General features: G+C 43.4%; 1 protein-coding gene across 1 annotated transcript; it reads left to right on the top strand.

Annotated features, from left to right (window-relative positions):
* The first annotated feature begins 60,606 nt into the window (after nt 1-60,606).
* TMC2 (transmembrane channel like 2) lies at nt 60,607-141,786 on the top strand. Its single transcript, XM_065398404.1, has 20 exons — nt 60,607-60,652; nt 60,965-61,012; nt 65,558-65,891; nt 67,954-68,109; nt 69,987-70,077; nt 71,087-71,168; nt 71,305-71,411; nt 81,127-81,225; nt 85,999-86,141; nt 87,597-87,744; nt 91,572-91,760; nt 93,730-93,909; nt 95,698-95,850; nt 98,434-98,562; nt 104,023-104,090; nt 105,098-105,337; nt 112,733-112,858; nt 117,611-117,689; nt 118,855-118,975; nt 141,590-141,786. Exons 1-20 carry the CDS (start codon nt 60,607-60,609, stop codon nt 141,784-141,786), a joined length of 2,736 nt encoding a protein of 911 aa, XP_065254476.1.
* The last annotated feature ends 2,393 nt before the right edge of the window (nt 141,787-144,179 follow it).

Below are 144,179 nucleotides of genomic sequence, written 5' to 3'. Positions count from 1 at the left end.
CACATCAGGGTCACAGCTGGGAGCTGTGCTGCCAGCCCTGTCTGAAGACCGCCTGGCCATACAGAGGTGGCCCAGCTCAGGAAGCAGAGTAGGGAGGGCTGTTCAGCAGCAAGCCAGCACCCCGGCTCCCATAGCACAGAGAGTCAAGTGACCTGGGCAGCTCCCACCAGCTTCCAATCCGCCGGCTCCTGGCAGGAGGTGATGGTTTTCAAACTCTAGGGCATGCCCTAAAACCTCTGTGCTAAATGGAGGCAGAAATCTGTTGATCATTACATTCAAGGGACCCTAGAGAATTACTTTTTCTGCTTTTATATAACAGTTTACATTTCACTTGGTAACTCTAGATGCTTTACAGTGTTAAATACAAGCCAGTAGATGAGAGACCTCAGAAATCACTGAAAATAGAGGTGTCATAATGACTAACACCCTAATGCAGAGGGCCTGTAGGGAAATTAAAAGGCACAACTGAAGTAGAAGAGGGCATGATTTCAAAGGGGGGTCTGGGCTCCTTTGCAATGGCCCAGATACTGTACTGCCTATATTACTCCTTTGTTAGAGGGGTAGGCCATCCATTCCTCTAACAAACAGACAGTGCCCCGGCTCCCACAGCACGGAGAGCCAGGGGCCCGAGTGGGCTGGGCAGCTCCCACCATCTTCAGATCCACCAGCTCCTGGCAGGAGGTTTTGGTTTTCAAACTCTGGGGCATGCCCTAAAACCTCTGTGCTTAATGGAAGGCAGAAATCATGGGGGGGGGGGGGGGGGAAGCATGTGACCCTGGGTGTTCCCCCACGAGCCACCCCTTTTTTCCCCACCCCCAGCAGATATGCCACTTGCCCTGTCTGTAAGGAGAGCAGCAGCCACGAAGCAGAAAGTTACATGCTCACATTCCATCTAAATTACATTAAAACAATGTAATATCGGTTGTTAAGAAGGCGATCCTGTTCTAATAGTACCCACTAGATAAAGAATGAGATCTTAAGATGTTTAAAGAAAATTTTGATAGCATTCTGTCTGCCAAGGACAACAGTTGTGGTTGTGAAATCTACTTCTTTATTGTTTTGTCTTTATGGTCCCCACTTCTCTATTGTTTATCTGTATGGTCTCTGTCTGGTTCTTTGGTTGTTTCTGTCTGTGACATAACTAATGTTGCAAGATTTAAATCAATTAAGGTGGTGGGGTCTGATTGGATAAAGAATTATTTCTCAATATGCTAAGATTGGTCAAAGAATTATATTGTAATATTTTAGTAAAATTATTGGTTAAGGGATAGCTAAGCAGGACTCAAGTTTCAGGATATAAACTGAGGTCCAAGAAAGAGACCAGCTGGGAAAGGAAGGAGAAGGAGAACTCGCCTCCAAGACACAGCCCAAGATCAGAGCTGCTAGAATCCTATGCATGACCATGACATGCAGCAACTAGAACCCAGATGAGACCAACCTTGCCTGGCCAACAGGGAAAGTCTGCCTGCGTGATGAGAATTGGTGAGCATAGGATTGTAAACTTAGTGTGTGTATTCTCCTTGGTGACTGTTAATGAATAGAAGTTAAGGATATTACTGTACAAGGCTCTTTCACTGGTAAAAGGTCCTGCAAATCCACAGAAGAGTACGCCCTGGGAACTGTGTGAGAGTGGGTGCCCTAGAGTGTGCGGGTAACACATTTGGTGGGGAATGCAGGCAACCTAGGGTCATTTAGACCAAATTGATCTAGCCTGACAAAATAATAGCAGCAGAATACTGGTGCCATTTTGTCAAAAAGGGTCACTGCCTGCTTGGCAAAATGTCCACCCTGAAACAACATGTGGAAAAGAAAACAAAAGGAAAGGGACCAGGATGAGTGGGGGTTAGCTGAAGAACTCACCGTCCTTGCTAAATGGATAGTAGGACAAGGTCCATGCCCACGAGGCAAGATTCTTTCCAGGGGAGGGATTCCCTTGAGTCTGCTTGTAAGAGACGTGAAGCATTCTGTAAGTACGTGAAGCCAAAACCAAAGAAAAAGGACTGTAAAAGCAGCAGCTGCATGGGCATTATGGAAAGCTGTCACTAATCTCTCCAGCCTAGTAGCACCCCAGGAGAGGCAATTTTAGGATTACAAATTGGAGTTGGAAATAGTTAAGGATAATTTGGCTCAGTATAAGGCATCTCAGTGTGCCAGTGGAGCTTCAGCATTACAGAATGCAACAGCTTTACAGGCGAAAAAAAGAGTGTGAGAACTGAACCTAGAAAACCTGATTGGGGGGAAGTAGCCACATTGCAAATGAAGCTGGGGCATGCTAAGGCAGCTGCCAGAATAGTTTTACACAAAAATAAGGATCCGGCCCAGACAAACAGCAACAATACAGTCTACAGAGAAACTAGAAAACATGTTGGGAATCCAGAGGGGCATAGTAGCAGGAGTAAGAGGAGAAGTAAATGTGGGCACCAGGGATACAGATACCTGGGACAATATTTGGAAGGGGGATAGTTGGATCGATCCCGAACAGAGAGCTCTTGGATGGTCATGCCCCACCAATGCTTTTCCTGAAGGGCCCTATGCCCCTGTAAAAAGGGAATTGCAGGATTTGAAATTAAAGGCGCAACAATTCCATCCTGTGGCTCCAGTTACCATTAGGGGGGTAACAAAAACGGAACCTGACCCAAATAATGCACAACAAGAAAGAGAAACAAGGCAAAGTATTACAGAGATTTCCAATTTTACCCAAGAGCAGGTATGAGCAACTGCTCAGTTATTGGGACCCCTAGATAGGGATGTGGGTCTGGACTGCATGGTGAAGTTGTTGGTGCAATCCGAGTGGAGGCTGGCAGACTGAGGTTTTAGCCCAAGCATGTATTAATGCTTCAGACTGGGCCCTGAAGAGCAGTTAGGTGCGAATGGTGTTCTTGCTAGAGGATGAGAAGTAATTAAGGCAGTGACGTCGGCCCAACAGTTGGGGAAGTTTTTTTATGTAGCAGAACAGGGCGGGCCCCTGTGAGCCCCTGGAATTTTATCTTATTAAAAAGGAGGTACTGACCATGGCTGCTGGGGTTCTGCCAACGGTATTTGGGAACCCCACCCTCCCCGATTTTAATACATTAGCTTCTAAGACTGCATTGTTAGACGGTTTGAATTCAAAAAGGAAGGTGATTTCAGGATCCATAGATCCAGCTAGGAGGGACCGCGAGTTAAAACAGGACATTTTTTGAGTGACTAGTTTTTTGAGACACGCAGGGATGAGCAGGGAAAGGAAATAAGGATAGAAGAATGGAACCTGTCCAGGGCCCCCGGCCGAAAAGGGCCCGATGCATTATGGCACGTTACAAGAAGAAGACGGGGAGGTGCAATGAGCAGCAGAGGAGCAAAAAGGAAGAAATGGATATGAGTATCAGATGCAGAAGAGAGGATATATGGCTGAAAATGGAAAAGGTACATTGAGAATGGAGGCATGGAGGAAACTCATGATGGGAGGAGAACTAAAAGAGAAATGGGATGGGAAGCCCACAGGTGAGTCACTGTAGAGGGTTGTCCAGTTAGAGAAGCAAGAGGAATTGACTGACGGGGCTCCTGTAACTCCTATAATGGGCCCCGAACCGTTGGCATCACCCTGATAGGGGTGCCCACCTCCCCAGACTCCCATTGAGGTAGTGGCCCAACTTCAGTATGACAAATAGGAGAGTCCCATTCTAGGGGCAATAATGGGGAGACTGAGAAAACAAACATGCCCCGCTATGTTAATTGACACCGGTGTATCAGTATGTGTGTTTGGAGAGGAGGAGGTTACTCACCCTGTGCAGTAACTGACATTCTTAGAGATGGGTGTCCCTGTGGGTGCTCCATTCCAGGTGTTGGTGCGTCCCTGCGCCTTTGCTCGGAGATTTTTGTAGCAGTACTCATACCGGCCACGCATGCGCAGAGGCTGCCCCCGCTGTGAGTCTAGCTTAATAGTACGCATGCGTGGCCGGTCTCCTCAGTTCCTTCTCTACAACGGAGGCTACCCCAACTCTGAAGTAGAGGGGAGGAGGGTGGGTAGTGGAGCACTCACAGGGACACCCATCTCGAAGAACGTCAGTTACTGCACAGGGTGAGTAACCTCCTCTTCTTCTTTGAGAGATGTTCCTGTGGGTGCTCCACTCCAGGTGACTTAAAAGCAGTGTGTCTCAAGGAGGTAGGGACTTCGGATCTGATAGGAATGCTGTAGATAGTACAGCCCTGCCCAAACGTATATCAGAGAGAGGGCCTTGAGTAAGGGCATAGTGTTTAACAAATGTGTGTTCAGAGGACCAAGTGGCTGCTTTACAGATATCTGCCAGGGGAACTTTGCGAAAGAATGCTACAGAGGCAGCCAGAGATCTAGCGGAGTGCGTTCTGATGCCATCTGGAGGTGTAACCTTCTTCATCTGATAGCACAACCGGATGCACTGAGAAATCCAGTTTGAAAGTCTCTGGGTAGAAATAGGAGTACCTTTGGAACGCTCCGCGATGGAGACAAAAAGTCTAGAAGAGTTTCTAAAAGGTTTGGTTCTATCCAAATAGAAGAACAAGGCCCTGCGTACATCTAATGTATGCATTGTGGCTTCGAACGAGTTCGCATGTGGTTTCGGAAAAAAGGTTGGTAGGTGTATCGGCTCATTAATGTGGAATGACGAATGCACCTTTGGAAGAAATTTGTGGTGTAATCTGAGGGTAACCTTGTCTTTGAAAAATAGCGTATATGGTGGGTCTGTCATAAGAGCTGCTATTTCTCCTGACCGTCTGGCGGAGGTAATTGCCACTAAAAATGCTGTTTTCATCGAAAGGTGTAAAAGGGAGCACGTGGCTAGGGGTTCAAATGGTTGTTGAGTTAGGCAAGATAGTACTAAATGAAGGTCCCACGGGGTGGTAGGTGGTTTAATGTCTGGGTATAGGGCTTGGAGTCCCTTGAGGAAACGCTTGGTGATTGGATGAGCAAAAACAGAAGCGTCATCAATTTTGTCATGAAAAGTTGTAATAGCAGCTAAATGGACTCTGATGGAGCTGAAAGAAAGGCCGGATCGCTTAAGGTCCAATAGATAGTCAAGTATGAGCGAGAGAGATACCGACGTGGGACAAAGTTGTTTAGCTGAACACCAATGTGTGAATTGTTTCCACTTTCGTAGATAGGTGGTGCGAGTAGATTGTGTTCTGCTATGTAGGAGCACTCTTTGAACTTGTTCAGAGCAATCTAGTTCACTTTGGGAGAACCATGTAGGAACCAGGCTTTGAGGTGAAGCATGGACAGGTTGGGGTGGAGAAATCGGCCGTGTTGTTGTGATAGGAGGTTCGGGATGAGAGGCAATGAGATTGGTGGTCGAATCGACATTCTGGTGAGGAACGGAAACCACGGCTGTCTGGGCCACGACGGGGCAATTAGGATCACCTTGGCACGGTCTATTCGTATTTTTATCAGGACCCTGTTGAGAACCGGTATTGGGGGAAACGCATAGAGTAAGTTTCGGTGCCATGGGATCATGAATGCGTCTCCCAGGGAATGTTTGCCCAGTCCCGCTCTGGAGCAAAAGTCGGAACATTTCTTGTTTTTTGCAGTTGCAAAAAAGGTCTATGGTTGGGTGACCCCAAATGCGGAATATGTTGTGAATGGTTTTCTCGTCTATCTCCCATTCGTGATCCCAGGGAAAGCGTCTGCTTAGTTCATCCGCTGTGGTGTTCATCACTCCGGGAAGATAGGCAGCTGATACCCGGATGTTGTTCGCAATGCACCAATTCCAGAGCTTCATAGCCTCTGTGCAAAGCGAGTGGGATTGAGCTCCTCCCTGCCTGTTTACATAGAACATGCATGCAATGTTGTCTGTCATTATGCTTACATGGTGACTCCTGATTAGTGGAAGAAAGTGACGGCACGCATTGTGAATGGCTCAAAGCTCTAGGACATTTATGTGCAGAGAGGTCTCAGTTGAAGACCATAGCCCCTGGACTGTGTGGTGAGACATGTGTGCACCCCAGCCTGTCAGAGATGCATCGGTAGTCAGTATGAGGGATGGAGCCTCCTGAAGAAAGGGGACTCCAGAGCAGAGGTTGGAGTGAACTGTCCACCACAGTAGAGAATCTTTGACTCGGAAAGGTATGGAGAGAGTCTTGTTTAGAAAGTGCACATTCGGTCTGTAAACCGTGGCCAACCACGCTTGGAAGCGCCTCATGTAGAGGCGTGCATTTTGGACGACGAAAGTGCACGAGGCCATGTGACCTAGTATTTGTAGACAGTCTCGGACAGTCACCTGGGGACTGTTGCGAATTTTTGTGGCCACTCGGCTTATGGAGTTGAAGCGGTCGGGTGGAAAAGATGCCAATCCCGTCCGGGAGTCGAGGTATGCCCCTATGAACTCCAGATGGGTGGGGCATAATGTGGATTTGTTTTTGTTTATTTGCAGGCCTAGAGATAGGAAACAATCGACAGTAAGCCGCATGGATCGGAGAGCTTCGTCGAACGTTGAGGCTTTGAGGAGGCAATCGTCGAGGTAAGGAAATATTACGACCCCTTGTTTTCTGAGGTAGGCAGTAACTACGGCTAGGATCTTGGAAAAAACAAGGGGGGCCATGGACAATCCGAAGGGGAGAACCCTGTATTGAAAATGTGTTGAGCCAAGAGTAAAACGTAGGAAGCGTCTGTGGGCCGGGTGTATAGTCACATGAAAATAGGCGTCCTGTAGGTAGAGGGCTGAAAACCAATCGCCCTGCTCCAGTGCTGGGATTATGGTGGTGAGAGTAACCATCTTGAACTTTTGCTTTTTGACAAATTTGTTGAGCCGCCTGAAGTCGAGAATTGGTCGCCATCCCCCAGTTTTCTTTTCTGTTAAGAAATAATGGGAGTAAAAACCCTTCACTTTGTGTCGTTCTGGCACAATTTCTATTGCTCCCAGTTGAAGGAGATGTTGCACTTCTTGGAGGAGTAGTCGCTCGTGAGAAGGGTCCCTGAAGAGGGACGGGGAGGGTGGGTGGGTGGGAGGCAAGGAGAGGAAGGGGATGGCGTATCCAATTGTAACCACCTCTATAACCCACTTGTCAGAGGTAATGTTCTGCCATTGGTGGGAGAATGGTCGTAGGCGGTGTCCAAAGATATATGTGCTGGCTGAAGTGGGAACGCTGTTTTCTAAACCCTCGACCAAGGCTTCAAATCTGCCTATTAGTTGGAGGGGGTTGAGGCGTCCCCGCAGAATTGGGACGACGACGCTGGAATCTTGGTCTCTGGCGTTGTTGTTGTTGCTCCTGTGATCTATGGGAGTGTTGTGTATATGCGGGGTAGCGTGGACGTTGGTAAGGTTGGTATCTATATTGCCGTCTTCTGGTCGTAGGTGTCTGGAGACCTAAGAACCGGAGGGTTGCCCTTGAGTCCTTCATTGAGTGAAGCAAGTCGTTCGTGGCGGAAGCAAAAAGTTTTTCACTGTCAAAGGGAAGATCTTCAATGGTGCTCTGGACCTCTCGAGGAAAGAAAGAGGAGGAGAGCCATGAACCTCGGTGCATGACCACTGCTGTGGCGGTCGATCTTGCTGCAGTGTTGGCTACATCGAGGGTCGCTTGAAGAGCGGTACGTGACATGATTTGTCCCTTGGAAACCAGAGCTGTGAATTGTTGTTTTTTCTGTTCTGGGATGTTGTCAATAAAGTCCATGAATTTATTATAGTTTCTGTGGTCATATTTTGCAAGAACTGCAGTATAATTAGCTATACAAAATTGTAACGTCGAGGATGCATATACTTTACGACCAAAGAGGTCCAAGCGTTTACTTTCCTTGTTGGCTGGGGTGGAGCGGGAATACTGTTTGGCCCTTTGATTCACTGCGTCTACTACTAACGAGTTTGGCGCCGGATGGGTAAAAAGGAATTCAGAGCCCTTAGAAGGGATGAAGTACTTCCGGTCCGCTTGTTTACAGGTAGGTAGGCTTGTAGCTGGAGTCTGCCAGATGGACTTAGCAGGTTCTAAAAGGGCTACGTTGATTGGTAATGCAACCCTAGAGGAAGAAGAGGGCTGTAGGATGTCCGTTAACTCATGCTGTTGTTCAGGGACTTCCTCCAAGTTAATTCTCAAGTCACTGGCAACTCTTTTAAAGAGGTCTTGGAATTTTGTGTAGTCATCCGACGGTGTTGGAGGAGGGGGAAGTAAGGCTTCTTCAGGCGTTACCTCCGGCTCTACTGGAATAGGAGCAGGACTTGGTTGATCCTGCAAGTGTGACGGTGCTGGCTGGTGTCTTGTGTCATTGGCAGGTTCATCAGGTGGTGGTGCTAGAACGGTGTTGCGCCTGGTTGAGGTGGCGTAGCGCGTGTGTTCTCGAGGGTACGATGCCCATGGTGCCCAATATTGCCATGGTGGTGGGTAGGGCATAGGTGGTGCCATCCAGGGATTGACCCAACAGGGGGCAGGATCCTGAGAATAGGATGAGGTAATTTTTCTAAAACCTCTGTTGACTGGGGTCTGGGGATGGGAGTGTTGATACGGAGAAAAACCATCCTGTGGTCCAGTTTCCTCCTCACTGGAGGAAGGCTGTTCAGACCCTGACTCTGCCATTGAAGAGAAACAGGCATTCAGCAGGGGAGACTGCAGGATAGGTGACACCAGCAGATCTCTTGCCTGAGTAAATTGAAGTGGTGAGGCTCCTGCGTGAGGTGAAGGCTGTGCAGGAGGGAGTTGCAATGAAGGAACATTCCTCTGAGCTGAGGTTTTGCTTCTTGGCTCCCTGCCAGGGCCGGCTCTGGCTTTTTTGCCGCCCCAGGCAAAAAAGCCTCCGGCCGCCCCCCCCCCCCGCGGGGGCAGGGCGCCGGGGGGGAGGGCGGCGAGCTCTCCCCCCGGCGGCCGGGGGCAGGGCGCCGGAGGGGAGGGCGGCCGGAGCCCTGGGAGGAGGGCGGCCGGAGCCCTGACGGGGGCTCGGCTCTTCCCCCCCCCCCGGCGGCCAGAGCGCCGGGGGCAGGGCGGCGAGCCCCGGCGGGGGCTCGGCTCTTCCCCCCCCCCCGGCGGCCAGAGCGCCGGGGGCAGGGCGGCGAGCCCCGGCGGGGGCAGGGCGGCGAGCCCCGGCGGGGGCTCGGCTCTCCCCCCGGCGGCCAGAGCGCAGGGCGGCGAGCCCCGGCAGGGGCTCGCCGCTCTCCCCCCGGCAGCCGGGGGGAGGGCACGGGGGAGAGGGCGGCCAGAGCGCCGGGGGGAGGGCGGCGAGCCCGGCTGTGGCCCCGCTCTCCACGGCGGCCCGAGCGCCGCGCCGCCCCCCTCCAGGTGCCGCCCCAAGCACCAGCTTGGTTGCCTGGTGCCTGGAGCCGGCCCTGCTCCCTGCCAATCAGTTCCACGGGTGCCGGTGCCGTGGCCGGTGCCGGGAGGGCAGCATCAGCCTGCAGGGGGTCAGGCAGGGTGTGGAATGTCGGCACTGTGTCCGTCGCGGTGCCGAACGGTGCCAGAAGAGAGGCAGGCAGCTGAAAGCCTGAAGCCTCGGCATCGGAGCTTCGCGCCACCGCCGCAGCCTCAGGTGGTTTTCGCGCGGTGCCGGAGGAGCCTTGGCTTGTCAAATGTGCTCAAGCGGGGGAGCACAGGCAGGGAAGCGGTAGATCTGCCCAGGGAGGGCGTGTGTCTCAGGGTTTCATTTGAAGATGACAAAAGGTGCCCTTTCTTTGCAGATTTCTTGTGTTTCTTTGAGGCGGGGGGGCTGTGGTGGGCAGCGGAGCTGGAATCAGCGCCTGGGTCTGAAGCCACACCTAGGGATTTCTGGAGGAGGAGCAGTTTCAGTCTAAGCTCCCTGTCCTTCCGTGCCCTGGAGCTAAGTTTGCTGCAGTGGGCACATTTTTGAGGAATGTGGGTCTCCCCCAAACATTTTATACAGTGTGAGTGGCCATCTGACAGCGGGATAGCCTCCTTGCAGTTAGAGCAGCGTTTAAAGCCTGTGGAGCCAGGCATGTCTGAAGCGGCTGCGGCTGACAGGATTTTTTTTTTTAAGATAAAAATGGTAACTAACAACAAACTAACAACAAACTAACTAACTAGAAGGGTAATTGTAACAAGAGAAAGGAATTTCCTAACCAGTCTGCTGAGCTCCGTCTCAGGCCGGGGACGGTAGAGAAGGAACTTAGGAGACCGGCCACGCATGCGTACTATTAAGCTAGACTCACAGCGGGGGGGCAGCCTCTGCGCATGCGTGGCCGGTACGAGTACTGCTACAAAAATCTGAGCAAAGGCGCAGGGACACACCAACACCTGGAGTGGAGCACCCACAGGGACAGCTCTCGAAGAAGAACAGTGGCTTCCTGGGACGCTGTGGAAACAGACAATTCAGCGTAACTAACATCACATATAGTGAAAGTACTAATCACAAGACTGATCCTGAACCATATAGAAAACTGGGATTCATGGGTAAAATATTGTGTTCAGAAGCAGGATCCAATTGGGAATGTGGGTAAGGAGGATGGAATATTGGGAATTCCTTACCTTCACAATGGGAGACTCATTGTGGATTTAGTCAGTGGGTTCCTATGGGCAAATAGCGAAGAGCCAGCAGAAACATCCACCCGCTTTATTAATGCTATACATAGGTGTGCAGCCATAAAGGCCCTGGAAGGAGGGCAAGCAAAAGAAGGGGACTCATAGGTGAAAAAGTTTCCTGGGGTATGGGGTGAAAATAAATTAGAACGTGGAAAGATTGATGCAGTTTTTAATTCGAGGACCTGACCCCCACCCCCCCCTCCACAGCATCAATACAAGTATTGTCAGGAGGGAGAGGAAGGAATAAAATCTACCACTGAAAGTTTCTTAGAACAGGGTGTTATAGCGCAAATGGCTAGTACTACTAATGCCCCAGTTTGGCCTGTACTGAAAGGGGATGGGAAGACTTGGAGAAGGACAGTGGATTTTAGAGCATTAAAACGTAGTAACCCCTCCCACTGCTCTGGTAGTGGCTAAGTACCAAGAAGTAGTTGCTGCAGTGGCAGCAGGAGCACAGTGGTTCTCAGTTATAGACTTCGCAGATGCTTTCTTTACCATTCCTTTAAACCCTGAGTGTTGGTACAAATTTGGGTTCACTTACAGGGGACAACAGTCCTATTTAACAACGGTTCCCCAGGGCTTTCATAATGCACCTGCAATTTGTCCCATGTGGTTAAGATGTGGGAAAAATTGACAGCTGAAGACCAAAAGAGTTATTTCCTATGTTGATGATATATTGGTGCATGGGGACAATAGGGAGGAGGTTGGTAGGATCACTGACCATGTGTAACAAATCATCCATAATACCGGATTCAAGGCTAGTAGAGCCAAGGCCCAATTGGTACAGCAAGAGGTAAAATATTTAGTGATCATACTGGGAAAGGAAGGACGAACTCCAGATGTACAATGGGTGGAACTGATTGGAAAACTTCCTGCCCCTGCTGATATGGCATCCTTAAGAGTCCCTTTGAGAACCCTAAACTCAGAGATTTTATTGAAATACATACTGACAAGAGTTGCCCACTATATTTTCTGCTAAAGAACGGGCGACAATGGGAGTGGGGGGCTGATCAAGGGCGTAGGTGTCCCTACCACTCTGCTGGACTCGATTAGAGAGCTTCATAACGGAACCACTGCCCGTGTTCTTCTGGGGAACCAGATGTCAGCGCCTTTTAAATCAGTATCTGGTGTTAGGCAGGGTTGTGTTCTGGCCCCTGCACTCGGGCAGTGAATTTCATAATGCAGCATTCCGTCAGGTCCATAGGCATTGAGATCGGTGATCTCTCGCTCACAGACCTTGTCTACGCTGATGACATTGTTCTTTTAGTACAGAGCCCCGACAGGTTTCATGAGGCACTTCAGCATATGGAGGAGGAGTCAGCTAAGATTGGTCTCAATGTTTCATGGTCAAAGACAAAGCTGCAAAATCCAGGACCAGGTCCACCTGCGACTCCAATCTCTTTGAACAACAAAAACCGTCAAATCAGTTTCCAGCTTTTGTTATCTGGGTTCTATACTTACCAGCTCCTCCAATTCTCACACGGAGGTTCTCCATCAGATTGGCATCGCAGCATCTGCCATGGGCCGTTTACAATGGATATGGAATCAACATCATCTTAGGATGACAACCAAGTTCCGGATTTATTTGAGCTGTATCTTTCCCATACTGTCGTACGGCTGCGAAACACGGACACTATGCCACTCAGACTGGACAAAGCTGGAGGCATTCTACACAAAATGTCAATGTCATATATTGGGCATAAAGTGGAATGACTTAATCTGTAATGCAGATGTTTATGGTCGTTTGGGTCTACAGACTATAGGGGCCGTTGTCCGCAGGCGGCGCCTTACGCTTTTCGGACATGTCGCAAGGAGGCCACAAGATGTTCCAGTGAACGCCGTTCTCCGGGTGGCTTGTAACATCCAGGATAAAATTCCACCAACTGAGGGGTGGAGGCGGCCCAGAGGCAGACCCCCTATTACATGGGTTCATCAAGTCTGTTCCGATGTTGGACTCTCAGGCCATCAAGCCTTCATGGTTGCACAGGAACGGACCAAATGGCAAACGATCACTATGGATGACTGTCTGGCTAAGCGTTGGGGAGAGAGAGAGAGAGAGAGAGAGAGAGAGAGAGAGAGAGAGCGCGCGTGAGTGCGCGCCTGATCAAGCGAAGACATTACTGACTCTGAAACAGGATTTGGCACAGGCCCCAGCCCTAGAATATCCAAAGGGGAGAGAACTATTTACCCTGGCTAGTGCTGATGTAGCGCTGTAATATTTTAGTAAAATGACTGGTTAAAGTAAAGCTAAGCAGGACTCAAGTTCCATTGTATAAACTGAGGTCCAAGAATGAGACCAGCAGAGAAAGAAAGGAAAAGGAAAAGAAGAAAAAGGACAAAAGAGCCAGAAGAAAAAAGGAGAACTCACCTCCAAGACAGCCCAAGAGCAGAGCTGCTAAAATCCTATGCACAAATGTGATTTGCAGCCACCATAGCCCAGATGATAGCGACCTTGCCTGGCCAACAGGGAAAGTCCACCTGTGTGATCAGGATTGGCGAGCAGAGGATTGTAAGCTTAGTGTGTGTATTCTGCTTGGTGATTGTTAATGAATAGAGGTTAAGGATATTACTCTGTAAGGCTCTTCCACTGGCAAAAGGTCCTGCAAACTTGCAGAAGAGTACCCCGTGAGTCCTGGGAACTGGGTAAGGGTAAGTACTTAAATGAACCAGATCACGCCTTGAGCCCTGGAAACTGGATAAAGGTGATGCCCTAGTGTGTGCAGGAAACATGCCCTGGGCACAGCCCTGAAAAGATGATTAAGGCCAATGTTTTTTAAAATGTCCACTAATTTTGTTTGTTTTTTAGCCCCTGGTGTACCTCCCAGAGGTACCCAGAGCTGTGAGGCACCTCGCTACCACCTGCCCTTAGCTTGCGATAGTTTTGTCTGTACCTGCCAGGGGTCAGTCCCTTGACTCTCCCAGCCACAGGCAACACATGCACTCCCCACTCAGCCCATGCAGGCTCTGCTGTCCCTCCTACAAGCTAGTGATAGACACTGGTGAGGCCTCTGCTGGACTATTCTGTGCCCAGTTCTAGATCCCACACTTCTAGAAAGTGGTAGACAAATTGCAGAGTCCACAGGAGAGCAACATAAATGATAACGTCTTTAGAAAACCTGACCTATGAGGAAAGGTTAAAAAACTGGGCATGTTTAGTCTTGAGAAAGGAAGACGGGGGGGGGGGGGGGGCTGAGAACAGTCTTCAAATACGTTAAGGATGTTATAAAGGACAGCGATCAGTCTCTCCATTTCCACTGAACGTAGAACAAAAAGTCATGGGCTTAATCTGCATCAGGGGAGATTCAGGTAAGATAGTAGGAAAATCTTTCCATCTATGAAGGTAATTACATCCTGGAATAGGCTTATATGGGAGACTGTGGAATCCCTGTCATTAGAGGTTTTTAAGAATAGGTTGTACAAGCAGCTGTCAGGGATGGTCTAGTTATACTTGTTCCTGCCTCTGCACAGGGAGCTGAGCTAGATGATCTCTCAAGGCCCCTTCAGTCCTATATTTCTAAGATTTACTAAGTTCTCAAGCAGCATTTTTCTTAATTTACCTATCCGTAAATTTCAATTTTTATTGATGGAAATATTTTTTCATCTGTTTCTGTGGGTATGATGAAATTGACACTTACCAATAAAAACTTAATCCTTCCAAACCGATTTATAGGATGGACAGTATCCTGGAATGCAGGAATTTTGGAAGGGATGTACAATGGATAACCAGCTGAATGTAAGCTCTCAATGTGTGTGTGGGGGGGTGGGATGGGGGTTAAGATAGACAACACAATTCCTAGCTGTATAAGCAGGAGTATATCAAATAGAAACATGGAAGTTGTATTACCTCTCTGTACAGTTTAGTGAGACCATTGCAGAAGTACTGTGCCCACACTTCAAAACAAATTTTGACAAATTGCTATATTACATATTTACACACACACACACACACACACACACACACACACACACACACACACACACACATATTGTCCACACATACATTTCAAAAAGATAAGTATCACCAGTGTGACAACAAGCTTTCAGTAATAACCTTAGATGAGGTTCTTTAGTAAACTAGAATATAAGAACCAGATCCAAGGGATCTCTGTAAACTATATGTACCCCTTTGCTCTCTGACAGTTGGCATTCAGAGGTTCTTGGGTCACCGTATCCAATTTGATACATCTATACCCTGATTTTCAGTCAGTGTAGGCTTGTGTGCTCATTAGTGGACCCTTTGAAAATTGGGCCTAGATGCACAGAAGAAAACACATGCAGTGTGTAGTAAGTCAAAGAGTTAGAAAGGAAGGGTGGTGCGGAAAGTTAAAATGCAAAACTCTAATCTCTTGTAGAGCTACTCTGGATTACTCCAGTGCAAAAGAGATTAGAATTTGGCCCAGACTATCTAGCATTGGGATGCTACATGGTAATAGGATACAGAGCCTTTCACCCCTTACTGGTACAAGTCAATCCCAGGTCCGTAACAGCAACACCATGGATGTTAACAGCATGTGTGTTAAAAAGACCACTACCAAGTAATTTAGGCCCCCAGATCTAGGCTTTGTTTGGGGAGGGGGGGGGGGGCGTGGAAGCTAAAAATCTTCATCTATAGTCGTTAAAAATCAATCAATCACATACATAGACAACGCAACCATGATTGTTTCACTTTTACCTCCTTTTTGCCCCACATTTCATACTAGTGGGCGGCTGTTTCCCACCCTCATTTTCAGGCCATAGGGGCACTACCTCTGATCTGGAGGACAGAAATACACTTTCACATAAAGCCATTAGCCATTTTTTTCCATAATCAGGGAGAAAATATAAAAATCATTCCTGATAAAGTTGGCAGACAAGACAAAATGTGGTAAGTAATGAGGAACGGTCAGTTCTACAGAATGATCAATGGTACAGTGGGGTCATTTGAACACTGGGTTTTTAATGTCAATGGATAATATCAATGTTTACTTATAAGCATATTTAATTATTTAAATGTTCAGAGTTATACAAAATTATGGTGCTTAGGCTATTTATATATATATATATATATATATATATATATATATATATATATATATATACATACACACATACATATACATACACTTAAATTTCGCAGTTGGAGAAATTATGGAGGCACAGGGGGGTCTGATAAGAGGAGACATCAGATAATTATTAAATAACAGACATTGAGATCCAAAAAGTTAGAGCTTCAGACCATTAAAAACACAAATTGTCAACATCACACTCAAAATATACAAAATAAATATCCTTAAGTCAAACTAGTGAAGAGGGCTTTAAACTATGGTCAAAGAGGGCAGGTGACAAAAGCCTACAACAAGCAGGTATTTTTAAAAGGCAACCTTAACAGAAAGCTTCAAATTATGTGTGTGTGTGTGGGGGGGGAATTGGAAAATTGCAATAGGGTCGTAAGAGCCACGAGATGCATATCAGTGGAGGAATCTGCCCAACATCTCAGATGACTACACACAAATTCCAGGAGTATGGGGAATAAACAGGAAGAACTGAAATTATTACTACATAAGCTAAATTATTACTTAATTTGGCATCACAGAGACTTGGTGGGGTAATTCTTATGAAGGCAATGTTGGTATAGAAGCCCAGGGGTATAGCTTGTTCAGAAAGGACAGGCAGAGAAAAAGGAGGTCTTCCATTATACATCAAAGTATATATGCTCTTGATCTGGGGTCCAGGGGGAGGTGAGATGAAGACCAGTTGAAAGTCTGTGGGTGAAGAAAAAAGGGGAAAAAACACCTGGGGAGATGTCATGATAGGGATCTAATATAGACCACTAAATCAGAAGGGGGAGGCGAACGAGGCATTTTTAGAACCAACATAAATATCCAAAAAAATACAAGACCTGATAGTAACTGGGGACTTTAACTACCCATATCTCTATTTGAAAAATAGCATTGCTAAACACATTGTCCAGTAAGTTCTAGAAATGTATTGGGGACAATTTTTTTGTTTTGGGAAGTGGAGGAAGTAACCAAGGGGGTCAGCCAGGCATATAGTGACAAAATCAGAATGGCTAAAGCACAGACACAAGTTATGCCTAGCAAGATGCATGAAAGGCAATAAGAGGAGGTTCTTTAAATGCTTTAAGATCAAGAGAAAGACAAAGGAAAGTGTAGATCCTCTAAACAGCCAGAAAGGAGACCTAATAACTGATGACATTGATAAGGCTGAGGTTTGCAATGCCTATTTTGCTTCAGTCTTCACTAAAAAGGTAAATAGCTTCCAGATAGTTAATTAATATGAACAACAAAGAGGAAGGGATGCAGGCCAAAATAGATGAAAAAAATAGGTGAAAGAGTAGTTAGATAAGTTAGATGTATTCAAATTGACAGGGCCTGATGAAAGGCACCCTAGGGTAGTTAAGGAACTTGCTGAAACAATTTTGGAACCATTAGCAATTATCTTTGAGAACTCATGGAGACCGGGTGAGGTCTCAGAGGACTGGAGAAGAGCAAACATAGTGCCTATCTTTAGAAAGCGGAACAAAGATGACCCAGGGAATTATACACCTGTCAGCCTAAGTTCGATACCAGGAAAGATATTGGAACACGTTATTAAACAATCAATTTGTAAGCACCTAGAGGATAATGGGATTATAAGTAATAGCCAAAATAGATTAGTCAAGAACAAGTCATGCCAAACCAACCTAATTTCTTTTCTTTGCTTAGTCAATGGGTGCAGAAGAAGCACACAATATAGCTTGAATTTAGTAAGGCTTTTGATATAGTCCCACAGCATTCTCATAAGCACACTAGGGAAATGTGGTCTAGACGAAATTACTATAATGTTAGTGCACAACAGCTTGAAAGACCATATTCAAAGAGTAGTTATCAATGGTTCACTGTCAAACTAAAAGGACATATCTAGTGTGGTCCCACAGGGGTCAGTCCTGGGTCTGGTACCATTCAATACCTGGGTCTGGCACCATTTTCATTAATGGACTTGTATGCTGGAGTGGAGCGTATGCTTATAAAATTTGTGGATGACACGAACCTTGGAGGCATTGTTATCCTTTGGATGCCAGGACACCTTGACAAATTGGTGTCTCCTTACCTAGGGAGGGAGGCTAACGGACTTGTGAAGTGCTGGCCCAAAACTATTGTCTAAAAGTACCGTGCAACTGTTGTATGACAGAGGATGAACTGTTTGAACTGGCCTGATGAGTAAAGATAGAGGCACCTAATTTTACCCCTCAAGGAAATGAAGAGGCTGATTCTCTGATAGTGCTACATTATAATTATACAGGAAAATGTATTCTAAGAGAAAAGCCAACTGGGCACATAGACTTAACAAATATTGCATTTCTGTTCATATGTAGTGGTACAGCCCAGGAGAACTTTATGGTTTTGAGAGCCCAATGGAAAAATAAATCTCAACCATATGTACTGGTTTTTGTTTGTTTGTTTTAAAGCACCAGTCTAATTCCTTGTCATCTGTAAACTGGAATAGTTTACAAAGTAAACATTTTTATGTCTGCAAAGAGAATTTTGAGCCTGTCCTACACAATTTGGTTTCCTAGGGAAGATGATATGTTCGTTGCCCTAGGAGCTTCTACTTTTAGTTTGTTAGCCGTAGCCATTCAGAGGTATTTCACTATGATTAAAAAGAGGCCTTATAATGCAAATAAAAATACAGGTTCTTCCTTCTTATTGGTACATTTTGGCTTATTTCATTTCCTTGAGTACCTTACCAGTCCTGTATTGTGCTGAGTTTATGCAATGCTAACAGAGCCAACCAGTTTCTGTTTGGAGGAAAGCATAAGATGAGATGCCCATTTAGTCTTTTAGCCATCTGATGACAGCTCATGTCTATCTGCTTCTCAAGCAGTATACCCCAAAGCAGTCTATCTTTGGAGGACAGCAAAGAGGCAGAAGACCATCAGGTAATTCTTTGTGCCTTGTGCACAGTACAGTTGCACACTGCTGAAACAAGATCATTTATCCATAAGTTCAAACCACCACTCCCTGAACCACAGGAACTGAATATGAAGTCCAAGAAGAACCTGCTGTTGCTCACATGCTCCTCTTTTTGTTGTCAAATTCAGTGAAACTTAGTATTCAACTCATTGGCTGGGGTTGACTGAGAGTTAAGCATCCTAGCCCAACCTGTATTACCAAATGAAAAGCTGGAAAATGTATCATTCTTCAGAAGATCAGAGCTGTAACTAGATATTTTAGCACCCAGGGCTAGCAATCATATTTGCACCCTCTAGAGGCAATGTTTGGGGGGAGCACATGTCGTGCCCCCCCCAAGATTTCTGCCTTCCATTAAGCACTGAGGTTTTAGGGTTCATCCCACATTTGAAAACTGTCGCCTCCTACTAGGAGCCAGCGATAAAAGCTGGTGGGAGCTGCCCAGGCGCCTGGCTCTCCGTGTTGTCGGAGCCAGGGTGCTGGCTGGCTGGCTGCCTGTCAGCTCTCCCTGTCCTGCTCCCCGAGCCTTGCCCCCTTGCATGGCCAGACATGCCCCAGGCAGGGCTGGCTGCATAGTTCCCAGCTGCGACCCGGATGTGCTCTTGCCTCTCCCCCGAAGGATCCCGGATCCCACTGGCAATGCCCACCGCAAGCCAGCCCCTGGCCACAGAGCCCAACTGCCATGAGATGCTCCCTGAGGAATTTGTTGCCACTACAGAGTAGCAGCAGAGCCAGGAGCACCAGGGGAGCAGCAAGTGAGTGCCTCAGGGAGCATCTTCTGACAGTCAGGTTCCAGAGGCAGGGGCCAGCTCCAGGGAGCATCACCAGCTGGTGCCAGGTTCCTGCAGGGAAGAGGCAAGAGTGTGCCAGGGGCACATCTCAGAGCTATGCCTGCCACCCGCCCAGCCCGGGAAGCACCTGGCCTTGCTGAAGTGACCTGGTTCAAGGAGCAGGACATGGAGGGCTGCCAGACAGATAGCTCCCCTGCTCCCACAGCATGGAGAGACAGGGGACTGAGTGGGCCGGGTTGCTCCCATCAGCTTCAGATTCACCAGCTCCTGGCAGGAGGCGATGGTTTCAAACTGTGGGGCATGCCCTAAGCCTCTGTGCTGAATGGAAGGCAGAAATCGGGGTAGGGGCATGTGACCCCATGTGTCCCCCCCAACACTCCTTTTCTCTTCCCCCAGCAGCTGTCCCTCTCGCCCTGCCCTGGTTACAGCCCAGAAAAAGAGAATTAAGGCCAAATTTTTTAGAAATGTCCACTAATTTTGTTTGGTTTTGGCCTCTGTGACACCTCCCAGAGGTACCCACGGTTGTGAAGTACCTTGCTACCACTACACGCAGTGTGCGATGATCTTATCTGTACCTACCACAGGTCAGTCCCCTGACACTCCCAGCCACAGGCACCGCGACCGTTCCCCCTACCAGCCCAGTTGAGCTCCACTCTCGCTCCTGCAAGCTAGCGATAGGCACACTCCAACCCCCAAGGCCTCCGAGCATCCCCTGCGGTGTCCAGTCCCCTAACCACTGGACACTCACGGAATTACCAGACCCGCTGTTCCCAAAGGAACAGTATACCACAGCTTACTAATTACACCTTAGAACACAGCACGGCTGAACACACAGCCCTTCCATTGCTTTACAGAGAAGGCAAATATAAGTTCATTTAAGAAAGAACATAGAGATGATAGCAAACAGAAATATTGGTAATAAGGAGTTACATGTAAAATACAATCGTAACACACATCCTAGAGACTAAACTTCATGTACAAGATGCCCTCTTGTGTAATAACATCCTGCATACCCAAAAGTCCTTCTCACAGTGTTCTTCAACCATGATAGCTGTCAATCTCCTTTCCTGAGACCAAGCCCACTGGCAGGCTGTCTCCTTAGATAAAGGAGGCCAGTGCCTCTGTCTATACCCCTAGATACATTAGGCCAACCCTTTGTTCTTTACTTGTCAGCAGGGTACCCTCCTCTGCTATTTACCTCTCCCTGTTAATTTCTTCTCTTGAAGTCCCTGCAATCTCTTCATTAGCATTTGACTCAGTGTGAAAATAGACTCCCATTGGGGAACACAAAGGTCACCTAGGGCAGGGGTTCTCAAACTGAGGGTCATGATACCTCAGGGGGTCACGAGGTTCTTATGTGGGGGTCGCAAGCTGTCAGCCTCCACCCCCAAACCCCACTTCACCTCCAGCATTTAAAAAATATTTAACACTGTTATAAAAGTGTTTTTAATTTATAAGTGGGATTGAACTCAGAGGCTTGCTGTGTGAAAGGGATCATCAATACAAAAGTCTGAGAACCACTCACCTAGGGAGATAAGTGTCTTCAACCTCCTGTGTGTTGGAACCTGCCTTAAGGCATGCTACCTTGGGTGACGACCTGCCTTTAATTACAAGGCCCTGAGAACATAATTTCATATATATTAGGGCTGTCGATTAATTGCAGTTAACTCATGTGATTAACTCAAAAAAATTAATGATTTAAAAAATTAATCGCGATTAATCACAGTTTTAATTGCACTGTTAAACAATAGAATACCAAATGAAATTTATTAAATATTTTGGATATTTTTCTACATTTTCATATATATTGTATTCTGTGTTGTAATTGAAATCAAAGTGTATTTTTATTACAAATATTTGCACTGTAAAAATGATAAACTAAAGATAGTATTTTTCAGCTCACCTCATACAAGTACTGTAGTGCAATTTCTTTATCGAGAAAGCGCAACTTACGAATGTAGATTTTTTTTTGTTACATAACTGCACTTACAAACAAAACAATGAAAAATTTCAGAGTGTATACGTCAGCTCAGTCCTACTTCTTGTTCAGCCAATCGCTAAGACAAACAAGTTTGTTTACATTTACAGGAGATAATGCTGCCCTCTTCTTATTTACAATGTCACCAGAAAGTGAGAACAGGCATTTGCATGGCACTTTTGTAACCAGCATTGGAAGGAATTTACATGCCAGATATGCTAAACATTCGTACGCCCCTTCATGCTTCAGCCACCATTCCAGAAGACATGCTTCCATGCTGATGACGCTTGTTAAAAAAATAATGCGTTAATTAATTTGTGATTGAACTCCTTGAGGGAGAATTGTATGTCCCCTGCTCTGTTTTACCCACATTCTGCCATATATTCCATGTTATAGCAGTCTCGGATGATGACCCAGCACGTTGTTCATTTTAAGAACACTTTCACTGCAGATTTGACAAAACGCAAAGAAAGTACCAATGGGAGATTTCTAAAGGTAGCTACAGCACTAGACCCAAGGTTTAAGAATCTGAAGTGCCTTCCAAAATCTGAGAGGGATGAGGTGTGGCGCATGCTTTCAGAAGTCTTCAAAAGAGCAACACTCTGATGCGGAAACTACAGAACCCGAACCACCAAAAAACCTTCTGCTGGTGGCATCTGACTCAGATAATGAAAATGAACATACATCGGTCCGCACGCCTTTGGATTGTTATCGAGCAGAACCAGTCATCTGCATGGACGCCTGTCTCCTGGAATGGTGGTTGAAGCATGAAGGGACATATCAATCTTTAGTGCATCTGACACAAATCTTGCGATGCTGGCTACAACTGTGCCATGAGAACGCCAGTTCTCACTTTCAGGTAACATTATTAACAAGAAGAGGGCAGCATTATCGCCTGCAAATGAAAACAAACTTGTTTGTCTGAGCGATTGGGTGAACAAGAAGTAGGACTGAGTGCACTTGCAGCCTCTAAAATTTTACATTGTTTTATTTTTGAATGCAAGATTGTTGTTTTTTACATAATTCTACATTTAAGTTCAACTTTCATGATAAAGAGATTGCACCACAGTACTTGTATTAGGTAAATTGAAAAATACTATTTTTTTTTACAGTGCAAATATTTGTAATCAAAAATAAATATAAAGTGAGCACTGTACACTTTGAATTCTGTGTTGTAATTGAAATCAATATATTTGAAAATGTAGAAAACATCCAAAAATATTTAAATAAATGGTATTATTAACAGTGCGATTACTCACAATTAGGTTGTGTTTTTTTAAATCGCTTGACAGGCTATATATATTACACACACATACACACACCTCCATACATATTGTTCACACAGACATTTCAAAAAGATAACTATCACTAGTGCAGTTCTTTGGTGAACTACAATATAAATACCAGAGCCAGGGAATCCTCGTACATTTTATGGACCCCTTTGCTCTCTGTCAGTTGGCATTAAGGGAAGACCCCAAGAACGGGTCACAAGGTCTAATCTGATACAAATAAACCCTGATTTTCAGTCAGTGGAAGTGTGTGCGCTCATTCATGTACTCTATGAAAGGTTCAGCCAAGGTCAGTGGAAAAACACACATGCACAACTATTCATTTTAAAAACGTTGGTTGCTCGGGGATGGTATGAAGGTCTGACCACCAGCAACTCTTAGATCTTTTGAGATCTGTGGCCATCCACAAATGTATTGCTTTAAGTGATCTGTGCAAACAGGCAACTGTTTAGCAAGCAAGATAGTGCAGCAGTAGAATACCAAGCTGTCTTCTAGGAGACTTCCCCTTTGAAAGTGGAGACTGAAATCATCACAGATTGGTCCTGCTTCTGGGGATTGGTCCTGCTTTGAGCAGGGGTTAGACTAGATGACCTCCTGAGGTCCCTTCCAACCCTGTGATTCTATGATTTTATGTTTCAAGATTTACCTGGGTTATCTGCTAGTATGGATCCCCAAAGAGGAATTGATTTGTAGATTTAAAGGCCAGAAGGGACCATTCAGTCTGATTTCTTGTGTAACACAGACCATAGAATTTCATTTCACCAAGCAATTCCTGCATAAGCCCAAAACCTCTGGTTGAGCTAGCGCATAGCTTTGAGAAAAATATCCAATCTTGATTTAAAGACTTCAAGTGATGGAGAATCCACCACACCCCAAAGTCATTGTTCCAGTGATCAGTTCCTCTCATGATTACAAGCTTTGCAACTTATTTCTAGTTTGAATTTATCTAGATTCATCCTTTAGCCATTGAATATTGTTATCCCTTTGTCTGCTAGACTGAAGAGCCCTCTGCTATCAGAAATCTTCTCCCTTTGTAGGTACTTACAGACCATGATCTAGTCATCTCCTAACCTTCTCTTGGATAAATTAAATGAATTGAGCTGCTTTAGTGCCTTCAATAAATGGTTATGAAGCCTACGCTAAAGCAGACATGCAGATGAGATAGAAAAAAAAATACAGGAAGAGAGATGGGCAGAGATACAAATTAAAAAGTTTACCATATTTAATAGACACACACTGATCTGCCAAGCTGCAGTTGAAAGATATAGGTCTCTCTCTTTAATAGCTGTTACTATTTTCTAATCAAGTTCATGACTGACCTCTATATGCTCTAAAGGATTTTTTCCCCCCAAGATATACTTTCTCCAATAATTTTATGCTCATTTTCAGCCCTCAGGCTGTTGAACAAATATACAGGTGCCTCTTCATAATTCACTTCGCTGGCAAAGCTGGAAATTTCTGGCAGCCAATAAATATTTTCTGTAGAATAGTTTCCGTCTTTCTGGGTTTTTTCAACCAGGTTTTGTTTAGCTGGTTGGTTTTCGGGGATGGAGGGGGGTGTTGTTTCCAGGGATGTGTGTGGTTGTTTTGTTTTATTTTATGTTGTTACTAAAAGTAGGAAAGGAACAAAAGTTTGGTTTTTAGGACAGTGGGGAAACTTCTTAGCTGCCTAATATATGCTGACACCATTTGTGTGTTTTAAACTATTCTCTGACACTGTTTTGGATCTGCAGTATTGTTGGGGCCCAATTCTACAAATCCTTATTTATGCAAACAGTGCTTGTTCACACAATTAGTCTAATCAACTTAATTGGGACTAGTAATGTGAGGAAGGGTTTTTGGAATTGTGCCCCATATATAGGAAACCAGTGGCTTCTATAAGACTCTACTTGTGCCTCAGATTGTGTAAGCTCTGACCACAATTTAAGCAGAGGTGGAGAAAATTGGTTTGAAATCCATACTTTATATTTCTGTTCATGAACATATGCTCCTCCTAAGCTGTACTAGCCTGATTCAAAATAAAACAAATGATAATATTTTTAATAGCACACTGTACTTAATTGATATCAATTGCCCACAGCAATGAAATTTTCAGGTTCTTACTACTTTCCGCTTCCCCTCCTGCAAATGACCTCTCAAATTTCCATCTATTTCAAAGGGAGCTGAAGGTTGCACAGAACTCACAGGATCAGGCCCCAGAATTGTATCAAGAGAGAAATAATTTTCTATCTCCTCCTCAAATAGAGATGTTTTGATGTGAATAATCAAACTTTTGGCATCAGCTTCTGGATCTACACAGAGCAACAACCAGCAGCTAAAAGAAATTCTTTAGGAATAAATGTGAGCAGCAAGGTGGTCAGTGCAAAAAGGTTACTTCAAACAGAACCCAGCCTTCTGTTGGCTAGTATCATGGAAACAGAGCTGTGTCAGATAGATATCTATTTACTAGACTGCTGTCATAAAATTGATGCAGGTGACTGTGTAGGGAGAATATAAACCTTCTCTCTGGGAATCTGATCACTGTATTGTTTATGGCAGGAAAGCTGTAGCAAAGAATTTTTATTTTTGACTTCACTGATCAATAAAGACCAGGTGCAATAAACATGGTACCCTGGGCATACCAAAGAAGGCCATATCAGTTATGGAAAATCTTTTTGTTCAGAGTTCCCAAAGCCTCAGTTAGGCTTCCATAGTGCAGAATCCAGACAGATATTATTCATTTATCTATTCACACTCCAGAGGAACCTCACCCTGGATGGGAAGGGAGGGGGAGAATAACTCGAGTCGGCTGGTGCTTGTAAAACTGGAAGAAGATGAAGGAGGAATCATCTGCTGTCTATATGTACCAACCTATAAATTAGTCACTACAGGCCAAGGCTCTTTAAGATATTTGTACTACAACCTTTTAAGTGGACTAATTTATGAGTTTATTGCATGGCCTAATGTGTCAGTTAATCTTAACTTAAAGGTCCCTCACCAAAGGCTCTTAAGCAAAGTAAGCTTTCATGGGATAAGAAGGAAGGGTCCTATCATGGATCAATAACTGGTTATAAGATAGGAAACAATGAGTAGGAATAAATGGTCAGTTTTCAGAATAGAGGCACGTAAATAGTAGTGTCCCACAGAGGTCTGTACTGGGACCACTACTGTTCAACATATTCATAAATGATCTGTAAAAAGGGGTAGACAGTGAGATGGCAAAATTTGAAGAGGATACAAAAACTACTTAAGACAGTTAAGTCAAAAGCAGACTGCAAAGATTACAAAGGGACCTCACAAAACTGGGTTACTAAGCAACAAAATGGCAGATGAAATTCAATGCTGACAAGGGCCGGCCTCAGGGAAAATGGTACCCTGGGTGAACTTGTATTTTGGTGCCCCACCATCACCCCTAACCCCCCCACCAGCTCCCAGGGCTCCCCACCCTCCCATCACCCCTGGCCCCCTCAAGCTCGCCACCTCCCACCCACCCCCATCACCTCTGGGCCGCGCTGCCTCCCCACAGTGCTTAATTTGTATTGAAAGAAGTACCAGAGCTCAGCCCAGGCACAAATTGAGCACTGGCTGGGCAACCTGATAGCAGCGGCTGCTGGCCGGGCACCCAACTCTGAAGGCAATGCCACTGCCAGCAGCAGCGCAGAAGTAAGGGTGGTATGGTATAAGGTGTATTGCCACCCTTTTTGCCTGGCACTCAGTCTGCGGCTTAAGGCAGGCTTTGCGTTATCACACGGGGGCTGCATCTTGCCAGAGTCCACGGTGCTCCCACAGACCTCTGGCCACTTCTGGTTCACCAGGAGCACCATTTCAGACTTTGGTGGGGTGGGGCAAGTTTAACTATGATTCATAGATTCTAGGACTGGAAGGGACCTTGAGAGGTCATCGAGTCCAGTCCCCTGCCCTCATGGCAGGACCAAATACTGTCTAGACCATCCCTGATAGACATTTATCTAACCTACTCTTAAATATCTCCAGAGATGGAGATTCCACAACCTCCCTAGGCAATTTATTCCAGTGTTTAACCACCCTGACAGTTAGGAACTTTTTCCTAATGTCCAACCTAAACCTCCCTTGCTGCAGTTTAAGCCCATTGCTTCTTTTTCTATCCTTAGAGGCTAAGGTGAACAAGTTTCCTCCCTCCTTCTTATGACACCCTTTTAGATACCTGAAAACTGCTATCATGTCCCCTCTCAGTCTTCTCTTTTCCAAACTAAACAAACCCAATTCTTTTAGCCTTCCTTCATAGGTCGTGTTCTCAAGACCTTTAATCATTCTTGTTGCTCTTCTCTGGACCCTCTCCAATTTCTCCACATCTTTCTTGAAATGCGGTGCCCAGAACTAGACACAATACTCCAGTTGAACCAGCGCAGAGTAGAGCGGAAGAATGACTTCTCGTGTCTTGCTCACAACACACCTGTTTATGCATCCCAGAATCATGTTTGCTTTTTTTGCAACAGCATCACACTGTTGACTCATATTTAGCTTGTGGTCCACTATAACCCCTAGATCCCTTTCTGCGGTACTCCTGCCTAGACAGTCTCTTCCCATTCTGTATGTGTGAAACTGATTTTTCCTTCCTAAGTGGAGCACTTTGCATTTGTCTTTGTTAAACTTCATCCTGTTTACCTCAGACCATTTCTCCAATTTGTCCAGATCATTTTGAATTATGACCCTGTCCTCCAAAGCAGTTGCAATCCCTCCTAGTTTGGTATCATCTGCAAACTTAATAGAAAGCGTACTTTCTATGCCAATATCTAAGTCGTAGATGAAGATATTGAACAGAGCCGGTCCCAAAACAGACCCCTGCAGAACCCCACTTGTTATACCTTTCCAGCAGATGAAGGTGCTCATTTCAAATTGTATTTTTAGTTATATCTGTTATATTTGTACAAAAATAAATACGGTTCCAAATATGAAAACTAATAGCAAAGATGGAGTCAAATGTTAGTGAATCACATATATAACTGTGATCAGTAAACATAAATGCCATAATAATTAGAAAAATAAATTCCCATTCTTAATAAGAGTAAAAAACCCTTAATCATATATTGTTAAAATTAAGTAAATACGTTTTTAGTATAGTGAAAAACAATTAACTAAAACAGAGTAGAATATGGCAGCAACACAGTGTGTCTGTTAAAGTAAACTGATTTTAAGCAGATTTTATATATTTATCTCTACTAAAGATAGTATACAAAGTATCAAACTTGTTTCTGATCTGTGTTAAAGCTCCAGAATTGCTACCTCAAGGCTCAGGATTGGGAATATCTTGCTGTATTATCTCCATATTGTTCTAAATTTACATATAAACTTAAAATATGGCTTTAATTGGAGTTTGTAAATATCTTTTCTTTATATAGGAATTAGCTACAGTGCTCATGTCAGCTAATTCCTACATTATCTGCAAAAAAACCTCCGAGTTTTCAGGTGCCTAAGTAGCCCCTGGTAGTAGAGCGGACAGGGGGCTGCAGACAGGGGAGTTTGAGAGGGAGTTTGACAGAGGGAGGCTTACGATGGTTAGGAAGGCCTGCAACACCTGTGCCAGCACTGCTTCTGTCTCCTCCACCTGTGCCTGTAGCCGGACAGAGTGCCTGAGCATGGATGCTTCTACCCAGATCCTGGTGTGGTTTTGCAGGGACTGTAACTTGCAATTTCCACTTACTGATATCCAGGCTGGGGCGGGGGGGGAGGGGGGGGAGGCATCCAATGTGAAAGGTGCCTGCTGGTGGAATCTCTCAGGCAGCAGGTGGGAGAGCTACAGGAGGAGGTGACTAGGTTGAGGAGCATCCGAATCCACGAGCAATTCCTGGACAGTGTCCATGTGGAGACAGCTGAGGTAGCTGTCCCATTACATCTTAGAGAGTCATTGTGGATAGTTCTGTGAAAACATCCACTCAATGTGCAGCGGCAGTCAAAAAAGCGAACAGTGTTCAGAATCATTAAGAAAGGGATCGAGAATTAGACAGAAAATATATTGCCTCTATATAAATCCATGGTACACAATACGGCATGCAGATCCAGTTGCCCCATTTCAGAAAAGATATTGGAATTGGAAAAGGTACAGAAAAGGGCAACAAAAATGATTAGGGGTATGGAACAGCTTCCATATGAGGAGAGATTGATAAGACTGGGACCTTTCAGCTTGGAAAAGAGATGATTAAGGGGGGAAATGATAGAGGTCTATAAAATCATAACTGGTGTGGAGAAAGTATATAAGGAAGTGTTATTTACTACTTCTCCTAACACAAGAACTAGGGGTCACCAAATGAAATTAATAGGCAGAAGCTTTAAAACAAAACAAAAGGAAGTATTTCTTCCACAGTCAACTTGTGGAACTCCTTGCCAGGGCATGTTGTGAAGGCCAAGACATGGGGGGGGGGAGGGATAGCTCAGTGGTTTGAGCTTTGGTCTGCTAAACCCAGGGTTGTGAGTTCAATCCTTGAGGGGGCCACTTAGAGATCTGGGGCAAAATCAGTACTTGGTCCTGCTAGTGAAGGCAGGGGGCTGGACTCGATGACCTTTCAAGGTCCCTTCCAGTTCTAGGAGATAGGAGATCTCCATTAAATTAAAATTAAAATAAAGACTATAACAGGGTTCAAAAAGAACTAGATAAATTCCTGGAGGACAGGTCCATCAATGGCTATTGGGCAGGGATGGTGTCCCTAGCCTCTGTTTGCCAGAAGCTGGGAATGGACAACAGGGGATGGATCACTTGATGATTACCTGTTCTGTTCATTCCCTCTGAAGCACCTGACATTGGCCACTGTCGGAAGACAGGATACTGAGCTAGATGGACCTTTGGTCTGACCCAGTATGGCCGTTCTTGTGTTCTTTACATGTCAGGAGATACAGGAAGTACTATAGTTAAGTAGGAAAAGCAAAAATACAAAATGGGGAATAAATTGCTAGGCAGTATTACTGCTGAAAAGATCTGGGTGTTATAGTGTATCTCAAATTGAATATGAGCCAATAACGTGAAGTAGTTGCAAAAAAGGCTAATATTCTGGGGCATAACAACAGAAGTGTCGTACGTAAAACACAAGGTACCTGTCCCACTATACTCGGCACTGGTGAGACCTCAGCTGGAATACTGTGTTCAGTTCTGGGTGCTACACTACAATTTGTTCACCTCTGTAGTAAGAGGAGGCCCTGAGATATAAACCTTAGTATCAGAGGCCCGGTATGAGGCCTAAGGCCTGAACTAAAGTAATGGTCAGGGCTTTGCTAACATAAAGCAAAGTTAAGCTGTGAGCCAGAGGCAGGCCCTGCTCACAGAAGCTGGCAGTGGAAAGTCCCGCCACTGAGCCGGATCCTTGCCAAGAGGCACTTTCTCATAGTATGCCCTGAGTTAGGCTCAGAAACCTACAGGGAACTGCAATTGTGTCCGAGATCGCAATAAACCTAGTCGAAGTGACTTTGCACCTTACTGGACTCTGTGGTTATTGGGGGTTCTCGTCGGGTTTGCTGTGTCAGCTATCTGCGCAGAGCTGGGGCAGCATACAGAGGGAATAGACGCACGCAGCCGAGTGATACCAACATAGGAGCAACCAAAGCACCACACCGGTAGCATCTGACAACAACCTCTTTCTAGAAGAGAATCCAGAGAAGAGCAACAAAAATTATATGTTTAGAAAACCTGACCTATGCGGAAAGCTTGAAAAACTGGCCATATTTAGTCTTGAGAAATGAAGACTGAGAGCGGCCTGAACAGTCTTCAAATATGTTAAGGCTGTTATAAAGATGACAGCGATCAGTTGTTCTCCACGTCCACTAGAAGTAGAACAGAAAGTTGTAGGCTTAACCTGCTGCAAGGGAGATGCAAGTAAAATATTAGGAAAATCTTTCCAACTATAAAGGCAGTTATGTTTTGGAAGAGACGTCCAAGGGAGGTTGTGGAATCCCCGTCATTAGAGGTTTTTAAGAATAGGTTGGACAAAGAGCTCTCAGGGATGGGTCCTGCCTCAGCTCAGGGGGCTGGACTAAATAGATGATCTCTCAAGGTAGTTTCCAGACCTACATTGCTATGAGTTAATAAGTTCTCAAGGGTCGTTTTTCTTAATTTGCCTATCTGTAAATTTCAATTTTTATTCATGGAAATAGTTTTTCCATCAGTTTTTGTGTGTACAACAAAATGGCCATTTAACATTAAAACCTAATCCTTCCAAACCTATTTATACAATGAGGGAGAGTATCCTGAAATGCAGGAATTTCAGAAGGGATGTAGGATCGACAAACAGCTGAAAGTAAACTCTGTTTGTGCATGTGAGGAGAGGGTTCAGACAGACAACACACAGTTCCTAACGATATAAGCAGGAGAATATCAAATAGAAATAAGGAAGTTGTATTACCTCTGCATACAGTATAGTGAGACCATTACAGAAGTACTGTGCTCAGCACTGCTGCCCACACTTCAAAATAAATTTTGACAAATTGGGAAGGGTTTAGAAAAGAGCTATTAGAGAAATGATTCAAGTTCTAGAAAACATGTCTGACAGTGAAGAGACTAAAGCAGCTCAATTTATTTAATTTATCCAAGAGAAGGTTAAGAGGTGACTAGATCATGGTCTGTAAGCACCTACCAAGGGAAAAGATTTATCACAGCAGACGGCTCTTCAATCTAGCAGACAAGGGGATAACAATATTCAGTGGCTAAAGGGCTGGGCACTGGACACTGCAGGGGGATGCTCGGAGGCCTCGGGAGTTGGAGCATGCCTATCGCTAGTTTGCAGGAGGGTCAGCGGAGCCTGCCTGGGCTGAGAGGGGAATGCTTGTGTTACCTGTGGCTGGGAGTGTCAGTAGCTGACCCATGGGGAGCGCCCGACCATGCAGGTGTGGCCTGGCTCGGGGAGCAGAGCTGGGAGGGCTGCCAGACAGAGCCCCAGCTCCCACAGCAGAGAGCGCCTGGGGCCCAAGCAGGTGAGGCAGCTCCAACCAGCTTCAGATCCACCAGCTCCTGGCAGGAGGCGATGGTTTTCTAACTGTGGGGCATGCCCTAAAACCTCTGTGCTTAATAGAAGGCAGAAATTGAGGTGGAGGCAAGGGGCTCCGTGCCCCACCCCATGTCACCCCTTTTCTCTGCCCCCAGCAGCTGCCCCACTCACCCTGCCCTGGTTAGAGCCTAGCAAAAGAGGATTAAGGCCAAAGTTTTTAGAAATGCCCACGAATTTTGTTTGGTTTTGGCCTCCGTAACACCTTCCAGAAGTACCCTGGGTTGAGAGGCACCTCGCTACCACCTGCGCTCAGGTACATACAAGACTATCGCACACTAACTGGGGTCAGACCCCTGACTCTCTCAGCCACAGGCAACACAAGCACTCCCCTCTCAGTCCATATCGCCTCAGTTGTCTCACCTGCAAGCTAGCAATAGGCACACTCTAACCTCCGAGTATCTCCCTGAGGTATCCAGCCCCTTAACCGGTAGACACTCACAGAATTACCAGACCCACGGTCACCAAAGGAAGAGTACACCACATCTTACTAATTACACCTTAGAACACAATGTCACTTAACCCAGAGCTCTTCCATTGTTTTACAGAGAAGGCAAATGTAAGTTCATTTAAGAAAGAACAGAGATAGAGACGATAGCAAATAGAAATACTGGCAATAAGGAGTTACATATAAAATACAATGATAACACACATACTAGAGACTAAACTTCACTTACAAAGATGCCTTGTAGTGGAATAAGGTCCTGCCTACCCTAAAGTCCTTCTCTGAATGTTCTTCAACCAGGATGGCTGAGAATCTCCTTTCATGAGACCAAGTGCCCTGGCAGCCTGTCTCCCCAGACAAAAGATGCCATGGCCTGTCTGCAATGCTAGATACATTAGACCACCCCTTTGTTCTTTACCTATCAGCAGGGTACCCTCCCCTGCTGTTTACCTCTTCTGTTAATTTCTTCTCTTGAAGTCTCTGCACTCTCTTTATTAGCATTTGACTCACTATGCAAATAGACTCCAATTGGAAGACACACAATGGTCATCTAGGGAGATAATAAGTGTCTCCAACCTCCTGTCTATTGGAACCTGCCTTAAGACACGCTACCTCTGAGTGACCTGCCTTTAATTACAAGGCCCTGATAACAATTTCCAATATAGATATAGACACACACACCCATACATATTGCCCAGACATACATTTCACAAAGGTAACGATCTTCAGTGGGACACAGACTTTCAGTAGAAACCTTACATGAAGTTCTTTGGTGAACTAGAATGTAAATACCAGACCCAGGGAATCCCTGTAAAATGTATCCACCCCTGTGCTCTCTGCTAGTTGGCATTAATTGGTTCTTGGGTCAGTGTCCAATTTAATACATCTAAACCCTGGTTTTCAGCCAGTGGAGGTGTGCATGCTCATTAGTGTACTCTATGAAAGGTTCAGCCTAGGTCAGTAAAAAAACCCACACACGAACAATTATTTTTTTAAAAAGTTGGTTGCTTGGGGATGGTATGAAAGTCTGACCACCAGCAACTCTCAGATAATTTGGGATCTACAGGCATCTGTGAACAGATTGCTGTAAGTGATTTGTGCAAACGGGGAGCTGTTTAGCAAGCAAGATGGTCCAGCAGTAGAATACCAAGCTGTCTTCTAGGAGACTTCCCCGTTGAAACTGGAGACTGAAATCACCACAGATGTTTCAAGATTTACCTGGGTTATCTGCTGGCACAGATCCCCAAAGCAGAATTGATTCATAGATTTAAAGACCAGAAGGGACCATTCAGTCTGATTTCTTGTGTAACAAAGACCACAGAATTTCATTTCACCAAGCAATTCCTGCATAAGCCCAAAACTTCTGGTTGAGCTAGTGCATAGCTTTGAGAGAAATATCCAGACTTCAAGAGATTGAGAATCCATCACACCCCAAAGTCATTATTCCAGTAAGAAGCTTTGCAACTTATTTCTAGTTTGTATTTATCTATATTAATCTTTTAGCCACTGAATATTGTTATCCCTTTGTCTGCTAGATTGAAGAGCCCTCTGTTATGATAAATCTTCTCCCTTTGTAGGTACTTACAGACCGTGATCAAGTCACCTCTTAACCGTCTCTTGGATTACGTTAAATAAACTGAGCTGCTTTAGTCTCTTCATCATCAGACATGCTTTCTAGAACCTGAATAATTTCTCTAATAGCTCTTTTCTGAACCCTTTCCAATTTGTCAACATTCATATTGAAGTGTGGGCAGCAGTGCTGGGCACGGTACTTCTGTAATGGTCTCACTAAATTGTACACCAGTGTAATACAGCTTCCTTATTTCTATTTGATATTCTTCTGCTTGTACAGCTAGGAGTTGTGTTGTCTATCTTTACCCTGACCCTACCAAACACACACATATTAAGAGCTTACATCTAGGGTGACCAGATGTCCTGATTTTATAGGGACAGTCCCGATTTTTGGATCTTTTTCTTATATAGGCACCTATTACGCCCCACCCCCTGTCCTGATTTTTCACACTTGCTGTCTGGTCACCCTACTTATATCCCTTCTGAAATTCCTGCATTCCTGGATACTCTCCCTCATCCTATAAATAGGTTTGGAAGCATTAAGTTTTTAATTGGTAAATGTCAATTTCACAAACTGATGAAAAAATATTTCCATGAATAAAAATTGAAATTTACAGATAGGCAAATTAAGAAAAGGTTTTCTAAACCTATCATTTTTGTTGCTCTCTTCTGGACTCTCGGTAATTTGTCCACATTTTTCTAGAAACGTGGCACTCAGAACTGGACACAGTAGTCCAGCTGAGGCCTCACCAGTGCTGAATACAGTTGGACAGTTCCCTCATGTGTTTTACGTACGACACCCAGAATGATATTAGCCTTTTTAGCACTGCTTCACATTATTGGCTCATATTCAATTTGTGATCTGGTATAATCCTCAATCTTTTTCTGCAGTACTACCCCCAGCCAGTTAGTCCCCATTTTGTATTTGTACATTTGATTTTTCCTTATTAAATGTGGTACTTTTCATTGGTCTTTATTGAATTTCATCTTGTTGATTTCAGACCAATTCTCCAATTTGTCAAGGTTGTTTTGAATTCTAATTCTATCATCCAAAGGATAGCAACATCTCCAACCTTGTTGTCATCCACTTAATTTATAAGCATACCCTCTACTCCACTATGCAAATTATCAATGATAATATTCAATAGTGCCAAACCCTGGAACCAGCCTGTGGAACTCCACTAGATACAAGTGACTCTAGTTTTACTGATGACATCTTCATTCCATATGGAAGACATTTTCAGTGTTATGAAAACACTCTGGTCCTACTTACACTGGTAACTCCCATGGAGTGGAGCCTCAGTCAGTGCAAATCCAAGGGATGTAGCTGACCTCTGGTTAAACAGGAGTTTTAGTTAACTGGAGTTTGGGAAACCCAGGGTTGCCCTAAGTGGTACCGGATGTCTAGAAATTTTTCAAGCAGCCAGATCTGCACAGCCCAGATCTAGGTTTTAGACAGAGAAGGACTCAGATTTATTCCTGTACCCCTGCTTATGTTCAGGCACTATAATCAAATGCAAAACTGATTATCCTGTTCAGCCAATAGGCAGCACTGTGTTTAAAATACCTTATGTAAGCTAAACCTTAGCTATACCTGGCAGAGCAATAAAAGGACTTATAATAAACACATCTGATGTGTATCTCTCTAATAAGTAAGCTCTCTAGTCAGTCTATATCTGACACAGAAACCTGACCCGCTAGTAGCAACCCTGCAACCAGCGTACAAGAAGTACATGACATGGTGTCAGAAGTAAACTAGTGCCAGAGGAGAACAAACAGAAGGAGCAAAGCAACAACAGTTGGAGGATTTAATCAACATGCCACTCTTCAGTGCCCCCAGACCACATCAGCTTTGACAAACCTTGACAATGGACAGACTGGAAGCATTATTTTGCAAAATTTTGAATTGCTATAAAGGACCACCAAGAAATGATATTCAGGTATCTTTAATTTATGCTACAGGGAAGCATATCTTTAAATCCTTTGACTTTACTAAAGACAGTCACAAAGATTACTATGAAAGGGATTTGGCTATGTCTGATGCATACTTTATACTTCAAAGAAACATTGTTTATGAAAGAGCATGTTTTCACTACAGTATTCAACAATCAGGGGGAAATGTTAATGTTTTATAAGAGCTCTGCATACACTGGCTGAAAACTGATTTTTGGAACTGGAAAACATGAAAATATCAGATACAGGCTGGTCTTTGGATTAACAGATCAATTTTTACAGCAGCTACAACTGAAGACAGATTTAACTCTAGCCACCGCTACACAGATAGCAAAGCAGTCTGAACAAGTCAAACAGCAGAACAAAAGGCAGGAGCACCTTGAAAAACCTGAAACCAGCTCAAAAGCTATAAACATATATTTGAGTTTTAACAGTCATCATCATAAAACCCCTGAGGCAAGGAGAAAGAACTCCAAGACTAAAAGGGACAAATTCCAGCCCACATGCACAAGGGGTAGAAAAAAGTCTTCTCCCAAGAGATGATACTTGTCCAGTCAGAGGCACATTGTGTAATGAATGCACAAAATATGGGGATTTTGCAGATGTTTGCTGCACCAAAGCAGTTAGGTAGTTGACTAATATTAGAAACTATCAATAGTCATTATTTCTAGGATCTATCACTTATGACACAGAACCTGCCTGGAGAAGGAAATTGAATATTCATGGAAATATTATTGACTTTCAGATTGATTTAGGAGTAGATGTCACAGTCACCTCCAAAGGGATTTACAGTCCCCTTCAATCCCTCCCACAGCTGAAGTCACCTGACACTGCTCTGACTAGCCCTGGAGGCACTCTGAACTGCGTGGGCCATTTCACCAGAGAAACCACTTGCAAAGACAAAAGTTATGCATTCAGAGCATATGTGATGAAAGGACCTCAGACCAACAGCCATCTTTGCCACAGCATGGGAGCCATGGTGGGCCTAGGGAGAAAGGTGGAAGAACTCAATGGAATATTTGGTGATAGTGGACTTTTGAATGTAGATCCAGTACGAATAACCTTATGGTTCAACACTGTCTCTTAAAGTGTACATATACTTCACAGGATTCCTATCCCATTACTTCATAAAGTGGAAAATGAGTTAAAGAGAAATGGAGTGGATTGGCATAAATGAGAAAAATCTGAGCCAACAATATAATGTGCCCCAATGGTACTCGTTACAAAGAAAAATGGAAAAATATTAATCTGTGTGGATCTTAAGAGACTTAATGAAACAGTTGTTAGAGAAAAATATATGCTCCTAACACTGGATGACTTCCTCCCCAAAGTGAAAGACACTACAGTATTCTCCAAGCTGTATTTCTCAAGTGGATTCTAGCAAATTCCTTTTGCCAAAGTGCTACACAGACTATATAACATCACACTCTTTGGGAGATTTTGCTTTCAAAAATTACCTTTTGGGATTACCAGTGCAGCTGATATTTTCCAAAGAAAGATGGCAGAAATGTTAAGCACAAATGGTGTTGTAATTTGCAGGGACGATATTTTTATATACGAGTATGATGGAAGAACACAACAGAACTGTCAATGGAGTTCTAAGCCTGATCAGTCAGTCCGGACTGAAGCTAAACAGAGAGAATTGTGTTTTCTGTCTACCCTAAATTGAGTTTTTGAGACAGACACTAAGCTGGAATCAGTTCTAGCCCTGAGAAAGTAAAGCAATTCAAGAACTGAATTCACCAACTAATGTACCAGAACTGAGAGGTGTACGGGGGATGGTAAACTTGGTTGATAACTACAAAACCTTTCTACAATGGCAATGCCACTGAAGTCCAACACAGATTCTCTTCCTAAACCCAAATCAAAAACAGGGGTTTGGGTGGAGGGGGGAGGAAAGTCTGGCTTTTCCTTGTTGGACTTTGTCATTATGATCAATATGACAAATAGGAGTTTGGTAGGGAATGGATCAGAAGGGATTACGAATGCTAGAATGTAATAGGGATGGGTGTATCCAATGGAACTTAAAGTTCTGAAACCTTCCAAAATCATTTTTGGTGTTTGCAAATCTTGTTTGAGTTCATGAGCCTTCCCCCTCCCCGCATCATTCAAATCCATGGGGACTTCCCCCACTTTCCCAAGAGCTTAAATTTAAATGAACCACAGCAACACATTTTATTACCTAAAGGGAAGCCTGTGCTCTTTATTAGGCTATAAAGAATTCCACGAAGGCTAGACTTCCAGAAGTGAATACCTTATATATGGTTTCAGAGTAGCAGCCGTGTTAGTCTGTATCCGCAAAAATAACAGGAGTACTTGTGGCACCTTAGAGACTAACAAATTTATTAGAGCATAAGCTTTCGTGGGCTACAACCCACTTCTTCGGATGCATATAGAGTGAAACATATATTGAGGAGATATATATACACACATACAGAGAGCATGAACAGGTGGGAGTTGTCTTACCAAGATGATCCTTTACTCTCACAGATCTTGGGAGACAGACCTGTCCTCGCTTACAGACAACCCCCCAACCTAAAGCAAATACTCACCAGCAACCACACATCACTGAACAAAAACACTGACCCAGGAACCTATCCTTGTAACAAAGCCCGATGCCAACTCTGTCCACATATCTATTCAAGTGACACCATCATAGGACCTAATCACATCAGCCATACCATCAGGGGCTCGTTCACCTGCACATCTACCAATGTGATATATGCCATCATGTGCCAGCAATGCCCCTCTGCCATGTACATTGGCCAAACCGGACAGTCTCTACGCAAAAGAATTAATGGACACAAATCTGACATCAGGAATCATAATACTCAAAAACCAGTGGGAGAACACTTTAACCTGTCTGGCCATTCTTTGACAGACCTGCGGGTGGCTATCTTAAAACAGAAAAACTTCAAAAACAGACTCCAACGAGAGACTGCTGAGCTGGAATTGATATGCAAACTAGACACAATCAACTCAGGGCTAAATAGGGATTGGGAATGGCTGAGCCATTACAAACATTGAATCTATCTCCCCTTGTAAGTATTCTCACACTTGCTTCTTATCAAACTGTCTGTACTGGGCTATCTTGATTATCACTTCAAAAGTTTTTTTTCTCTTACTTAATTGGCCTCTCAGACTTGGTAAGACAACTCCCACCTGTTCATGCTCTCTGTATGTGTGTATATATATCTCCTCAATATATGTTTCACTCTATATGCATCCGAAGAAGTGGGTTGTAGCCCACGAAAGCTTATGCTCTAATAAATTTGTTAGTCTCTAAGGTGCCACAAGTACTCCTGTTATTTTTACCTTATATATGATATAGATTTATTTATTTTCCATTAAATTCTCTCTGTAATTCCTCTGCACTTCTTCCCTCCCGAATAGAATGTGAACCAAACCACTTCTGAGTGTGACTCCAACTCATTATGGTTCCAGATGTAAAGAAATTTGTTCCATCTAAAAATGACTTTTTGTAGATTAAGGAGGAGAATAACATGATGTAAGTGTCCGCTGAAGAGCACAGTGTGTGTGTGAAATAAATTTGATACAGGCTGCAGCAATTCCAAGAATTAAATGGCTGCAGCACTCTGTATACAAGCAGAGTCCTTAGATACTTAAAGGTTCAGTACTCCATAAACAGAAGTATCACATTTGCTGATGTAAGCAGGGTCTGAATGAGTTCTCCCCTGACAGCTAGCTGGGAGGAGGAGAGACTTCAGGAGCAAACTGTATTTACATCAACACACCTACTCTGCCAAGATATCCAGCAGATAGAGGTGTGTTGCTCTACATTGATCAAAGTTGATCAACTTTGGCTAGTGTTGGGTTATAAATCACTTTAGTACTGAATGCAGTGGTAGTGAAATGTTGTTATCAATGTTGTTGCCTTCATTGTATGAATGAAGGGGAGCAGAACTGTGCTTAACCTGTCCCAAATGAGGGGGTCACCCTCAGCTGAAAGGACCTCGTTAAGCCAGGGGCTCGAATGCCAGGCCCCTGTGAAAGTGAGGGGGTGGGGACAGGTGCCCCAGCCAGGAGGTGTGGACTCTCCCTAAGCTTCCCCGGTCTGATTTAACCTGTTCCTCCCCACTGTTCAAAGAGCTAAATAGGCTCCACTAGGAGCCTTTTATTATTTTGAAGTGCTTAAATGAGAGCTGAAATCACTTGTGGTGGGACTGTGTTTCTGCCCAGCCTGCAAAGAGTTGAAAAATCACTAAGAGACTGATGTGCAGAGGTCACAGCAGAGAGGCAGGTGGCAGCAGAAGGTGACTGACAGTCAGCTGGTGAACAGAGCAGAATGAGTGGCTGGCGGATCGGCCAGCCAGCACAAGTGCTCAGATCACGGAGCTAGCAAGGTGCCTCCTTCCTCAGGTGGGAGGTGAACTCACACAGATGCACCTTTGAACCCCGTGTCCTCACTGACCAAGGACAACCACTGTGAGTGGGGTATGGTGAGGGAGCAGAAAGGGGCACAGAAAAGGAACTTGTGGGTGTAGAACTCAAGAACATGAGGCAGACGACACTGCCCCATGCACTCTGGGGTGGGTGTGCTGCTCAGTTTTATGATAATGAATCCTGCTTGTGGCATTTTCCCTAATTAATGTTGGGTGATTTTCCTCCTTTCATTAAAAGTTTCTTTTCTACACTCACTCTGTGCTTATGAGTGGGGAAGTATTGCCTCTCAGAGGTGCCCAGGGGTAGTGTGTAATTTTCCCAGGTTACTGGGGCGGCGCTCGAGATGGTTCTGTGTTGTATTGTTGAAAAGGAATCCCTAAATATTGAACCCGGCCCTGGTTGCTGCCAGCTCCTCCAGACAGAAGGGTTACACTTAAGAATTTACACATCCACACCAGAGAAATTCTAAATCCTGTATGTTCAAGTGGAAGCAAAATTAACCACTTGATGAGTTGATGGCTGTCCCAGTTTGGTAATGCACTTTTTCATATTAGTGTGGGTCTCAAAGTGGACATAGAGCGACTGACTTTAAGAATATCCTCCCCTTCTCTGAAAAGAGCCTAAGTTCTTTTCCTACTGAATAGGGAATGATTCTGTGAGCTGGTGCTATGTACCCTCTAAACTGAGTTATCAAAGGAGCAAAAGGGAGCAGCTGTGCTACCACCACTTTCTGAAAGCAGGAGCTCAAAATAAATTAATTCCTGTTGTCTTGAATGATGATTGTGTCGAACTATGGGATCAGCCTGGTGTTTCAATATCTGCATTGCTTGTTTTTGCCAAATTTGACCTTGAACACTTAATTATGAACTCTTAGCCTGTGCTCAGTATCTAGACAAATGATGGAAATTGGTGCCGGAGATCTCTCCTGAAGAGCCATTTGCATCTCACTCTCTGCAGCTATGGGCTAGCTGGTGTAAATCAGTGTCACTCCATTGAAGAGAACAGTGATAGCTCGTGTAAATTGGGCCAGGCTTTGAGGGACTGACTACCCTAGGCTGCAGTGTCTGGATAGGTGGGAAATATGCTGAACAAAAAAGGGAAATTTTTAAAACAATCCTAAATACCCTTTTGAGGTCTAATGGATGGAATAGATGCTTGGGACAGGAAGAAATGTCTCTACACAACAATACGATAAGGTACATCATTAATGTGCAACTGACTTTTTTTTTTTTTTGCTGGAAAACTTTGCCTTCTAGTTTGACCAGCTTACCTAGAAGTATTGGATTCCTTTTATAAAGGCTAACTGATTGGTTTGAGTGTTAACTCTTCCCCAAGCCCTAATCCTTTCACACTTTGACTTCTCTCTGGTCTCAATGCCTCCAACCACACACCCAACTCAAAAGGAGGTCACCCTCTAAGTTTCTTCACTGGCTCCCTCTCTTCTAGTGCATCAAACACAAACCTCTTGTTGTAACTTTTCAAGACCTTCACAAGTTAGCCCTGCTCTACCTATTATCACAAAATTGACTCCTTCCTTCACTCTGCTAATAATGCCAGCCTCAATTACTCCCTTCCCTGGCAAGCATTTTCATACTTTCTCCCATGCTGCCTCTGTCCCTTGTGAGTTGGAAAAATTCCCAGTCAAAAACTAGAAGGCCATCTTGTCTTCTTTCAAGTCCAAGTCCCTCCTCCAGCTCATCTCAGCAGTAATGCTACAGCAAAGTACAACCTGATAATGGCAAGGTGGAAAGAGGGCTGTGATCACAACTGCCGACTGGCTACACATTGTGCACATTTTTCTTACCTTCCCTGCATGCCTCATCCCCCGACCTGCTTGTTTGTCTCATCCACATATTACATCTTGCCTTTTGGGCTGAATGCTCTTTGGGACAAGGTCTGTCATTGTCTTGATGTTTGTACAGTGCTTAACTCAATGGAGTAGGATGACCAGATGTCCCGATTTTATAGGGACAGTCCCAATTTTGGGGTATTTTTCTTATATAGGCTCCTATTACCCTCCCCACCCCCATCCTGATTTTTCACATTTGCTGTCTGGTCACTCTACAATGGAGCATCAACCCTGTTGGCCTTCAGGTGCTACCACAATATAAATGTTAAATAATAATAGAATAAAAAGGTGGTCTGTGCATTAAGGTTCAAGGAGAATCTAAATATCACAGCTTTTCTATTTGTGTTTTTCATAGGTTTGTGGGTATGTGTTTCAAGGTGCCATTTATGGGGATAAGATAAATGCTAGATCGGTCTTCTTATGGTATTTGTACCATTCAGATAAAGAAACCCCATACGAAAAAGATCGTGTGACTTTCCACCCCATAAATTGTGCCCTGAGACATTTTTAAAATACATACAGAACCTGCACACCTGTTCACCGATTTCATCTCTTCTCTCTCAAACTGGAATTATCTCTGTAACTCAACTAAAAAGAAATTCAAGTGTCATTTGAGCTTCTCCTGGGACAAAGACATGCATCTGTAATAGATACATCCTAGTACAACAGCCATCACAAGTTTAAAATTTATGGTACTGAAAGGAAGAATTCACCTCAGAAAGGTTTACTTTCTAATGGGCATACTTGGCATATTTTGAAGCATAGGATACAGTAACGTTATCTCTTATGAGCTTTAAGAATCAGAATATCTCATAGTCAAAGCAACATTAAAATAATGTTCCTTAAGACAGTGCATTGGAAACAGAGCTGCGTGGCTAATTTAACCTTCAACACAGCCAAAAGCAGTGCAGCCAGTTCTGAGAGAAGAGGCTTTGAATTACTGCTAACAATCTCAAAAGAAAGTAGGTATTTGAAAAGTCACTTTATTAGAAGTAAATATAACGGACTCTGTTATCCTCAGGTTGCAGTCACACACAAGAATCCCAGTCCTCCTTGCTGAGGCCTGGATCCCACAGCCATAGCCAATAAGTAGCCTTTACTACTCAGTGTGAGCAAGGGTGCCAGAATCTGTCCCTCAGTCTTTTTGTGCCTTAGTTCTGTTATTTATAAAATGGGGATAAGAAGACTTCCCTGCCTCACAGGAGCATTGTGAGGATAAACTCATTAACATTTGTGAGGCGCTCAGACACTACTGTGATAGGGAGCAAAGAAGTGCCTAGACACTCATGTACTGTAGCGAGTACGATTTCAATACTTCTGTCTTTAAACCCATACTTGGAGGTGCGGCCATTGGTTTCTTTGGTGATTACAGAAACAAGCAGCCGAATTCTGTGCTCCGTTACATGGTTGCAATTCTGGAGTAATTCTATTAAAATAAGCAGAGTTACTCCCAATTTACACCAGTGTAACAGATCTGACTCTGGCCCAAAAGCTCTAGAAAATGCTCCTTTTTGATATCAGCGCAGCTTCCAGAGTGCTACAAGTAATATTGTCTTTACATGCTAATTGCCCGGGGATGCCAAAGCATAGCTGTGTGTGTGTGTGTGCGCGCGCACACACACACAGAGCCAGGTTTGGTGGGACTGAACAGCAATTGAGTGTGGCTCTTTTAAATCTTCAGTTTGGGGTGTTAATTTTTCTGTATGCTATTAGTTTTCAGACTTGTGTAGGAGCTGTAGAATCATTTTCTGGCATAGATGCAGTGCATTTAGGGGGTAATATTCATGGCATAAGAATAACATTGCTATTGTGTATTTAAGTAGACATTTAAGGAATGTCACAGGGTGGCAGGCCTCTGCAATTCAAGTAGGTGCAGTTCCCCCTGTGTCAGAGCAGATAATCCCAATTGGGCCAATTAAGGGGGTGGAGCAGGAAGGGGATCTGCAGAGAGAATCTCCTATCGGAGTTGGGGCTGGATACGAAGACCCAGCTTAAAGTTGTGTTTTTCTATTGGGAAGAAAACAAAGAAAATAGACCAGGCCCTGCATCTTCGCCAGTGGTCAGACAGCAGGAAAGGACAGTACCTTAGAAATGAGGGACTGAGCAAAACTCTTCCACCCAGCCTTAAATTTGGCAGTTTGCTTTTGAAACTGTTATAAACTCAGACTGCGAGATGGACTGTGATCGAATGAGACAGACTGTGTGGAGTTGTTAAGGGGCCCTGACGAGGGGAAACTGAGAGAGTGCCACAGAGTGACCTCTGGCCATGAGGGGGTGATCAGGAGATGGCTTCCCTGGTACAGGGAAGAATTTTAAAGAGCGCTTCACAAAATAGTAAGGGGGATAAGCTTATACCAATTTTCAAAATGGGTAAAATTGCTGAAGCCCACACAAAGACCGTGGCAGAGCTGGGAATAGAACCCAAGGTTCTGGTCCCCAACTCCAATCACTAGCCCATACAACCTCCCATGCCACTGGGATATGCAGCTTTTGTGTGTGATTAGACAGGTGTCTGATAACAGCAGAATATCACTAATTGCAAGTATACACCAATGCCAGGAAAAACTATTCTCTCAAAAGACAAAAGATTGTTAAAACTGCTAACATTTTTAAAAGGTTTTAAAACCAGTGAGGATTTGAAATGTGTGCTGCTGCTGCTTCTTGAAATTTTTATCAATATACTCAGATTGCAGATGCAAAGATGAAAAGCCATCCAGTGCATTGGAAATAAAGGATGACACAGAAAAGCTTAACGTACACTCAGATCAAGTAGGCAATTACACCATTGTTTATAAATTCTGAAAGACTTTTGAATCTATGTTATTTCCCTGTTGATTGCAAGTTATTTCACACACCTTGATTTTCTTCCTTGCCTTTTAAGAGAACAATCAAATATGGCTCCGTTTTATTTATTGGTGCCTTGGGGCTCCAGCTTCATCAGCTGTGTGTGCAGGAGCCTGCATAGTGCAGGGAATAATGTGTGTTAATTAACTGATACTGCAGAGAAGGCAGAAGCAAAAACAGAAAACATTGTTTACTGATGCCCAGCAAAATATAGGGCCAGATCCTCAGGTGTGTAAGTCAATGTAGCTCCATTGACTTGAAAAGAAGATACACTGATTTACACCATCTGATGATCTGGCCCCATTGTACCTATCTTTAAAATAATTCTTACCGATTTTAATGCTGGATTTAGATATTTATTTAAATGAGCCCACTGGGTATTGCCTGTTGGGTTACAGTCATTTCAGAATAGGACAGATGTGTGAGCTAAGGTATTTGACAGTGTCCTTTGAAAAGGAGCATTTTGATTCAGGGAAAATGTTTCAGACACAACAATATTTCACTCTTACCTTGTACCTTTCATCCAAAGATTTTAAAGACCTGTACAAACAGCGAACTGAGCTTTGCTACATGCTTGTGAGGTAGATAATTTCTCCTCTGTAAAATGGGGAGAGAACGTGAGGCAGAGAGCAGTTAAGTAACTAGCACAAGTGTAACCCACTGCTCAGCATGTATTACAACTTCCCCTCTGTGCCCAATTCACAGACAACGTGAATCTGTTGTAGTTCCTAGCTATAGAGCCTCACTGTTTAGGTCAATCTGCATTTAGTTAGGGAGATCCCCAGTTCAATACCCAGTGCCAGCCAAGATGGCTGACATCACGTAAGCAGGGTCTCCTCTAAGATTTGAATTGCTGTGGACTTCAGATGCACTTCCTCTGTCCAAAGGAAATGCATGACCCACTTAGGGTTGCCTCCACTGAGGTACAAAAAACAGGACCTTAAGTTTTTCATCATTTTTCTTGCCATTTTCACTAATTATTAAGAGTATTTGTGTTTTTTTTTTTTTTAAAGGTTTTGATCCTTTCTAGCTCATGTTCCCTTCCAACTTGGTCTTTAATGCTGTTATACATTCCTGGAGTGACAGATTGCAATTTCATAAAAACAGGAGTTTGGCACTGTTGCAGGTGCTCAGGCAGAAGAAAGTTCTTATTCAAATCACAACATCAATGGGAATAGAAAATATCTGACTGGTCAAATACAGAAAATTGCCTTTTGTAAGAATGTTTTGAAGCATATAAAAACAGCTTTATGAAATCACAAATGTGGGAGGTAAAAAATTGCTGATAGTAGTAGGTATAGTAGTGTGACTATGACAAGACTGGGAACCAAGAGATCCAAGTCCTCATCTCAGCACTGACTTTCTGGAGTAAGTAATTTCATTGCCCCGTACCTCAGTTTCTCTATCAAAAAACCAACAGCTTCCTCATCAGATGTGTGATGTTAGACTAAATTCATGCGTTTCACATACATGTAAAGTCTTAACAGCAGTATTTTAAGAACATAAAATACCACCTATTAGAAACTATTTTAGCACAACTTAACAGGCTAAAATCTGAAGTCTTAGCTAAGCCCAAAAGGGACACTAATTCAGCAGGTCAAAAGAAGGGCATTTCAAGTTCCTTTTGTGTGCATAGAGGCACATGCCTCAGAGAAAGCGCTTTACAATTCCATAAAGCCAAATAAAACAAAATGCTCTGGTGTTTGTGGAAGAGAGAATGTACTTTAATAGCAAAGCTTTTTCCAACCGGAGCTACCAGAGTTTCTCATCCTCTTACACAGAGAGGATGGAAACTCCCAGCCAAAAGGGAGACAGTTTAATGGGGGTTGGGGGGGGGGATTTCAGAACCCGCATATAGAGTGCTTAACCCCTTCTGCCGAGCTGTACTGGAGGATTCTAAGAGCTCACAGCAGTGCTGTCTGATTATAGCTGTTTTCACCAACTCTGCCTCTGTGGACTGCTCTCTCAGGGCTAGTCTACACTTACCGGGTAGTTCGACGGCTGCGGATCGAAGTTCCGAGTTCGATTTATCGCGTCTGGTGTGGACGCGATAAATCGAACCAGGAAGTGATCCCCGTTGACTGCGGTACTCCAGCTCAGCGAGAGGAGTACCGCGAAGTGGACGGGGGAGCCTGCCTGCCGCGTGTGGACCGCGTCTGAACCGCGGTAAGTTCGAAGTAAGGTATGTCGAATTCAGCTACGTTATTCACGTAGCTGAATTTGCGTACCTTACTTCGACTTGGGGGGTAAGTGTAGACCAAGCCTCAGTTTAATGACTAAAACTAGCTCAGACTGGTTTTGGTAAGAGAGAGGCTTGTATTCACAACAATCCTTATACTAACAACAAATCCACAGGCATATTATAAAGCTAAAAGTGTAATTGAATGTCTCACCGCAAACAATTGTTTGCTAACAAATTGCACCAAGAGCAAGCCAATGCAGTGAGAGTATAAACATTGGGGGGGAAAAGGGGGCGGCAGCTCTCCATACATTCAATGCAAAATATAAAAGATGGCATCTGGGGTAACAGGTTTTCTAAAGTGACCTGTGTCATGGCTCAGACCACCTCCTCCTCTTCTACCTTCCAGATCTTCATAATTACCTCAGCTATTCTCTAACCCACTGAACAGAGACACAACAAATGGAACTGTGCTACAGATGGAAGTGCCTGCAGAATAAATCTCCAATGAAGGAAGTGCAGCCAATTGCCCTACAAACTGAGTGAATGTGACAACTTCATACAGGTAACATGTAAAACATGGGGATAGATTCATCTACTACTACAAAGTGGGTTTCAGCAGTGTAAATTAAAGCACAATCTGCCCCATCATTCTGCAATACATTTCTCAAAAAAAACCTGTCAGAGACAGAGCTAAGCGAGGGATTCACAACACAACCACAAGCTGCTTGAAACTGATTTAATGTCATGTTTTGTTACAAATGGTTAGATGACCCAAAATTCATAGAAAAGATTTGTAGAGATTCACCAGCCTCTCAAGCAAACCTAGGGTTACCATACGTCCGGTTTTTCCCGGACATGTCCGGCTTTTCGGCAATCAAACCCCCGTCCGGGGGGAATTGCCAAAAAGCCGAACATGTCCGGGAAAAATGCCGGGCACTTCCCCTCCCGCGGCTGCTCTGCTCCTCCCCTGACTCTTCGGCTCTGTTTAAGAGCTGAGCCGCCCGAGCGCTATGGGCTTCAGGCAGCCCCCTTGCCTCCGGACCCCAGCTGCCGGCCGGGCACTTCCCCTCCCGGGCTCCGGCGGCTGCCCGAAGCCGGTAGCGCTCGGGCAGCTCGGCTCTTAAACAGAGCCGAAGAGTCAGGGGAGGAGCAGAGCCTCCGGCCGCGGCGGCTCTGCTCCTCCCCTGACTCTTCGGCTCTGTTTAAGAGCCGAGCGCTACGGGCTTCGGGCAGCCCCCATGCCTCCGGACCCTGCGCCGCCGGAGCCCGGGAGGGGAAGTGCCTGGCCGGGGGCGCAGGGTCCGGAGGCATGGGGGCTGCCCGAAGCCCGAGCGCTACCGGCTTCACGGTTTGCCGGGCAGCCTCCAGACCCTGCGCCCCCGGCTGGGCGCTTCCCCTCCCGGGCTCCGCTGCGCTGGGGAAGCGCCGGCCGGGGGCGCAGGGTCTGGGGGTTGCCCAGCAAACCGTGAAGCCGGTAGCGCTCGGGCAGCCCTTTTCGCGTGGCTGGGAGTGGGAGGGAGGAGGGGGCGGAGTTGGGGCGGGGAAGGGGCGGAGTTGGGGCGGGGCTGAGGGTGGGAAATGGGTGGGGCCAGGGCCCGTGGAGGGTCCTCTTTTTTTATTTGTTAGATATGGTAACCCTAGCAAACCTGAGCTGATTCATTGTCTTGTATCAAAATTGTGCAAAATTCAGTTTCACATCCTGAGTAATGAAGTAATGGCCATTTACTTTAGATGTTAGGGTCATTCAAACCTGAAATTCAAAGTGAAACTTTGGGGTGCAAACCCTTGAGGATGAACCCCTCCCCCCAAAAAACAATATTCACAAAAAGCAAAACTTCTGAGTTTACTACTTTCCTAGTCACAAAGTTTGCAAAGCTCTAGTATAGCAGATGCATGGCAGTGTCCATTGCCTATAGCTCAGACTGAAATCCAATGCTTGGTTTCTGCCTGAAGATGAATATTTTTGGTAACTATTTTTCATTCACTGAGAGTAAAAAGTAATTGTATAAACATGTCTCACTATTAAATGGTGGACTTCAATACACATATAGTCCCACAAACTGTTAGAAACCATACGTGCATATGCCATCAACAAAAAACAAAAACAGGAAATCCCTACTTTAGTTCTCATCCAACCCTGACAACTACAAGCAGGATTTCACCTTCTCTGTATTACCTCAACCACATCCACAATACAGATACCCCTCCCTCTGCCAAAAAACTGTAATTAATTTTTAAAAATAGGTTAATATGGTGTCTAGGTTGTACATTAAAAAAAAAATCACAAAAAGTCAGGGAATGCAGGAGTTCCAACAGTAATATAAAATCAGCTGTTGTGCATGTCGTATTTCTGTATTCCTGCATTTCTGGTTAAAAAGTGCAGTGTAATATAGTACTGTTTATATTTTTAAAATAAAAAAACAGGCTATGCAATACAATCAAGGTAATCCTGATGAACCCTCACTTTCGCATTTCCTGATTATTATTATTTTTTAACTGTGCAACATGAACATTGCATTAATTATACACACATGCACTCCAGTATGATTTGTTGAAATTAATATGGAAGGGAAATGATCAAATCATTAATTTCCCCTATGATCCAGTGCATTCTACTGGTAGAGCAAAGAATTTGGGGGCTGGATTCCTGAGTTCTAGCTGCTCTGTCACCTATTCACTGTGTGATCTTTGGGCAAGTCAGTGTCTCTGCACTTTAGTATATTTATAACATAGGGCTAATATTTACTGCACATTTCCTCCGGAGCATTGTAAGGCTTCCTATGAACACGATTTGAGGGTTTTGAACAAAAGATGCTATACAAGCACAAAATTATTAATACCAATAAACTATTCTTGGGCCTATAAATAGAAAGCTTTTTTTTATTGAAAAAAGAATCAAAGGACAATGAACACAGTAAGATATTCAGCTTCCCTGCATAACGTCCATATAGAGCAAGGGCTTTTCATAATCTAGTCACATCCACAGACAGCAGCACCCCTCAAGAGTTGTGAAAATTGGTATCTCTCATCATAAAATCTCCACAGGCATTTTTGGTTCATATGCACAGAATGAAATGACTGCTCGAAAGCAGGTAGATGCATAGCCTGTCAGGGAAAGATTTTTCCATTGGACATTTCATAGATATTTGATCTGCTGCTGAATCACGGCAGCACAATTCCCACTGAACTGTATTAACTGCACATCATTTCTGTGGATATCATAAACAATCTTGGAAGACTGCTCAGGCAAGCAGACATGCTGGTCTGTTGTCTTGAGATCTGATACCACAGCTCAGTATTAGCACATTTAATGAAGGAAAGGGAAGAGATGATGACACAGGAAACCAAAGTTTAGAGGCAATTTAGAACATTGCCCTCTAACCTCTCTGGGCTAAATTAACTCTATGACTGCAATGGAGTTAGTGCTAAATTCATTTCTGGTTTGTCACCTGTCCCTAAGTGTTCCATTGAGTCAGCAAGATACTTAAGCCCATGCCTAACTTTAAGCATTTTAATCACCTCACTGAAATCAATTGAGCTACTCAATTGCTTAAAGTTAAGCATGTGCCCTAAATACCTTGCTGAACTAGGGCCAAACTTTCTGCTCACAGACTGTACTCTCCCCTTGTTTGTTGTATTTTTATCATTTGATGGCTATGCTGCATTTCTGACCTCAGTTCACGGCTTCAGTGCCTCTGTATGGCTTCCTTCCCCCTAAAAATCCCACATTTACAGCCTTCAGTAGTGATTTCTTACTGTGTATCTAGCTCAATCAGGAGACAAAGAAAATGGGGCTCTTCCCACTCACCCCATTCCCAGTGTTGCCTCCATACAAATTCATTGAGCAAATAGGGTCTCTCCAGAAAAGGGATTGTTTTTATATATTTTGGCATTCAGCAGGAACATCCTCCCCTCTCTCGCTTGATGCTGAAATAGAATACAGGCCTTGCCTGTATTTTGTTAAACACAATGGAGGCAAGATGCACTTGGGGGGAGGGGGAGGAGAAATATAGCTTGAGATAAAAAAAAATCTCACTAAGTGTTCTTGCAAAGAAAATTAATATTAATATTAATTAATATTTCATATACTGACATATTAAATTATCCCTATATTTTAAAAGGGCCTCACCCAACCTCTCAATGTGTGTGCAAACAACTGCATATGCCAGAGGAGAATGGTCTAGCAGGGCAAGGAAGCATCAGGAGTTATCCTATGGGGTGCCAGTCAAGGATATTCTTTGCTTATGGCCTATTCTAAATGATAAAACTACATTTCAATCAATCAGTCAGGGCTTGATTAAGGCATAAGCACTATAGGCCCAGGTCGAGGAACCCTGGAGTCATGTGATTACATCAGGGTCTCAGCTTTTGTTTACACCCACAGAGAAAAAGTTTTGCCCCCTTAAGAAAAGCTTGAAAAGGTGACCTGAATGTAACCAATTCAGGAACATCTTCCTGAGTCTGCAGACAGCCTGAAACAGTAGCTCAGAAAGGGGGAAAATGCCCCATGCTTCTCTGTGTTAACTCCAAGGCACCTCCACCCACCTGCCCTGCTCTGAGGTGAGGTGCCCTACCCTCTTCTACTGCTGCTACTCTACCTGTCCAGTGAGGAAGGGAGCCTTAGACTGCCCAAATAAGTGTGATGGATGGGGGGTTTACAGCAGACAATTGTTGTGTGGGTGGCACTTACCACTCTAAATGAGGGGCAGGGCCATGGGATCCCCCTTGTTGTGGCAGGCCTAGAACCCCAGATTGCCTTAATCTGGCCTGGTTTATGCTGTGTCTTTGTCAATAATGGGTGGAAACGGAGTCAGAGAATTGGTGGTGCATAGTTCTGGAACGTATGTTGTGCAGAGATGTGTGTTTTAAAAGTGAATTGACTCAGTAAGAAGAGATGAATAAATAATAAAGATTGTCTGATTAATTTTACCTCACTCTGTTTGGGAATTGTCCATGAGTTAATCACCATGGTACTGAATCTAACTGGAGGGTGTAGTGCTGGCCATCCCTGACCCAATGTCAACAGGGAGACAAGCCACTTTCCTGTCAGAGTGTGCACTGCTTAGAGGCTTGATTTCTTTGTTGATTTAAGTCCAACTGCTCTCAACTAGCCTTACATGGATCTGACTGGGCTTCCACAGTCACACAACATTCCCCAAGTGGCGATGTGTCAGACACTCCATCAGAGACAGGGTGAGAGCACAGTCCATGCCAGTTATGTGCTGCTCCCCCCGTGGGCAGATCAGTGTCCCCCAGTTCCACTCCCAATGTCAATTTTGGGGGTAGAGGGGATATAGAGTAATTGCCAACAAAAAGTTGTCTCTGGAGCACCAATACGCCGACAGTTAGCCTGAGGTTTCTGGCCTTTGGCAGAGTTGGCTAATTAATCTGAAGAAACTAACGCAATGGAATGCAAAAATCTCTCTAAGGCTGGGGAATGGGAAGTGTGCCAGTTGCCAGCATTACCTCATCAGTAGCCAAAATGAAACATTCACTGTCTTGGGCAGGTTTTCAGATTCCTGCTAGTGCATGTTTTAGTAATGGAGGGGAAAAGCCAGGGATTGTTTCCCAGTGCTGCCTTTTTGTGTTGTACAGACTCTGCTATTACTGATGAATTTTGTAATTCCTTAAAATCAGCAGGGTGAAAACAACACTGCTTTAAAGGATGAATAAATAGGTTTATAATAATCAATAGAACCCAAAGTGCTATGTACAAAACACCAGGCACTTGAGGAACTGCCAGACTCTGACGGAAATAATAGGTGTGAGAGGATGGATTATGGAAGACGAGAGGCTTATTTAGAACTAATGGGCTGAGAACGGATGGGTAGCAAAAAAGAAAACAGCAGGAAAGCACATTTTGAAAGGTGAAGGTAAACAAAGAGGAGTAAGAGCATTAGATGAAATCCCCTTCAGAGTCATTTCTTTGGCCTTGTGTACACTAAGGAAATTATCTACGAATGCCCTGCCATTGCTAACACCAGCTCAGTTCCCCCCGTACTAGCAACAGTGGGATCCCTGGTGTGAATGGTGCGCCAACCACAGCAGCAATTTTAACAGACCTTCTCTAAGCAGGTCTAACTAAGTGTTAATAATGCTAGTGGCACCTGCCAGCATGTCTACACTAGGGCTTCCCACGTTGCTAACACTAGAGTTGATCTAGTATTCAGCTGTGTGGAAAATTTTCAGAGCATGTCCCTAGTGTAGATGGGGCCTGAGAGTCACTGCCATTTTACTCCTGCAAAGCAGCAGAGTTTCTGTCGTTTTGCAAAGATGACACTTTTCCTGAAAGAACAAGTTAGCTTTGAGGAACAAAATCACATCAGAAGGTAAGAAACAAAATAAAGAAGGGAGGGTGTAGTTGTTTCAGGTTCTATACATTTAGACTTCCAAGAGCCAGGGGTTCAAATCCTGGCAGGGCTGATTTAAGATGAAATCTTAAAAAACAAGGTACTGTCTGCTCTGATTGGATCTTTCCTGTGGTAATTTTTGAAGAGATTTTGTGCCTTTTTGGCCAAAGTTTTCCCCAGACTGCCCACTGTTGTTCAGTGCACTATACTCCATTTACTCCTACTCTCCAACTCTGTGGTGGCTGCATTTCACTGGTACTATCAGAACTTGCCATAGTATTTTTGGGCCTTAGCTGCAGAACAGATTTACTGGCCCACCTTCCCATTCCCAATTATCTCAGGCAGCGGGATTATTCTTTGGAGTACCCTCGAGCTTTGTTAGTTTCAAAACAAAACAAAGAAGGGGTGGAGAAAAATCGTTGAGTAGCTCACAGCTGCTCCCTGTAGTATAGGTGGAGCCCAGCTGCTTATGCTGAGGTCTGAGCATAGTTTCTAGCTGCATTCAAAAAATACATTCAAAGAACAAGTTTCCAAATAAGCTAGAGGTCTGAAATCACTGTAGCCACTAGAGGGTTGTGTGTGAGTTTTAGCACTTAAATAGTGGCCCTTTACAAACATTCAAAATATCCCTGACTCTGATCCTCAACTTCTCTAGGAGCTCCACAGAGATTATGTTGAGCATGAACAGCAACCTTTTGTTTCTAAATTAATGTTCTAAGTAGGCAACACCATCTTTGGACTCCCTTATTTCGGTCTACCTTATTTCTAAATCAGTTGCTATTGAAATACCCCCATCAGTAAGTTAGATGTGATGCAGCAAGTGAGGAGAGCGTATGGGGAGTAATAAATAGATCTTTTGCACTTTAAAAAACAACAACATTCCTTTAAAAAGAGAGCCTCAGGTCTCAGAACACATGACAAATCTTTCCAAATTGAGTAACGTGCTATGTAAATTTACTGCCACAAGAGGGAACTCTTATTGCATTATTACAGGGTTCACTATATGATTAACATTGACCAGACCCATCCGCATAAAGTGCTAGAAATACACTCATGTTTACCAGTATCATTTTAGAGTCTATCACATTCCTCCCCTTTCTGTGAGTTAAAGGCTTGCGACAGATTCACAGCCCTGAAGGCTGAAGTCCTCTCTCTGTGAAATAGGTACAGTAGCCAGGCAGCCTTCTCTCTATCATCTTCCCAAAGTGGAACGTAAAGATCAGGTTATACATGAACAGCGCATGTACAGAGCATGTTGTACAGGGATTCATTCCTACAAAGTAACCAAGCCAATCCCAAAATGTGCAATGCAGTGTATAGCAAATGCAACGTAATGTGTAAGTGTATATAAAGGAAGAGTTTTATGTGCAACTTTGGATGTGTGGCACACTCTATACCCACTCCCTACGTTTCAGTCTGATCAACTCAGTATAGCTTTGCTGTCTGCCAAATAAAGATAAATAAGTGATGAAATCTGGAGACCAACTGAGTTTTTGAAGGCCAAGTGGAAAGAGGTCTCAAAAGGGAATCCCAACAAATATGTGCCAGAGATCCCTGTAATCCCAGAGAAAACATATGCATTACATATATCCTTATGGACACACACACACACACACACACACACACACACACACACAGAGTCATGGACTCCTTTGCATCAAGTCACAGCCTACAGACAAGGTAGAATAACAGCACCCTGCTCCAGCAGGAGCTTCTAGAATTCTTGAGGCAGACCCTCAGCTAGTGTAAGTTGTAATATCCCCACTGAAATCAATAAAGCTTTGTCAGTTTACACCAGAGTCTCAGGCAGGCATTATGCCTTCAGGAGCCCAAGGGGAGCACAGCTGCAGGGCTGCTCTTGGCAGAGGTGCAGCGTGTGCTTCTTCTTTTGAACCCCTTATCCCCGCCATTCCCACAGTCAGTAAGCTTGCCCTATGCCTTGCTACGTAGAAGTATTAATTTTCCTGGGGGGGAAAACTTTAGAGAAAAATGAAGAAAAGTACTGTTCGTTTTCATATTTAAAAAAAAAAAATGCAGCGTCATACTTAAATGAGGCAAGAGCAGCCAGCCTCCTCTTCCTTCCCCAGGAGAAAGCAGGGAACTATAGCAGCAGGGCTCTTCACTTCCTGGGAGAACTGGGGTGGTGGGGTTCAGCTGCTGTTCCAGGAAAGCTCAGGAAGGAGGCGAAGTGGGGCTCTTGCTCTGTCCCTACAGCATCCATCGTCAGTCTCTCTGAGCACCTCCCAGGAGTTAACAGAACAAAACAAACTCTCTCCTGGGAGACCCAGTGAGCCCTAGCACTGGAGATCTTATGCAAATTAAGGAGGAGCCCCAGTATAAGAATTCCTCCAGTCGGATGCTTCCTAATGGGACGTTCTCGCACAGAAAAAAGCGTCTAATTCAGGTGTTTCTATTTAAGTTTTCTACACAAGAGATTTCTGTATATTATGTTTTCGACATGTAAATCCCTCACATGGAAAGTGTTCTACACAAAAACCTTTCCACATGAGTCTGACTCTTCATACATCATGAATACAGTTTCCCACACAGAGATTGTCTACAGTCAAGTCCCTCACATGGGGGTTTCTTTTCATTTACTAGGAGATCTGGGGAGCAGTCTGAATGGTTTTCATCATTCCTTTATTCTCTTTCTCTCCTGGTACTTTGGAGCTTCATCAGCGGAGTTTGTAAATTCTTCAAAAGGAAGATAAGGGAAACTTTAGGCCAAAAAAGGAGCTTCTTACAAAGTTAGAGGGGAGAGTGGTGAGTGGTAGTGATGAGTGGATGGGTGTCAATATCAGGCTGAGAATGGAAATGTTCGTACCAACTCCAATTAATTAACTATAGCACGGCACCATAGACCAATAATGGAGAGTGCTTTGCAGCTAAATACAGCTCCCTGAGCACAAAATCTCTTCCCCACCCAATATATCCAGACCACGACTTCTATTCATTTAAGTCCTAATTCAGGAGAGCATTTACACTGTACACTTAAGCCCATGCTGATTCAGGACAGCTCTTATTCATGAGTTTAAACACGTACTTAAGTTTGCTCTGAATCAGGAGGCTAAGATCTTCCAAATGGATGTGAAGTGAAATCTAAAGGCATCTCTTCATGTAGTTATGTCATTTCAGACAGACAGCAATATTAGCAATAAAAGTGGGGTTTTTTTAAAAAGAAATAACTTTATCATAGCCTTCCACATGTAATAAAATGGGGTTTTGTATAATTTTGTCGGGTTACATTTAACAAATGATTTATTTCTTCCTACTACTACTATTCCAGTGCATGCATGTACCACCCTCCCCCCCCATTTCTTTTTTGTTTGAATTCTGCCAGACTATCTGTATTGACATCTTTCTAACTGTAATTGTTATTCAAATAAAATAGACAGTAATAGATTATACTGGAGCTCACTTTCCTTTTATTGTTTTCATTCCTAGGAGGTTCTCAGCTGCTCTCTGGATGAGATGAGCTAGTGACAGGAACAACAACAGAAAAGGCTAACAGAAGAGAAAGGAAGTATTTGATGGCTCCCCTTGTCTGTTCCCTGCCCTTTCTCATCAGTCCTAGAATTTTGTGACTAGGTTGTTTCCACAGAGACATATGGCACAAGTAAGTGGGGATTTGGGAACTCAGCTGTTATTCAGAATGCAGCATTTTTAAAAAGCTATACTAGCTGCTCTTAATCCTCTCAGTGGAACTCACTGTGCAATCCATAGAGGTAATTTAATGCCCACAATGTACAAACAACATATATCATTTATAAGAGAATTTTGAGTATACCCTTTCTACAAAGCTTCCCCCCCCTCCACGTTGTCACATTCCGCTAACTTAATGTGACTCTCTACCTCCACGTATACAATGAACGCCATTAAAAAGTCAGCATTTACCAAGAGTTACCATACTGTTGTTTCTGAGATAATTTCAGGGTCATTTCTAATTCTAAGTATAGAGAAATATAACAGCATATCAGACATTACTGTATGTGAAGTTGGCAAATAATGACTTTTTGGTGATGACCACTGTGAATATCTGTACATGTGCACATTTACATGCACCCCAAGACTTTTTTGTTTGTTTGAGGGGTTTTGCAAGACTCAGTCAAGATTTGTTTTGCAAAATCCAAGCAGGACCTGATCAAATCTAAATCTCATTTTATCCAAATAAAGTTCAGGGACATTTGGATACATAATTATGCCCATCTCCAAACACATGTATATTTAATAGATATTCAATAATACATCACGGTTTACATGTAACAAGGGAAACAGCCAAAAACTGTTTCCCCTTGTTACATGTAAACCGTAATGTATTAAATATACATGTGTTTGGAGATGGACATAATATATACGCATGCGCAATATGGCTGAGTTAAAGTTGAGGAAGCATTTCTAACTTTTGAAGTGTCTGGACTTTGGAGAGCTTGGTTTCTCAAACTTAACATGGCATTAATGCTTGCTTTTGCATTTTACAACTTCAGTGCCTCACCAGAATAATAGTACGCACAAATCAAGTATTATTGGGAAACCTTCTCAAGCACAGATCACTTATGAATGAGATGAATATTGAATAAATATAACACGGATTAATTAGCTAAAGCTCTCTGTTTACCAGACAGAAAGAAAGGAAATACTATCTCATTAACTATTAAGAGGCATGTTACATGTGCTTCCAGGATCCAGTTACGCTTTCTTCAAAACACAAACAGTTTTTAATTTAAAAACTTGGATGTGGGTGCAAAGTCTAATGTCCCAGTATATTAAACCTATAATGTCACAAGTTAAACATTATTAGTCATCAAAAAGGAGAGAGACACCTAAGTAATATCAAGCAGAAAAATTAGAATTCTATGAAATGTTCATGCTCCATTCACAAGACTGACATTTACATAAATAATTGTTTAGGTTCATGATTGTGCATTACTAATTTATACCTTGTGCGGAGCAAACTTAGAGGTAAAAGAACAATCCTTTCATTTCCCAGCCCATAATTCTAAGGAAGAAATAAAGTATCCAAGACATTTTATCCTCCTAGGGAAACCAACCCCATACACTAAGAAAAATAGAGGATTCAAATCCTCATTACTACACAAATGTAAAATAAATTAGCCACATCATACAATATACATAGAATATTTTGTGGTCTGTTCTCTATCCTATGATTCTGTAATGCATGCACACCGCTGTAAAGTGAGTCCTGGTATGCAGTGTGCCAGACCTTTCTTTCCCTGATTTATGCCACTTCATACTGCTAAAATAAATTAATCCTTCCTGTCTCAAGGTCTTTGACCGCTAACCTTGTGACGCCTTTGCGTCCATGTGCATACTATGGAGATGCTCATACCACTTCCCCTGTCACTCTAGTAGGAAAGAGATATCTGTAATACCCAAGTACTAGCAAGAGGGAACCCCTGGATATCAAGTAGTCTGTCAAGTGATTTTTGTATGTGAAGCACTTATGGATTTTCTCTGGGTAACCCTGGAGATGCGTTAGATTCTCAGGCAGAGGTGCAATTACAGTTTACACACACACTAACCAATCTGTAGCATAGCACTAATCTCCCATGGCTAACATCACATTACACACAGTGTGATCACTAACCCAGCAGGTGCAGTTGGACTGAGAGCTTGTGTGTGTTAATCAACAGCCTCATAGAGAACAAAACCAGCAATGCTCCCAGGAGATTAAAAATTGTGCTCACACCCCAAAAGGGACAGAACTCTTCCATTTTTATCATGCTCTTGCCCCTGCATTTCAGCCTTAGGAAAAAAGCTTGCTCTAATTCATGAGGAGGATAATGCTGATCAGGATATGATTATTTTCTTCATGCAAATCTGATCTAACGCTGCTAAAGCAAACGAAAGTAGAAGATCAGGTGAAAGGGCCATTGTGACACGGACAAAATCATGGAGGGGAACTCGGTTAATCTGAAAGGGCTGCAAGACTGAGGCAATCACTGAGGGGTAATCACTCAGATAGCTATTAATAAATCCCTTTGATAAAAAAATAATTGTGTGCCATTGCATATGCCTTCCTACACACATGCTAACAAGTTTAATGAGGCGGATACTGCAATATATGATGATCACTAGCTTTGAAGAGGACAAGACTGCCATTTCTAATGTGTGATTACTATTGATGTGAATTGGATTCTGGTATTATTTCAGTTTATAAAATCATCAGATGACATAGGCTAGGCTAAGCCTCTTTCCTCCTCACAGCATGAGACTGTGGAATTACCTAACTTCGTAGTTTAATACATTTGCACCTCTTTGGCTTAATGACTGGAGATGGTACGCGCACAGAGAGAGAGAGAGCGCGCGCAAGCGCAGCAGGGGCCATCTATGGGCAAGAGAGTGAGCCCTTGAATTGCTGCTTCTGTGAAAGACAGCCCTTTTGAACAGCCTCTTTCTCAGGAAAAGGTTATACAGACAAGCCCTGAAGACAAATCAAACTGCATTTCTAGTGAACCTTCCATGCCATGTATTCCAAGGCACTTTTGAAAAATATGTAATTAGCTGTGGCTGTGCCAAAACAGGGCTTGAGCCTGCAGCTACATTTTAGATGATGAATGAATTATCAGTTACTGGCTATGTGATTAGGGGGAAATCTTGATACTTAACCCAACAGTGAGGTGGTCATATGACCCTGCTCTCAACAACTATACACTCAATGGACACCACCACCACCACTAGGCAGAACCAGTGATGCACCCAAAGGAGTATATGTGGGACCAGTGCTTGAAAATAGCTGGTAGGCACCCACACGAGCACCATCTTGTTCTCCAGAATCTCAACTTTCATTTTAAAAAGTTAAGGCTCTAGTTGTTATGATTGGGAAGAAGACACTAGGTTCACATGTTTGAGGTAACGACGCAGAACCTGCAGAGAGCCTGGAACAATAGTTCTGAGAGGCATGAGTGCTCTAACGCCCAGTCCTGTGCATCAGTTATTAGACTATGTGTCCTCTGTAGGCATGTACATGGAAGACAATAGGGGACCCAAGATGTGTGCTGGAGAGGCAAAGCATTGACAAGGTTAAGATGACCATTTGATGTTTCTCCCTTATAAATGGGGTTACATAAGTCAATGCAGGTAAGAAAGATATTGCAGTTTGGAACTAGGTACTCCCAAAGCTTTAGTGTACGTGCTTAGGTCAAAAATGGACATGACTTGTGTCTGCATTTCATAGGATACTGCTGAGTATCCATCAAAGGGCTTTCCTTCATGTTTAAATAATGTGATGTAATGTAATGCTGACAGGTGCTTTCCACACCGAAAAAGGATCGGAGCAGAAAGTGTTTGGATTGGATTGTTGCAGAGTGTGTGTCTCCCCTTCCCCCAAGTTCAGACCCTGAAGTTGCTGTCTAGCATGCAAATGATGTCAAAGTGAACTAGCTACAGCTTCATGGACTGCTCGCTTTACTGCGCAGCAGCATGGAGACAAATAATTGGGCACTGAAAGAGGGAAAATAACCTACTGATAATTGGTGTGTTCACAGCACTAGGGCTACAGTGTTTGTGGCCAAAAAAAAAAAAAAAAAAAAAAATCATGGGGAGGAAAAAGAAATGTGCATTACAGGTCATCATGGAAGATGGTTAGTATGAACACCAACCGTTTCAGTTTTGCAATATTGTACCAGTTTTACCAAATATTTGTAAAAATGTGTCTTCGGGCTCCACTTTGTGTGTGTCAATACATTTGATATTCTTTTGTGTTGGGAACTTTTATTAATTCACTTGCAAAGAGCTAAGAAATATTAAGGACTTCATAGCATAAAATACAGTAGCATATAATTAAAGAGGGCACTCTGCGGTCCTCAGCCAGTACTTAAGAACTACAAGCGTAAAACATTGTATGTGAAAATCCCAACAACAAATTAAATTATTCAACATGCTTTGTCTTGCAGTTGGAATGGAGATTGACGGACAAGTGGAAAGTGACTCAGAGAGCAAAGGTAGAGTGGAGAATAATAGCTGCTGTCTTATTTGGAAATACACGATGAGAGATCTTTTTTCTCCAAAGGTTTATTTTGTGATTTGACTTGCTACACAGTGGTAATATCTAATGAGGTATGCATGCTTATATTCAGTGTTGTTGTTGCCCTGTTGGTCCCGGGATATTAATGAGACAAGGTGGGTGATGTAATATCTTTTAGTGGAGTGAAAGCTTCTCTCTCACCAACAGAAATTGGTCCAATAAAAAGATAACCACACCCATGTTGCCTCTCTACTATGCATAATTAGATTTCCTACCTGGGTAGTTGACTTTGATGATGATGAGGAGGATGTTGTGCAGGAGAATGCTCCTAAACCTGGCTGTCCCCTTCTCTCCGTGTCCCTGAGAAGAGATGAGACCCGGAGTGAAGCTTTCCTTGGTCTGCCACAGTAAAGCAGGCAGCACTGTGTTCCATGTGTGGTGTGATGTGAGTGAATACATCTAGAAACTGTCACCTTTCACTGCTTTTTATGTAATTCTTGTCATTACAGTAAGGGTGAGTCTTTGTTACATATGACTATGCGAGGACAGAGATAAAGCCAAGATAGATTTAGGACAGACTAGCAACTCATGGCAAAAATCAGGAAAAGCCATAGAACAGATTTAAAAAATTTAAAAAAATACCCTCACAAATACTGTAAATAAAGAGACATTGCTAAGGGCTAGGATTGCTGGGGTAGTGGATGGTTTATGGTGATAGACAGACCCTGTAGACCACAGTTCAAATCCAGCTTAGGTAAATAGTAACTGAAAATAATCATCTGATGGCCTCTGTGAAATCAATTGATGGTCTCAGTCTAGTTTCCAGTGGACATGGGAACCCACTAGAGCTGGTTGATCCCCCCCCCCCCCCCCCAATTAGAAGCAAGAAGCCTTTTCAAAAGAGTTTTTGGTAGTTTCACAATTTCCCAGTTTTTCATCTAAACCAAAAATGTCAATATTTTGAACTCTGTGTTTTTTACCCTTTCTCCCCACTATTTTTTTTATTTTAATTTTTGTGTGCGTACCACTGAATGCAGCAAAACAGGTGATCTGTAGGGTTTTGTTTTACCACTTCGTCTTTTCTTCCTCTCCCTCCTTCCTCTCCCCCCCCCCCCCCATTTTCCCTTCTGCCACTCTAACTTTTCAGAATGTTTCCACCTTTGGAAACATTCTAGAGAGGCAGAGTTACAGACTTTTCATTTTTCCTTTTGCCACTGTGTAACATTTCCAAAGTTGGAGACATTTTGAAAATTAGTGACAGAAAGCAAAAATGAAAGTGAATGAAGCCTTAGAGAGCGTTTGTTTTAATCTTCTTTTTGCCACTGAGATAAAAAGGGGCTGGAGGAAGAAAATTAACAACATTTTGGGGAAGATATGTTGCAATATTAAAAGAGAAACAAACGTTCTCTTTCAAACCCTGTGAAACGGAAAAAAAAACTTTTCAATTATATTTTTTTTCTTTTTGCAAAATAATTTTTTGATCAGCTCTAATATCCACATCACAACTGTCACAAATTAGTGTGTCTGTTGACAACATGAACAAGAAAATGAATGGCAGCAAAGAGTCCTGTGGCACCTTATAGACTAACAGACGTATTGGAGCATGAGCTTTCGTGGGTGAATACATGCATCCGAAGAAGTGGGTATTCACCCACGAAAGCTCATGCTCCAATACGTCTGTTAGTCTATAAGGTGCCACAGGACTCTTTGCTGCTTTTATAGATCCAGACTAACACGGCTACCCCTTCGATACAAGAAAAAGAATGTGCATAGAGACTGGTCTACCTTTTCCTCCCTAGATCATTCCCCTCCAGCTTATTGAAGGCAGAGCATGGAGAAGCTTCTACTGCCTATACTGCACTGACATGGGACTTCAGTCTCCAGGGCTAAGAATCAAGCCACTTTCACGCGCACTAAATTAACATGCTGTTGTCTAAAGTATAGCAAATTGGTTCACCACACTTGAGATTTGATATTAAAAATGTTCTAGAGACCAAATCAACAAGCCTAGCCAACTTATTGTCTAGAAACAGAGCAGTACAATACAGGAAAGAAAGAGTTAATATGTAACCAATGCTTCCGAGAAGCAGTTCTCACAGCATGCACTCCACCTTATATAGAAATATGCTTTCAAAACCAGTCACATATATTGTGAGGTTGTTTACAAACTAAAAAGCGCTTTATAATTCACACAAGACCAAAATTCACCAATCAGCTTTGACCTTGTTTTTTTGTACCATGATGTACCCTTCTCATTTTCTGTTTTGGAACCCATATTCCAAGGGTTAGGGTGATGAAAGCACTCCTTACCTGCACCAGGACATAGAATGAATGTGTCTTGTGTTTGATAGCTTTGGCAAATATGAAACCTAAGTTCAGCTTTGCAAAGTGTTGTGGGATACTTAGCATGGATGAACAGAATTATTGGAAGAACATGATACAAGTCAGTTAGCATAATGACCCAGCACTCATATTTAACATAACGTATACAATATTAGAACCATGCACATAATACCTATTAATGTCTGTGTGTGGGGGGGGTAATCTATAACATAGGTGTTGGCTAACAATGCAATTTTTAAAAAGAAAATTGTTTAATTTACTCTAATTTGCTTTCACAATTCTGGCATATATTTAAAGGTCTATAAGGTGGATAGAAAGCTGGCTAGATCATCAGGCTCAACGGGTAGTGATCAATGGCTCCATGACTAGTTGGCAGCTGGTATCAAGCGGAGTGCTCCAAGGGTCGGTCCTAGGGGCGGTTTTGTTCAATATCTTCATTAATGATCTAGAGGATGGTGTGGACTGCACCCTCAGCAAATTTGCAGATGACACTAAACTGGGAGGAGTGGTAGATACGCTGGAGGGTAGGGATAGGATACAGAGGGACCTAGACAGTTTAGAGGATTGGGCCAAAAGAAATCTGATGAGGTTCAACAAGGACAAGTGCAGAGTCCTGCACTTAGGATGGAAGAATCCCATGCACTGCTACAGACTAGGGACCGAATGGCTGGGCAGCAGTTCTGCAGAAAAGGACCTAGGAGTTACAGTGGATGAGAAGCTGGATGAGAGTCAATAGTGTGCCCTTGTTGCCAAGAAGGCTAACGACACTTTGGGCTGTATAAGTAGGGGCATTGCCAGCAGATCGAGGGACGTGATCATTCCCCTCTATTCGACATCTGGAGTACTGTGTCCACTTTTGGGCCCCACACTACAAGAAGGATGTGGAAAAATTGGAGAGAGTCCAGCAGAAGGCAACAAAAATGATTAGGGGGCTGGAGCACATGACTGATGAGGAGAGGCTGAGGGAACTGGGATTGTTTAGTCTGCAGAAGAGAAGAATGAGGGGGCATTTGACAGCTGCTTTCAACTACCTCAAAGGGGATTCCAAAGAGGATGGATCTAGACTGTTCTCAGTGGTACCAGATGACAGAACAAGGAGTAATGGTCTCAAGTTGCAATGGGGGAGGTTTAGGTTGGATATTGGGGGAAATGTTTTCACTAGGAGGGTGGTGAAGCACTGGAATGGGTTACCTAGGGAGGTGGTGGAATCTCCTTCCTTAGAGGTTTTTAAGGTCAGGCTTGACAAAGCCCTGGCTGGGATGATTTAGTTGGGGATTGGTCCTGCTTTGAGCAGGGGGTTGGATTAGATGACCTCCTCAAGTCCCTTCCAACCCTGATATTCTGTGATACTCTGTCTAAGGTCAGAAGAGACCATCATGATCATGTAGTCTGACTTCCTGTACGCTGCAGGCCACAGAACCTCTCCCACCCACTCCTGTAATAGACCCCAACCTCTGGCTGAGTTACTGAAGTCCTCAAATGATGATTTCAAAACTTCAAGTTACAAAGAATCTACCATTTACATTTACACTAGTTTAAACCTGCAAGTGACCTGTGCCCCATGCTGCAGAGGAAGGGGGAAAAAAACCAGGGTCTTTGCCAATCTGACCCAGGGGGAAATTCCTTCCTGACCCCCAAATATGGAGATCAGTTAGACCCTGAGCATGTGGGCAAGACCCACCAGCCAGACACCTGGGAAAGAATTATCTGTAGTAACTCAGAGACCTCCCCATCTAGTGCCCCATCTCCAGTGGCTGGAGATATTTGCTGCTAGCAGTCACAGACTGGCTACATGCCATTGTAGGCAGTCTCATCATACCATCCCCTCCATAAATGTATCAAGCTCAGTCTTGAAGTCAGTTAGGTTTTTTGCCCCCACTGCTCTCCCACTAACTCTGTAAGAACAGGGTCTGGAAATGATTTCTAGCTTTCAGCTCCTAGGATCCATTGATGCACAAACATGAGTTTCACAATCAGTGGACACTGTGTGCACATGACCAATGCTAAATGCAGTTCTCAGCCTGCTTCTCATCCAAAGTCTGTGGAGGTCAACGTTAGCTTGTTCAGACTCCAGCGGGGTTTGGATTAGGCATTCTGTCTATACTTTTTGGATAAAGGGCAAATCTTTATTGCACCAATATAGAATGTTTCCAAAAATACTTGTTTTCATCAATTGCAGAGGATGAAGAGGGGGAAAAGGCAACCAGAAAGCAGCACTCCAAGGAAGCTATCAAGTCAAGTGGACGTGAAAGGAAAAAGCAAAATAAGAATGGGGAAGAAGCTGAGCTTGAAGAGAAAGTTGAAGCCCCAAGGCAAAAAAGAACTACTAAGAAGAAAAGTCACAAAATGAATGACAGTGATGGGGAAAGTGAAGCAGGGGAAGCAAGTGGGAAGAAAAAGAAAGATAAAAAGGCTTCTAGCAAAGACCAAAAGGAAGCAGAAAATAAAGAAAAGCAAACAAAGAAGAAAGGGAAGGAGCAGGATAAGAAACAGAAGAAAAACCCGGCAGAGAGGTACTCTAACAATCCCCAGACAGAAACCTACATAGTAGAATCTCATTTTTGTTGAATGTCAGCTTCCTGGGCAGCAGGTTCATGAACCTGTGGCATATTGGTGCAGGTTACTAAAAGAACAGTAAATTGTTACTTGTAACAAAAATTTAACCCTGAGAAACAATAGAGTTGTTTTTCTGGTTAAAATGCAAGCTAGATTCTTTTCAGAATCTTCTTCTACCCCAAATATGATAATAGAATTAAGTATGTAATGGATTCCTAATGTGCAAGTATTGGAGCTAGAAAGAGTCCTTTTAAGGAAGACAACAAAGTAAGGCAGACTAGGGCGCCTTCCTTTGGCTGGACACATGATAATCCTAAAAGGTTAGAATGGATCTCTTAGGTTTTCCAGACTATTCCCCTGTTAATTTTCCTTTGTTCTAATCCTTTTCTTCTTCACCCAGACTTTTTATTTGCTGTGTCGCCTGGCTATCATATTTCTCACCGTGATCATATCTGGTTAACTGTAAGAACCCCACTGGCAGTCAAACAGGTCACATGATACTTATGAAGATGGTTGAGTCACTTTACAACAACAAGAACAAGAAAAGATCTGCAAGACTGAATTGGAGTTATGGTTGAATCCCCAAAATGATACCTGTTTCCACTAAGTTTTTGTTAGTGTCAGCTCATGTGATGCCAACTCTTGTGCTGCCAGTGAAACTTAGGTTAGGTGACAATAAAACAAATTCATTTAAGGTCTGATTTTTGCAACACTTCCTTTGAGCAGTTCTTAGGCAAGGAGTGTCAATAGGACAACTCAACATCAAGGCTCCAGAATTGAGCCTTTTATAAGTGAAGGCCAAGACAAGATGCATGTGCCAGATTCTCAGCTGGTGTAAATCAGCATAACTCCACTGAGATCACTGGAGCTATGCCGATTCACAGCTGAGGAGCTGGTCTGGGACTGATCTGGGTCTGGTGTTTATATAAAGCACACACACACATACATCTCCTCCTAGGCCACCGTTTTGAGAGGACTTGTGTCCTGGGGGAAGGTGACTATTTTTATAATTGAAATGTGGCAGGCAATGTCTTTCATCTGGTATTCTGTAACCTGAAGCATGTGCCCAAAATCTTCTCCTGGATCATTTTGACTACCCCATCACTGTGTCGATTTAGTTGGTAGCACTGTCACATTTGAGCCAGAAAGGCGTACGTTCACGTTTCCTCCCTTGGTCTGGGTTCATCACATGCAGTGTTGATATTGAAGGACAGCACTGAGTGGGGAAAATATCATCTGAACTTTCACTAGTGGATATCGAGATTGAAGTTAAAGATCCTGGATAATTTTTCAAAGAGACAAATAAATCAGTGTCCTAGGTAGAGTTTTCCCCATGAAAATTTCAGATTTCAAAAAAATTTCCCATCACACATGGGACAAAGTCAAAAATTTCAAACGAACCAAAAATCAAAACCAAATTTGGATCAGATAATTCAAAGTGTTTTGTTTTGATCATTTCAAAGTGATTGATTTCAATTTCTTTCTTTTTAAAAATGTTTATTTAATAACTTACCATAAATTAACTTAGATTTCAAAATGAAAGTTGTTTTGAACCAAAAAATGGAACTCCTTGTTTGGAAAAAATGTGACATTTCAGCAATTTCAAAATATTTAAAAAATACTACTACTACTTTTTTTTTTCTCTCTCTCTCCAAACAGGCAATTTGTCAAAACCAACCCTTTCCTGAAAGTTTTGAATCTGCATTTTCTGAAAAATAATTAAAAAAAAAAAAAAAAGTACATTTCGTCAAACAATTCCCAACCATCTCTAGTCCTGACCAACATTCCTCCCCCCACCCCCCAACATGTTATGGCATACAAAGTTCTCTCTGTTATTGCAGAGAACATAATGACTGCTCCATTTTTTGTTCAGTTACTGAACACTGCCTATGTCTAACTCACTGGTCTGCAAAGTGCTTTATAATCCCTGAAGTATATGAGGTGCTATATACAACTACATTTTATTACATTGTTTGTGTGATTTTTCCCATCCCTGTTTTTACTCTACTTTCATTCTAGCTCTTCTTCCTCATCTGCTTCCAACTCATCTGATGAAGAGTCTCTGTCAGAGGAAGAACTGACGAGGCTAAAGGAACAGGTAGAGGAAAAGAAAAAACTAATATCTACCATGAGGAACAAACCTTGGCGTATGGTGAAGAAATTAGCATTGCTCAGGTAGCCCAGTGCATTCCCAGCTATTTATAGTTTTCACAATAGGAACCACTGAAGCTAGAGTATGTGTTTAATAATTCTTGATGCACATAACATTTTAGAATTACAGTTTGCTGCTGTTATCATCCCAAGAACCCAGCCTTGGAAAAGCAACCAATGGAACTTAGCCAGCATGATTTGGTTTAAATGAGAAGCGCTTAGAGGCAGGATTCTGTTGTCAGTCTCTGTAACTAGAGAACAGATGATAAGCAAAATCTGTTCAACTGATACCCAGCCTGGGATCATTCTGCCCTTTTATTTAAAGGCAGAGAATGACTTTCAGACTCCTTGTTAAAGCTAACTCTGTGCCCTTCTTTGCTTATTCATGCCTACTGTTATATAGCAATCAGAGCAGCTTGTCTCCATCTTACTTTACACTTCCTGGAGCATTACTGCTTGCAGGTGACTTGGAAAAAATACAGTATTGTTTACAGCCAAGAGAACATTGCCTGCCATCCCACACTGTATGGGTGAGCAATGCAGATCACTCCTCACAATAACCTTGCAAAAAGTGCCATGAACCCACTGTAAGGTGAGAAATGGGTTCACTATCTTCTGTTTGCCTAGAGGCTATTCACAGCCCCAGCCACCCATGTTGCCAAAGCAGGCAGTAGCTGGCATCTCCCCTGATCTGCTCCTTTCTTTCACTCTGAAGAGTCAATCTGACCTTCAGACACCTGGCCCCTCTCACATCAGCAGCATACAGTTTGATTCCCACAGGGTAGTTATAGCAACCTGGTCCTTCCCTTTGCCTCTCCTGACCTGGGTTCTTGGGGGAGGTGGGAAGGGGACTTCAGTTCTCTGTACTTAAATTTCCTCATCTGTAAAAGGTGACTGACTAATCATTTTTGATCTCCCAGGTGGGTTGGGAGGGTCTATTAGTTGTAAAGACCTGGAGACCCTCAGCATGAAAGTTGTTACAAAAAGGCACAAAGTATTACATTATTATATAGTGTCCTAGCAGCTGAGAGGTTGCCTGGAATCATGTTTGACTTCACACTCACCTCTTTGTCCCCAAAAGAACTGCAAAGAACAACTGAGAGTGAAGGAGGACACATATACCCACTCTAATTTGCTTAATCAAACTGCTCCATTACCTTGGCTGTGCAAGAATATTTAATGAATAGGTTGGAGTACATAATAATAATACTAGTCTATCCAATGATCTCAGAATGCTTTACAGTTAGTTAATTGGAATTTATAAACAGCTGCTGTGAGCTAGGTAAGTATTAATCCCATTTTACAGATGAGGAAATTAGAGCACAAAGAAAATAAAGTCAACATTTTCAAACATGGGTACCTAAATACAATTTTGGGGACCTCTCTTTAGGCATCCAAATTTTGAAACATATCTACAAGTGACTGGCCCAAGACTACACATTAAGAAATCCAGGAACAGAACCTAGACCTCCTACCTCCCAGGCATATGCATTAACTACAAGATCATCTTTCCTTCCTTCCTTCCTGACAGCTGCACTGTTAAGAAAGTATAGAAGGAAGAACCAGACTTCTCCCATTGATAGGGAAGGAAGACCCAGAATATGAATGCTGTTGGAAAGGGAACCAGGTGACCTTAGGTCTATGTATGAGGAAACTCAAACAGGGATATTAAGTTACTTTTTCCAAAAAACACACCAGAAATGTTGACAGAGCTGGGAATAGAATCCAGGTCGCCTGACTCTCACTGTCTTCCTCCCTTTGATAACAGCACAATTCACAGAAATTAAAAGTGACTGTACAACATTCTCTGCACCCAGTGCCATCTTGGGGAAGATTCTTTCAATGTTTTAGATCAGGGCCAACCCTAAGCAAACACAATCACTTTTGTATTTTTGAATTAGGGAGGCACAAGCTTTTGTAGAGAAGTTTGAAGGAGCGTTGGGAAAGGGAAAGGGAAAAAAATTCTACGCATACAAGATGATGATGGCAAAGGTAAGTGCTGTCGTAATGACAAAAAGAAGAGTGGATGCTTGGTCACTAATACAGTGTATTTTTGGCTACAAGCAATAAACTCACATTGGGCAAAATAGCCACCATTACAGAAGCTGAGATAGCACTCCCCGTATGTATTTTAATTCACTGAATAGCTGCATTTTTCATGGTTCCTAACCAAATTCATGCAGGATATGAGCCAAATTCTGCCCCAACTTAAACCGCATGCAGCCTCCCTACAGTACAGGAGGATGCAAAGCATGTAAAATCAGGGCAGAATGAGGGTCTCTGGGTGTGGTCTCTGACAGGTTAAAGTATTGATTGCACTAAGGATTGGAGACACAGCCAAATCCAGGCATAGTACCCTTCGTTTCAGTGGAATTGCGCCAGTTTACAAATTGGACCACTAAATGGGAAGATGACCATGGAGAATTGTGACTTCTCATTGCAAGACTGGAGTCAGTAATTAAGTTATTGCTTTCATGGAGATTCCACTGATTTGAGACTTTAAAAAAAAAAATTGATCATGTCCTGTTCCCATTGATGTCAGTGATGGTTTAGCCAGTGAGAAAAGAATCAGGCTTGCTATTTGTCAAATGAATCCTTCTTTTAAACAGAAATGGGCCCAAACCAAAGCCTCACACACAGATCTGGGTCTGCAGCTTCAACCTCTCTCTCTCTCTCTGGGTTAAATCCCAACACTAACTCTGATCCCACAGAAACCTAACAAAGTTAGGATTCAGGACCTGAATTTGAACATGTGAATTTGGAAGCGTTTGGATTCAGGGTTTTGATGTGGACCATTACAGAAGTAAAAAAAGGTCAGACCCAGACTGAAAACTCCAGAATTTGGTTCAGGCTCACCTCTGGCTTTAAAGTTTGCCACCAATTTTTAATAACTCAACTAAGCACTAACTTTAGGAACTCCTTAGAGAAAGCAACCCCAGAGGCCTCTCCATGACCAGCCTAACATTACATCTCTATTTGCAACACTGTTTTCTTATTTCAGAAATGGGTGAAATTTAAGAGAGACTTTGACAATTTTAAGACACAGTGTATACCTTGGGAAATGAAGATAAAAGAAGTGGAGAGTAAGTGCAACTTCCATTTAGACTGAGACATGACTAAGATATTTTGTTGTACAGTTCTGTGTTTCTTCAAATAATCTCTTGGTCACAGAGAATCTTACCCACCCACAGTACTAACCACTGCCTCTTTCTGTTTAAGGTCACTTCGGTTCCTCAGTAGCTTCTTATTTCATATTTCTGCGATGGATGTATGGAGTAAATCTGGTCCTTTTTGGTTTAATATTTGGACTGGTTATAATTCCAGAGGTAAGAGCTTAGGCCCCAATCCTGCATTCAGGTTCATGCAAATAGTATCCATAGTAAATGTCAAAATTAGATTGATGGCATATTGTCACTTATTATTTCCAATTGTACTTTGTTACTCCCAGTGTTATTGCATCTGGTAATGTCACATCCAGTCATGTCATCATCCTTATCTTAACTCTTGATCAATTTCTTATCTTCTGCATCATTCTCATTTTGACATTCACTAGGAGCAAGATACTGCTCATGCAGGCACAGAGACCTTGGGCTGTCTTACTGCTAGATCTGTGGATAATGTCACTTCATGATGCTCTATCTTCCTGGAGTGGCAGAATAAACTTCAGTTTTACTTAGCCTTAGTTAAAATATGGTAAGAGATCACCTTATGCACCTATTTGGATTTATAGTAGCAAGTTAGGGTCCTATTTTTGAAAATGTTGGGTTTTGTGACTATGTCCCTAAATCCATATTTATCACTAATGGGAGAGATTTTCAAAAGGATCTTAAGAGACTTAAGAGCACAATTCCCACTGAAGTCAATGCCCCATAATCACTTAAAGTGCTCTGATGGGCTGCTCCACTCACCGCCAGGATGGTGCCTCCTCCTGGTTATTCTGGGGAACAGCTCACAAATTCATCACCCCTTCCTGTGGTTTCATGTTGTCTCTCAGTCTCTCTTTCTGGGTCAGCAGCCCCCACTCTCACTCCACAAGCTGCTGCCTCTTTGTGACTTGACCCTTCAGCCAGGTCACCAAATGTTTCCCCTTCTGGGGTTGGAAAGTCTCTTCCCACAAACAGGCTCAGGCAGCCTTCCCAGTCACTGCTTTGTCATGCCACTCCCTCAGTGGCTGGCAGGGGAAACTGGGCCCACCCTCTACTCTGGGTTCTGGCTCAGGGACCCTCTATCCAGCAGTCAAGGCCTCCTTTCGACCTTACTGCCTTTCCCTGACCCCTCTGCTACCTTCCTGACTCTCCCCCTGTCCCCAGGTTTGCCAGCCCAAATGTGCCTCCCTTCTCCCAGGGAGTGACGGCAGGCTTTCCCAGCAACCCCTTTTCTGCTGCCAATTTCCTGCCTTTATAGTCCCAGCCAGCTCATTCCTCCTCACCTGGGCTTCCTCATTCAATCAAGGGATTGCTTAGCCACTGGATTCCCCTCAGCTATGACCTGTTGAGTTAATTAGCCCCCTTCTCAGTCTGCATTGACCCTTTCAGGGCAAGTGTGGGGTGAATACCCTTTGAAAAATCCCACCCTTAAGCAACTAAACATGGATTTGGAAGCCTAACTTTAGGCTCATATTGCTGAAATTTTTTGGCAGAGTGAAAAACAGAACTCAGGAATTCTATTGGCTTCAAGTATAGGCCATCATATCTCTAAGAAATCCAGGATGTACATTCCCAAAAGTAATTACGAAAACCATAGTGACAATATGATACTGTCAAACACATTTCTTAACCCTGACATTCTTGTAAAAAAAAAAAAAAAAAAATCTCACAGTAAAGGTAATATACTGGTAATATTTAATTACATGATTGCCTATTAAGGAGTTATAAAATGTAGGTACAAAATACTTAATGATGTGGTTTAAAAGTTCTTACTGGTACTAGTATTTTTACTGCTGTTGATTTGACATGGCTGCTTGACTAATAAAGTGGTAAGTCTGACCAAGTTTTGCATAGTTTCTCAGGTTCTTCCAAATTAAGAGGATGCATAAAATAAATAAGATTTGCCAAATCCTCTAACAACCAATAATTGTTGGTTTCCAAAATACCCGTTTTCCACATCTTAAGTCAGCCAGTTGTTTCTTCGTGAGAAAGGGTTTTTTTGTTACTCTTTTCCATTGTTATTGGAGGAGGCTTGGCCAAAGAAGAGTATCGTGGAAATAGTTAGTCATGACCCTTTTAAAGATAGATTGTGTATTTAGCCATATAATACTATGGCTCAGTTTCTGTGTGCTGCGTCTTTAAGTGCTCTGCTATCCACCAAGACTGCCAGATGTTCTTGTTCAATGCAGGTTATTACAGAGGAAAGACAGGTTTCAGAGTAGCAGCCGTGTTAGTCTGTATCCGCAAAAATAACAGGAGTACTTGTGGCACCTTAGAGACTAACAAATTTATTAGAGCATAAGCTTTCGTGGGCTACAACCCACTTCTTCGGATGCATATAGAGTGAACCATATATTGAGGAGATATATATACACACACATACAGAGAGCATGAACAGGTGGGAGTTGTCTTACCAACTCTGAGAGGCCAATTAAGTAAGAGAAAAAAAACTTTTGAAGTGATAATCAAGATGGCTCAGTACAGACAGTTTGATAAGAAGCAAGTGTGAAAATACTTACAAGGGGAGATAGATTCAATGTTTGTAATGGCTCAGCCATTCCCAATCCCTATTTAGCCCTGAGTTGATTGTGTCTAGTTTGCATATCAATTCCAGCTCAGCAGTCTCTCGTTGGAGTCTGTTTTTGAAGTTTTTCTGTTTTAAGATAGCCACCCGCAGGTCTGCCAAAGAATGGCCAGACAGGTTAAAGTGTTCTCCCACTGGTTTTTGAGTATTATGATTCCTGATACCTGTTACCTAAAGAAACTACACCATCTGCTAAAAAAACTCCCTGACAAAGCACAGGAACAAATCTGTACAGACACATGCCTAGAACCCCGACCAGGGACATTCTATTTGCTACCCAAGATCCATAAACCTGGAAATCCTGGACGCCCCATCATCTCAGGCATTGGCACCCCAACATCAGGCTTGTCTGGTTATGTGGACTCTCTCCTCAGACCCTACGCTACCAGCACTCCTAGCTATCTTCGAGATACTACTGACTTCCTGAGGAAACTAGAATCCATCGGTGATCTTCCAGAAAACACCATCCTGGCCACTATGGACGTAGAAGCCCTCTACACCAATATTCCACACACAGATGGACTACAAGCTATCAGGAACAGTATCCCCGATAATGTCACAGCTAACCTGGTGGCTGAACTCTGTGACTTTGTCCTCACCCACAACTATTTCACATTTGGGGACAATATATACCTTCAAGTCAGCGGCACTGCTATGGGTACCCGCATGGCCCCGCAGTATGCCAACATTTTTATGGCTGACTTAGAACAACGCTTCCTTAGCTCTCGTCCCCTAACGCCCCTACTCTACTTGCGCTACATTGATGACATCTTCATCATCTGGACCCATGGAAAAGAAGCCCTTGAGGAATTCCACCATGATTTCAATAATTTCCATCCCACCATCAACCTCAGCCTAGATCAATCCACACAAGCGGTCCATTTCCTGGACACTACTGTGCTAATAAGCGATGGTCACATAAATACCACCCTGTACCGGAAACCTACTGACCGCTACACTTACCTACATGCCTCCAGCTTCCATCCAGGACACACCACACGATCCATTGTCTACAGCCAAGCTCTAAGATATAACCGCATTTGCTCCAATCCCTCAGATAGAGACAAGCACCTACAAGATCTCTATCAAGCATTCTTAAAACTACAATACCCACCTGCTGAAGTGAAAAAACAGATTGACAGAGCCAGACGAGTACCCAGAAGTCACCTCCTACAAGACAGGGCCAACAAAGAAAATAACAGAACACCACTAGCTGTCACCTTCAGCCCCCAACTAAAACCTCTCCAGCGCATCATCAGAGATCTACAACCTATCCTGAAAGATGATCCTTTACTCTCACAGATCTTGGGAGACAGACCTGTCCTCGCTTACAGACAACCCCCCAACCTAAAGCAAATACTCACCAGCAACCACACATCACTGAACAAAAACACTGACCCAGGAACCTATCCTTGTAACAAAGCCCGATGCCAACTCTGTCCACATATCTATTCAAGTGACACCATCATAGGGCCTAATCACATCAGCCATACCATCGGTGGCTCGTTCACCTGCACATCTACCAATGTGATATATGCCATCATGTGCCAGCAATGCCCCTCTGCCATGTACATTGGCCAAACCGGACAGTCTCTACGCAAAAGAATTAATGGACACAAATCTGACATCAGGAATCATAATACTCAAAAACCAGTGGGAGAACACTTTAACCTGTCTGGCCATTCTTTGGCAGACCTGCGGGTGGCTATCTTAAAACAGAAAAACTTCAAAAACAGACTCCAACGAGAGACTGCTGAGCTGGAATTGATATGCAAACTAGACACAATCAACTCAGGGCTAAATAGGGATTGGGAATGGCTGAGCCATTACAAACATTGAATCTATCTCCCCTTGTAAGTATTTTCACACTTGCTTCTTATCAAACTGTCTGTACTGAGCCATCTTGATTATCACTTCAAAAGTTTTTTTTCTCTTACTTAATTGGCCTCTCAGAGTTGGTAAGACAACTCCCACCTGTTCATGCTCTCTGTATGTGTGTGTATATATATCTCCTCAATATATGGTTCACTCTATATGCATCCGAAGAAGTGGGTTGTAGCCCACGAAAGCTTATGCTCTAATAAATTTGTTAGTCTCTAAGGTGCCACAAGTACTCCTGTTATTTTAGAGGAAAGACAGTGTGTGGTCTTCTGATAGAGATTGCACTTTTTTCCCTTCTTTAAAATTTTGTTGTTTGCTTTATCTAAAATAAAAGCCATTCAGATTGAAAGTATCCTCTGAGCACGGAAAGGCATAACCATTAGAAGTGAATAACACAAATGCATTTTCTTTCTTTATGAATTGTACATTTCCGTACGATGAAGTAGTTGTGCCTGTTTTGTCTATACAGTATGAATTTTATTCATGGTGCATTAAACTGTTACAATGTATACAGGGGATTGGCAATAACCATTTAATTATAAATGGCTTTAAAACTAAGTGTACAACCCTTGCAAAACAAATGCATTAGAAGCGACTGACGTAGTCCGTCTGCTTCTTGCTGCAAACGTATTCTAAACTATTTATGAGGCATTTAGACTTTGCTGTGCACAGGCCATAGCCTACTTATAAATATATTAACTCTTTATGACTCCTTCATAGACAACCCTTAAATTAAAGTGTTGCCAATCAATTTTGATAAACCCTGGTCTTGCTGCAAGTCCTACCCTGCAGAATGCTATTGGGAGATGCCATGGCATTATTCTGTTCTCGTGTCACCTTCCTGATGCCGGCTGCCCTCCTGACCCCTGCCATTTATAACTGCTTAATGTTGAGATTATTTCATAACTCAAGAACTGTATAAATATAAAGCCTATCTGTAAGCATGAACAAATGCCCCTCAGCTGATCTTGGCTTCTCTTGAGGGAAGAATACTGCATCAACTGATAAAATGAATCCCTTTGTTGCATTAGAGAGATGTAACCCATGAAGTTCAAGGCAAAGGAGCCTTCTATCCAAATAAGTGAAGTTTAAATTGAAGTTGTTGCTGTGCAGACATGCTCCTCTCTCTAGCAGCTTCCATTTCCCAGGCAGTATTTAGCCAGACTCTCAATGTTTTCAGATGGTGCTCTGACATGGAGAAGAAAAAAATTCTAAAAGGTACGGTATATGCTATTGGTAGGATTCTATGAAGCACTCATCATTTGTCTTAACTCTGACATCACTGGGAATAGAGTTAGGCCAATGCTGAGCATTTTGAAAATATAACCATAAAAACATCGATATCTTCCCCAGCAATGCTCTGCTTCATCCTCCACTAACAATTCATTTGTGTGCCATTCCACCACTACATCATAGAACAATTTTGTTTTAGATCCGGGCCAACCCTAAGCAAATCCTTTTAAAGGGGCATCAACAGAGAAAAGTTAGATGAAAGGATCCATAGCATCCCCCTGTCCCCAAACATTGCCATTCCTTCCATTCCACCATCAGGATCTAGAGAAGGCAGTTCTGGAATTCTGGAGCACTAGAGACCCAGATCAAGCGGTTTTCCTGATTTACAACACAGAAGAAAGAGCTGAAGGACACCAAATATAGCCAAGCAACATGAAGAAACATCATCTATCCTCGGGTTGCACTTTACATCACCAGTTTAGTAACAGATGAAAACAATAAAAAAAAGGCAAGAAGTTAAACCATCCCATTCTTAGTTGCTGCATTTCATAATCTGTATGTTCATAAAGCATTAAGTCATTTTCACAGTAGCCCTAAACCAACTCCTGGTTACCAGTGTTCATGTACAGAGATGTGCCAACAACGTCAGCATCTCTGAACAATGAAAACAAAGGAGTATCTGGAATCCTGCACGTACTCAGATCAGGTTTTGACTACCCAGGAGCATTTGATTATCCATGAGTCATCTGCATGGCAGCCAATGACTCTTATTGAATGAGTCTAGTTCAGGTTACATAGAAAACATTTTATCCACAGCATCACCACTAGATTCCTAAGAGAAAAAAGGGAGACAGAGCGGGAGGGCAAATTCTGCTCTCATATACACTGAAGTAACTCCATTAAAATAATTGGAATTGCTCTGAACATAAGAACAGCCGTACTGGGTCATACCAAAGGTCCATCTAGCCCAGTATCCTGTCTACCGACAGTGGCCAATACCAGGTGCCCCAGAGGGAGTGAACCTAACAGGTAATGATCAAGTGATCTCTCTCCTGCCATCCATCTCCACCCTCTGACAAACCGAGTCTAGGGACACCATTCCTTACCCATCCTGGCTAATAGCCATTCATGGACTTAACCTCCATGAATTTATCCAGTTCTCTTTTAAACACTGTGATAGTCCTAGCCTTCAGAACCTCCTCAGGTAAGGAGTTCCACAAGTTGCCTGTGCGCTGCATGAAGAAGAACTTCCTTTTATTTGTTTTAAACCTGCTGCCCATTAATTTCATTTGGTGACCCCTAGTTCTTGTATTATGGGAACAAGTAAATAACTTTTCCTTATTCACTTTCTCCACACCACTCATGATTTTATATACCTCTATCATATCCCCCCTTAGTCTCCTCTTTTCCAAGCTGAAAAGTCCTAGCCTCTTTAATCTCTCCTCATATGGGACCCTCTCCAAACCCCTAATCATTTTAGTTGCCCTTCTCTGAACCTTTTCTAGTGCCCGTATATCTTTTTTGAGATGAGACCACATCTGTACGCAGTATTCAAGATGTGGGCGTACCATTGATTTATAGAAGGGCAATAATATATTCTCCTTCTTATTCTCTATCCCCTTTTTAATGATTCCTAACATCTTGTTTGCTTTTTTGACCGCCTCTGCACACTGCGTGGACATCTTCGGAGAACTATCCACAATGACTCCAAGATCTTTTTCCTGATTTGTTGTAGCTAAATTAGCCCCCATCATATTGTATATATAGTTGGGGTTATTTTTTCCAATGGGCATTACTTTACATTTATCCACATTAAATTTCATTTGCCATTTTGTTGCCCAATCACTTAGTTTTGTAAGATCTTTTTGAAGTTCTTCACAGTCTGCTTTGGTCTTAACTATCTTGAGCAGTTTAGTATCATCTGCAAACTTTCCACCTCACTTTTTACCCCTTTCTCCAGATCATTTATGAATAAGTTGAATAGGATTGGTCCTAGGACTGACCCTTGGGGAACACAACTAGTTACCCCTCTCCATTCTGAGAATTTACCATTAATTCCTACCCTTTGTTCCCTGTCCTTTAATCAGTTCTCAATCCATGAAAGGACCTTCCCTTTTATCCCATGACAACTTAATTTACATAAGAGCCTTTGGTGAGGGACCTTGTCAAAGGCTTTCTGGAAATCTAAGTACACTATGTCCACTGGATCCCCCTTGTCCACATGTTTGTTGACCCCTTCAAAGAACTCTAATAGATTAGTAAGACACGATTTCCCTTTAGAGAAACCATGTTGACTTTTGCCCAACAATTTATGTTCTTCTATGTGTCTGACAATTTTATTCTTTACTATTGTTTCAACTAATTTGCCCGGTACCGACGTTAGACTTACCGGTCGGTAATTGCCGGGATCACCTCTAGAGCCCTTTTTAAATATTGGCGTTACATTAGCTATCTTCCAGTAGTTGGGTACAGAAGCCGATTTAAAGGACAGGTTACAAACCCTAGTTAATAGTTCTGCAATTTCACATTTGAGTTCTTTCAGAACTCTTGGGTGAATGCCATCTGGTCCCGGTGACTTGTTAATGTTAAGTTTATTAATTAATTCCAAAACCTCCTCTCCTGACACTTCAATCTGTGACAGTTCCTCAGATTTGTCACCTACAAAAGCTGGCTCAGGTTTGGGAATCTCCCTAACATCCTCAGCCATGAAGACTGAAGCAAAGAATTTGTTTAGTTTCTCCGCAATGACTTTATCATCTTTAAGCGCTCCTTTTCTATCTCTATCATCGAGGGGCCCCACCGGTTGTTTAGCAGGCTTATGCCGGTGTAAGCAAGAACAGAATTTAGTCCAGAGAAGACATTAATTGGTTGCAAGTTACTTTAGATTCCTCCATCCTGTGTTTATTCCTGGAGAATAGACCTTACTTGCGATAGTCTTCAAATCCATCTCTCAGCCCTTTTTAAGAGACTTTCCCCTTTTATTTAGGGGTGGTGGTGGTTTGGTTTGGGTTTTTTCTTCATTTTTAACAACGTACCCATCACAACTAGAACCACATTTTATGGACTTTATGAGATATTTGGTAGATGAACATCAAAGTACACCTCTACCCCGATATAATGCGACCTGATATAACACGAATTCAAATATAACGCGGTAAAGCAGTGCTCTGGGGGGGGCAGGGCTGCGTACTCCGGCAGATCAAAGCAAGTTCGATATAACGCGGTTTCACCTATAATGCGGTAAGATTTTTTGGCTCCCAAGGACAGCGTTATGTCGGGGTAGAGGTGTAGTAACAGTAAAAGGGTGGTGGTTAAACAATACAGGGCCCAAGTCTCATCTCACATGAGTTTTGCGCTGGTCTAGTTCTAGGAGTTACTCATTTACACCAGTTTGAGATCACAATCAGGCTCTTAGATGAAATCCTGGCCCCAGTGAAATCAACGGCAAAACTCTCATTGACCTCAATAGGACTAGGACTTCACTCTTTGCCTCTAGGCATTTCTGTGAAAGTGTTCATCTTCTTCACTCATGTCATTCACAGTTGATTCCAGATCTGGAAGTTTTTACCCTTCCCACAAGAACTAGCAAAATCAGGGCCGGTAAAACTTCAACCTACTGCTCGAGAGAGTCTCTCTTTTTACTACTATTTTTCAAATTGTAGAAGAAGTCATTCTAAAATCTCCCAAATTCTCAGAGTAATTTGCAGCAAGTCATGGTAACATGGCAGCAGAAAAAACTCTCTCACCATGTCAAATCCCAATTCGGCAAAGCACTTAAACTCAGTTAACTTGACTTCAATGGCACTATTCACATGCCCAAAAGTTAAGCTAATGTTAAACCAATGTGGTGAATCAGAGCCATAATCTACATTATACACACACACACACACACACACACACACACACACACACCATGAAACACCAGAATTTTTTGCACTTTTGATAGTCCTGGGACGCATTAGGAAGCTTATGGGGATCATTAAATGTGCATATGCTATTTCAGGTTGAGTCACTACTTGCAATCGTAGTTCTATAACTTTTGCTAAATAATCCTGTTTGTGAATTTGTTCCACGTTTTAAAAACTTCCCTTTGTCCTGTTGTATCTTATTACAAGGAAAATATTTAAATTAATGGAGAAATGAAAGGTGATATACACTCTGCTATACTATAAACATGTCTTCATAAACCTCACCTAGATCTTGATGGGAATCCCATATGGAAGTATACCTAGAAAAACTGTACCCAGAGCTGAACAAGCTACCGCTATGGATTTTTCTGTCCTTTGGGATTTTGAGGTAGGTATTGTACATTCACTTCCAAAGTAGATAAGATGTGTTAATATGTAAGGGAACAAAATTCATCCCTGATGTAACTCCATTGAAATTGCTAGGTTTACAGAGATTAATTTGGTCCCAGATGTTGATTAAATCATTATTTTATGGTTTTACACACACACACACACACACACACACTCACTCCCCCAGACAAGGACATGAAATGACTCCCATTGACAGCAATGGGTTTTGGATCAAGCCCCAAAACATTTTGGATCAAAATCTATTGTGTGTGCGCGTGCATTTGTTTGCATATGGATTTAGCAAATTTCCATACACAAATGTGTTTGGAATGCACATACCGCACATATATATGCAATTGTTGGTTCTGCAGGAAAAAGCTGCTGCTTTTTTTTAATTCAAAAATGGGTGCACATGCACAATTACCTAGCATGTGGCTGTTCAAGTTGTAGATTTAATTCTCATTTTACAATAAGATAAAACATAAATAAATCCACTGAAGTCAATGGAATTACATCAGTCCTTCACTGGGAGAAGTGAAATCAGAATCAGACACCTATTCTCTCCATACGTTAAAAAAAAAAAAATTATCTGTAGCCCTGGGAAACTGAAGTTCTATATATCTCAATCCTTGGCTTCTTCTATTAGAATTACAACAGGCAGGCCTATTAGTTTGATTTGCAATAATAATTTTGTAGTGAGGATAACTGTCCACTAATAAGTGGAGTGAAAGCAACTCATTTCACATATGCCACGGAATAAATCATCAGCTAGTAGTGACTTTTGGCACCACTGACGTAGGTTCACATAAGTGACCTAGACTTACTGGCAAGGAAAGATTTTGGAAAAATAAAGACAGCTTAATAATTACATCTCTGCTGCACTGCAAGTCAGTATAGACCAATTATCACATAATCATCATTTTACATTTATATAGTGACTTTCATCCTGAAAAAAATACAGAACTTCTGGTACAAACAAGAATCACTTCACCAATTACTAGTGCATAGGTTGAGCATTGATTCAGAGGGAAGAGTTCCACTTAGTTACCAGCACCACTTCCTATAGCAGCTCAGATTTTCCCATTGGGGCTAGAATGTCAAACTCATGTGTGCACTGACTCTAAAATTTAGGTATGTCTAATCAGAAAGCATCTTCACATAAACGGCAATAAATGGAGAAAGTTAGCCATGAAATGAGGGGCCAGAGGAAGGTTGGGGAGGTGCTCTTGCCACTTATCAGAAATAAAGTGGCAAGCACTATAGGAAGTTGCTGAATAGACAAAGTGCAGCAAACTAGGAAATGAAATATCCATTATTCTAAATTTCCAAGTGTGTCTAGTGAAACGATGCCTCTGCTTTTTGGTGCCCAACTTGAGGCACCTGGAAGGATTCAGTTTTCAGAAATTGCTGAGCCCCCATTCTCTGAAAATCAGGGCCCCTGAAAGGAGTTTGAAGTTGGGCAGCCAAAAATTCAGGTGCTCAAAAAACAAAACAAAACAAAAAAATCAGTAGTTCCACTTGAAAATTTACACCAACATGCTTATGTGCCTTTAGGAAACCATCAAGGTACTAAATCAGTCCTCAGAGAAAACTAGCAGGAGGGTGACTAGGTTCTGTTCTGTATGATACCTTTCCTGAGGTCAGATAATAAAAGATGGTATTTCTGGAAGTGTTTTTGAGATACTAGCCAATGCTGCTGAGAACTACTATTGAAGGTGGTACTTCCAGAAAGATCATCATTAAAGTTTTCTAAAAACCACTAATCTGAAAGTAGGTCAGGTAAATGAATCCAATTTATTAGCAGGTCTTCAAATGTCTGTTTTGAGCAACCTGATACAGCTGTGATATTGTCCCACTCATTTTTAATTGAGGATCTTACTGGAGTTTTAGACTTACTCTCCCCACTCCCTAGCATTTAAAGCTTACTGAAGCTCAATGCTAATTATTGGCAATCTGAGTATGTTTGCGTAGAATGAGCAGTGCATCTTTAAAAATTAAAAAAGGAAGGTAGCAGCAATCTTTAGTCTGTCTTGTTAGGGGGAAAAACCCACTTCAAGACAGAGGGTAATTTTTTGCTGACCTGCAGCTGGTATTTTTATTTGAATGTCTATAGGTTCCGCACATAACTAAGGAAATTTGTTCTGAGATGGGGCCATATGTGACCATGCTAGGACAAAGAGCAGATCTACATTAAGCTTCCAAATGTTTGCCTTTTGCTTGGCACACGTCCACACTGTGCTGCTGTGACTAACATCCACAGAGACTCACCCTTTATTACTATAGTGTGCACCATACGTGTGGTGCAATGGGAAAAAATACTTGAGTAAATTTAAAATGAAGAGAAAAAGCATCATCATCACCAATCCCTGTAAAGTAGATTTCTAACAGAAAATTTTTTTTCAACACAGTAACGAATAACTGAATACTTTGGCAGCAAATGAGTTACATAATTGATGACAGCAGTAGAAAGGAATAGATCTAATTTGGACATAAGACTACATGTATCACAGAAGGGAAATAAAAAACAACAACAACATCATGCAGTGTGATGTTCTGTACAATTTTTGACCAGGGACCAGAAAACTAAAACATTAGGAAGGTTATTTTCAGGCTCGAGTTTCACCCTGCACTAATGAACTCCAGAATGGTCCTCTTTATATTTTACAAGGTTTTTTACTCGAATCCTCCCCACCATACACAATATAATGGGTTACAATTTCCAAGGGACTGTGTTGCTGCTATACCAGCTGCTGTGTTGCTGCTCTGCTCTCAATAGCTCCTCAGTAATGGCAGAGACACGCGAAAGGTCATGCTGTACCTATGGCATTCTACTCAGATTTGCAGTGTTCCCACCACCTGCTGGAAATCATGCAGAAATAACTCTGCAGCCAATGTTGTGGCCTGGATTACTAGAAATCTCCCATTAATAAACACATGCATAACTAACAACTTTTACTGAATGCATCCAGCTCAGCTGGGGATTTTACAAAGAACTGATTAAACTGGGTCTAGCGTACAGCCTAGGATATTGCTTTAGTTGTTCCGAAGTCCTGATCAGAAACACAGATGGGAGCTTTCCAGAATGTTGTAGCCAGGCAGAGCTGGATTAATGCAGGGGGTTTAGGGGCTGCAGCCCAGGGCCTCGAGCTAAGGGGGCCCCGCAGGCCGGATGCAGCCCGCTGCTTCTTTTCATCCAGCCCGGCAAGTCTCCGTGCCGCAGGCAGACACTGGTCCCCAAGCCTCAGTGTCCCCCTTTCTCCCCCCCAGGGGCTGAGCCGCAAGCACTGGCTCGCCGATGTGTCCCTGCGGCCCCTAGGTGAGGGGCATTCAGGGAATCTCTGCGCACTGCCCCACCCCCAGCACCGGCTCTGCAGCTCCCATTGGCTGGGCACCGCCCTGCTGCGCCGCCGCCCAGGAGCTGCCCAAGGTAAGCACCTCCCGGCTGGAGCCTACACCCCACACCCCCTCCTCCACCCCAACCCCCTACCCCAGCCTGGAGCCCCCTCCTGAACCCAAACTCCCTCCCAGACCCCCACCTGCAGCCCAACCCCCTGTCCCAGCCCTGAGCCCCCTCCTGCACCCAAACTCCCACACAGAGCCCATAACCTGAACCTCCTGCTGCACCCCAAAACCCTGTCCCATCCCTGGCCCACCCCAGAGCTCACCCCCCGAGATGGAGCTGCACCCCCTCCCACACCCCAATCCCTTGCCCCAGCCCTGAGCCCACTCCAAACCCCCAGGGGCCCCACAAAATCTAATAGCTCCAGGCCCACAGGAGAGTTAATCCAGCCCTGTAGCCAGGTCTCTACTATCCGGTAAATATTCAGCTAAAGGGCAGAACAGCCAAAGCAGAAGAGATGTACAATATGCTACAGTACACGTCAACATGGATCGGCTATTATAGAAAAGTGGGGAAGAATCTGCCAATGCCCAAAGAAATAAGATTTTCTAGGAACTCAATGACTGTCCGCTTGTGTATGTAATAAAAGACAGCTCCATTTCAGAAGAGACCAGAACATTTCCTGAGAGCTGATAGTCCATCAGAGTAGTGGTTTCATGGAAAAGACCAAAGATCATTTTGATTTTAGACTTAGTCTGTAATGCAAATTCACCTAAGCCATAAAAGGAGATGCTCTGGGGTGAAAGTCCGTCATTTTCCAATTAGAAGAAAAGGTTTCAAGTGGGTGTGATGGGACCTGGGGGATGGGAAGACACTACTGTTTTGGATTCACCTCAGAGTTTTCAGAAAATTGGGATGTTTGGTCCAGGATTATGTTAGTAACCAAGAGTGACATGAAGTATTAACTACATCAAAGAGGCGTGTAAGACAGGGAGAAGAGAGTCATCCCCAGACAGGGTCAGCTCAGACCTCAAATTTCACCCTCTGACTTGCTTCCACTCACCTAGGCAGGTTCTTCTGGTCAGTAGAGGGTGTGTGTGTGTGTGTGTGTGTGTGTGTGTGTGTGTGTGTGTGTGTGTGTGTGTGTGTGTGTGTGTGTGTGTGTGTGTGTGTGTGTGTGTGTGTGTCACAGGCATTTGATAAGGATAGCAATGGAGTGGTGTTTCAGAAGCTAGTCGCTAAAAAGCCAAGATTAACTCAAAAATGAGGAACTAAAATACTTCATCATTAAATTGACTATTTTAACTTGCAAAATTTACAAGAAAGGGTTAAAACAATCCAATGGCCTTCATTCTTGTATGAGAAATGCACGTAACAGACAAGGAATCAAACTTATTGGTGGGATTTTTTGTTTGTTTTATTTTTCTTTAGGGTTATATCAAATATTCTGCTCTTTTTTATGGCTACTACAACAACCAACGGACAATCGGCTGGTTAAAATACAGGCTACCGATGGCATACTTCATGGTTGGAGTTAGTGTATTTGGCTACAGCCTGATGGTTGTTATAAGATCGTAAGTATAGTTCTTTGGTTTTAGTGTTTTTTCTCCTCTTTCTCTGAAATTCAAACTAATCTCTATTGCATTCCACCTTTCTCCTCCACTTATCATTGTTAAAATAGCAGATTTAGAGACATGGCATGGCACTTTCAGTCCAGTTCCCGGGTGATTAGAATCCATGTGACAATTTCAGAAGACTTTTAGGGCCTACTTCACCAAAGAGCCTACTCTTGCATTCCTTGCACCCCCAAAACCTCACACTGACGCCAATAGGAGCTGTGTGGTCTTCACAATGAGTACACATTAGATCCTAACTCTAATGAGCAAAGCAGATGCATACCCAAAGCAATCTGCACTGGGCAGAATAATAATGTTTTGCACTAATCTATCACCTTCTAGTCAAGGATCTCAGAAAGATTTAATTTAGCCTCCCAAAACACTGGAGATAGATGTTATTGACCTCATTTCACAGATGGAGAATTACAGGCACAGAGTTAAGTGACTTGCCTGTGGTCACACAGAAAGTTCTATTCCTGCTTTTGAACAGATTATTTGCTGACTCCACATCATGGGAGTTAACCACACGACTACCCTTCCTCCCCATAGGAAAGTGTAAGCCAAATGGATTTTTATGTTTATTGAAACAGGCATGTTGCTATTCAGTGCACACAAAATCTTGAGTCCTTTGTTGGAATGAGGCACAGAAATATATCCAGACACTCAGATGTGCTGTACATTTACAGTATTACCATAAAATCTCAACATCTGTTGTCTCATCTATACTGGAGGGATTTATGCCAGAAACTCTAATAGGTATCACAAAATATTTCAGGGATCAAATAGAACAGAGGAAACAATAGAAGACATATCTGCTCCTGTGTTGATTAACAAGTATGCTTTCACCCCCCCACCCCCCATCGGTTTACTGCAAGTACTCTACTCCAGCATTGTGTAACCATTGAAATCTCTCTGGAACATCATGTAATAGCTGGTATATCTGACAGCACCAGAAATTTGTTTTTCTTATAGCATGCAAAATAGCACAGATATAGTTTGATGATGATGGTGATATTTATTTGTATTGCCATAGTGCCTAGGCATGAACCAGAACCCTATTGTGCTAGACACTATACAAATAATTCCTCTCCTGGTCCATTTATGAATCCTCCTAAATTTCATTGAAGTTACTGTTATTAAAGATCCTCCAATATAGCTATCATTTTGTAATGAATAGTGGATCTGCATCATGATATATGGACTCAGCCCTCCTTAAACCAGAGGTATTTATTTAAAGAAAACAGCTACAACCAGACACAAAGCAGATACTGCCACATAACTTGAGTCCCAGCTTTGTTTTCCTTATTTACCAGGAATCACAACTTGTCTGAATTTCTATATAGCACACAGGGGCATCTAGTGGCTGAATAATATACTGCAAGTAAACACATTGCCATTTGTGTCATCACACAGGATGGCCAGAAATGCCAACGAAAACACAGGAGATGGGGATGACAACAATTTCACTTTCAGCTGGAAAATGTTCACTAGCTGGGATTACCTCATTGGCAACCCGGAGACTGCAGACAACAAATTTGCATCTATTACAACCAGCTTCAAGGTAATATCCAAATGACATACACTTTCTCTACAGGGAGTTCCCTGCCTCTGGAGATGCTACCAGAATCCACTTTAGCAGAATTTCAAGGGGAAAATTAGACAATAACCTGGATACCTATATAGCATCCCAAGGTGCCCCCTGGGATAAAATGATTAATCATGGTGATTCTAAGTTCATATGTTCTGTGCTGAACGGATCTCCATATTTAGGGTTTGTAAGACTATAGCTGTTTTACTTTCCTCTGGAGAACGGAGTAGGGAATATCAGTGAGGAATAAGTGAGTGGTTTTCAATTGCAAGGGACGGAGATACTCTTGTGGAGCTTGATCTTTCCTATATGCCCTCTCCTGTGTTTCAGTTAGAGATGCAGCAGAGCTGAGAAGTTTGGTTTCAGATGCTAATTTCCCCCAAATTCAACAACAATATAGGATCCTCCACTCCTTCCCAACACAGCATGCACATGATAGATTCTTGCCCAAACTCATGCTCTTGCTGGCATTTGCTTTAGTTTGCTGCCTTGGAGACTCAGTTTAAGAAATAGGATTTTGCTTATAAACAGTTCTATATTGAACTTAATCCAAGCTCCTTCATAGGCTGGTTATCCCCAGGGGTGCTGGAACAATTTATATAGTGAAAGCCATTGAACCAAACTGCAAACCCTGCATATGATGAAAATCACTTTAAGCCAGGGGTGCAGCAGCACCCCCTAGTTCCAGCACCTATGGTTATCCCCAGGGCTTTTGCCTACAAGGCTTCTTGTCTCTCCTCCTTGCTCTCTCTCACCTCCAATCAAAGGTCTTATCTTCCTGAGCTAAAATGAGACCCAGCTGTTCTGGCTGACAAAGAGAGTCTGTTGAATTGTGCTGCACATCCACAAAGTACTAAGTCCTGATACCCTATCACAGAGCACATTAGAGAGATTAGCACTAGCCATGATGCATTAATATGAACTTTCCTAAATGCAATGGGATTCAGATCCAAGGATCTGGTTTGGAGTCCAGCTCTAATTCCAATATAGAGGTTGTGTTTGTTTTTATTTCTAATATAACTCTCACAATCTGCCAGTACACAAGCTGAACTTGAATGAAGGGGATTTGGCAAAAATTCTTTGTTTAGCTTATTACACGTTTATGTAAAAGAGAAGACAGACAAGGAGTTTGTGTACATTTGCATTTGGGTCTTTGCTACTATGTTACGCAATACCCGCCAAATTCTGATTCAGTTATACTGGTGTGAATCACAATAACTCCACTGATATTATTGGAGTCATTGTGAATTTATACTGGTCTAGTTGAGAACAAAGGTTGGCCCATATTGTATTAATTCCAAAGAAAATTGTTATGGAGAAAGCAATTATTGAGAAGATCCACTATAGAGCTGGTTGAAAAATGCCAATTATTTGCAGAAAAAAATTTATATCCCATGAAAAGTTTTGGTTTTTCCAATAAAAATCCAGAAGCCAAAAATGGAAAAAAAGTTATCCATTTTTCAAAACCATTTTCTATTTTAAAACATCAGGCATTGCTAACCATTTTTGGTTTTGAAAAGCAAACATTGAACATTTTTACTGAAAACCAAACCAAAAAAGATTATTTTTTAACTGTACATTGTTACCCCCAAAAAAATTCAGCTTTGGAGTTATGGAAAATTTCCATTAACATTTTGGTCAAAAAGCCATTTTTTCATTTAACAAAGTTTCAATAAAAAGAAGTCAAACAGCTAAGATGAACTCTGTGCATAGAAGAGCCCAATATAAAATGTATTGGGTAAAACATTTCTAGAATTCTTGAGGAGCAAAGAGCAATTTAGGTATCAGCACACCTGAAATGGTTTTACACACTGAAAAAACCAACTGCATAGATCATTGTGGAAGGAGAAGTCAGTAATTAAAGGTTATGTTCAGTTTCCTAAGATACAAATTCTTGAGCTGAATCCTACATCACAAAGTCCTTGAATTTCTTGAACTTAATCGTCTGCATTACTCACACTCAAAGTAAAACCTTGGAGAAGGAGGGAGGTCACATGTGCATCAAAAACAGAAGGATCTTTGCTACAACAGAAGAGCCAATTTTAAAGGTGTATTAGATTTAGGGCTTATAATGTCTAACAGTAGACAAACAGCATCTGGAGTGCTTGCATTAGTCATTTTAGTCTTCTTTATTTTAATATTTGCTGTTGAAAAGTTCATCCTTGAAGCTGGTAAAACTTTTGGGAACTCTCCAGAGAAAATTATTGGCTCAGGCTGCCAAAGTAATGTTTTTTTTGTTTTTAATTTCTTTTGGCTCAATCCTGAAAAACCTGGACCATTTCCTTTATTGTATGAGTAAGCAGGTAGGTAGGAAAGATTTAGGATCCTAACAATTCAGAAAAATGCAACATCAAGTCGGGGTAAGTGGCTTTTAAAAAAAGATTGAGTGTGGGGAAAATCCCTTGTAATGCTCTGAAACAATGGTTTTACTCAGCTATAATCTAAGCAAACATCTTGGACAGAAATCTCCCTGGTTTTGAAAACACAAATTTGTTCCACAAGTGGTCTGATAAGTGCCCATAAAAACATTGCAATAAATGAACAAGGCAAGGGGAGGGTGCTAAGAAGGCAAATGTGCTACAAACTCAAACTCAGACTGTGGAGAACAAACTGAACTAATGTGACAAAATCTGAAGGAAAGACATTTTTCAGTTGCTTAGATACCAATGCTAGGAGTCTGGGCAACAAGCAAGAGGAATTGGAATTTCTCATTGATAAGAAGAAATTTGATATAATTGGAATGTTAAAATCACTGGTTACAATCTGTTTAGGAAGGTCAGAGTGGGTAAAGGTGGGTGGCACTCTACATTAATGACACCTTTTTTAGTTGATAACTCAGAAGGGCGGGCTCTTGAATGCATTTGGATTAATATGCTAACTAACAAAGGACAGGAGGGGGTACTGGTGGGGATCTGTTACAGACCACCAAATCAAACCAGAGAACAGGAGGAGTTACTCCTGAACACCCAGCTATAATGTGTGAAAAGAAAAATTGTGCTACATATGCTGGAGGTTCTGTGTGACCAGTAGTATATTATTAGAGTTTCTAAAAAATATATTTATAGAAAATTTTCCAATGCAAATAGTATTGTACCCAACGAGAAGAAACTTAATTATGGACCTCACTATGACAAAACAAGAATTTCATTCTTGGACTGGAAGTTGGTGGTTGCCCAGAGACTACTAATCATGATCTGATTACATTCAATCCAGGCAACCCAACCAGAAATAAATATATGCTTCAGAAAGTCCAAATTTTTCCCAAAGCTGAGGAAAATTTTGAGTGAAATTGAGAGGAAATCTTTAAACATAAAAATGTAAATGAAAATTAGGAATTCTTTAAAAAGAGTTTATTAGATGTCCAAAAAGTCATGATTTCACAGTCATAGCTCTCAAAAATAAGATTGAGAAGTGGCTTGATTACAGGGTACGAGTACCTTTGTGGGGAGGAAAGGGTACTAAACGGTTCTTTAATCTAGATGAGAAAGGCATAATGAGAACCAATGGCTGGAAGATGAAGGCATAAATGTTTAACAGTAAGGGTTAACAACTACTGGAATATTGGAACAAATTCTCCATCTCCTGATGTCTTCAAATGAAGATGGGATGCCTTTCTGGGAGACATGCTTTAGTCACACACAAGGCATCATCCTCAATAACAGCATAAGGTAACTGGATGAAATTCTATAGCCTGTTATATACAGGAAGTCAGAGTAGATGATCTAATGGTCCCTTCTGGTTTTAAACTCAATGAACCTATGTATCTGCTACAATTCTTTAAATGTATCTACTTATAAAAGGAGTCTATTGTGGATGAGCAAGAAAGTAACAAGGATGAGAACATCCATCTGAGAAGATTCCTTCGGGTTCTGGCGAATGTGCTTATCATATGTTGCTTGTGTGGAAGTGGCTACCTCATTTATTTTGTGGTTAAACGGTCCCAGACTTTTTCAAAAATGCAAAACATTGGCTGGTATGAAAGAAATGAGGTAAGAAGAGTTTGTTTCTGATTTTCTGTAATATTGACTTTCCTTAGAAAGAAGTGTAATTGTTAGCATGAAGATAGCTGCTAAAACAAAAGATTGTGGGTTCAAGTCCCACATCAGGATTAAGGTTAAAATGTTCAAAAGAACCAAAGTGTACATCTAACACGGGGCGGGGAGTGAGTCTCAGAGTTTGAATCTTGGGCTTGTGGTACAGGGCTAAAAATAGCTACGTAGACATTCCTGCTTGGGCTGGAGCCCAGGCACTGAGACCCACACACCTTGCTGGATTTCAGAGCTCAGATTCCAGCTCAAGTGGGAACGTCTACACTGTTATGTTTTAGCTCCACAGCCCGAGCCACACAGGCCTGAGTCAGTTGACCCAGGCGCTGACATTTTCTGCCACAAGGTTGTTCCCTCCCCACACCCCCAGTGTAGACATAGCTGAAGTGACTTAAGTAACTAAGTCCCATTCATTTTCAATGGGGCTTACGTGACTTAGGTGCTTTGGAAAATTTTACCTCAAGTCTCACACCGGGTATTGAGATGCAGTATTGTACTAGAAGGGTCCCTGGACTGTTAGAGGTGCCCTCCCTTCAGATAAAAAGTTAAACAGAGATGCCTTCTGTCCATTGCTGATAGAGCTGGTTGAAAAACAGAATCTCCACCTCATGGGAAATGCCGAGATTTTTTACATTTGGTTTTGTTACCTTTTGAGGCAAAAAGTTGAAATCTTGGAATTTTTCACAGAGTGAAGTATTCCTGAATGTGTTGTGACCTTATCAAAATGTTTCATTTCAACTTCATCATTTCAGCTTTTATTATAATATTTATAACAATAAAAGTTGAAATGATGAAGTCCAAACTAAATGTTTAGATCATTTCCTGTGAGAATTTTGACAAAACTGATACATTCCTGCAAAACATTTCAATTTAGTCGAATCAGCATTTTCCAACAGAAAAATGTTCCCTCCGAAAAATTTCAACCAGCTGTAACCTCTGAGGCTTTTCTGCTGATATTTTAAGATCTCATGGCATTTTTCCCCAAAAGAAAAAGGGATATTCCTGATGCCCAACTTCTGGCCAGTGTTCCCTCTCTCAGTAAGGTAGGTACTAGAAAAACCTGTATATTCTGTCAGGGACTACACAAATGCAACTCCCCCTAAACTCATTGGGTGTTGTACATGTGTGACCAATGGCAAAATCTGTGCGTCACTGCTGAGTTCATAAGAAAACTGAGTTCCAGGTATGTTTCCATCCGAGTCAGCAAAATATTCTTAAAAGCGTGAAGGCACATTTTTTTTAAAAAAGAAAAAGATTATTTTACGCACAAGCTGACAGCTTAGTTTCTATGATATTCTTGCTACATTAAAATAGGAGCATTGGACCTCATTCTGAAAGGCCTCAGCTCTCTAAAGTAAAAGGGAGTTGTGGTTAAGTAAGCTCCTCACAGGACTGGGGGCACAGGAGCATCTTCTGTTGGCCTCATCCCTCTGATAACAACGTAAGTGTCCTGGCAAAATGCACAAGTCATCCCAGGTTATTCAGACTCTGGGACTAGAGGAGGTAAAGTAATTAGATATGCCAGGAATTGAAGTCATTTTAGCTCAAAACACCTTCATAAGCCCATCAAAAGCTCCAATCACTTGCTGACTAACTGCCTACAGCTGCTGAATTGTGCAGATGTGTCACTGTTTAAGCCTTATTACTGTAATTGGACTTTATTAATAAGGAGCAGGGACTAATTTGGTGACATGCTACCATATAGCATAACTGTTTCAGCACTATATATGTTAATACATTTCCTGACCTGCATTAATGGAAAATTGCAAACTCTGAAAAGAGATGTCAGCTTCCTCTTCATAGGAAGTGAAGTGGCCTTGATATATGAAATATTGTAAGACCTATTTTGATAAGTGCTGAAAATAACATTGTTGTTGTTGTTGTTATTAACAGTAGTATCCTCATTTGGCAGGTTGAAATTGTTATGTCCTTGCTAGGAATGTTTTGTCCTCCACTGTTTGAAACCATTGCTGCCTTAGAGGAGTATCATCCTCGCATTGGATTGAAATGGCAGCTGGGACGTATCTTTGCTCTGTTTCTCGGGAACCTCTATACCTTTTTATTGGCCCTAATGGACGATGTCAATGAAAAGGTAAAAAGCATTACAATGAAAGAGAAAACAAGACTCATAATACTGTATGTTCTAGAATTCTTATAGCTAACATGAACAAAAGGCTCCCTTGCAATAGGATATTACTGATTTTTTCCCATTCGTATGTATATAAAAGGTATTTCACAATCATCCCCTCTGAACAACTGGTTGGAGTTGCCATTAATCTAAGACTTTCATGCATGGATTCCAGTTGTTCATTCATTATTCAAAATGAAAGTTTTAAACCACAGTTTGGAAATAGAATTTTACATTACCATTCTCAGAAATGAGTAACTTTGAATAACCCTACTGAGCCAATCCAGGCTACCAGAGATGCACAAACTTCTATTATGCATGTAAACGGAGGGATTGTCTTCTGTAATTGCTGAAGATTAGAACAATTTGAATATTTTTATCTGACACTGTTTGCAGTTTCTACTAATGCACCACCTCAGTTATAATTTTTATATCTATCTTTAATGTTTTCCTATTAGAGTGTTGCTGGCTGATAAAGAGCATAGAAGAGGATAAGTGTCTAAAAATGATCCACTGAAAAGCACTTTAAATTGAGAACAATAAAAGGAATCTGGAAAGTTTATTCTGCCCTGAAAATGATAAAGTGAGCAATCATAAATGTGAAAAATCAGTAAAGACTCCCTCTGAATCCTTGTGAAAAACATCCACAACAGTGCAATTTTTCTGTTAACAATGGCCAGATTCTGATGCCTTTACTCACCTTGCATACAATCTTACCACAGAAGAAATCCTGTTCACAACCAGAGAGCTGCCCATGGAGTAAGGTGCTAATTAGCATGAGCAAGGGGATCAGAATCAGGCCCAATATGAGCACTGCCAGCAGCAGGCTCTGCAAAGGCAACTTTTTATTCATTCAAACCTTATTTCCAGCTTTCTCCATTCACACATGACCTGTTTAAAAAAGTGCTTTCAGTGAAGGCAAAAATCCACCCTTCCACAGCAGAACACAAGGCCTATGCACCACTTATGCCCTAGTATGAACTTTTCAATTATTGTGCTGAACAAGATTAATTATATCCTGAGCTGCAGTGGTTCTATACGGCAGGGGAGACTGGAACCATCTCTATTAATCATCAAACTGCTATCCATCCTGATAAAAAAAGGAAGTAGAATGAGTTCCCTAGGACAGGGGTCTCCAAACTTTTTTGATCGCACACCCCTATCAGTAAAAAAATTGAGCACGCACCCTCTGCCGCGCTGGCTCTACCATTTTTGCCGAAGCAAAAAAATAAATAAATAAAATAAAATAAAGCCGCTCGGACTCCCGCCCGAACTGCCGAAGCCACGCACCCTCAAGGATCCTACTGCGCACCCCACTTTGGAGACCACTGCCCTAGGACTCATCTAGTACTCCCGTTTCAAATGCACTACAAAATTTTGTGGGCAGTAGCAGGGTCCACACAGCCAATTAGTGCATGGCAGGCTAGTGTGCTGTAAATTCACAGCTTGGCTTGCTGCACACTAGGTTTCTACATAGATAAGCCCAGGTGCTATTATTGTTTGCTTTGTGAACTACTGCTAGTGTTGGAACCCAGAGGCTACATTTGTTGTAGGTCACTATTTACATTAAAGATGGCACCTACATATCATGGTGGTAGCCACATTAGATAGGCCCAAGCTGTACAGTTTTTAATCTATCTGGATTTGGGCTGGAGCCTGAATTTGCCCTACATGTAGGTCTGCTCTGATCTGGTGTGTTGGTTTAGGCCCAACACTAGAGGTTTTCAGCTGCATGTGTCTCTTCTGTTTTAGCTGACTGAAGAAGTAGTGATAAAGAACATCACACACTGGACCCTGCTTAGCTACTATAACTCATCTGCAATGAATGACAGTGCGGTTACTCCACCTCCTATTGATCCCGCAGACATGCCTAGAGGTCCTTGCTGGGAGACAACTGTGGGCATCGTAAGCAGTTTTGGGGACCTCGGCTATGATAATATGTAGAAGTTTCTTAGCGGATACTTTTTTGGTTGTTTTTAATTTTACCAAAGTCTTTGAAGTTTTCTGCCCAAATGACCAATATGGGGTGCTTTAAAAAAAACTTCCATGTTTTCCACTCATGTACCGCATAGGGGCCTGCAGAGAGCCAACTACCTCCTCAGAGCTGATGGAAGTACTCAAACTACCACTGACAGAAGAAATTACAGGCATTCCTCCCCTCACAGATGAAGCTCTATGAAAGGAGGTTGATCTTGTGGGCAGAGCATGGGCGGTCATGAGACCCAGGCTCTATTCCCAACTCAATGTTTTGCTCTCAACATTTGGGGCAAAATTTTCAGGAGTGGCCACCAAGTATCCAACTTGGGATACTTTCAAGAAGGCTGGTTTTCAGAAACACTGAGCAGCCAAAACTGGAAGCTATAGCAATTGGTGATATAGACTGTATTATCAGTTTGGTCATATATCAAAGAGTAGCTTCTAATTTAATTTTATTCACCATGTTTCACTGTTCACCCAGTATCTAATATAGAGTAGATAAAGTGCAATATGTGGGAGGCTCTGAAATCAACCAACAAATTGTAAGGAAGTTTTAGCACAACTTGTTCAGGAAAATGAAATTCATAATAGAACAGTTTATGGGGTAAGCCACATTAATTCAGAGTTTTCTGTGAGCACGTTTGCAGAAAGCTATGTGGTAAATCAGAAATAACCACGGCTATCCAACTACAGAAGCAGTTTCTCCTCCCTTGGTGTTCACACCTCAACTGCTAGCAGAGCACCTCACCCTCCCTGATTGAACTAACCTCGTTATCTCCATACTGATTTATACCTGCCTCTGGAGATTTCCATTACTTGCATCTGAAGAAGTGAGGTTCTTACCCACGAAAGCTTATGCTCCCAATACTTCTGTTAGTCTTAAAGGTGCCACAGGACCCTCTGTTGCTTTTTACAGATTCAGACTAACACGGCTACCCCTCTGATACTTGACACCTCAGCATGCGTCTGTTTTAGATTAGCACTGGACCTGCTCCTACTTCCTGGGATCACAATGTATAAGGGAGACAAGGTGGGTGAGGTAATATCTTTTATTGAACCAACTTCTATTGGCTTGAAACCACCTTCACCGAAACAAGGACAGTACACCAGAGAAGTAGATCACATCATGGAACAGACCACTCTAATTCCCACAGAACCTGGTTCAATACAGCAAAAAAGCCACTGACCACACATCCCTAGTTGTCAACCACCACCCCACACTGGAGCCCATACAAAGTATAAACAATTACAATCCATACTTGATGGGGACCACATCCTGAAAGAAATCTTTCCTGAACTCCCTCTCCTGGTCTTCAAAACAACCCCCCAACCTCCTCAGCATCTGAAGCAAGCTCTCCACAGACCAGGACCCACCAACTCAAAGTGCCACCAGCCCCTGCCATCACACCACATGCAAAACCTGCAGACATATTTCCATTGCTATGATGATCAATACCCACCCCCCACAACACACCTTTCAAGATCCATGGGTCCTACACAAGCCTATCATAATATATAGTGTACCTCATCCAGTGCATCAAATGCCCCAACAATTATGTAGGTGAAATGAGACAATTGCTATGCTCTCAAAATGAACTCATACTGGTTTTGTCTTGCATTATTTTTCTGTGTATCACCTGTGGGTGAACACTTTTCACAAAGCAATCACTCTATATTGGACCTCTCAGTCCTCATCCTCAAAGGAAACCTGCACAACACCTTCAGAAAATGAGCTAGGGAGCCCAAATTCATAAAAAACTCTGCTAGACACAAAAAATCATGGACTCGATAGAGACCCTGATTTTATGTCTCATTACAACAATCTGTAACCCACTAACTCTCCTTTGTGCTACGACTGCAGAGGTGTTACCTGCCCACTTAATTTTGAGTGGTTTTTTGCAGTGTGTGTTAACTCCTTATGCTTAACAATCAGTACCACCTTGTATTTAGCTCTGACAATCTGATTAACTTTCCCAGACTTCCAGAAGAGGTTCTGGGGAGCTCGAAAGTTTGTATCCTTCACCAGCAGAAGTTGTCCCACTAAAAAGAGAATACCTCACCCAACTTTTCTCTCTCATATCCTGGGCCAAACACAGTTACAACAACACTGCAAACAATACATAAGGGAGCCATAGAATTTAGATGATCTGATGGTCCCTTCTGGCCTTTGTCTGACCTCCTGTATATCACATCCCACCAACGGCGCCCAGCATCTGCTCTCTAAAGCCAACCAACCATAATGAGAACAAAACAACTGAAATTAGACCTAAATCAAAATTAGACCAAGAAGGCCAGCCAGCAATTGATAGTTGGTGGCAGTAATGCAACCTGTGCTTCTTGAAACACACAGATGGCGAGCATTACCAAAAGTCAGAAGACAAGGAAAAGACCCAACTTCTATTCTGTTTAAAGGTCACTCATGGAGAGAAACAGATTAAGGGAGGATACAGTCTTACGATGCACCACTTAAATTACAGTAGCTAATTTCTCTTTCCTTGTGTTCAATTGCAGGAATTTGTAAGACTCACTGTGTCTGATATTCTGGTGACCTACGTAACCATCCTGGTGGGAGATTTTATTCGTGCTTGCTTTGTCAGATTTGTGAACTACTGCTGGTGCTGGGACCTTGAGGCTGGATTTGTAAGTCAATGCCTTAAAGCTGAAAGGATATAAGCAATTTTTAGCCATTTATTTACATTTTATAATAGTGTTTTTTTAAATGCATCAAGCCTTATTACAATCTAAGTTGATATTTTAATTCATGAAGTGTGTCCATGCAACATTTCTCTGCAGGTCAATAAAGCTCACCTTAAAAAACAAAAACAAACCACGCTACTCTAGTCCTACTAAGATAAGGACTGACTGAGCCCTGCAAGATTCAGTCCATTTTGGTGTTCATGAACTAAACCATGCAATTGAATTCACAGGGAAAAAATTATGTGTTCACTTGCAGATTGAAATTCACTGAGCTGAACCTTCAAGTCCTCCCCATTTCGGTCCCCTTCTCAAGCCCCAGGACCTCCCTATTGATAGTGCCCACTATGGATGAGGCAGGATATCTTAGTAACAGTATGAATCCTATGCAATATTATTTGTCCTTGAATATAGTGTTCCTTCTGCTGTATGTACACATGCAGTTTCTTCCAGGCTGAATAAACAGTAGGTGCAAGAATTCACCTCAGGCAATATGGAGGAGCATAATGCACACCACTTATATCCAGCCTTACTTAGACCCTTGGAAACTACATCAGCCATGGCGAACCACTCCAGAAGCTAGCCCAGAGACCAGTTTAAAAACTGTGTGTGTAATGGCATGGATTTACCTAAACTATAGAAGCAAAAAACAACCAGCTACTAACAAAGGAACTCTGAGGTTAAGAAAACATACAATCCCGAATCACTTTGAGCTGAGAGGAAGTCTCCCCACTTACAGCTAGCCACAAAAAGAAAGGAACTGAGGCAGTTAGGGCTGCCTGTCCTTTTATAAGCCCAGCTTATACATTTTTTGGGTGCTAAAAGAGTGCTCATTTGGCCTGTCAGAGGCTGGCTAGCTCTTAAAGGCAAGCTGGACTCAACCTTAACCATGGTCTAGCAACTTAGGGGTAACTAGTGATCCCAGCTGGGCGTGATGGAGCTTAATTAGAATGACTGACCCCAGCTGCGGAGGACAATTTAAATAGAGCTGAACTTAGTCAGAGGGAGGAGACTCAGCAGAGGAATAAAGAGGGTTCTTTTCCTGGGGAAGTCAGGCTGGAAGAGACCCACAGGGATCAGGTTAGGGTCCTGTGATCCCTGGGGAAGAGAGGCAATGTGGGGAATCCTGCTGGGGAAGGAGCAGCCTACAAGAAACTGTGTAGGGCCCAGGAGTAGAGGCAAAGCAGAAGAACATAGAGTGGCCTGAGAGGGGCAGAAGAAGTTATTAGTTTAGAGATTTATTTTGAATTTACAGTTGGATCTTTTGTTATCCTGGAAGGGAACTGAACTTTTAATTGACCTGGCTAGAGAGCTAGGCCATGGAAGACCCAGACAGAGAGAGGCCATTATGGGGCCAAGAAAGTGGACTGCCTGCAATGCTATCTCTAGGTACGAAGGGAGGAGGAGCAGGAGGGAAGGGCACACTAGAACATGGCCCCACAGACAGTGCTTTCCAGAATGTTCTTGAAGCTCAGCATTGCTTCCCACACCTGTGAATATGCCAAAGCAACTCTCTCAAACTTATCAGTTAGTGATGAGTAACTTCTCTGTCATTGAGCTCCGATTGCCAAGTGAATATCAAGGGATTGGTTCCCTTTCATCCCCTCATGGCTCATTTCACAACCACCACAATGAGCTGAACCCGACAAGGTCTCGTAAGCCCTAATAATTCCAATAGAACAAAGAGCAGATTTCCTTCTACAGTGCACTTTCTGCTGGTCAACAGACACACTTCACTAATTAAACTTATGAGGGTGTCCCACTTACAGCACTAACCCTTAGGGGTACAGTCTATACGCCACGGGGCTTAGCATAGCTGCCACTGCAGTGAGACAGAAGTGTTTACCTCTCCCACTGTCCTGTAGAGTGAAGTTGGGGTTAGGGGGAAGGTTGCTTTCTGCTTATCCAATAGCCCCTTAGGATGATTTCTGTGGGGGAGGGTGCAGCACTCCCTCCTAATGCAAGCAGAAGAGAGCAACATGGGTGACAGCATATTTTTAGACTAGTAATAGGTGCTTGAATTCCCCTTGCCCCATAGTGCTTTGCACTTATGGGCCACTAATAGGAACATTCTTCAGTCTTTCAGCTCTCAAGGACTCTCACAGTTTCATTTACATCCATCCTGTGATTTTTGCACTTAAACATCTCGTGCCATCAAGATTTTCCTCCCAGTCTCGGCAAACTGCCTCCCTGTTCCTTAAAGTTTCCCATGTGTGGCTTGATTTATTATGACTGACACTTTTTATTCAAACTGTATGCCATGGAGCCATCAGTTCTGCATTTAAAAAAGGGATGTGTCAAGACTTCAGTGCCTGCTACAGCAGGTCATACTTTACCCTAGGCCTTCTCAATCTCCCATCCAGTACCCTTCCTTTGTGTACTCTCTTTCAATAGTAAGGAAGTGATGGAAGTTTTCTAGAGTTAAATACCCACCCTTCTCTTTCGCTGCCACTTTGAAAAAATTGCCCTGCTATGGAATTTGGGCAAAGAATAAGCAATCTGAAGAAGCCAGAGATTCAAACTGTGTGTGTGAACCATGTTCATGAATCTTGCTTTTGTGGAAATCTCAGCTTTTATGCCCCAGCCTCCATTTTGACTCCCCCCCCCTTTCTTTTTGTTAGACTTGTTTGATTTCCTGAGAGTTTTCCTCAAAACAACCTCTAAAATGCTATTTGGGGGGTTCCTTTTATCCTTTCGGGCTGCTTTATGAGAAGCCCTCCAGGAAAGCTATGAAGTACGCCTCTTACATCCTTCAGGCACTTTTTAATAAATAGGAAAAACATGGCTTCTTTTACATCTATTCACCATCTCTCAGTGACACTTAAAAGTGCTGCTTTAGGGTTCATTATATGCTCCCTACTTTCTTTGTCTCTGGCCCTTGACACAGTCATGATACAGAGTGGTTTTGTAACCCAGAAACAAACTGCATTCAGAATTCATCACACGCTTACCAGGCTTAACAAGCTAAAGCAAGTGAACCTTCAGGGGCTTGGGGTCTAATCCCACTCCCACGGAGTTCAGCAGGATCAGTACAATGCCCTTGTTTGCCAAGGGCAAAATTGTGGCTTTAAGCAACCACCCCTAAAGGAGGCGCTGTGTTTTGCAGTCATGGCTCCTGCTACAACCCTTATAGCACTCTGTCCCTCATGCCATGCTAGCTCCACTGCTGGGTGCAGAAGGAGGGCAGGGCCGTGACCCTGTTTTCGTACTCTTTCTCCTGTCCCATGCCTTTGGGAGTTTCTTGAGCCCTATGATGCTAGAAACCATTGGTTCTTGGACTGGAACTGTTCCTGGCCTTTGCACAGGGGCAACAAAGAATGGTGGGTGCTTTTTCACACTGCCCTTCCCACCCTGACCTCTGTGTAGTGCCAGACACAATCTGGCCCAGGAGTTGGAGCTTCTACTTTTCGTTTGTTAGCCATAGCCATTGAGTGATATTTCACTATGATTAAAAGGAGGTCTTATAATGCAAATAAAAATACAGGTTCTTCCTTCTTATTGGTACATGTTGGCTTATTTCATTTCCATGAGTACCTTACCAGTCCTATATTGTGTGGAGTTTATGCAATGCTGACAGAGCCAACAAGTTTCTGTTTGGTGGAAAGCATAGGATGAGATGCCCCTTAGACATGAGCGGTCATCAGATGGCTAAAAGACTATCTCCTTCTCAAGCAGTATACCCCAAAGCAGTCTGTCTCTGGAGGACAGCAAAGAGGAGGAAGACCATCAGGTAATTCTTTGTGCCTGATGCACACTATAATTGCACACTGCTAAAACAAGATCATTTACCCATAAGTTCAAACAACCGCTCCCTGAACCACAGGAACTGAATATGAAATCCAAGAAGAACCTGCTGTTGCTCACATGCTCCTCCTTTTGTTGTCAAATTCAGTGAAACTTAATATTCAACGCAGAGGTTGGGGTTGACTGAGAGTTAAGCATCCTATACCAACCTGTTACCAGATGAAAGGCTGGGACATTTATCATTCTTCAAAAGATCTAGATATTTTAGTGCCCAGGATGAGCAATCATATTTGCAATGTTTGGGGGTAGAGGGGGGCACGACATGTGCCTCCCAAGATTTCTGCCTTCCATTAAGTGCAGAGGTTTTAGGGCTCACAAGCACTTTGTAGTTAGATATGGCGTCAGACTAAGCATTTTTAATTACACTTTGTTGTAGGTCTACTGTTCCCTTGGCCATCTCACAAAACAAGATGCCGTTCTCTCAGGGAGCATTATTTCTACTGAACAAAACAAAATTATGCATCATGCTTGACCTGCCTGTAGCATTTTAATAGATAAAAATCTCTCACACACACAATTTACAGAATCACAACCATTAGAGAGAGAAAAGACCTTTTAGCTTGTCTAGTCTGTTTTACCACCACCCTTTTCTGAATCCAGGGCAGAATTGTACCCTGGAACATATTACTCTATTGTTTCTTCTGTCCAGTTTTTAATATTCCAGGCAATCAGGCTTTCATCATCTCCCCTTGGAGATGAATGCCACTGTCTGGTAGATCAAATATGTATCTATACTATACTAATACTATAACACTGTCAGCTCCTACAACATCAAGAGACTTGGTTTCTCACAAGACAATTCTATCCTGTCTCTCTAAATACCAAAGGGCAGGTGAGACGTAATATCTTCTATTGGACCAACTTCTGTTTGTGAAAGACCTGAAGAAGAGCTCAGTGGAGCTTGAAAGCTTTACTCTTTTGCCAAAGAGTTGGTCCAATAAAAGATATTACCTCACCCACCTTGTGTCTCTCAGATCCTGCAACCAACATAGCTACAACACCACTGCGGACAACTTTGGTATTTAGGTAGTTCAGTACAAAATGACACCATGTATTGGACAAGCCACAAGTCCTCTCAGAACTACCCCTCTCTCTGCCGTTCCTCCCCCCCCCCCCCAACCCCCACCTCACAGCCTGCTTCTGGGAAACCTAAGCAAGTGGTTGTAGTCAGGGTATTTTTCACTCTCAACCTTGTTATAATCACTCAAACATTAAACATCGTGCCAAGGTGTAACTAGGCCAGTGGGCAGATACAGCAACTGGAGAAGTAAAATAAACCCGCACACTGTAGACCTTTTCCTCATAGCTGACTGTATTATTCAAAGATTCAAAACAAGAGCAAAGTAACTCCAAACACTTGGTAACCACCACCAGAGGCCTTTCCAGCTTTCAGCGAGAGAGGAGAGGAGAGGAGGCCCACAGTGCATAACTTCCCCTTTGTTTTCATAGCTGCACAGGTTACCTACTCAATAGACAGGCAATCTGGGCTGTACTTGGAGTCCCCTAACACACTAGGACTTAATAAGCACCTTTATACCTTGGCAAACCAAGCAACAGCACATAATTTATGTATAAATTATTTTCCCCTCTCGTTTCATATAGCCCTCCTATGCAGAGTTTGATATTAGTGGTAACGTGTTGGGCTTAATCTTCAATCAAGGAATGATCTGGTAAGATATCTTTGCTTTCCCCCACCCCCCCACCCCACCCCCCGCAACCCTTGGAATGGAAAAATCCTTAACAGCACTAAGAATTCAAGAGATTGGTAATGCAGCTAGACTTTCCAAACTGGATGGACTGATTTGCATGGGTTTTTGTTTGTTTTAAAGAAGTTTGACTTCTGTTCCTTGCTATTAAAAACAAAACAAAAAACCCAGCTCATTCCTCACCTTCATGTACAAATATTTGGCCGATTTTAAATGGAAATTAGTACTGCAGACCCTGACCTACTCCTTTTATAGGATTATTTTTGGATGATAAAATTGACCTTCCCCCCCAGATTATAGATCTCTTAAGGATGACACGATAACCTAGTTTGATTTTTCTGTTGGGGAGGGAGATCTGCATGCTTTGAGCGTGTTACCAGGTGGTAAAAGTTTTACCATTAACAGATGCATCAATTGGGTGGAGGTTGGGCTGGAATAAGGCAATCTGGGGCCAGATGCACAACCCAACATGGGGGACCCACACAGCCATCACCAAGCAGTGGCCCCCTTCTGCCTTCACAGTATTGGGAGCAGTGGCAGGTGTCCCCTCAAAGCAGCAGCCGAGGAACCTCATCTGCTCTAGTGATAAATAGCTGGCTCTAGTGGTTACTACTGCCCCCTCTGCTGGACGCAGTCTGCAGACTTAGACAGATGTCTGTACTAGTTACCCTCAGTTCACATTTTCATGGTTTTCTTTCCCAACCATGAAGGCTAGAAACTTTGTTTTAAATGAAAGGTTAGATTCTGATGCACTCATGTCTCTACACATATGCCAGCAGAGGGTGGATGCTCTTTCGGGAGTGGTCATTTTCTGCATGTGGGGGGTGGAAGGGAAATGAGAGCAGCATAAACTGACCTAGCTGGAATCATATCCATGTATACCTGTCACCTACGCCAACGTGTTTGCTGATCCTGAAGTAGAAGCCTTGTTTAGGTAATAGTGCTCTCTGTTTTTTGTTTTGTTTTTTTAGGATGGGATCCTTTTATGCACCTGGACTGGTTGGTATAAACGTGCTGCGCTTACTAACCTCCATGTATTTTCAGTGCTGGGCAGTTATGAGTAGCAATGTCCCTCATGAACGCGTGTTCAAAGCATCCAAATCCAATAATTTTTATATGGGACTCTTGCTGTTGATCCTGTTCCTAAGCCTACTGCCAGTGGCCTACACCATAATGTCCCTCCCTCCTTCCTTTGACTGTGGACCATTCAGGTATGAAATAATGACAAGCCTGAATTATTCTTCTGCTTTTATACAAAAAAAATAGTGTAATAAGTTATACAGTCCTTGTTGGGCAACATGCCAAATACTTTTATTCTGGTCTAGTTACATTCTTCTTTAGAACATGCACCAGAGCATCATGACCAATATTGAGTTGCAAACAAACAGTCATCTGGGGTGACAAACCTACTCCTAGATAGCAGAATTCACTAAGGGTATGTCTACACTACGAGAGTAGTTCGATTTTACTTAAATCGAATATGTGGAATCGATATTACAAAGTCGAATGTGTGTATCCACACTAAGGGCAGTAATTCGACTTTGTGAGTCCACACTAACGGGGCAAGCGTCGACATTGGAAGCGGTGCACTGTGGGCAGCTATCCCACAGTTCCCGCAGTCCCCGCTGCCCATTGGAATTCTGGGGGTCGAGCCCCCAATGCCTGCTGGGGGGGAAAAATGTGTCCAGGGTGGTTTTGGGTAACTGTCGTCATCCAACCGTCACTCCCGCCCTCCCTCCCTGAAAGCGCCGGCGGGCAATCATTTCATTTTGCACGCTTTTCTGGTGAGTGACAGCGCGGACGCCACAGCACTGCGAGCATGGAGCCCGCTGCGACCATCGCTGCAGTTATGGCCGTTGTCAATACCTCGCACCTTATCGTCCACCTTTTCCAGAGGCAGATGCTGAGAAATCGGGCGAGGAGGTTACGGCATCGCGGTGAGGACATGAAGTCTGAGAGTGGCACAGACCTCTCGCAAAGCACGGGACCCCGCGCCGTGAACATCATGGTGGCAATGGGTCATGTTGATGCTGTGGAACGGCGATTCTGGGCCCAGGAAACAAGCACGGACTGGTGGGACCGCATAGTGCTGCAGGTCTGGGATGAATCACAGTGGCTGCGAAACTTTCGGATGCGGAAGGGAACTTTCCTGGAACTTTGTGAGCTGCTGTCCCCTGCCCTGAAGCGCAAGGACACCCGGATGCGAGCAGCCCTGACTGTCCAGAAGCGAGTGGCCATAGCCCTCTGGAAGCTTGCAACGCCAGACAGCTACCGGTCAGTCGCGAACCACTTTGGCGTGGGCAAATCTACCGTGGGGGTTGCTGTGATGCAAGTAGCCAACACAATCGTTGAGCTACTGCTGTCAAAGGTAGTGACCCTTGGAAACGTGGAGGTCATCATAGATGGCTTCGCCGCGATGGGATTCCCAAACTGCAGTGGGGCTATAGATGGAACTCACATCCCTATCCTGGGACCGGACCACCAGGCCAGCCAGTACATTAACCGAAAGGGCCACTTTTCAATGGTGCTGCAAGCACTGGTGGACCATAGGGGATGTTTTACAAACATCAACGTCGGATGGCCGGGCAAGGTTCATGACGCTCGTGTTTTCAGGAACTCTGGTCTGTTTAGACGGCTGCAGGAAGGTATTTACTTCCCGGACCACAAAATAACTGTTGGGGATGTGGAGATGCCTATAGTGATCCTCAGGGACCCAGCCTACCCGCTAATGCCCTGGCTCATGAAGCCCTGTACAGGCGCCCTGGACACTGAAAAAGAACTCTTCAACTACCGTCTCAGCAAGTGCAGAATGGTGGTGGAGTGTGCTTTTGGACGTCTCAAGGGGAGATGGAGAAGCTTACTGACTCGCTCTGATCTCAGCGAAACCAATATCCCCATTGTTATTGCAGCTTGCTGTGTGCTCCACAATCTCTGTGAGAGTAAGAGGGAGACCTTTATGGCGGGGTGGGAGGTTGAGGCAAATAGCCTGGCTGCTGATTACGCCCAGCCAGACAGCCGTGCGATTAGAAGAGCCCAGCGGGACGCGCTGTGCATCCGGGAGGCTTTGAAAGCTAGGTTCCTCAGTGAGCAGGGTAACCTGTGACTATTAACTTTGTTTAAAGAGAAGCTGAACCTGCCCCCGTTTCTTTACCCAGTAAATGTTCACTATCCTCTGCAGCTACATACCCCGTTCACCCCGTCCCCCCCCTTCCAACACACGTTTAAAAATAAAATACATGGAACTTTGTTAATGAACACCGTTGTCTTTATTACGGGTTTCACGGTAAAGGGTTGAAACCGGGACGCAGACTGTGGTGGGGAGCGGGCGTAGTGATGGAAAGAACGCTTATAAACTCGAGGAATGACAGGCTCCTGCTCCTAGAGTGGACCGCAGTGCTGGACTGGTTGTTGCAACGGAGCCTGCCACCCCTCCTTTTCGGGACTCTGTGTGTGGGGGCTATGTCACTTTGTGGCGGGGGAGGACGCTGCTGCGTGGCTCTGTGATCCAGGATAAGGACCGCTGCATAAGATCTCTAACCGCCCTCCCCCGCCACAAACTCACATAGCCCCCCCCACACACAGAACATAAAAACCACCTCCCAGACTGACCAGGGTGCCTAATGACTGCAATGTGTGTGTGACCTGCTTCTGAACATGCCCCCCGTCTGTACCCTGGTAAAGGTGACTGTCCTGTCCAATTACCAATCCCCTTCCCCCCCTTCAAACACACTGTCCTCTAAAAGAACATGATGGAAACAGTAATTAAAAGAAACGTATTTTTTATTAGCAACTAAACAGTTAGGGGATGAAACTGGGCCGGGGGCTTGGGTGAGGTGGGAAGGAAAGGACTTATCAAATTTTGGGGAATGAGAGCCTTCTGTTACTTGAGCAGTCTGCAGGGGTGGAGTGACAGTGTTCACGGCCCCTGCCGCCCCTCCTTCTTGGGACTTTGGGTGAGGGGGGGGATGGGACTTTGTGGCGGGGGAGGGCGGTTAGAGATAGACTGCAGTGGGGCTCTGTCCTCCTGCCTCTGGTCCTGCAGAACATCCACAAGGCGCCGGAGCGTGTCCGTTTGCTCCCTCATTAGTCCAAGCAGCGTTTGAGTCACCTGCTGGTCTTCCTGACGCCACCTCTCCTCCCGTTCAATGTGTGATCGATGGATTTGGGACATGTTTTCCCTCCACTGGGTCTGCTGGGCCGCCTCGGCTCGGGAGCGGCCCATAAGTTCTGAGAACATGTCGTCCCGTGTCCTTTTCTTTCTCCGCCTAATCTGCGCCAGCCTCTGGGAGGGGGATGCCAGGGTAGGTCGGGAGACAGTCGATGCTGTGGGATGGGAAAAAGGGAGTGAATTCCTCACAAAGATAGACTATGTTCATTGTTCACAAAAAATTTTCTCTGTGAACAAGACCATGCACAGCACCTATCACATGCGCACTCAGGACAAGGTCGAATTTTCGGCCTTCGCATTCAGTGCCTGGGGTCTTGCAGTGGAGATCAGACAAGCGGGGCAGGACAGCGGAATTCGGGTAGCAGGCTGACATGGTAAGCCGTAGACTTTTGGCTGCTTAAAACTTAAATTATAGCAGTGCCCTCCTTTCATGTTCAAAGCAATGCTCCTAGCGTTGGCCAGTTCCTGCTGCCGGCAATCTGGCAAGCATGAACTCTGCCCCTGTCCCACCCCCTCGCGGCTGTCCCCGGGAAAGATCCCTGTATGCTGCCCCTCTCCCGCCTCCACCGCGTGGCTGTAAACCGCCGGTTACAGTTCTGTAAAGGAACAGGCAAGCAGTCCCAACAGTAACATTCCCCTAATTCAAAGCAGGTCACCATGAGTGACATCACTCTGCTGAGGATTTCTGGGACAGAGAAAGACCGCATGCTGCGTGAAAGCCAGCAAAAACCAGGGCCGTATGCCGCCATGCTCTGCAAGGCAATGATCCCGGAGTACTTGATGATAGCCTGGCGTGGAAAAGTTTCCTTCCACGGAGGACCCAATAAGGCCGCTTTCCCCAGGAACCTCATGCAAAGGCTTTCCAATTACCTCCAGGAGAGCTTTGTGGAATGTCCCATGAGGATTTTAACTCTATCCCCGGACATATAGACCTTCTTTTGCAGTAGTTGCACTGCCAAGGACTAAAACGTTAAGCACCTAGGGCAAACTAATCATGAAAAACCCATTGTTAATATTCCTGTTCTGTTCAAAATAAATGTTTACATGTTTTAAACACTTACCGACTGATCCTTCCCCTGAATCTGGCTCTGGGTTAACACCTGGGGACGGTTGGTAGGTGATCTCTGTGAGGGTGATGAAGAGATCCTGGCTGTCGGGGAAATCAGTGTTGTAAGCGCTGTCGACTGCCTCGTCCTCCTCATCTCCTTCCTCATCTTCCCCGTCCGCTAACATCTCCGAGGAACCGGCCGTCGACAATATCCCATCCTCAGAGTCCACAGTCAGTGGTGGGGTAGTGGTGGCGGCCGCACCTAAAATGGAATGCAGTGCCTCGTAGAAACAGCATGTCTGGGGCTGGGATCCGGAGCGTCTGTTTGCCTCTTTGGTCTTCTGGTAGCCTTGTCTCAGCTCCTTGATTTTCACGCGGCACTGCGTTGCATCCCGGCTGTATCCTCTCTCTGTCATGGCTTTTGAGATCTTCTCGTAGATCTTTGCGTTCCGTCTTTTCGAGCGCAGCTCCGAAAGCACGGACTCATCGCCCCACACAGCGATCAGATCCAAGACTTCCCGATCAGTCCATGCTGGGGCCCTCTTTCTATTCTGGGATTGCACGGCCATCTCTGCTGGAGAGCTCTGCATCGTTGCCAGTGCTGCTGAGCTCGCCACGATGTCCAAACAGGAAATGAGATTCAAACTGCCCAGACAGGAAAAGGAATTCAAATTTTCCCGGGGCTTTTCCTGTGTGGCTGGTCAGAGCATCCGAGCTCGGACTGCTGTCCAGAGCGTCAACAGAGTGGTGCACTGTGGGATAGCTCCCGGAGCTATTAGCGTCGATTTCCATCCACACCTACCCTAATTCGACATGGCCATGTCGAATTTAGCGCTACTCCCCTCGTTGGGGAGGAGTACAGAAGTCGAATTTAAGAGACCTCTATGTCGAACTAAATAGCTTTGTTGTGTGGACAGGTGCAGGGTTAATTCGATTTAATGCTGCTAAATTCGACATAAACGCCTAGTGTAGACCAGGCCTGAGTCTCCTGCCGTCTCCAAAACCAAAGTATCCCATAAAACCCCGACACCTATTCCTGTCGTTCCTCCTGAAAAAGTGCAATGGAAACCAACAGAGGATTTTAGAGCATATCCATGGAGGATGGATGTCTGTGTCTGAATATGATGCCCTAGAATAAAAAGTCCTGGACACACATTTCAGTGTTATGCAAACAAAGAGGAGTCCCAAATGCCATCTTTCAAGAGCTTCCCTATAGTCAATAGCTACCGCAACATGTGATCATTTTTGTATTTGGTGGAGGAATAACAGAAACCAGATTGTTCTGAGCTTCTCTGTTGCTACTTTATTAATGGTATTTCTCCCTGTGTTTCCAAACCAGCACTGCACAGAGTGTTCAAGGGACTGGATTAATATGCCCATGAGCTTGGATTTGATTTAGTAACATTATTTCCTGGTGCACACTGAGCCTGACTCAGCAAGGAGCCAGATTGGAACAAATTGTTTCTTTAGTTGCACTGTCTTAGCTTCTTCAATTGCTAATGGAGAGTGTCAGCAGAAATCTGAGGAGAGCTGGAGAATGAGAGAAAATACCAAGATTTTCTTAATTTAGAGACCAGACTAGCAGGATTTAATTATCTTGCCCTTTAAAAGTACATCACAATATCCAACCCTGTGTTCTCAATCCTGCCCTCACGTACACGAACACCCATTATTATGTAACTTGCATATCATCAGCTACTAGGTGGCTCAGGGGAACTAGTGAGGAGATACAGAAGCTTTCATGTTGAGGTTGCCAGTTCAGTCTAGCATAGGAAACCAGCAACTGTGACTTGTTACCATCTGATGATTGTTGAGTCGTTATGTTGAAATGAGTTAGAAATCTCCTCCCACGGCAGGGCTCTAGATCACAAAAGCTACCAGACTATCTGGAAACTTTTTGGCAGACTCAGGAGAGATGACTGATCTACTTTCCCCCTTTTTCCTCCAACCGCCCCCCACCCTCTATTTCCTAGGCTGATTTATGTTAGTGGAACAGTGCAGGAAACTTCATTCCTCATGCAGTACCTGGTTTATAAAACACAAGTACTTCAATCTCCAGAGCCACTGAGCCAACACCTTTCACAGACATGACAGTCACATGCAGGGCTGGCCCTTGGTGTTTTGCTGCCCAAGGTAGAAAACATTTTTCATGCCCCATGAGCAGCCGAGTGGGGGGGTCCCCCCACTGAGTGGACACATGAAAGTAAAAAGCCCAATAATATCAACTATGGTACTTGCACACAGTCATGCACTACTCTCAAAGACAGAATCTGTATATAGGCAGATGTGAGTGGTGTACCTGAACCATAAGAGATTTTTCAAAGTCCATAAATCAATTCACAACAATCCCCAAGCGTTGTCTGAAGCATTAAAGAATTATTTCAAAACTTGAAGCCTCTCTTTCAAAATCCACTCGTATCTGCCTTGTTCAACCCTCTCAGCACAGCTCCCACCATAATGTTGAGGATTTGGCTAGTAATGTACCATACTTGACTAATGCAGATGGGTGAAATTGTGGCACTGGTTCAGCCTGTCTCTGTTGATCCTTGTCATGAGGATGGACTGTGACTTCTTCCAAATTGGAGTCCAGAATAATTATTTTAGATCTTAAATAACCAAGAATACAGTGAGTCTAAGGAGTATGAGTAGGGCTAATACTACCCACAGAAATGGTCACTATTTGAATCCAACACTGATTCACAGAATTGTAAGTGTTGAATTCTACGAAAGAAACCTCCTTGCTTATCTAGCCCATCCCCTTTCCTGTGTATGATTATTTCATTTGCACACAGCAGATTCTCTAATGCTTTATTCAGTCTAGTTTAAAATTACTCCTTCAGTGGGCTTCCTATTAAGTGATAATCACAGCTTGCTATTTTTGATCTTACTTAGCTGTTCTTGAAGTTGGCTCATTAGTTAAGAAAGCATTGATTTGCATAAGCAGAGCTATCTCCACAACAAAAAGGCCATCTTCAATGTGATATGAAAGTCACAAATATCAGATTTTTTTTTTAAAAGAAGTCTGTAGGATTTGTGTGGATTCAAGGGAAATAAATAAGTAGAGCTCATGAAGTAACTTGGAGAGGTAACATATACATATATATTAGTGCTTGAAGCAAGTTACCTTTGTAGAGGTCATTCACATAATCAATACCACTAAAGACAGGTAATTAGAACTCAAGAAAGAGTGGCTGGACTGAAAGATATTTGTAAGTAAGTCACTTCAACAGTATTTTAATATCTAAAGTCTCAGTAGCAAACAACATGTTGACAGACAATGAAAGAATTTTATTGTTCTTTATAAAAATCTTTTAAAGTTGTTTAACAAGGCACTACTGTGGCCTTTCAGTAACCAGCTACAATGTGTAATTGGTCGTTTTATCTTTCCAGTGGAAAAAAAAGAATGTATGATGTCATCCAAGAGACCATCAAGCAGGATTTTCCACTTTTTATAGCCAAGATCTTCAGTTATGTGGCAAATCCGGGACTGATTATACCTGCAGTTCTGCTTATGGTGTAAGTTATATTTGCAATAATACAGGTAGGAGGGAAGGGAGACTTGAGAGATCATGTAAAAAGCGACAAGAGAGTCCTGTGGCACCTTAGAGACTAACAGAAGTATTCGAGCATAAGCTTTTGAGGGTGAATACCCACTTCGTCAGACGCATGTGGTGGAAATTTCCAGAGGCAGGTATAAATATGCAGGCAAGAATCAGTCTGGAGATAACGAGGTTAGTTCAAATCAGGGAGGATGAGGCCCTCTTCTAGCAGTTGAGATGTGAACCAAGGGAAGAGAAACTGCTTTTGTAGTTGGCTAGCCATTCACAGTCTTTGTTTAATCCTGAGCGGATGGTGTCAAATTTGCAAATGAACTGAAGCTCAGCAGTTTCTCTTTGGAGTCTGGTCCTGAAGTTTTTTTGCTGTAGGATGGCTACCTTTAAATCTGCTATTGTGTGTCTAGGGAGGTTGAAGTGTTCTCCCTACACGTTTTTGTATATTGCCATTCCTAACATTCTGACTTGTGTCCATTTATCCTTTTACGTAGGGATTGTCCAGTTTGGCCGATGCCAGCAATGCCCCTCTGCTATGTACGGTCTATAAGGTGCCACAGGACTCTTTGTTGCTTTTTACAGATCCAGACTAACACGGCTACCCCTCTGATACTTGAGAGTTCATGAGGTTTTAATGAGATACACAGCCTTTTACCTCTAGATTGCAACTAGATAGCCTAGATCAGCAGGGATTAGCGCATGTAGCTTTAAGGACCGTTGTGATTATTTGTGGTTTCTATATTTTTAATGTCTGGAACATTCTGCATGGCAGAGTTCAAAAGATCTGCTGCTTGAAAGCAGCTGGAGTTGGAATTTAGGAATGAAGTAGCTTGGAACTAAGAACCCTTCTCACTGCTTTAACTTGACTATTTTTTGTTGCTTTGTTGCTTGGGTGTTTTTCTGCGCCAATTAAAGTGGCAGATAAGCCAACTGCGCCTTTCAATTTATCGGATTTTCAGAGACATAACAGCTACCATCTGAAAGTTTTTCAGTGGCTAGTGTGAACAAGCATCTACATAGCTGAAACTACCAAGGCTGTGGCCACTTGCAATCATTAATTATGGCACAATCAATGTGCCATAATTAATGACTGCAAGTGGCCACAGCCTTGGTTTAATGTCTCATCCACTTCTTTCTCAGGAATTATTAGGTAGCTTTGAATCATTTATAGTCACTGATTTCCTGCCTCCCTCCTTATAATCCATTAGCTCCTACCACCACCCCTGCTATTGTACATACAGTTAGATAGATCCAAACTGGGACCAGTCCCTTACATTGATCCTGCTCCAACATATAACGAGATTAAAAAGAGAAAATGCAGCTGCCAGCATTTCACTTAGCTCTGAAATATACTGCATCTCTTCCTCCTAAATGAAGCAGATAAGGCAACCTGCAATGCGGCCTTAATACAAAAAAATAACCTCTGCAAACAGTGGCTGGTGAATCATAAATTTATATTAGCTTGGTTTTAGTGGCAGGCAGCCACTCATAAAATGTGCTCTCCCTTTCTAAGAACTGAATTAGTTTGTTCCCTCTCCACCCCCTCTCCTCTCACAATTCCCCCTCCTTTTCCAGAAACAATTTTAGATGTCTCCAATTCATTTACACTCTGTGTCTCAATTGCCAGAGAGTACATTGTAGATATTACACTTTGAGTGAAATTGTTTTGTCTCGGTTTCCTCTCTACTTCTAGTTGCCTCATTTTTCTGGGGGAAGCTATTTTACATAAACAAGGTTTATGGATAGGTAACCAACCCTCACTTGGGCCAATAGTAGGATTTGAACTCAGGACCTACAGAGCTGAAAATCTGACCTTTACTGCTGGAGTTAAATAACTCACCCCCTTATGGAAAGCAGTAGCAGACTCAAACCTCTAATGTGGACCAGCCACTAGCCTGGGAGAGCAATCCACACACACCTAGTGCAAGTTACTTATATTGCCACAAAAATCAACTGACGAATCACATGATGTGTAAGATGCAGCTTCTCAGAGATCCTACTCCATCAGCCTTTTTCCATGGTATTCCTCCGCCTCTCCTTCCCTCCATCAAGTCCCCTTAAGTGAGGATCAAAAGCTGTATGAGCAGATCAGTCCTAAAATGCCCACTGTAATTTCACTCAGAGCCATAAGGTGCAGTGAGGAACTGGAGCAAATCCAGAATAACTGCAACAAATATATGAGAGAGGGAACACAGGCTGACAAAATGCCACAAGTAGATTGGGAATGCATTAATACCTGATGGGAAAAAAAATTAACCAAGTTCACATCTATTGATTCACTTGTTAAATAAGTTGCTAAACGGGGAGAAGTTCCAAGATTTGAAGATGGTTACTGCTATTAATGACGGGTTGCCACAGGATTGAAAAGGAAACTGGAATCTGCAGAAAGGAAAAATTGATTTACTCAGAGTAACTCAAAGATCTGGAGAATAAGGGACAGAGAAAACAGAGAGCCAGTGGAGACCACAAGGGCTCTGAAGGAGCAGATTCCAGAGATCTTTTCTAAAAACATGGTTCCTTCAGGCAATTAAGTGCAGTCAGGTCAAAACCAGACATGCATGGAGGGCCTTAGAACCAAAAGCAACAGATTAAAAAAACAAAAAATACCTAGGTTAATCATAAAATTCAATTGTGTAGATATGAAACTATTATCTGCTTACAGATAACCAAAAGATGTTTCCATGAGCACAAGGAAAAAAATTCATTTCCTAAAATGCTGCATCGCTAATCTACAGTAGATGGAGGTTTGCTTAATTACTTAAATATGTTCTTTCCAGACAGACCTTTTATATACACATTATTCCCCCACTCACCCAGGAAGTATATTTAAAAAAAAAAAAAAAAAAAAGAGGCTTCAAAAGAAACTAGTCATCCTCGACAGACTTGCCCTGTCTAGCAGTGTTTGGATTCGCTCTTTTTAAATCTACCCTACAAAAAGCCGCCTAACTTGGTTTCCAGCTCACTGAATCTGAGCCGTAGCTACGCAGTCAAATTATGAACTGTCAGGAAGCTTTGCTGTTCCAATATTACTTGTTATATACTAGAATTTTTTTTTTTAAAAGCAGTAGCAGCAAATTGATGGTGCTTTTCCAGGAATGGTTTGGAGTCACTGAGCAGATGATGTTTGGATTTTAAAGGAATAAAATCATTCTACAAAAGCAGGAGGAGACATTTTTGACAACCAAAATATTACTGGCTGGCTGGCAGCAGTGGGGATGAGACAGTCCCAGACACTTCAGCATGTTTTAAAATATGTACCTCTCTGTGAGCCAAAGGCTGCCTGCCACTGCCAGTACATCTCCTCTGATCCCTTTGACTTTTGATTCCCTCTAGTGTGGCTCCTACCTTTAAATTTTATTTTATTTTGGGGGGGCTTGTCCTCTTTGTGAGAGAAAGAATCAAGCCCAAAGCCCACGACTGTACTCAAAACTGGCTCTAGTTTACATTGGTTTCCCAACCTGTGCCTATTAGTAAGAGTTCAGTTGCAGGCTGTGGACTGGAGCAGTGCCCTGTAGAAGAGGCAAGACTCTTCAGTGGCTAGCCTCAACTTGGAAGAGCTTGGCTCAGTTTCCTGCTTTGCCACAGACTTCCTGTGTGACCTTGGGCAAGTCACTTAGCCCTTGTGTCTCCATTCCCCATCTGTAAAATGGGGATAACAGCACTGCCCTAACTCACAGGGATGTTGTGAGGAAAAATATGTTAAAGACTGCGAGGTGCTTGGGTACTACAGTGAAAGAAGCCATACAAATATCCACAATAGACATCAGCACGCTATTGTTCTCTATTACAGTGTGTGTGGGGCTGCTGTGAAAGTAATGACTGCTCAAAACAGGCCATGTTCATCCCTAGTGTGACTCTCTTGAACTTAGCAGAGCTACACCAGAGAGTCCTTTGGCTCTTTAAATGTAGCCTTTGGGGGTTGGTCTTTATCACAAGATGACTGGGAAGAAGATACTGAAGTTTTCACTGGCCCACCATCACTTTTGCACAATAAGCTTACAAACAGAGCTGCGGGCTTTTGGAACCCACACAGTCTGTGACAGGGAGGCTTCCTTTATTGCCTGGGGGAAGAGGCAATTTGTATAACAGTCTCCAATTTAACTCCCATCTGAGTGCAGTGGCTGGGGAAGGGATGATGGAGCGAGTCAGGGGAAAACAAATTGAAGGTAATTTGTGGAAGGTAGAATAGGGAGGAAAGGTTTTTGAGACTTAGAGTGTTGCCAGTGAGTTAGCCTTTGTGCCCCCCCAAATCCTGTTTGTAGCCAGGGATAACTTTAAAGCTTTTTAACTAGCGATACCTAGTATCTGTAAGATATCTAGTAAGTGCCTCCTCCTCCCTCCCTCCCACCCAACCACAAACACACAGCAGTGACTTGACCATGAGCATTCTACCAGTTCACAGATATTGCAGCTGTTCCCGTTGGTCCTGCTACTTGTGCTGTGCATCAGACCGCACCCCGATTCTAACACAACTCTTAGATTTTCCAAAATTGGCAAGTAACATGTCAAATGCAGCAAACCCATGCAGCATTGCTTATTTGGGAGGTTCTCCGTGTAATTCAGCTCCTTTGAAAAATATCTTCAGTGTTTTTTTCAATCTGAGCACATCCCTTGATGCATGCACATGCAGTAGCTGGAGGAGTTCTCTGCTTACCTCCCTATTCTGTCAGTATAAGATTTTTTATTTTTTTTATTTTTATTTTTTTAATATTTGTAGCCTAGCCATCTACTATCTGAATGCTGTGGCTGAAGCATATCAGCATGCTAACACAGAACTGAAGAAGAAAATGCAAATGGTATGTATGTGATTTATTCAGTACAGATGTTTCTAAAATACCATGCACTTGCATTTTGACCTAAAGTATTATTTTTAAATAGCTTTTCATTTTAAACCATGTTATGGAACTGCACGATTAAAAAAAGTGAATTTTCTTTATTGTGCATTTCACTTTGGCAGTGTTCAGTAGCTAATTATAATACTGTTCAGTAATGCTTCCTAATAAGTGAATATTAACTCATGCTAAAATTACAATGAAATTTCCCCAGAACTGCATATTATACCCACATAATAAATTCAATGCCCAAATAATTCAGTGTGATTAATGTTAGTATAGTGAATGCCAAAAGGAGGCAGAGATTCGCCAAGGTAGAAAAAGTGCTACCAACGTAAAATGTAGGCTTTATAAAAATTACAAAGCAAACAAACAGACTTGCTAACAAGAACAATGACACCTAGGTCTTTGTTATATAGCACCTTTGACCTGTTGCTCTCCAAGCACTTTACAAAGGAGGTCAGTATCGTTAGCTCCATTTTACAGAAAGGCAAACTGAAGTACAGAGCAGTGAAGTGACTTGCCCATGGTCATCCAGCAGGCCAGGAGCAGAGCTAGGAATAGAACCTGGGTTTCTTAAGACCCAGAATTAGAGTCCAGCCCTGCAAGAGGCTGTATCTGCCATTTTACTGGTACAACACAGAATCTTAGTCAGAAGAAGAATAAAAATTGATGCCACATAAGATATATTCCATGAAATACACCTAGGGATTGATGTAACATCAAGGGTGAGAGTATGAGCACTCAAGAATCAGCAGCCTCCAGAAATTAAGGCTAAATGTCAACTTCAGCTGTGCCCATGGCTTAAAATACAAGCTATATGTGTCTATATAATTTCTCAAATATGATATGGACCAAACCTTAGATACACTGTATGTGGCCTTTAGAGGTACACGAGCTCCTTAAAGCTACACAAATCAACTCCATAGTGGGACAAGTGATCATGAATCAGTACAGAAGGGGCCATGAAAGAAAAGGCATTGCTACTCAGAGAGACAGAGACCTCATCAAATGTTGTCACTCTTCGTGCATAGGTAACTCCCCCTCAGGAAATGCATGACACCAAGCAGCTATTTCACAAATCACGTCTCCAAGTGCAAATGAAATCTAACCACTTTAATTTGTGCAGCAACGCGACGAGGAGAAAAACAAGAGGAACAACAAAGCTACTACTAGTTCTGCAATACAAGACTTAGACGACTTGCTGGTTCCAAGTGCAAAGAGTGTGAGTCAGCCCAAACCAACAGAAGGTAAAACAAATTAGAGAGATTTTTGTCACAGTTCAGGGCAACTGCACATCTATTTCCCCTCAGTGGTCCAGCAAGAACACCCACTCTCAGGCTCCCCTGGCTGCTGCCGCTTTTGGGCGAGACATGCATCTCTCTCCCCTTGTGACCAGGTATCTCCAAGCTGAACAGTTCCCTGCCTGCACGGTGTTATTCCCACCAAGAGACAGATTGAAGAGAAAGCAAGCAGGTCTGCTTAGGCAGAGACTGATAGCGTAACTGTGGGCAGTTACACTATCACACAGCTTTTTCTAAGCAAGGTCGAAGCATTGCAGAGGTAGGTGCATTACAGAGAAAACATCAAAAACCACCTTACTAGAAATCACCTCCCTCCCCCTGCAATCTCCATCAGTCCTTCCAGACCTTCCCTAAGGATTGGGGCCGGCCCTGTGTTAGTTTAAACTCAGGCTATTGATTCAAAAGTCCTTCCTCTGTCTGTTGGGGCCTGGAGAATCTAGTTTGTGTCTTTGAACTGTGCTCCTGTAACAAGTGATCAGTAGACAAAATGTCACGCCTGGGAGTAAAGCTGCAAAGGCTGAGATAGTTGGTGGGAAGCTGCAATTCCCTCCTCCCCAGTACTTCCTAGGAAATCCACTTCACACATATTGTCCCTAACATTTCCCCAAGGTTTACATGAGTCAGTCTCCTAGAAACGTTACATACAACCCTACAATGCCACATAAAAATGTAACTTTTAATACAATGGACTCCTAAAATACTTAAACTTAATTCAATGAGGTTTGTCCCGGATATTGCTGGAAATTGCCATCGGTCACAATTTTTACCATGGAATGGCTGTGAACATAAAGAAATTGAGCTGAATTTTGTCCTCAGACACACTAGTGCAAGGGGGTTGGATGAGCATAACTAAGGGCAGATTTTTTCTAAGTTTCCCTGCAATACTGGAGGAATAAAGAAGTATATTTTTAATGGGCATATCCTGTGCAACCTTAGGCTATGTCTACACTATGGCCCTTACAGTGGCACAGCTGTACCGCTATAGCTGTGCTGCTGAAAGGTCTCCCATGTAGCCGCTCTATGCCAGTGGGAGACAACTCTCCTGTCAGCATAATTAAACCACCCCCCAACAAGCGGTGGTAGCTATGTCAGCAGGAGAGGCTCTTCTGCCAGCATAGCGCTGTCCACACCAGCGCTTTTGCCGGTGAAACTTCTGTTGGCCGGGGTGTATTTTTTCACACCCATGACCAACACAAGTTTTCCTGACAAAAGTGGCAGTGTAGAGAAAGCCTTAAGAAAGGTCTTGGAATCCCTCACCTTAGCCCAGTGCCTGGGGAGAACTGCAGAGGAATCCTTTCAACACAGCTTCCCAAAGGGAAATTATTATTGAGATGCTACTGATACAAGATGTTCCCACTGGGCAGCAGTTTGACGACTCCACAGCAATCCCAGCTCCTCTCAGACTGGGCAGTAAAAGCAGAATTAGGAATCAAATCTGGATGGGTGAGGAGAGTTTCTAAATGTGGGTTGTTGGCAAAAGAAGTTACTTCTATGGAATAGAACCATTGAATGCAATATTACTTATTGAGGACTTAAAACACATAGATTGTAAGGCCAGAAGGGACCACTGTGACCATGTCGTCTGACCTCCTGTATAACACAGGCCAAGGAATTCATTGAATTAGAGCACATCTTTTAGAAAAAGCATCCAATCTCCATCATACTGCCTGGAGGTGTGCCAGTAGAGCAAGCTAAGCCTATGCATACAGCCAGCTATTCCTACACATGCCATAACACAGCTCATTCTGGAGAAGTACAAATGAGTCTTAATACAGAGGATGGGTCCCAAATCACAATGCTTTGATCTGGAGTTGCCCAATATTTTGGAGAGTTTGGATTGAGGGTTTTGATTCAGGCCCAATCTCTATTTATCGTGTCAGGTGAAATTGCCTTGAGAATATTCTGGGGGGAAAAAAACCCAGTGAATTCTGAGCTAGGCAGTATCAAGAATTTGAAGTGGAAACATGTTTTAAAACTGCTAAAAAGAGGTCCTACGCCAAGCTGAGTAACTCTTGATGAAACTGAATGGAGCGACAGTGCTTAAAGAAGGTTGATGCTATTGATCATTTTAACTTTAGCTGGTGGTTACAGTTAAACACCTTAGCATCCCTTGGATCTTCCCCCCCTTCTGTCCTACTGAATTTGAAATTTCTCAATCAGTTTGATATACATCCTTCCTTAGAGGAGAGAGTGTGTCTTTATTTAGGTTAGGAAAGTACCTTGCACGTTGTGGATGTTAATGAAAATAGATAAAAACCCAATATTACAAATGCATAATAAGCACAAAGGTAGAGGTGTATTATTTATGATGAAGTAAGGACACTGGAACTATTGCCTTTTATAACCGTCAAAATAAAACTGCAAAGGGAACTTGGGCAGACAGGCTGTAGGTACCTAAACTGGATCTTGGCCGGAATACAGGTGCTAACATCTGCACTTTTGGTTTCTCAGTGTAGACTTCTACAAGAACACAAGTGCATACAGATAGGTTTATTGTATATAAATAGGGTGATGGCAGGAGCAACTATTGAGGGAGGTGAGGAAGGAGTGTTTGCTTTAAATGAAATGATTTTAATCATCTTGGCTTGTGTTTTTATTTATTTATTTTAATACAAGAGAACAAATCAGACTCTACCAGAAGAAACAGCCCTGCAGGGAAAGAAGGAAATATGGCAAGAAACAGCAACCTTACCAGCTCTGGGAGAGGAGAAATGCTGGCACCACCACCTTGTGTGACGATAACACGACCGCCGAGGCCTAGTTTAAGGGCATCTCACCATAGACAATCAAAACCCAGGGCTTACCAGCAGGGACCGTACCCTGGAATGGGCAGGGGGCAGCCGCATTAAAACTTCTAATGTAGTTTTGTTTGGGGTATAGGTGTATTGTTTATTTCCATTATATCAGGCATGCTATTCAAACAATTCTAGTCTTAAGAAATTATTGCACACTGATCATTAAATGTTGGCTCCGTCTCCAACCAGCTTTATTTAATAATCAGGTAGCACATTTGAGGCAGACAGTATTGATAATTCTTGCGTGGATGGTACCTATCCCCAGGGCCAATATCACCTGCATTGTGGGTACATCTTTTGGTGTTTGATATTTGCTCGTCTCTTGACCGATTTTCAGTTTGTAGACCTAGTAGGGGTTTTAACGTCTCCCCTTGTTATTTAAATCAAAATTCCCCTCCCCCAGAGCGGTTCAGTTCTGAAACAAAAAAAGAACAATATCTTTCTAACTATAGAGAAGTCCATGGTAAAGAAAGAAAAATCTTGCAAAAGTCAGATTGGCGCAAGAGGGTGTCCGGTGTACAGTATTTTATCCAGTACAGTTTCTCCCCATCTCCCACCTCCTCTCCCTGCTCCACCCTCTACTCCTTTTGGTTTTCACTCTTCCAGCTCTCTGCTCAGTTTACACCCTATTTCCCACCACCACCGTTCCCCCTCTCTGCTCCTCTTTCACAGTCTCGTCACACGCTGTGCTTGCAATTTGCAACTGCAAATGGGCAGGTTCACTTCTCACGTGGAGGAAAGGCAGAGGTGGGCTAACCCAAGATGTTTGGGAGACTGGAAGTGTCCTGGCCTGTTTCAAAAATAAATAGTCAGCTTTATTTTTTTTGTTTAATCAGAAATGCCAGTGGCCATTTCGGGGTCAGCTAGACCATGATCCACCAGAACTAGAAGCTAGGAGTTCCCTAGATTTGGTGGTTGATGTATCATATACTTGCAAGCCTGCTGTGCTGCCACTGGGCTTACAGAATCCCATCCCAGCCTGTGGTTCAGGCAGTCTAGCTGTGCACAGGGGTGGCTCCAGGCAGCAGCGCTCCAAGCGCGTGCCTGGGGCAGCAAGCCGCAGGGGGTGGCCTGTTGGTCGCCGTGAGGGCGGCAGTCAGGCTGCCTTCGGCGGCATGCCTGCAGGAGGTCCGCCGGTCCCACGGCTTCGGCGGCGGGTACGCCGAAGGCACAGGACGGCGGATCTCCTGCAGGCATGCCGCCGAATCCACGTCACCAACGGACCTCCCGCAGGCACGCCGCCGAAAGCCGCCTGACTGCCGTGCTTGGGGCAGCAAAATACATAGAGCCGCCGCTGGCTGTGCAGAGAGGGCGCTCTGTGCGTTGTTTAAATCCTGTAGAAAATAAACCCATGCTTCTGAGTAACAATAGAATCCTAAAATTTCTTGCTGCAAGTTTTACACTTGAATCATCAGAGAGGCTCAGGCTTAAAGGCCTCTCCCTGCACCCCCTCGTCCTGGCTCTGCTATTGCTCCTCAGCCCAGAGACAAAGAGTAACTCTTGAAAGTGGGGAGGCAGGTGACCGCCCCATGTATCGCCTCCAGGCTAAGGAACAGCAGCAGAGCCAGGATCACCAGTGCAGTGGCAAGCGAGTGCCTTGGGGAGCATCTCCTGGCAGTCTTGCTCCATGGGCAGGGGCAGTCTCCAGACAGAACAGCAAATCCATTATTTTTCAGAAATGGTGATTATCTAAGGCAAAGAGTAGCAAGAAGCAAGTAAGTCAGTTTTGCCATCCCCAAATACATTGTGATGGCGGACAGATTACAGTCTCCCAACAGCACTGTGCCTTTCACTAGGAATTGGGAGGCTGTTTGCTGAAAATCGTATCACTAACTCGCTCGGAGCTCTTTGAAGCAAGTTGCTCTGATGCAATGTTGATGAAAAATCTTCTTTCGCCCCATTGTCACACCACCACCAATCGCAAAGCAGCATGGTGAGCCTTTCCTACTGCACAAAGTCTGCAGAGATACCCAATTAGCTAAGTGCAGAATAGAGCCAAAAGAAAATGCCTAAAGAGCACAGTGGCAGTGGCAGCTGCAACAGTCAGAAGAAAAAAGGCTCAATCACGAACACCTAAATGCATCTAAAACTCTCACAAATGCCCCAGTTAAGAACAAAACAAAATTGAATTCTGAACCTTATGGACCTAATCCTGTTTCCACCAAAGTCCACAGGAGGAATCGGTCACATTTTTCAAGGTGTATTTAGCAGACCTGCAAACAGCCCACCTAATCTGAATTAAGATGTTTTAGGGTTGATTTGTTAGCCTGATTTTCAGTCCAAAACCTAAGCTCCTCTTGGGTGGTAACAACTCTCAATACAGGTGACCCACAAAGGGAAAAAGATGGATTAGTGTCTCACTCCCCCTTTAGTAGAAGCCCCCTTTGATGTAGAAGGAAGATTGAGGACGGGATGGCGAGGGATGAATTTGGTTCACTGTTTTAAATAAGTGTTTTAGGTTACCATAAGCTAGCAGACGCCATACTGTCAACGTTTAAAGGTGTGCAATACTTATGTCTCTCTTCTTGCAAAGCATAAAATAACGTGAAAATTCAAATCTTGTCATTTCTGACCATCAAAGGAGACGGTTTAGTCCTCACCACAGGACTGAGGCCTTTCCTCCAAAGCAATTCCAAAATATGGCATAGAAGTAACCTCCCACTTATTCTCCCATTATGCAGTGAAAAGATGTTTGTCTGCTTTGGAGAAGTGGGGTCTTCATATCACAGCACCAACCACAAATGTAATATCGACTGTATGCGTGTGCACACACACACACATTAATATGTGCATCTCATCCATATTTAAACAAAATCCTTTATTTTGAGCCTAATATCCCATGTTAATGATCAGATAATTCATTTTGTCCCATATTTCAGCAAAGTACACTAAGTGTACTAAGTGTTTGAATTCTCACTATGTGCAATTTTTACCATGAATAAAAATCATACAGACAAATGCCCCTTGAAAAATCAACTTTGTCCTCATACCTTTCACACAGTTGCCCTTTTATTTCCTTGAAATGCGAGTGGTCACCCTAGTTCATCTGGGAAACAAGCATTTTCTGCAGTGCAACCCCCATTCCACTGCACCCAGAGGTTTGGTAGTTCAGTAGACTGATTAAAGGAAGGCTGGAGGCAAGGGACAAGGAGGAGAAAAATGCCAACAAATTTTGATATTTGTTTGTTTTTCCAAAGTCCTTTCTGAATTCAGCATTGTGAGCTGTTGGCAAAAGTGAACATGCAAAATTCAAATGCTGAAGGTTTTCCTAATTGGTTGGGAAAGTGAGATGCAGTGGGAGCTATCTGGTCACACACCACTGAGCTTTTTTTCTGCATAGAGTGAGCTTCAGGGGAGGCTTGGGATGGATTTGATTTTTCAACAAATACCAGGGCAGGGGGAAGGAATCAGTGTTGGATTTTTAGTCAAGCATTTATTGCCATCACTAAGAATATACAAATGGGGACTAATCCAAACTCTGCAGAAGGGTCTAATTATTTGCTGTTTAACCTCCAAGTGGTATTTGCATAAATGGCAAGTAGATTTAAAACTAAATTATTTTTTGTTCAATAAACTTGGTTATTTTTAAAAGGGCTTTCCAAATGGGGAGATGAAATAAATGGCCCCGTTTAGAATCAGATTAAGAGACTGCTTGCGTTTGCTGCAGTCACTGAACAGCTAATGCATCCAGTACAGCCTGAAGGCTCTGTGCTAAAGATATCGATCAATTAGTGATGGGCAAACCTCAAAAGATTAATTAATGTGAATCAGGTGCTTTGAAAATGATGAAATGCTTTAACTGCTGTTTTTATTAAAAGGGTTAGTGGCCTGACTCAGATAAGCACTCAGACATCGGGATGGTTATTCAAACCTTAGCTGAAGTGCTCTAAACCACTCAGGTCTGCAGAACTGGGCTCAACACTCAGGCGTTCAAGCCTTCTCCTAATACTTCCTACTTCCAGTGCTCAGAGAAAAGTGCTGGGGGAAGGAAGGAATTTGCCTGAACCTTAGAAAAAAGAAAAAGAAAGAAAGTGCTTCTATTTACTTCAGTGGGCTTTAAATCAAGTCCCTGGTGTCCATGCCACTTCCTTTCCTTATCAAGGTTTCCCCACGGTGAGCTAGCTGGCCATAAAAACTTTGAGCTTGAGACTAGCCTGGTTCAGCTGAATCTGCAACATGCTGCTTTTTGGTGGGAGAGAGAGATGGGCTGCGTTGCTTATTAAAAGAAAAAATGTATTTCTGCCTGGGTCAGAAACTGCCCCAATAAAATGGAACTCACTGCTGGCAGTGTAAGTGGAATATCAGAAGGAGGAGGAGGAGTAAATAAATGTACGCAAGAGAGAGACACAGATAGAATATATGAGAGCATTCACAAGAGAGACTCCAATGTTGCTGGCACAGTATTTGTCCTGTGGATGACAATAAATCAAGTGGAGTCCTATGCTCTGCTACCACTGATGCAGGTCAGACGTAGACCTTCACAGTCAACTTCACTGAATTTCTAGACTATGTCCCTTCAGAGCAACTCTATTCCTTCTGAGTAGTGACAGGCATGAGAAAGAGTGGTCAATGGGTGGTTGAAACAGTGCTTGAAAGAGTGCTAGCATCCCTTGCTTTGATTCACGCTGCATTCCTCTGGCAGAGCACCCTGCAATGCTGGCTGGTCTCTGGACTGAAAGCTTCAGGGAATTCTCTCTAACTAGGTCCACCTTTTTTTGTCCCTTGTTTATATGCTGCAGGAGCTTGGCCTTTGGCAGGTGTTACCCCGTTTTCATCTATATGCCCCGACTCGTTATTCCGCATTTGTATATACACCCCTACCCCGATAGAACGCTGTCCTCGGGAGCCAAAAAAAAAAAAAAAAAAAAATATCTTACTGCGGTATAGGTGAAACCGCATTATATCGAACTTGCTTTGATCCACCGGCGTGCACAGCCCCGCCTCCCCAGAGCACTGCTTTACCGCGTTATATCCGAATTTGTGTTATATCGGCTCGCGTTATATCGGGGTAGATGTGTATTTAACAACATTCGCTATTTCTTAAGTCAAAAGGCAGAGCCACGTGACTCAAGTCTTTCTAGATCACACTCTAATCTCCGCTATTCAGCCTCTTCCAATAATGTGGTCTGAAATATTTAAATTAAACAGATGTACTGTAAATAAAACACGTCAACCCAACCCTGTGCCCTATAATGCCCTGCTAATATCTGTAGGGTTTTATTTGTTTACAGATTCCCCTCCTGCCCCCATCAGTTCTCAGTCGCACGACCCAACTTTCTCCCTACTCTTCTTTCTGCCAATTAGAATAAGATGAAATGGTGGTGAAGGTTTCCTCTAAAACCTTGGAGCTGTCCAATGTGTGCAGTCACATTATGCATCACACTGCCAAGATGCCCCATAAGATGATATGCCACATTCAGCCAAAAAAAAAAAATGGATTGCATTAGGTCTCATGCAGAGAGGTTATTGTAGGTAGCATGATCCCGACTGCACCAAAATAAGAGATTGGATCCAGTACATGGAAGAAACTGCTTCTTTTGAGGTGCTGAGATAGCATCTGAACAATGATCTGACAAATTTCAGAAACTTCTGGAAATAATATTTTATGGGAGCAGACAAATACAAATTGGGGAAGTAAATGTTCAGTCAGAGAAGAAGAAAAGGAAAAATTTAGTCTTCTTTCTTTAGCTCATTTAAACTCTCTCGCTCAATCCTTTCTTGGACTCAAATGTGTTTAATTTCATACACACATCTAGATCTTTCTTTATGAAAGTGTGTGTGTGTGTATATATATATCACACACATGCACGTGTATGTGTATAAAACAAACATCTCAGTCCAAGAAGGGATGGTGGAGATAATTAAAGTGAACTAAAGAAAGAAGAGTAGGACTAAAACCATTCTCCCCCTCTCATCTATTTGCATCTTACCTCCCTGATTTATGCTGAAACTGAAATAAGTGTTGACTCCACAGAATTTTTGATATGTGATTGATTACTACTTTGAGAGTGTCTTTGTATGTTTTCCTATGTTGTGTGATATATGCACGCATACATTATTTCAACAGGTAGAACAACAAATGCTGATCAGTGCTGGGACACAGTAATACCAGGGTACAAAATATATCAGAAGGACAGAATAGGTCATGCTGGTGGGGGAGCGGGATTATATGTGAAAGAGTGTGTAGAGTGAAATGAAGTAAAAATCTTAAATGAACCAAACTGTATCCTAGAATCTCTATGGCAGTGGTTCTTAACCTGGGGTGCACCCACACCCTGGGGGTGTGAGATACCCTTTCTGGGGGTGCGAGACATGCCAGATATTTTTAGAAGGTAAATCATCGAAAACACAAATTAAGCACAGGCACATAAGTACAACTATTTTGTTTCATCAAACCTATGTATTTATTAACATTATACATTTAACGATTACTGTAATATACAAACAAAAATATATCTAGGTTTAAGGGGTGCGAGAACATATTTTGAGAACCAAAGTAAAGGTTAAGAACCACTGCTCTATGGATAGTGATTCCATGCTTGAATAATAAGAAAATAGCTCTAAGGATATATTACTGACCACCTGACCAGGATGGTGATAGTGACTATGAAATGCTCAGGGTGATTAGAGAGGCTATAAAAATAAAACACTCAATAATAATGGGGAAATTCAACTATCCCCATAGTGACTAGGTACATGTCACCTCAGGACAGGATGCAGAGATAACGTTTCTAGACACCATTAATGACCACTTCTTGGAGCAGCTAGTCCTGGAACCCACAAGAGAGGCAATTCTTGATTTAGTGGCACACAGGATCTGGTCCAACAGGTGAATATAGCAGAACTGCTTGGTAATAGTGACCATAACATAAAACAATTTAACATCCCTATAGGGGGTGGAGGCTAACACCACCACAGCAGCCTACCACAGTAACATTTAACTTCAGAAGGGGGGAACTACACAAAAAGTGAGGAAGTTAGCTAAACAGAAATTAAAAGGTACAGTGCCAAAAGTGAAATTCCTGTGAATATCCAGTGGTTAAGGGACTGGACACCACAGGGGGAGGTCTTGGCGGTTGGAGCATGCCTATCGCTAGTGTTGCCTGTGGCTGGGAGCGTCAGGGAGCCGACCCCTGGTAGGTACAGACAAGACTATTGCACACTGAGCGCAGCTGGTAGCGAGGTGCCTCACAACAAAGTTAGTGGACATTTCTAAAAACTTTGGCCTTAATCATCTTTTGCAGGGCTGTAACCAGGGCAGGGCAAGCGGGGCAGAAAAAAAAACATCCCCCCACACCCCCAATTTCTTCTGCCTTCCATTCAATATGGAGGTTTTTTAACTAAGTGGTGCGCCTCACCTAGAAGGGCACAACCCACAGTTTGAAAACTGTCCCCTCCTACCAGGAGCCAGCAGATTGGAACCTGGTGGGAGCTGCCCGGCCCGCTTGGGCCCCTGGCTCTCGGTGCTGTGGGAGCGGGAGTGCTGGCTGGCTACCTGGCAGCCCTCCCTACCCTGCTCCCCGAACCAGGCCGCCTCTGCATGGTCGGGCACTCCTCAGGCAGGGCGCATGGCACAGCTCTAAACTGCACCCCGACGCGCTCTTGCCTCTTCCCTGAAGGAGCCCATCACCAACTGGCAAGGCTCCCTGGAGCTGGCCCCTGCCCGCGGAGCCTGGCCGCCATGAGGTGCTCACTTGCTGCTGCCCTGCAGGGGCGACAAGTAAAAGGCAAGAGCACATCAGGGTCGTAGCTCAGAGCTGTGCCACCCACCCTGCCTGTGGGGTGCCCGGCCATGCAGAGGTGGCCTGGCTCAGGAAGCAAGGCAGGGAGGGCTGCTGGGCAGCCAGCCAGCACCCCAGCTCCCACAGTGCAGAGTCAGGCACCTGAGTGGGCTGAGCAGCACCCACCAGCTTTGGATCCCCTGGCTCCTGGCAAGAGGGGATTGTTTTCAAACTGTGGGGAGTGGCCTAAAGCCTCTGTGCTTAATGGGGACAGAAATCTCTCAATCATGACATTCAAGGGGCCCTAGAGAATTATTTTTCTGTTTTTATGTAACAGTTTATATTTTACTTGTATACAAGCTGTAACCCTAGCGTTAAATACAAGCCAGTAGATGAGAGACCTCAGAAATTATGGAAAATGGAAGTGTCATGATGACAAAAGCCCTAATGCTGAGGTCCTGTGGGAAAATTGAAAAGGAACAACTGAAGGATGGGGTTAGCAAGGGGAAAAACGGATTATGGATGACAGGAAGGCAAGAGATTTAGGTATTAAAAACTACAAGTTAAAAAGGTAATCACTGAGAATGGAGAGAGAGAGAGAGAGAGAGAGAGAGAGAGTCACTTTTCATCTAGTCAAGCAGCAGCAAGTGTGACCTAGCTTGCAAATTCTTTTCAGTATATGTTTGAAAGGGCCTGGCACAATGGGACCCTCAATCCCTGTTTGGGGCCTTATGCACTATTATAATATGAATTATTATTAATAATGAAATGTTTCCCCTGGGAAATGAGTGGTAAGCATGGCTGAAAGTCAATTATAGGGCTTGAGAAAGATTATTGGAAAGACTTGGACTGGACCTGTAATAGTTATATTTTTTGGTATGGGGTGGGGGGGGGAAGCTTACTAGGAAATAGCTGCAGGATACAAGAGTTACAAACCATGACAACTTTTGGAGGCTTGAAGCAGCCCCAGAAGGAGTAACGGTTAGAGTAGGTTTTTCAAAGGAGCTAGGTATCAACAGAACAGTGTTCAAAGAAGATGCCAATGTTAAATTAGATCTCTTCAGGCAGATAGCAGGGGTGGGTGGAAAGCAACTGAGCTGAGCTAAAAAGGAAAAAGATATAGATTTGGCTAGACAGCTCCACCATCTGGCCTGTCTGTAGGTCGGTGAAAAATAACCAAGCAGCAAAGATCAGGTATGCTGAAAGTGCAATGAAGTAAGTGATAGCTAGATCTTAATTAAAATGCAGTAGGGCTGAGTAGGCTATTAGCACATTTTATTGGGGAATGACTGCTTCTGAAGCATCCTAAATAGGCATGTTTTCCCCACAAAGTAATGCTGTTTATTAATACCTTTACACAAACACGTCATTGTTCTAATTAATGAGTGCTTCACAGATGAGAGGTTATTTTTATGGTATGTGTAGTAAATAATTCACTGTCTAAGTAGATGTTTATGGTCTTCAATATATGAAGGGCTATATAACTGATTCATAAAGTATATACTAGGGGCCATAAACATCCAGTCAGAGAGCAACTGCTTTTATAATAAAACATTTTATACAGTAAATGGAGCACATTGATATACCCAAACCTCGTAAACAATGTAAATGCCACCTGAATATAAAAGGGAAAGGAGATTGCACTAATACAGCAATACAGACACAGACGTGCTGTAGCTCTTGGGATGTTTATATTAAAATATTGGACAGAAAAAAATACATTGATCATATTGCTTGAACACCTCTTTTTTGGGGGTGGGGAAGCAGAGTTCCCAAAAAAGAGAATGGAAATCTTGCTTCTGAGGGCTACAAACAAGGTAAAAGGTGCGACACCAAAACATGTTTGCATTTTTCCTAAATTGTATCTTTTATAGACACTGCACCCTAAGATGATTCATGCAGTTAAATAATGCAGGTATGTAATATAATAAATGAAATACCTAGATCTTATATTTTGCTTTTCATTAATAAATCTCAAAGCACTTCACAATCTTTAATGTATTTATCCTTTAATGTATTAGTGTTGGTCAGGGAATATGTCGGTTTTATGATGAAAGATAGCAGAAATTTTTCAACAAAACTTAAAAAAAAAAAATTTTTTTTTTGATTTCCTACCAGTTCTAATAAAAAAAATGCATTCATTGTGGGAAGACAGTATATGTACCACTGCCCTCTAGTGGTCATGATGTATTAGAACATCTCACCTATGGCAATCATGTTATCCTCATCAACTGGTGTTATGCTTTAAACAGGCTACCCTCACAAAAAGAAAAGGAAAAAAAAAAAAAGAAGAGGAAATCTGAAAGTAAATGAAGAGCCTTGAAGGTAGAGGAAGGCTGTCCCTTCTGATGGCAAGATATGCATGTATAAATTAGGATACATCTTTTAATGCAGCCTTGCAATACGGTCATGATTTTCTGAGAGGAGCTGCAGGTGCTCAGCACCTTAGAAAAATCATCCCACAAATCTAGTCACCAACCTTTGCTATGATTGATAGTAATAATGAAAAAGTTAACATTCTACTTACCCACGGAGGTCCCCGGTGGTGGGGCAGAGGGTAGGGTGACCAGACAGCAAGTGTGAAAAATTAGGACGAGGGTGGGGGGTAATATGTAAGAAAAAGCTCCAAAAATCGGGACTGTCCCTATAAAATCGGGACATCTGGTCACCCTAGCGGGGGCAGGGGGGAGAAGAAGAGAAATTTCTCACCTGGGTGGATAGACAAGTAGAATTTTTCTAAACTGATTTAGCATTAGATCCTTTCTGCCAGTTAATAGTGGCCATATAGGGGGAAGATCAGGCGACAAGGGTAATCTTATAAAAGAGAAGAGGACAAAATTCTATCTATCTTTGGGGCATTAGCTGTCTCTTACTTCAAGTGCATATAAGGAGCCTAGCACAATGGGTCTCTGATCTTGGTTGAAGCCTGTGGGTGCTACCATAATGCAAATCAATAAGAATAAATAAATGAACCAAATTGTTTGAGGATGAATCTTACACAATACAAGTCAAATACATTGCAGGACAAGAAACTTATCTGAGCAGAATTCTGAAAACAAGAACAGTTTGAAGGAAAAACAGAAAGATCTCACAGTAGTGTCTTGGGGACATAAAAAGATTTGGTGCCTTCAAGTCTCAGAATAACAAAGTAGAGTGTTTTTTAATAAACCAATGTGCACTATTGTGCTGATGGAGAGCATGGGATAAGAATGAGCTACTGGCATTTAAACACAGACTGGGGCTATTATAATCATTCTTTCTCCTCCTGGGATGATTAGCATTCAGAGATAGGACACAGGCACCATAGTATACAGCACTAAGGAAGTATGCTTCAACTGCTGAACATAAACAATGTACATTACTGTTGTGAAACACCATTATTTATCAGGGAAAGGTTAGCTGCTAGCAATGTCTTGACAATAGCACCATAGCACTGTTGGCAGTGCCTTACAGATTGCAACTGACTTCTAGCTGGCAGGCAGATCTGAATAAAACTACAGATACTGAATCTTTAGACCAGCGTCTTGGCAGAATGTCAGTGTTTGGGACCACATGTATTTGCCTTGGTGTTGTTCAAACCTCAGAGATTATACAGATAATTCAATCAAAGGAGTTCAGAAGCACCATCCTTTCCATTGAACAATGCTCATGAGGAGGCTCATCGGACAGCTTGTCTTAGGAACATTTAGAAATGGTGCACAGGATTTCCAGGTGGACCATATACAGTACTACATGTTAAACATGATGGTTTATCTGATTAAAAAAAATAATGCAAAGCAGTGAGAGCTGAAATTCAAGACCCAGTGGGCCAAATCCCAGTCCTTACTTAAGCAAAATTCCTACTGATTTAATAAGACTACTTTTACAGATTAGGAAACAAAAGCAGAGGCTAAGCAGCTTTCCCAGGATCACCGAGCAAGCCTGAAACAGAGCTGGGAATGATTTTGCGGCGCTCCCATCACGAGCTCATACTTTAACCACTACTAGACAATATTTCCATGTGTACTTACAGTAGCCACACAAAGCATTTCAGCAAAGCCCCCCACCCGAGTTATGTTAATCAATGGATTTAACTGGCTATACTTTTACAAGTGGAGAGTCACAGATACCCCAGTATCACCTCATGTGGGGAGAGGGAAGGAGAAAGAGTACAAAGCTCTGTTCAAATGAATGAGTGATGGGAAGGCCAGGGGAAACCACGCCCTTCTGAATAGAGTGTATAAACCATATTGCCATATTTTAGTGCTGGCTCAGTGCAGGTGCTTCTCCTCTTTGGAGAGAATGTGGTTATGCCTTTGGGAAGGAGTTCGAGATGAATTACAGGGCATCCTCCACGGAGTGCCTGAGAAAATGCTTGACCATAAGCAGGGGATCTTACAGGCTGCTTGGGAGCTGACTGCTAGTCTCCATTTCCTTCTACTGCATACTGTATAAGGGCCTGATCCTGAAACATTTACCTGGGTAGAACCAGTGGAGTCCATGGGACTGCCTGCAAGAGTAAAGACTTGGAGGATCGGTGCCTGTAGCAGAGTGCAGTGATGGAAAGCTGTTAAAGGGCACTCATGCTCAATGCTTCTGTGTGCTGCCTTAATCCTATGAAGATGCTAAGCATAGCAAAGAGGGCAAAACAAATGTTCTACTCCTTTCTGGGGGAGCCACACATTAACTAGGACTTAATTTAAAATTTCAGAAGTTTATATCTCCCCACACCATTCACACCTTTTACAATATTTACTAGTATCTATAAAGAACTACTGAAGATTTTCCCTTCCATCACAGAACCAAAATTTAAACAATGCCACTTCTGGGGTGGAACACAGCAGTTGCATACCACCACGAAGCACCATTACAATGCACTTTAGACCAGAAAAAGAAAGCCATACCAAACTGGAAATGCAGGGGAATTTCAGGTAGGCAGAATAAAGTTACCCAAGCTCGAATTTTGCTGGGACAGAAGAGTTAACCCCACAACTCTAACAGAAAGTACCACAGCATCTTTAAAGAATACTCAGAGACAGGCCCTCCAATTTTACATTTCTCCCTAAAAACATCCTTCACCAGCATCACAGTATCGCCTAGCACAGTGGTTCCCAAACTGGGGTTCATGAACCCCTGGGGGTTCGCAAAATGTTACAGCAGGTTCTCAGGAAAAAATTCCCTAATGGCAGACAGAGGTGTCCCTAGGGATCCTGGGCAGCACAGGGCCAGCAGCCCGGAGCCCCTGGACTTCCAAGAGCTAAGCAGATCAAAGCAAGCATATCTATCACACTGAGGAGATTGAAACTTCAAGACTCCTTATAAGAAATGGAAAGGGAGGTGGATATTTTTGGCTGTTTCTAAAATTAAATAGGCAGCTAGTATTGTTTTTAAAATTATTATGAAGAACAAGTTTATGCTTTGTTGTAATGTGCGTTGTTTGCCTGGACTGCTCAAGACCTGAATGCTTGTGTAGGAGGAACTCTTTGAGTTGGCTTCTTAAATACCTTCATGCTGTTTCACATCTGATACTCCTTGATGAAACATAGGAGCCTTGTCTTATAACAGGCTTATTCAAAGTGATACAAGCTACGAAAGTGAGATCTTGGAAGAGTGTTGCTCTTTTCATAATGTAATAAAAATACTGCAATGATAAATAATAATAAATAATGTGCAATAATCATGTCGTAAAACAAATTTTATATTTCCAAGATCACTGCTTTTATAATTTTTACTCAAGTAAAGGAGAAAATCCCTGGAAATATTCATTTTTAGGAGGGGGTTCGCGAGACTTGACATTTTAGTGAAAGGGGTTCACAGGCAGGGCCGGCTCTAGGCACCAGCAAAACAAGCTGGTGCTTGGGGCGGCACATTTTTAGGGGCGGCATGGCCGGCGCCAGAATGCCGCCCCTAAAAATGTGCCCCGGCCGCCATAGCTCACCTCCGCTGCTGCTGCCACGGCGCGCGAAACAGCTGATTCGCACGCCGCTACTCGCCCTCCCTCTCGGGCTCTCAAGCTTGGGAGGGAGGGGGAGCAGCGGCGCGCGAATCAGCTGTTTCGCGCGCCGCGGCCGCTCGGGGTCTCCCCCTCCCTCCCAGGCTCTCAAACCTGGGAGGGAGGGGGAGATCCCGAGCGGCCGCGGCGCGCGAAACAGCCGTTTTGCACGCCGCTGCTCCCCCTCCCTCCCAGGCTTGAGAGCCTGGGAGGGAGGGGGAGACTCCGAGTGGCCGCGGCGTGGGCGCCACTTCTCCCCCTCCCTCCTAGGCTTCAGAGCCTGGGGGGAGGAGGCAGGGCTGCAGATTTGGGGAAGGGGCGGAGTTGAGGCGGGGCCGGGGTAATTAAAAAACGGGGCGGCCAAAATTGTTTTTGCCTTGGGCGGCAAAAATCCTAGAGCCGGCCCTGTTCACAGGTTGTTAAAGTTTGGGAACCAGTGCCCTAGCACTATGCTGGGATGTTCGCAGCAGGTACTCCTCCTTCTGAATCAGTGCAGAACTAAGCCACAAGCACAGCTTCCTGCAGCAAGTGGATGTTGCTTGAATATCTAGCTTCCAAATATAGACCCAGCCTGACCCACTGCAGCCTCTACTCCTCTTAGTCACGGCTCATTTACTAAATGGGTTTAGAATCGGTCTCTTCCATGGGTTAATTGTAGCTGGAACAGAGCCAGCACTAAGACATCTGTCTTCACAAACCATCTACAGATAGCACAATAATACCTATTTCCGAAGGCATTTGGGCCTCACCCTTAGAGCTGAAAATAAGATGTGTACAACTGCAGCCTTTTAAAACAAAACGTATTTAAAATAATGATCCCCCCCACTACATTAAAGAGACTGCCAAGGACAAGAAAGGGCTTACACTGTATTTCTAATGAGAGCTGACAGGGAGGGCTATTCACCAGCTACCTGAGTTATCAGCCTGAAGCTCAATGCATCTCTAAGGAGACCGTCTACTATACTCAGGAGGAACAAAAACTGTTTGCATGTTGCATGGCTCCTTTCTAGGCTGCAGACAGGGCCGCACAAAAGTTATGGAAGCGCTCCCATCCCCCACCCAGGTGAGGCCAGGGAAGAGGTGTGTGTTAGAAAGCAAGCTCTCCCTACGGTGGTAGCTCGTGTCCTGGCGGGGTAGGGGGCTGTGGAGCTGGGCCTGATTCCAGGAGTTGCAACCTGGAATAGGGGGCGGGGGGGTCACAGCACCAATCACTCAAATCAATCAAATTTGGCCTGGCTGGGGACGGAGGGACTACCGGGCCAAACCTGAGTAGAGTTGCAATCCTGCACACCGGGTCACCCTGCCACTCACTCATATTTGGCCTGGCCACCCACTGTCACAATAAAGAAGTGTTCAGGCCAAACCAGGTGCTGCAACTCCTTTATGCCAGCTTACACTACCACTCAGTTTGGGGGCCCTCTCAAATGACAGGCCTGGGACAAACTGCCCTTTTGCCACTACCCCATCTGCATGGCCCCTGCCCCTTACCACCATTCCAGGTACTTCTGCTTAGCTAGAGATCTTGCTCAGATACTCTGAGCTCACACACTGTAAGAACACCCTCCCGGTGCTGAAATCAGGAGACAGCTGGGCACATGTATGGAGCTGTTGATAATTAGCACATAGGGGCTGTTGAGAGCAAAGAAGCTGAGCCCATCCAGGGTCTGTAAAGAATCTGGGTGAAGGGAGAACTTTTTTAAAGCAACATCTTAAAGCCCTGGATTCCTGACTCCTATGTTTGGGGGACCTCACTGGTGTGGTAGGTTTTCCTTCTCCTATAGGGGCAGTGTCTGAGGTACAAAATGAGTGAGGGCAAGTACATCAGCTCCCTAGAGTCTGGAGAGCTGAGGCAGGAAGGCCTGCTGCAGGATCTTATAGGAAGAGAACTAGAGAGAATAGAAAGAAACAAATGGAACAGGGGAGAAGAAATACCAGAGAAGTGATTTTTTCCAAAGAAGAATAGTCTTGGACCCATTCCTCAAATACACTCCCCTCACAATACTGGGGGGGAAAAAAATATATATATATATATATATATATATATATATATATATATATATATATCTTATATGGCTTTTCATCAGTAAATCTCAAAGGGTTTTACAAAGGAAGTTCGCATCATTATCCCTAATTTACAGATGGGTAAATTGAGGGACAGAAAGGTGAGTGGCTTGCCCACAGCAGGCCAATAGAAGTTCTGGGAATAGAACCCAGGTCTCGCTAACTCCCAGTCCAGTGCTCGCCCTGCTAGGCCTCCACAGGTATGGCACTGCCTACCAAACACAGCATGTCGGCCTTCACCTGGCAGTGCCAATTCAGAAAGCTTTGATGAAGGCTCCATGCTGAACACCAGCTTTTACTGACAGGAGACCTTGTGTGAAAACGGAGAAACCGACTGGACCCTTCTTTGTTTTACAGTGTGCTTTCTGGCTGGTGACACATGGGCAACCTTAACCCCAAATCCCATTGTGATGAGAAGCCTTTTTGTCCCTTTAGCGTTTTTAGTGAAAAGAGCACCATACATCAAGGACTCCCTCTTTTGCCAGCTCCAGGGAACCCATGAGACTGATTTCATTGGTAAATCACATCCTATTTGCATTTTTAATGTGTCAGTTATAGGCAAGTCCTTAAACATGGCACTCTTCCATCATCTCTCAGGAGTCACTAAGCCTTAACTAATGATGATGATAAAACAAACAGTCTTCAGGAAGGTACCATACCCTTTAAAATCTGAATGGTTCCTAAGCAGAGAGATAGCGCTAGGGAGAGTGGGGAGGGAATTGAGTATTAGGCTATATTAAGGAGACTACAATGCAGAAAATACATCATAAAATCATCCTGCATCTTAAACACCAAGTTCATTTTTGGTCACCATATCTCAGAAAGACAGAGCAGGGTAGGAGAGGAGCAAAAAAGGGGCAACAGAACCAATCTGAGATATTGTACAGAGCAGGAGAGTCCATATAAGGCCATGGAACTAGTTGGTTTAGAAAAGAGCAAGAGGTGCTATAAGAGTCATTGTCATAATCAGTTCCCTACAATTACCACTCCTGGTCTCTAGATTTTTCCCTCTGTCCCAGTGTGACTACAGTACCTTTAGGGAATAGGTACCCTTCTGTCCAACGCAGGGACTCCACCCTCCCCCAGTAGTCAGAGATTCGCTTTCCTTCACTGTGGAACAGCCCCAATCATTTGCCCAAGAAACAATCCCTAAACCAAGACTATCTTCAACAAAGTAGCATTCTTGTCCCAAACTAGCACTAGTTCATCACGCTGTGTTACACATACACATGAAGAACCCTTCCTAACTTATCTGCAGTAACAGGATTTCTCCTGGACAGTATTCAGTGAGGGATATAAAAGTGAATGCTATTAAGAAGGCCAATCAACTATTCCTCAAATATAACAAGAAACACCTGAAGTTTTAAAATAAAATATAAATTAAAATGGATGCAAAGACCCACTACTTACCTATCACCGGTGGGCACGTCTTCTATTGCAGGAGTCTGCTACCACCAGATTCTAAGGTGCAACAGTCATCCAGAGAGCTAACCTTCACTACATAGTGTAGCCTTACAGGAACTGAATCCCAGCGCACCCACTCCATAGAACTGTAGCTCAGCTGCGAATTCTCACGTTGGGTCTCATGATATTTGATTTTTTTTCTTAAAGGCCCAGCCCAAGCTCATGTGATTAGGTGAGAATCCCTGCTTTCATTTAAAAAAAAAAAAAAAAAAAAAAAAAGTGTGTAACCTTGATGGCTGCAGAGAGAAGCTTAACAATGTGACTTGACCTGAAGGCTCAAAAACACCCCAGAAGACTAATAAACTAGATCCAAAATGTATTCTATTTTTAAAAAAACCTCATGATCTTTTGAGGCCCAATTCCTGGTTTTTCAACACTTGGGAGATCCCAAACTCTCAAAATGAGCTGGTAGAGCATATTTGGCTGCCTACAATGTCCAAACAAGGAATCTTTAGCTCACCTAGTTTAGCTAACAAGCTAAAGAATCACCACTCCCTGTAGCTAGATTAGGATAGCAAGCTAGTACATCAGTTCTGGGGCTATCAGAAGCCAAGTTAGATGGAGAAAAGGACATTTCTGGAGCCAGCAAAACATTCCACTCCTAACTTCTACCTGCTAGCTCTCTTCCCACTGGAGAGAAAAGCCACACCTAAGGGAGGGGCTGAAGAGCTACACCCAGTCTATGGCACCTGGAGAGAGGTAAATGGCTGCACCCAAACACACAGAAGAAGAAAAGAAAAAAAAAAGGCTTTAAAGGAACCTGTAGGGAAGACTAGTCCCTAACTCAGGGGTTCTCAAACTGGGGGTTGGGACCCCTCAGGGGGTTGCGAGGTTATTATATGGGGGGTTGTGAGCAGGGCCGCCGAGAGCGGGTTTGGGCCCCCTAGCAAGGGCGAACTAGCTAAACAGGGCTGATGAGAGGGGGGGGAAGCCGGGCCTGGAATTTTTTCGGGCCCCCCAGCAAGGGCGGACCAGCTAAACAGGGCCGACGAGAGGAGGGGAAGCCAGGTCCCCTTCCGGACCACCGGACCCCGGTAATTTGTACCAGCTTCCCCCGGGTCGTCGGCCCTGGTCGTGAGCTGTCAAGCTCCACCCCAAACTCTGCTTGCCTCTAGCATTTATAATGGGTGTTAAATATATTTAAAAGTGTGTTTAATTTATAAGGGGGGTCACACTCAGAGGCTTGCTGTGTGAAAGGGGTCTCCAGTAAAAAAGTTTGAGACCCACTGCCCTAACTGCACTGTGAATGAAGGCTATTTACTTGTAGATGGTAAGGTCTAAATTAAAGCTTAACTGCAGGCTGTGGTCACCTGAGTTTCTGGGGAAAACCAGAAAGCACTATACAAAAGAAGATTTTGGCAGCTGCGAGAAGGAAAAGTTGCTGCTCCTTTATTCTGCCTCAATGAAGCCACCTCCCTGTTTCCCCTGACATCCCCTCCCCTTCCAGAATGAAAACTCAGGACCTGTTACAGCAATATGTCAGTTTTTTAACTTCTCTTATTTCCCAAGTATTTCCCTCCCTCCCTTCTCTTTCACTCACAACCAGTCATTTTCATCTTTCCTTCCCCTTAGTTACAGTGGAAAGGAGTCTAAAGGGCCTGTGTCTTATGAGTGGACAAGCAGGCTGAAGAGGAGCCTACAGTCCTGACTAATACTCTCCCTTAATTTACAAAGGGGACAATGATCTCCTTCCCCTCTGTTGATATAAAGGAGAGGGGTGACACCTCTGGGGGCAGTCAGCACGGTGAGCTTTCTAACTATAAGGCTTGGTAAGTACTGCAATAGGTTAACAAGGTTTGTGGAATCCTCATCATTGGAGGTTTTTAAGAATAGGTTAGATAAATACCTGTCAGGGATGGTCTAGGGCAGTGATTCTGAACCAGGGGTCCAAGGCCCCCTGGGGGGCTGTGAGCAGGTTTCAAGGGGGTCTATCAAGCAGGGCCAGCATCAGACTCACTGGGGCCCAGGGCAGAAAGCCAAAGCCCCACTGCATGGGGCTGAAGCCTGAGCGGCTTAGCTTCATGGGGCTCCTTGTGACATGGGGCCCCAGGCAATTGTCCTGCTTGTTACCTCCTAACACTGGCCCTGGCTTTAATATGCAGAAAATCAGTTGTTGTGACACAGGTGGGCCATGGAGGTTTTATAGCATGTTGGGGGGGGGCTCAGAAAGAAAAAGGTTGAGAACCCCTGGTCTAGGGGTCCTGTCTCAGCATTGGGGAATGGACTAGATGACTTCTCAAGGTCCCTCCCAGCCCTACATTTCTATGATTCAGTAAGAGCCACAGTCAATGTCTAAAAACTCCTGTTTTTTTGTAACACCAGCAGGGCAAGCTGAGGGAAGGATAAGCTTCCCAAGCAGGGAAATTGTTCTGATCACCCAAGGCAAAAGAGAACAAAGGAAGGTAGACAGTCGGACTGGGAGAGGGAAAACAAAACAAAAAAAGCAGTAATTGTGCTGGGGAAGCTGAGACTAGAAAGTACAAAGAAGGAGCTAAATTAAAGGGGGGAAAAACTGAGTCAACAAGAAAAAATATTTGTTTTCAAACAGGGCCCAAAGCAACCATTTTGGAGGAACCAGAAAAGAGTAAACAGGACCTGAAATGCAAGGCAGACAGATGGTGCCAGTCAATCCAGGTAGCAAACCACTGTGCTCAACCTGATGGAAATGGCACCAGAGACCTTCTGCTTCAAGGACTTTCCACCTCAGCTTGTGAGTACTATGGTTACAAGGAACCTGAGAACTGAATCTGGGAATGCTTGAAACAAAGCTGCCGTGCTTGTTATCAACCCTTTGTGGGTTCCACTTTCTCCCAGAGATTAGAGAGAACCAAGGGTGGCTTAAATTAGGAATGGAAGTGTCAAAGTCTCTCTTCAATTTATAAGGCCAATGACCACCCATGTGTCCTCTATAATGGAAATAAAACAATGTAAATTTTACAGCAGAACATTGAGAAAGTTTAATATTCAAAATGTGTCTAGCCAGAGTAGCATCTGCAGTTAAATAAATTACAGTATCCACTGAGATGCCTTTTATCAGGATGAAGGTTCTACTGGGAGATGGTACTATTTACATTTGATAAAGATGCAGAGCTGGGTGTAATCTACTTACTGATGGAACTTTATGCCACATTCTCACCAGCTCTCCCAATGGTTTCAGAGATGTTAAGATGAGGAGAGGACTGAACCTTGTGAAGTGAGAGTGTTTAAGGTGGAGAATCAGTTGCCCAAAGCAACTCTAAGGGTTTTAAGTGAAAGAAAAGACCTGAAATATTTCAGGATGTTTCTTTTCAATCTCTTGGAGGTAAGACAGGATTATATGAAAGTCAATAGTATAAAATGTGACACAAGTCCATTAGGATTACTGATGTACTCTAGCCTGCAGACAGGTCAGCTGCTAGAGCCAAGTGCTGTCTATACCATGTCCTAGCCCTGACTGAAAGAGGCCAGAAGGCTGACAAGCTGGGACTGAAGCCTGTCTTTCCAGCTTCTCAAATAGCTAACAGTTATACAATAGTTAATAATGGTTTCTTCAGTACTGCTTGCAGAATGGCAGGTTTGAGGATGGGTGGGAGTCTTATCAGGCCCTTACTGAACCCAGAGGCGGATTTACCATGAAACAAACAGTGCGGTGACAGGAGTACCCCCAAAATGCAGGACAAATCTCATCTGACAACCTGCCCCCGAGTCTTGGCCAGCAGTGCAGAAGGGCTTAGGCAGGCAGGCTGCCTGCAATCTGTAGCTGGTGGCCCAACAGCACTCCCATAAGTGGCTGGCTGCTGGCACATCTGTGTGCCCCTGGCAGGGGAGAGGCAGATCCACATGCTGCCCCTGCTCCAGGCAGCACATGGAGACCTGCTGCCCCCATTCCCCCAAGGGGTGCGTAGAGACATGCCAGCAACAGCACCAAGGCTGACCCTGACGCCCCTGGGAGGGAATGTCTCCACATTGCCCCCAACCAGAGTGCTGACTCCACAGCTCCCATTGGCCAGGAACTGCAGCCAATGCGAGCTGTGGGGGCGGTGCCTGCAGGCAGCAGCACAGAGATCCCCTCTCCTCCCCTGGGGTGGGGGTGTGCGCGCGCTGGTCACTTTGGGAGCCATGCTGCCCCTTTGACCCAGCCCAGAGCCTGCACCCCTTGCCCTCTCCCACACCTCAACCCTTTGCCCCAGCCCAGAACCTGAACCCTGCTCCCCAACTCCCTCCCCCAAAGTACCTCACTTTATTTTCATTTACTTCCTATTTTTATAGGAGGATGAAGAAAAAAAATGAAAAATGGTGGCAGGAGGGGGAGAGAGTGAGTTTGTTTTCTTGGCTGGGTCCTGGAGGGGGGGGGCAGGGGCATGAAAATAAACCTGTGCACAAAATCTGCCACTGACTGAACCAGTGGAATCCCAGTCTCTTCCCCCCAGGTACTCCTGTCAAGCACTTGTTTTTCCACTGTGTTGCACTGCTGGACTCCTAACCAGACTAGGTGCAACAGTACCCCCTAGTGGTCTTGCACAAATCAAGGAAAATAATCCAGCTCTAAGGTTCCGCACCTGTGGGTAGGCCACAGGTACAACTGCATTCTCCAATCAAATCTCATGTAATCTAAGTAAAAGATATACAAATAACTTTTGAGCTGTATATGCTGGAGTATAGAAAATTTAAAATGTCATGTTTAATTCTCACAAGTACAATGGTGTGTTTCACTTCAAGATAACCTAGCCCAACATACAGTCCACCATTTACAACAGTATAAAATGACCAACACTATTTTAATCTGACATGGATATATTTATTTTTCAAAAAAAATTAAAAGGTGAAGATATTTACTGGATCAGATGAGTACCCATAGCCTTAGTGTTATTTTTATTTACAGTATTTGATTTTCTAATTAGAGAATAGAGGTGTCTTTACTTACATAGCACATTCATATTTTACACTCAAAAATTGAAAAGTATTTAAAGTTGAATGATTGTTTTAAAATCAATGAATGCTGAACATGGTTTATTCAGTTTTATATATTGTACATTAATATATGGTGTTCTCCCTCTTGAATACATTTTGCTCTCAACTTTAAAAAAGTTTTAGAACCACCTTGTTTCAAAGATCTTGAATTTGAGTGAATAGTGGTAGGAACAACTGTTTACATTAAA

The sequence above is a fragment of the Emys orbicularis genome, chromosome 2 (genome assembly GCF_028017835.1).
Source record: "Emys orbicularis isolate rEmyOrb1 chromosome 2, rEmyOrb1.hap1, whole genome shotgun sequence".
Taxonomy (NCBI): Eukaryota; Metazoa; Chordata; order Testudines; family Emydidae; genus Emys; species Emys orbicularis.
The sequence above is the reverse complement of the archived record's forward strand: the minus strand, read 5'-3'. Positions and strand labels throughout refer to the sequence as shown.

Bases quoted from the DNA above. Each gene is read 5' to 3' on its own strand.
- TMC2 (XM_065398404.1), top strand. From the start codon at position 60,607: ATGGGGAGGAAAAAGAAATGTGCATTACAGGTCATCATGGAAGATG. The intron at 93,910-95,697 runs GTAAAAAGCATT...CTTCTGTTTTAG, and splicing joins TGGACGATGTCAATGAAAAG to CTGACTGAAGAAGTAGTGAT. The intron at 95,851-98,433 runs GTAAGCAGTTTT...GTTCAATTGCAG, and splicing joins GGGAGACAACTGTGGGCATC to GAATTTGTAAGACTCACTGT.